The sequence below is a fragment of the Mobula birostris genome, unplaced genomic scaffold (genome assembly GCF_030028105.1).
Source record: "Mobula birostris isolate sMobBir1 unplaced genomic scaffold, sMobBir1.hap1 scaffold_608, whole genome shotgun sequence".
Taxonomy (NCBI): domain Eukaryota; kingdom Metazoa; phylum Chordata; class Chondrichthyes; order Myliobatiformes; family Myliobatidae; genus Mobula; species Mobula birostris.
The window spans coordinates 57,370-201,118 of record NW_027278329.1 but is presented as its reverse complement, the minus strand read 5'-3'; the positions used below and the strand labels follow the sequence as shown (position 1 = coordinate 201,118).

The 143,749-nt window shown below is 46.8% G+C and overlaps 1 protein-coding gene across 1 annotated transcript; it reads right to left on the bottom strand.

Annotated features, from left to right (window-relative positions):
• Positions 1-74,386: 74,386 nt before the first annotated feature.
• Positions 74,387-132,528, bottom strand: LOC140193394 (glycophorin-C-like). Its single transcript, XM_072250742.1, has 3 exons — positions 132,461-132,528; positions 76,730-76,801; positions 74,387-74,935 (listed from the first exon to the last, which is right to left on the bottom strand). Exons 1-3 carry the CDS (start codon positions 132,474-132,476, stop codon positions 74,739-74,741), a joined length of 285 nt encoding a protein of 94 aa, XP_072106843.1. The 5' UTR covers positions 132,477-132,528; the 3' UTR covers positions 74,387-74,738.
• Between the last annotated feature and the right edge of the window lie 11,221 nt (positions 132,529-143,749).

Sequence of the window (143,749 nt, the reverse complement as noted above, 5' to 3'; positions counted from 1 at the left end):
GTGTGTGATGGCAGTGTGCGGTGTAACAGAGGAGTCAGTGTGTGACAGCAGTGTGCGGTGTAACAGAGGAGTCAGTGTGCGGTGTAACAGAGGAGTCAGTGTGTGACAGCGGAGTGCGGCGTAACAGAGGGGTCAGTGTGTGACGGCAGTACACGGTGTAACAGAGGAGTCAGTGCGCGGTGTAACAGAGGAGTCAGTGTGTGACGGCAGTGCGCGGTGTAACAGAGGAGTCAGTGTGTGACAGCTGTGTGCGGCGTAACAGAGGAGTCAGTGTGTGACGGCAGTGCGCGGTGTAACAGAGGAGTCAGTGTGTGACAGCAGTGTGCGGCGTAACAGAGGAGTCAGTGTGCGGCGTAACAGAGGAGTCAGTGTGTGACAGCGGAGTGCGGCGTAACAGAGGAGTCAGTGTGTGACGGCAGTGTGCGGTGTTACAGAGGAGTCAGAGTGTGACGGCAGTGTGCGGTGTAACAGAGGAGTCAGTGCGCGGTGTAACAGAGGAGTCAGTGTGTGACGGCAGTGTGCGGTGTAACAGAGGAGTCAGTGTGTGACAGCAGTGTGCGGTGTAACAGAGGAGTCAGTGTGTGACAGCAGTGTGCGGTGTAACAGAGGAGTCAGTGTGCGGTGTAACAGAGGAGTCAGTGTGTGAAGGCGGTGTGCGGTGTAACAGAGGATTCAGTGTGTGACAGCGGAGTGTGGTGTAACAGAGGAGTCAGTGTGCGGTGTAACAGAGGAGTCAGTGTATGACGGCGGTGTGCGGTGTAACAGAGGAGTCAGTGTATGACGGCGGTGTGCGGTGTAACAGAGGAGTCAGTGTGCGGTGTAACAGGGGAGTCAGTGTGTGACGGCGGTGTGCGGTGTAACAGAGGAGTCAGTGTGTGATGGCGGTGTGCAGTGTAACAGAGGAGTCAGTGTGTGACAGCAGTGTGCGGTGTAACAGAGGATTTAGTGTGTGACAGCAGTTTGCGGTGTAACAGAGCAGTCAGTGTTCAGTGTAACAGAGGAGTCAGTGTGTGCCGGCAGTGTGCGGTGTAACAGAGGAGTCAGTGTTTGACGGCGGTGTACAGTGTAACAGAGGAGTCAGAGTGTGAAGGCAGTGCGCGGTGTAACAGAGGAGTGAGTGTGCAGTGTAACAGAGGAGTCAGTGTGTGACGGCAGTGCGCGGCGTAACAGAGGAGTCAGTGTGTGACGGCAGTGTGCGGTGTAACAGAGGAGTGAGTGTGCAGTGTAACAGAGGAGTCAGTGTGTGACGGCAGTGTGCGGTGTAACAGAAGAGTCAGTGTGCGGTGTAACAGAGGAGTCAGTGTGTGATGGCAGTGTGCGGTGTTTCAGAGGAGTCAGTGTGTGACAGCAGTGTGCGGTGTAACAGAGGGGTCAGTGTGTGACAGCGGAGTGCGGTGTAACAGAGGAGTCAGTGTGTGACGGCAGTGTGCGGTGTAACAGAGGAGTCAGTGTGTGACGGCAGTGCGCGGCGTAACAGAGGAGTCAGTGTGCGGTGTAACAGAGGAGTCAGTGCGCGGTGTAACAGAGGAGTCAGTGTGTGACAGCAGTGTGCGGTGTAACAGAGGAGTCAGTGTGTGACAGCAGTGTGCGGTGTAACAGAGGAGTTAGTGCGTGGTGTAACAGAGGAGTCAGTGTGTGACGGCAGTGTGCGGTGTAACAGAGGAGTCAGTGTGCGGTGTAACAGAGGAGTCAGTGTGTGACGGCAGTGCGCGGTGTAACAGAGGAGTCAGTGTGTGACGGCACTGTGCGGTGTAACAGAGGAGTCAGTGTGTGACAGCGGAGTGCGGCGTAACAGAGGGGTCAGTGTGTGACGGCAGTGCACGGTGTAACAGAGGAGTCAGTGTGCGGTGTAACAGAGGAGTCAGTGTGTGACGGCAGTGCACGGTGTAACAGAGGAGTCAGTGTGCGGTGTAACAGAGGAGTCAGAGTGTGACGGCAGTGTGCGGTGTAACAGAGGAGTCAGTGTGTGACAGCGGAGTGCAGCGTAACAGAGGAGTCAGTGTGTGATGGCAGTGTGCGGTGTAACAGAGGAGTCAGTGTGTGACAGCAGTGTGCGGTGTAACAGAGGAGTCAGTGTGCGGTGTAACAGAGGAGTCAGTGTGTGACAGCGGAGTGCGGCGTAACAGAGGGGTCAGTGTGTGACGGCAGTACACGGTGTAACAGAGGAGTCAGTGCGCGGTGTAACAGAGGAGTCAGTGTGTGAAGGCGGTGTGCGGTGTAACAGAGGATTCAGTGTGTGACAGCGGAGTGCGGTGTAACAGAGGAGTCAGTGTGCGGTGTAACAGAGGAGTCAGTGTATGACGGCGGTGTGCGGTGTAACAGAGGAGTCAGTGTATGACGGCGGTGTGCGGTGTAACAGAGGAGTCAGTGTGCGGTGTAACAGGGGAGTCAGTGTGTGACGGCGGTGTGCGGTGTAACAGAGGAGTCAGTGTGTGATGGCGGTGTGCAGTGTAACAGAGGAGTCAGTGTGTGACAGCAGTGTGCGGTGTAACAGAGGATTTAGTGTGTGACAGCAGTTTGCGGTGTAACAGAGCAGTCAGTGTTCAGTGTAACAGAGGAGTCAGTGTGTGCCGGCAGTGTGCGGTGTAACAGAGGAGTCAGTGTTTGACGGCGGTGTACAGTGTAACAGAGGAGTCAGAGTGTGAAGGCAGTGCGCGGTGTAACAGAGGAGTGAGTGTGCAGTGTAACAGAGGAGTCAGTGTGTGACGGCAGTGCGCGGCGTAACAGAGGAGTCAGTGTGTGACGGCAGTGTGCGGTGTAACAGAGGAGTGAGTGTGCGGTGTAACAGAGGAGTCAGTGTGCGGCGTAACAGAGGAGTCAGTGTGTGACGGCAGTGTGCGGTGTAACAGAGGAGTCAGTGTGTGACGGCAGTGTGCGGTGTAACAGAAGAGTCAGTGTGCGGTGTAACAGAGGAGTCAGTGTGTGATGGCAGTGTGCGGTGTAACAGAGGAGTCAGTGTGTGACAGCAGTGTGCGGTGTAACAGAGGGGTCAGTGTGTGACAGCGGAGTGCGGCGTAACAGAGGGGTCAGTGTGTGACGGCTGTGCACGGTGTAACAGAGGAGTCAGTGTGTGACAGCGGAGTGCGGTGTAACAGAGGAGTCAGTGTGTGATAGCAGTGTGCGGCGTAACAGAGGAGTGAGTGTGTGACGGCAGTGCGCGGTGTAACAGAGGAGTCAGTGTGTGAAGGCAGTGTGCGGTGTAACAGAGGAGTCAGTGCGCGGTGTAACAGAGGTGTCAGTGTATGACGGCAGTGTGCGGTGTAACAGAGGAGTCAGTGTGTGACGGCGGTGTGCGGTGTAACAGAGGAGTCAGTGTGTGACGGCAGTGCGCGGTGTAACAGAGGAGTCAGTGTGTGACGGCGGTGTGCGGTGTAACAGAGGAGTCAGTGTGTGACAGCAGTGTGCGGTGTAACAGAGGAGTCAGTGTTTGACGGCGGTGTACAGTGTAACAGAGGAGTGAGTGTGCGGTGTAACAGAGGAGTCAGTGTGTGACTGCAGTGTGCGGTGTAACAGACGAGTCAGTGTGTGACGGCAGTGTGCGGCGTAACAGAGGAGTCAGTGTGCGGTTGAACAGAGGAGTCAGTGCGCGGTGTAACAGAGGAGTCAGTGTGTGACGGCGGTGTGCGGTGTAACAGAGGAGTCAGTGTGTGACGGCACTGTGCAGTGTAACAGAGGAGTCAGTGTGTGACAGCAGTGTGCGGTGTAACAGAGGAGTGAGTGTGCGGTGTAACAGAGGAGTCAGTGTGTGACGGCAGTGTGCGGTGTAACAGAGGAGTCAGTGTGCGGTGTAACAGAGGAGTCAGTGTGTGACGGCAGTGCGCGGTGTAACAGAGGAGTCAGTGTGTGACGGCAGTGTGCGGTGTAACAGAGGAGTCAGTGTGCGGTGTAACAGAGGAGTCAGTGTGTGACAGCGGAGTGCGGCGTAACAGAGGGGTCAGTGTGTGACGGCAGTGCACGGTGTAACAGAGGAGTCAGTGTGCGGTGTAACAGAGGAGTCAGTGTGTGACGGCAGTGTGCGGTGTAACAGAGGAGTCAGTGTGTGACGGCAGTGTGCGGTGTAACAGAGGAGTCAGTGTGCGGTGTAACAGAGGAGTCAGAGTGTGACGGCAGTGTGCGGTGTAACAGAGGAGTGAGTGTGCGGAGTAACAGAGGAGTCAGTGTGTGACAGCGGAGTGCAGCGTAACAGAGGAGTCAGTGTGTGATGGCAGTGTGCGGTGTAACAGAGGAGTCAGTGTGTGACAGCAGTGTGCGGTGTAACAGAGGAGTCAGTGTGCGGTATAACAGAGGAGTCAGTGTGTGACGGCGGTGTGCGGTGTAAAAGAGGAGTCAGTGTGTGACGGCAGTGTGCAGTGTAACAGAGGAGTCAGTGTGTGACAGCAGTGTGCGGCGTAACAGAGGAGTCAGTGTATGACGGCGGTGTGCGGTGTAACAGAGGAGTCAGTGTGTGACGGCAGTGTGCGGTGTAACAGAGGAGTCAGTGTGCGGTGTAACAGAGGAGTCAGTGTGTGACGGCAGTGCGCGGTGTAACAGAGGAGTCAGTGTGTGACGGCACTGTGCGGTGTAACAGAGGAGTCAGTGTGCGGTGTAACAGAGGAGTCAGTGTGTGACAGCGGAGTGCGGCGTAACAGAGGGGTCAGTGTGTGACGGCAGTGCACGGTGTAACAGAGGAGTCAGTGTGCGGTGTAACAGAGGAGTCAGTGTGTGACGGCAGTGCACGGTGTAACAGAGGAGTCAGTGTGCGGTGTAACAGAGGAGTCAGAGTGTGACGGCAGTGTGCGGTGTAACAGAGGAGTCAGTGTGTGACAGCGGAGTGCAGCGTAACAGAGGAGTCAGTGTGTGATGGCAGTGTGCGGTGTAACAGAGGAGTCAGTGTGTGACAGCAGTGTGCGGTGTAACAGAGGAGTCAGTGTGCGGTGTAACAGAGGAGTCAGTGTGTGACAGCGGAGTGCGGCGTAACAGAGGGGTCAGTGTGTGACGGCAGTACACGGTGTAACAGAGGAGTCAGTGCGCGGTGTAACAGAGGAGTCAGTGTGTGACGGCAGTGCGCGGTGTAACAGAGGAGTCAGTGTGTGACAGCTGTGTGCGGCGTAACAGAGGAGTCAGTGTGTGACGGCAGTGCGCGGTGTAACAGAGGAGTCAGTGTGTGACAGCAGTGTGCGGCGTAACAGAGGAGTCAGTGTGCGGCGTAACAGAGGAGTCAGTGTGTGACAGCGGAGTGCGGCGTAACAGAGGAGTCAGTGTGTGACGGCAGTGTGCGGTGTTACAGAGGAGTCAGAGTGTGACGGCAGTGTGCGGTGTAACAGAGGAGTCAGTGCGCGGTGTAACAGAGGAGTCAGTGTGTGACGGCAGTGTGCGGTGTAACAGAGGAGTCAGTGTGTGACAGCAGTGTGCGGTGTAACAGAGGAGTCAGTGTGTGACAGCAGTGTGCGGTGTAACAGAGGAGTCAGTGTGCGGTGTAACAGAGGAGTCAGTGTGTGAAGGCGGTGTGCGGTGTAACAGAGGATTCAGTGTGTGACAGCGGAGTGTGGTGTAACAGAGGAGTCAGTGTGCGGTGTAACAGAGGAGTCAGTGTATGACGGCGGTGTGCGGTGTAACAGAGGAGTCAGTGTATGACGGCGGTGTGCGGTGTAACAGAGGAGTCAGTGTGCGGTGTAACAGGGGAGTCAGTGTGTGACGGCGGTGTGCGGTGTAACAGAGGAGTCAGTGTGTGATGGCGGTGTGCAGTGTAACAGAGGAGTCAGTGTGTGACAGCAGTGTGCGGTGTAACAGAGGATTTAGTGTGTGACAGCAGTTTGCGGTGTAACAGAGCAGTCAGTGTTCAGTGTAACAGAGGAGTCAGTGTGTGCCGGCAGTGTGCGGTGTAACAGAGGAGTCAGTGTTTGACGGCGGTGTACAGTGTAACAGAGGAGTCAGAGTGTGAAGGCAGTGCGCGGTGTAACAGAGGAGTGAGTGTGCAGTGTAACAGAGGAGTCAGTGTGTGACGGCAGTGCGCGGCGTAACAGAGGAGTCAGTGTGTGACGGCAGTGTGCGGTGTAACAGAGGAGTGAGTGTGCAGTGTAACAGAGGAGTCAGTGTGTGACGGCAGTGTGCGGTGTAACAGAAGAGTCAGTGTGCGGTGTAACAGAGGAGTCAGTGTGTGATGGCAGTGTGCGGTGTTTCAGAGGAGTCAGTGTGTGACAGCAGTGTGCGGTGTAACAGAGGGGTCAGTGTGTGACAGCGGAGTGCGGTGTAACAGAGGAGTCAGTGTGTGACGGCAGTGTGCGGTGTAACAGAGGAGTCAGTGTGTGACGGCAGTGCGCGGCGTAACAGAGGAGTCAGTGTGCGGTGTAACAGAGGAGTCAGTGCGCGGTGTAACAGAGGAGTCAGTGTGTGACAGCAGTGTGCGGTGTAACAGAGGAGTCAGTGTGTGACAGCAGTGTGCGGTGTAACAGAGGAGTCAGTGCGTGGTGTAACAGAGGAGTCAGTGTGTGACGGCAGTGTGCGGTGTAACAGAGGAGTCAGTGTGCGGTGTAACAGAGGAGTCAGTGTGTGACGGCAGTGCGCGGTGTAACAGAGGAGTCAGTGTGTGACGGCACTGTGCGGTGTAACAGAGGAGTCAGTGTGTGACAGCGGAGTGCGGCGTAACAGAGGGGTCAGTGTGTGACGGCAGTGCACGGTGTAACAGAGGAGTCAGTGTGCGGTGTAACAGAGGAGTCAGTGTGTGACGGCAGTGCACGGTGTAACAGAGGAGTCAGTGTGCGGTGTAACAGAGGAGTCAGAGTGTGACGGCAGTGTGCGGTGTAACAGAGGAGTCAGTGTGTGACAGCGGAGTGCAGCGTAACAGAGGAGTCAGTGTGTGATGGCAGTGTGCGGTGTAACAGAGGAGTCAGTGTGTGACAGCAGTGTGCGGTGTAACAGAGGAGTCAGTGTGCGGTGTAACAGAGGAGTCAGTGTGTGACAGCGGAGTGCGGCGTAACAGAGGGGTCAGTGTGTGACGGCAGTACACGGTGTAACAGAGGAGTCAGTGCGCGGTGTAACAGAGGAGTCAGTGTGTGACGGCAGTGCGCGGTGTAACAGAGGAGTCAGTGTGTGACAGCTGTGTGCGGCGTAACAGAGGAGTCAGTGTGTGACGGCAGTGCGCGGTGTAACAGAGGAGTCAGTGTGTGACAGCAGTGTGCGGCGTAACAGAGGAGTCAGTGTGCGGCGTAACAGAGGAGTCAGTGTGTGACAGCGGAGTGCGGCGTAACAGAGGAGTCAGTGTGTGACGGCAGTGTGCGGTGTTACAGAGGAGTCAGAGTGTGACGGCAGTGTGCGGTGTAACAGAGGAGTCAGTGCGCGGTGTAACAGAGGAGTCAGTGTGTGACGGCAGTGTGCGGTGTAACAGAGGAGTCAGTGTGTGACAGCAGTGTGCGGTGTAACAGAGGAGTCAGTGTGTGACAGCAGTGTGCGGTGTAACAGAGGAGTCAGTGTGCGGTGTAACAGAGGAGTCAGTGTGTGAAGGCGGTGTGCGGTGTAACAGAGGATTCAGTGTGTGACAGCGGAGTGCGGTGTAACAGAGGAGTCAGTGTGCGGTGTAACAGAGGAGTCAGTGTATGACGGCGGTGTGCGGTGTAACAGAGGAGTCAGTGTATGACGGCGGTGTGCGGTGTAACAGAGGAGTCAGTGTGCGGTGTAACAGGGGAGTCAGTGTGTGACGGCGGTGTGCGGTGTAACAGAGGAGTCAGTGTGTGATGGCGGTGTGCAGTGTAACAGAGGAGTCAGTGTGTGACAGCAGTGTGCGGTGTAACAGAGGATTTAGTGTGTGACAGCAGTTTGCGGTGTAACAGAGCAGTCAGTGTTCAGTGTAACAGAGGAGTCAGTGTGTGCCGGCAGTGTGCGGTGTAACAGAGGAGTCAGTGTTTGACGGCGGTGTACAGTGTAACAGAGGAGTCAGAGTGTGAAGGCAGTGCGCGGTGTAACAGAGGAGTGAGTGTGCAGTGTAACAGAGGAGTCAGTGTGTGACGGCAGTGCGCGGCGTAACAGAGGAGTCAGTGTGTGACGGCAGTGTGCGGTGTAACAGAGGAGTGAGTGTGCAGTGTAACAGAGGAGTCAGTGTGTGACGGCAGTGTGCGGTGTAACAGAAGAGTCAGTGTGCGGTGTAACAGAGGAGTCAGTGTGTGATGGCAGTGTGCGGTGTTTCAGAGGAGTCAGTGTGTGACAGCAGTGTGCGGTGTAACAGAGGGGTCAGTGTGTGACAGCGGAGTGCGGTGTAACAGAGGAGTCAGTGTGTGACGGCAGTGTGCGGTGTAACAGAGGAGTCAGTGTGTGACGGCAGTGCGCGGCGTAACAGAGGAGTCAGTGTGCGGTGTAACAGAGGAGTCAGTGCGCGGTGTAACAGAGGAGTCAGTGTGTGACAGCAGTGTGCGGTGTAACAGAGGAGTCAGTGTGTGACAGCAGTGTGCGGTGTAACAGAGGAGTCAGTGCGTGGTGTAACAGAGGAGTCAGTGTGTGACTGCAGTGCGCGGTGTAACAGAGGAGTCAGTGTGTGACGGCAGTGTGCAGTGTAACAGAGGAGTCAGTGTGTGACGGCGGTGTGCGGTGTAACAGAGGAGTCACTGTGTGACGGCAGTGTGCGGTGTAACAGAGGAGTCAGTGTGTGACGGCAGTGCGCGGTGTAACAGAGGAGTCAGTGTGCGGTGTAACAGAGCGGTCAGTGTGTGACGGCAGTGTGCGGTGTAACAGAGGAGTCAGTGTGCGGTGTAACAGAGGAGTCAGTGTGTGAAGGCAGTGTGCGGTGTAACAGAGGAGTCAGAGTGTGACAGCGGAGTGCGGCGTAACAGAGGAGTCAGTGTATGACGGCGGTGTGCGGTGTAACAGAGGAGTCAGTGGTTGGCGGAGGTGTGCGGTGTAACAGAGGAGTCAGTGTGCGGTGTAACAGAGGAGTCAGTGTGTGACGGCAGTGCGCGGTGTAACAGAGGAGTCAGTGTGTGACGGCAGTGTGCGGTGTAACAGAGGAGTCAGTGTGCGGTGTAACAGAGGAGTCAGTGTGTGACAACGGAGTGCGGCGTAACAGAGGGGTCAGTGTGTGACGGCAGTGCACGGTGTAACAGAGGAGTCAGTGTGCGGTGTAACAGAGGAGTCAGTGTGTGACGGCAGTGCACGGTGTAACAGAGGAGTCAGTGTGCGGTGTAACAGAGGAGTCAGAGTGTGACGGCAGTGCGCGGTGTAACAGAGGAGTGAGTGTGCGGTGTAACAGAGGAGTCAGTGTGTGACAGCGGAGTGCAACGTAACAGAGGAGTCAGTGTGTGATGGCAGTGTGCGGTGTAACAGAGGAGTCAGTGTGCGGTGTAACAGAGGAGTCAGTGTGTGACAGCGGAGTGCGGCGTAACAGAGGGGTCAGTGTGTGATGGCAGTGCACGGTGTAACAGAGGAGTCAGTGCGCGGTGTAACAGAGGAGTCAGTGTGTGACGGCAGTGCGCGGTGTAACAGAGGAGTCAGTGTGTGACAGCAGTGTGCGGCGTAACAGAGGAGTCAGTGTGTGACGGCAGTGTGCGGCGTAACAGAGGAGTCAGTGTGTGACGGCAGTGCACGGTGTAACAGAGGAGTCAGTGTGCAGCGTAACAGAGGAGTCAGTGTGTGACAGCGGAGTGCGGCGTAACAGAGGAGTCAGTGTGTGACGGCAGTGTGCGGTGTAACAGAGGAGTCAGAGTGTGACGGCAGTGCACGGTGTAACAGAGGAGTCAGTGTGCAGCGTAACAGAGGAGTCAGTGTGTGACAGCGGAGTGCGGCGTAACAGAGGAGTCAGTGTGTGACGGCAGTGTGCGGTGTAACAGAGGAGTCAGAGTGTGACGGCAGTGTGCGGTGTAACAGAGGAGTCAGTGCGCGGTGTAACAGAGGAGTCAGTGTGTGACGGCAGTGTGCCGTGTAACAGAGGAGTCAGTGCGCGGTGTAACAGAGGAGTCAGAGTGTGACGGCAGTGTGCGGTGTAACAGAGGAGTCAGTGTGTGACAGCAGTGTGCGGTGTAACAGAGGAGTCAGTGTGCGGTGTAACAGAGGAGTCAGTGTGTGAAGGCGGTGTGCGGTGTAACAGAGGATTCAGTGTGTGACAGCGGAGTGCGGTGTAACAGAGGAGTCAGTGTGCGGTGTAACAGAGGAGTCAGTGTATGACGGCGGTGTGCGGTGTAACAGAGGAGTCAGTGTATGACGGCGGTGTGCGGTGTAACAGAGGAGTCAGTGTGCGGTGTAACAGGGGAGTCAGTGTGTGACGGCGGTGTGCGGTGTAACAGAGGAGTCAGTGTGTGATGGCGGTGTGCAGTGTAACAGAGGAGTCAGTGTGTGACAGCAGTGTGCGGTGTAACAGAGGATTTAGTGTGTGACAGCAGTTTGCGGTGTAACAGAGCAGTCAGTGTTCAGTGTAACAGAGGAGTCAGTGTGTGCCGGCAGTGTGCGGTGTAACAGAGGAGTCAGTGTTTGACGGCGGTGTACAGTGTAACAGAGGAGTCAGAGTGTGAAGGCAGTGCGCGGTGTAACAGAGGAGTGAGTGTGCAGTGTAACAGAGGAGTCAGTGTGTGACGGCAGTGCGCGGCGTAACAGAGGAGTCAGTGTGTGACGGCAGTGTGCGGTGTAACAGAGGAGTGAGTGTGCGGTGTAACAGAGGAGTCAGTGTGCGGCGTAACAGAGGAGTCAGTGTGTGACGGCAGTGTGCGGTGTAACAGAGGAGTCAGTGTGTGACGGCAGTGTGCGGTGTAACAGAAGAGTCAGTGTGCGGTGTAACAGAGGAGTCAGTGTGTGATGGCAGTGTGCGGTGTAACAGAGGAGTCAGTGTGTGACAGCAGTGTGCGGTGTAACAGAGGGGTCAGTGTGTGACAGCGGAGTGCGGCGTAACAGAGGGGTCAGTGTGTGACGGCTGTGCACGGTGTAACAGAGGAGTCAGTGTGTGACAGCGGAGTGCGGTGTAACAGAGGAGTCAGTGTGTGACAGCAGTGTGCGGCGTAACAGAGGAGTGAGTGTGTGACGGCAGTGCGCGGTGTAACAGAGGAGTCAGTGTGTGAAGGCAGTGTGCGGTGTAACAGAGGAGTCAGAGTGTGACGGCGGTGTGCGGCGTAACAGAGGAGTCAGAGTGTGACGGCGGTGTGCGGTGTAACAGAGGAGTCAGTGTGTGACGGCGGTGTGCGGCGTAACACAGGAGGCAGTGTGTGACGGCAGTGTGCGGTGTAACAGAGGAGTCAGTGCGCGGTGTAACAGAGGAGTCAGTGTGTGACGGCAGTGCACGGTGTAACAGAGGAGTCAGTGTGCGGTGTAACAGAGGTGTCAGTGTATGACGGCAGTGCACGGTGTAACAGAGGAGTCAGTGTGTGACAGCAGTGTGCGGTGTAACAGAGGAGTCAGTGTGTGACAGCGGAGTGCGGTATAACAGAGGAGTCAGTGCGCGGTGTAACAGAGGAGTCAGTGTGTGACGGCAGTGCACGGTGTAACAGAGGAGTCAGTGTGTGACGGCAGTGTGCGGTGTAACAGAGGAGTCAGTGTGCGGTGTAATAGAGGAGTCAGTGTGTGACGGCAGTGTGCAGTGTAACAGAGGAGTGAGTGTGCGGCGTAACAGAGGATTCAGTGTGTGACGGCAGTGCGCGGCGTAACAGAGGAGTCAGTGTGCGGTGTAACAGAGGAGTCAGTGTGTGACAGCGGAGTGCGGTGTAACAGAGGAGTCAGTGTGCGGTGTAACAGAGGGGTCAGTGTGTGACGGCAGTGCGCGGCGTAACAGAGGAGTCAGTGTGTGACGGCAGTGCACGGTGTAACAGAGGAGTGAGTGTGCGGTGTAACAGAGGAGTCAGTGTGTGACAGCAGTGTGCGGTGTAACAGAGGAGCCAGTGCGCGGTGTAACAGAGGAGTCAGTGTGTGACGGCAGTGTGCGGTGTAACAGAGGAGTCAGTGTGTGACAGCGGAGTGCGGTGTAACAGAGGAGTCAGTGTGCGGTGTAACAGAGGAGTCAGTGTGTGACGGCGGTGTGCGGCGTAACAGAGGAGTCAGTGTGTGACGGCGGTGTGCGGCGTAACAGAGGAGTCAGTGTGTGACGGCGGTGTGCGGCGTAACAGAGGAGTCAGTGTGTGACGGCGGTGTGCGGTGTAACAGAGGAGTCAGTGTGTGACGGCAGTGCACGGTGTAACAGAGGAGTCAGTGTGCGGTGTAACAGAGGAGTCAGTGTGTGACGGCAGTGTGCGGTGTAACAGAGGAGTCAGTGTGTGACGGCGGTGTGCGGCGTAACAGAGGAGTCAGTGTGTGACGGCGGTGTGCGGTGTAACAGAGGAGTCAGTGGTTGACGGCAGTGTGCGGTGTAACAGAGGAGTCAGTGTGTGACAGCAGAGTGCGGTGTAACAGAGGAGTCAGTGTGTGACGGCGGTGTGCGGTGTAACAGAGGAGTCAGTGTGCGGTGTAACAGAGGAGTCAGTGTGTGCCAGCAGTGTGTGGTGTAACAGAGGATTTAGTGTGTGACAGCAGTTTGCGGTGTAACAGAGCAGTCAGTGTTCAGTGTAACAGAGGAGTCAGTGTGTGCCGGCAGTGTGCGGTGTAACAGAGGAGTCAGTGTTTGACGGCGGTGTACAGTGTAACAGAGGAGTCAGAGTGTGAAGGCAGTGTGCGGTGTAACAGAGGAGTGAGTGTGCAGTGTAACAGAGGAGTCAGTGTGTGACGGCACTGTGCGGCGTAACAGAGGAGTCAGTGTGTGACGGCGGTGTGCGGCGTAACAGAGGAGTCAGTGTGTGACGGCGGTGTGCGGTGTAACAGAGGGGTCAGTGTGTGACTGCAGTGCGCGGCGTAACAGAGGAGTCAGTGTGCAGCGTAACAGAGGAGTCAGTGTGTGACAGCGGAGTGCGGCGTAACAGAGGAGTCAGTGTGTGACGGCAGTGTGCGGTGTAACAGAGGAGTCAGAGTGTGACGGCAGTGCACGGTGTAACAGAGGAGTCAGTGTGCAGCGTAACAGAGGAGTCAGTGTGTGACAGCGGAGTGCGGCGTAACAGAGGAGTCAGTGTGTGACGGCAGTGTGCGGTGTAACAGAGGAGTCAGAGTGTGACGGCAGTGTGCGGTGTAACAGAGGAGTCAGTGCGCGGTGTAACAGAGGAGTCAGTGTGTGACGGCAGTGTGCGGTGTAACAGAGGAGTCAGTGCGCGGTGTAACAGAGGAGTCAGAGTGTGACGGCAGTGTGCGGTGTAACAGAGGAGTCAGTGTGTGACAGCAGTGTGCGGTGTAACAGAGGAGTCAGTGTGCGGTGTAACAGAGGAGTCAGTGTGTGAAGGCGGTGTGCGGTGTAACAGAGGATTCAGTGTGTGACAGCGGAGTGCGGTGTAACAGAGGAGTCAGTGTGCGGTGTAACAGAGGAGTCAGTGTATGACGGCGGTGTGCGGTGTAACAGAGGAGTCAGTGTATGACGGCGGTGTGCGGTGTAACAGAGGAGTCAGTGTGCGGTGTAACAGGGGAGTCAGTGTGTGACGGCGGTGTGCGGTGTAACAGAGGAGTCAGTGTGTGATGGCGGTGTGCAGTGTAACAGAGGAGTCAGTGTGTGACAGCAGTGTGCGGTGTAACAGAGGATTTAGTGTGTGACAGCAGTTTGCGGTGTAACAGAGCAGTCAGTGTTCAGTGTAACAGAGGAGTCAGTGTGTGCCGGCAGTGTGCGGTGTAACAGAGGAGTCAGTGTTTGACGGCGGTGTACAGTGTAACAGAGGAGTCAGAGTGTGAAGGCAGTGCGCGGTGTAACAGAGGAGTGAGTGTGCAGTGTAACAGAGGAGTCAGTGTGTGACGGCAGTGCGCGGCGTAACAGAGGAGTCAGTGTGTGACGGCAGTGTGCGGTGTAACAGAGGAGTGAGTGTGCGGTGTAACAGAGGAGTCATTGTGCGGCGTAACAGAGGAGTCAGTGTGTGACGGCAGTGTGCGGTGTAACAGAGGAGTCAGTGTGTGACGGCAGTGTGCGGTGTAACAGAAGAGTCAGTGTGCGGTGTAACAGAGGAGTCAGTGTGTGATGGCAGTGTGCGGTGTAACAGAGGAGTCAGTGTGTGACAGCAGTGTGCGGTGTAACAGAGGAGTCAGTGTGTGACAGCAGTGTGCGGCGTAACAGAGGAGTGAGTGTGTGACGGCAGTGTGCGGTGTAACAGAGGAGTCAGTGTGTGAAGGCAGTGTGCGGTGTAACAGAGGAGTCAGAGTGTGACGGCGGTGTGCGGCGTAACAGAGGAGTCAGAGTGTGACGGCGGTGTGCGGTGTAACAGAGGAGTCAGTGTGTGACGGCGGTGTGCGGCGTAACACAGGAGGCAGTGTGTGACGGCAGTGTGCGGTGTAACAGTGGAGTCAGTGCGCGGTGTAACAGAGGAGTCAGTGTGTGACGGCAGTGCACGGTGTAACAGAGGAGTCAGTGTGCGGTGTAACAGAGGTGTCAGTGTATGACGGCAGTGCACGGTGTAACAGAGGAGTCAGTGTGTGACAGCAGTGTGCGGTGTAACAGAGGAGTCAGTGTGTGACAGCGGAGTGCGGTGTAACAGAGGAGTCAGTGCGCGGTGTAACAGAGGAGTCAGTGTGTGACGGCAGTGCACGGTGTAACACAGGAGTCAGTGTGTGACGGCAGTGTGCGGTGTAACAGAGGAGTCAGTGTGCGGTGTAATAGAGGAGTCAGTGTGTGACGGCAGTGTGCAGTGTAACAGAGGAGTGAGTGTGCGGCGTAACAGAGGATTCAGTGTGTGACGGCAGTGCGCGGCGTAACAGAGGAGTCAGTGTGCGGTGTAACAGAGGAGTCAGTGTGTGACAGCGGAGTGCGGTGTAACAGAGGAGTCAGTGTGCGGTGTAACAGAGGGGTCAGTGTGTGACGGCAGTGCGCGGCGTAACAGAGGAGTCAGTGTGTGACGGCAGTGCACGGTGTAACAGAGGAGTGAGTGTGCGGTGTAACACAGGAGTCAGTGTGTGACAGCAGTGTGCGGTGTAACAGAGGAGCCAGTGCGCGGTGTAACAGAGGAGTCAGTGTGTGACGGCAGTGTGCGGTGTAACAGAGGAGTCAGTGTGTGACAGCGGAGTGCGGTGTAACAGAGGAGTCAGTGTGCGGTGTAACAGAGGAGTCAGTGTGTGACGGCAGTGTGCGGTGTAACAGAGGAGTCAGTGCGCGGTGTAACAGAGGAGTCAGTGTGTGACGGAAGTGTGCGGATTAACAGAGGAGTCAGTGTGTGACAGTGGAGTGAGGTGTAACAGAGGAGTCAGTGTCTGACGGCAGTGTGCGGTGTAACAGAGGGGTCAGTGTGTGACGGCAGTGCGCGGCGTAACAGAGGAGTCAGTGTGTGACGGCAGTGCACGGTGTAACAGAGGAGTCAGTGTACAGTGTAACAGAGGAGTCAGTGTGTGACAGCGGAGTGCGGTGTAACAGAGGAGTCAGTGCGCGGTGTAACAGAGGGGTGAGTGTGTGACGGCAGTGCACGGTGTAACAGAGGAGTCAGTGTGTGACAGCAGTGTGCGGTGTAACAGAGGAGTCAGTGTGTGACGGCAGTGTGCGGTGTAACAGAGGAGTCAGAGCGCGGTGTAACAGAGGAGTCAGTGTGTGACGGCAGTGCGCGGTGTAACAGAGGAGTCAGTGTGTGACGGCAGTGCACGGTGTAACAGAGGAGTCAGTGTGCGGTGTAACAGAGGAGTCAGTGTGTGACAGCGGAGTGCGGTGTAACAGAGGAGTCAGTCTGCGGTGTAACAGAGGAGTCAGTGTATGACGGCGGTGTGCGGTGTAACAGAGGAGTCAGTGTATGACGGCGGTGTGCGGTGTAACAGAGGAGTCAGTGTGCGGTGTAACAGAGGAGTCAGTGTGTGCCGGCAGTGTGCGGTGTAACAGAGCAGTCAGTGTTTGACGGCGATGTACAGTGTAACAGAGGAGTCAGAGTGTGAAGGCAGTGTGCGGTGTAACAGAGGAGTCAGTGTGTGACGGCGGTGTGCGGCGTAACAGAGGAGTCAGTGTGTAACGGCAGTGTGCGGTGTAACAGAGGAGTCAGTGTGCGGCGTAACAGAGGAGTCAGTGTGTGACGGCAGTGCGCGGTGTAACAGAGGAGTCAGTGTGCGGCGTAACAGAGGAGTCAGTGTGTGACGGCGGTGTGCGGCGTAACAGAGGAGTCAGTGTGTGACGGCGGTGTGCGGCGTAACAGAGGAGTCAGTGTGTGACGGCGGTGTGCGGTGTAACAGAGGAGTCAGTGTGTGACGGCAGTGCACGGTGTAACAGAGGAGTCAGTGTGCGGTGTAACAGAGGAGTCAGTGTGTGACGGCAGTGTGCGGTGTAACAGAGGAGTCAGTGTGTGACGGCGGTGTGCGGCGTAACAGAGGAGTCAGTGTGTGACGGCGGTGTGCGGTGTAACAGAGGAGTCAGTGTGTGACGGCAGTGTGCGGTGTAACAGAGGAGTCAGTGCGCGGTGTAACAGAGGTGTCAGTGTATGACGGCAGTGTGCGGTGTAACAGAGGAGTCAGTGTGTGACGGCGGTGTGCGGTGTAACAGAGGAGTCAGTGTGTGACGGCAGTGCGCGGTGTAACAGAGGAGTCAGTGTGCGGTGTAACAGAGCGGTCAGTGTGTGACGGCAGTGTGCGGTGTAACAGAGGAGTCAGTGTGCGGTGTAACAGAGGAGTCAGTGTGTGAAGGCAGTGTGCGGCGTAACAGAGGAGTCAGTGTATGACGGCGGTGTGCGGTGTAACAGAGGAGTCAGTGGTTGACGGCAGTGTGCGGTGTAACAGAGGAGTCAGTGTGTGACAGCAGAGTGCGGTGTAACAGAGGAGTCAGTGTGTGACGGCGGTGTGCGGTGTAACAGAGGAGTCAGTGTGTGACAGCGGAGTGCGGTGTAACAGAGGAGTCAGTGCGCGGTGTAACAGAGGAGTCAGTGTGTGACGGCAGTGCACGGTGTAACACAGGAGTCAGTGTGTGACGGCAGTGTGCGGTGTAACAGAGGAGTCAGTGTGCGGTGTAATAGAGGAGTCAGTGTGTGACGGCAGTGTGCAGTGTAACAGAGGAGTGAGTGTGCGGCGTAACAGAGGATTCAGTGTGTGACGGCAGTGCGCGGCGTAACAGAGGAGTCAGTGTGCGGTGTAACAGAGGAGTCAGTGTGTGACAGCGGAGTGCGGTGTAACAGAGGAGTCACTGTGCGGTGTAACAGAGGGGTCAGTGTGTGACGGCAGTGCGCGGCGTAACAGAGGAGTCAGTGTGTGACGGCAGTGCACGGTGTAACAGAGGAGTGAGTGTGCGGTGTAACACAGGAGTCAGTGTGTGACAGCAGTGTGCGGTGTAACAGAGGAGCCAGTGCGCGGTGTAACAGAGGAGTCAGTGTGTGACGGCAGTGTGCGGTGTAACAGAGGAGTCAGTGTGTGACAGCGGAGTGCGGTGTAACAGAGGAGTCAGTGTGCGGTGTAACAGAGGAGTCAGTGTGTGACGGCAGTGTGCGGTGTAACAGAGGAGTCAGTGCGCGGTGTAACAGAGGAGTCAGTGTGTGACGGAAGTGTGCGGATTAACAGAGGAGTCAGTGTGTGACAGTGGAGTGAGGTGTAACAGAGGAGTCAGTGTCTGACGGCAGTGTGCGGTGTAACAGAGGGGTCAGTGTGTGACGGCAGTGCGCGGCGTAACAGAGGAGTCAGTGTGTGACGCAGTGCACGGTGTAACAGAGGAGTCAGTGTACAGTGTAACAGAGGAGTCAGTGTGTGACAGCGGAGTGCGGTGTAACAGAGGAGTCAGTGCGCGGTGTAACAGAGGGGTGAGTGTGTGACGGCAGTGCACGGTGTAACAGAGGAGTCAGTGTGTGACAGCAGTGTGCGGTGTAACAGAGGAGTCAGTGTGTGACGGCAGTGTGCGGTGTAACAGAGGAGTCAGAGCGCGGTGTAACAGAGGAGTCAGTGTGTGACGGCAGTGCGCGGTGTAACAGAGGAGTCAGTGTGTGACGGCAGTGCACGGTGTAACAGAGGAGTCAGTGTGCGGTGTAACAGAGGAGTCAGTGTGTGACAGCGGAGTGCGGTGTAACAGAGGAGTCAGTCTGCGGTGTAACAGAGGAGTCAGTGTATGACGGCGGTGTGCGGTGTGTAACAGAGGAGTCAGTGTATGACGGCGGTGTGCGGTGTAACAGAGGAGTCAGTGTGCGGTGTAACAGAGGAGTCAGTGTGTGCCGGCAGTGTGCGGTGTAACAGAGCAGTCAGTGTTTGACGGCGATGTACAGTGTAACAGAGGAGTCAGAGTGTGAAGGCAGTGTGCGGTGTAACAGAGGAGTCTAGTGTGTGACGGCGGTGTGCGGCGTAACAGAGGAGTCAGTGTGTGACGGCAGTGTGCGGTGTAACAGAGGAGTCAGTGTGCGGCGTAACAGAGGAGTCAGTGTGTGACGGCAGTGCGCGGTGTAACAGAGGAGTCACTGTGCGGCGTAACAGAGGAGTCAGTGTGTGACGGCGGTGTGCGGCGTAACAGAGGAGTCAGTGTGTGACGGCGGTGTGCGGCCGTAACAGAGGAGTCAGTGTGTGACGGCGGTGTGCGGTGTAACAGAGGAGTCAGTGTGTGACGGCAGTGCACGGTGTAACAGAGGAGTCAGTGTGCGGTGTAACAGAGGAGTCAGTGTGTGACGGCAGTGTGCGGTGTAACAGAGGAGTCAGTGTGTGACGGCGGTGTGCGGCGTAACAGAGGAGTCAGTGTGTGACGGCGGTGTGCGGTGTAACAGAGGAGTCAGTGGTGTGACGGCAGTGTGCGGTGTAACAGAGGAGTCAGTGCGCGGTGTAACAGAGGTGTCAGTGTATGACGGCAGTGTGCGGTGTAACAGAGGAGTCAGTGTGTGACGGCGGTGTGCGGTGTAACAGAGGAGTCAGTGTGTGACGGCAGTGCGCGTGTAACAGAGGAGTCAGTGTGCGGTGTAACAGAGCGGTCAGTGTGTGACGGCAGTGTGCGGTGTAACAGAGGAGTCAGTGTGCGGTGTAACAGAGGAGTCAGTGTGTGAAGGCAGTGTGCGGCGTAACAGAGGAGTCAGTGTATGACGGCGGTGTGCGGTGTAACAGAGGAGTCAGTGGTTGACGGCAGTGTGCGGTGTACAGAGGAGTCAGTGTGACAGCAGAGTGCGGTGTAACAGAGGAGTCAGTGTGTGACGGCGGTGTGCGGTGTAACAGAGGAGTCAGTGTGCGGTGTAACAGAGGAGTCAGTGTGTGCCAGCAGTGTGTGGTGTAACAGAGGATTTAGTGTGTGACAGCAGTTTGCGGTGTAACAGAGCAGTCAGTGTTCAGTGTAACAGAGGAGTCAGTGCGTGCCGGCAGTGTGCGGTGTAACAGAGGAGTCAGTGTGCGGTGTAACAGAGGAGTCAGTGTGTGACCGCAGTATGCGGTGTAACAGAGCAGTCAGTGTTCAGTGTAACAGAGGAGTCAGTGTGTGCCGGCAGTGTGCGGTGTAACAGAGGAGTCAGTGTTTGACGGCGGTGTACAGTGTAACAGAGGAGTCAGAGTGTGAAGGCAGTGTGCGGTGTAACAGAGGAGTGAGTGTGCAGTGTAACAGAGGAGTCAGTGTGTGACGGCACTGTGCGGCGTAACAGAGGAGTCAGTGTGTGACGGCGGTGTGCGGCGTAACAGAGGAGTCAGTGTGTGACGGCGGTGTGCGGTGTAACAGAGGGGTCAGTGTGTGACGGCAGTGCGCGGCGTAACAGAGGAGTCAGTGTGTGAAGGCAGTGTGCGGCGTAACAGAGGAGTCAGAGTGTGACGGCGGTGTGTGGCGTAACAGAGGAGTCAGTGTGTGATGGCGGTGTGCGGCGTAACAGAGGAGTCTGTGTGTGACGGCGTGTGCGGTGTAACAGAGGAGTCAGTGTGTGACGGCGGTGTGCGGTGTAACAGAGGAGTCAGTGTGTGACAGCAGTGTGCGGTGTAACAGAGGAGTCAGTGTTTGACGGCGGTGTACGGTGTAACAGAGGAGTGAGTGTGCGGTGTAACAGAGGAGTCAGTGTGTGACGGCAGTGTGCGGTGTAACAGACGAGTCAGTGTGTGACGGCAGTGTGCGGCGTAACAGAGGAGTCAGTGTGCGGTGTAACAGAGGAGTCAGTGCGCGGTGTAACAGAGGAGTCAGTGTGCGGCGTAACAGAGGAGTCAGTGTGTGACGGCAGTGTGCGGTGTAACAGAGGAGTCAGTGTGTGACGGCAGTGTCCGGTGTAACAGAAGAGTCAGTGTGCGGTGTAACAGAGGAGTCAGTGTGTGATGGCAGTGTGCGGTGTAACAGAGGAGTCAGTGTGTGACAGCAGTGTGCGGTGTAACAGAGGGGTCAGTGTGTGACAGCGGAGTGCGGCGTAACAGAGGGGTCAGTGTGTGACGGCTGTGCACGGTGTAACAGAGGAGTCAGTGTGTGACAGCGGAGTGCGGTGTAACAGAGGAGTCAGTGTGTGACAGCAGTGTGCGGCGTAACAGAGGAGTGAGTGTGTGACGGCAGTGCGCGGTGTAACAGAGGAGTCAGTGTGTGAAGGCAGTGTGCGGTGTAACAGAGGAGTCAGAGTGTGACGGCGGTGTGCGGCGTAACAGAGGAGTCAGAGTGTGACGGCGGTGTGCGGTGTAACAGAGGAGTCAGTGTGTGACGGCGGTGTGCGGCGTAACAGAGGAGTCAGTGTGTGACGGCAGTGTGCGGTGTAACAGAGGAGCCAGTGCGCGGTGTAACAGAGGAGTCAGTGTGTGACGGCAGTGTGCGGTGTAACAGAGGAGTCAGTGCGCGGTGTAACAGAGGAGTCAGTGTGTGACGGCAGTGTGCGGTGTAACAGAGGAGTCAGTGTGTGACAGCGGAGTGCGGTGTAACAGAGGAGTCAGTGTGTGACGACAGTGCGCGGCGTAACAGAGGAGTCAGTGTGTGACGGCAGTGCACGGTGTAACAGAGGAGTCAGTGTGCGGTGTAACAGAGGTGTCAGTGTATGACGGCAGTGCACGGTGTAACAGAGGAGTCAGTGTGTGACAGCAGTGTGCGGTGTAACAGAGGAGTCAGTGTGTGACAGCGGAGTGCGGTGTAACAGAGGAGTCAGTGCGCGGTGTAACAGAGGAGTCAGTGTGTGACGGCAGTGCACGGTGTAACAGAGGAGTCAGTGTGTGACGGCAGTGTGCGGTGTAACAGAGGAGTCAGTGTGCGGTGTAACAGAGGAGTCAGTGTGTGACGGCAGTGTGCAGTGTAACAGAGGAGTGAGTGTGCGGCGTAACAGAGGATTCAGTGTGTGACGGCAGTGCGCGGCGTAACAGAGGAGTCAGTGTGCGGTGTAACAGAGGAGTCAGTGTGTGACAGCGGAGTGCGGTGTAACAGAGGAGTCAGTGTGCGGTGTAACAGAGGGGTCAGTGTGGAACGGCAGTGCGCGGCGTAACAGAGGAGTCAGTGTGTGACGGCAGTGCACGGTGTAACAGAGGAGTGAGTGTGCGGTGTAACAGAGGAGTCAGTGTGTGACAGCAGTGTGCGGTGTAACAGAGGAGCCAGTGCGCGGTGTAACAGAGGAGTCAGTGTGTGACGGCAGTGTGCGGTGTAACAGAGGAGTCAGTGTGTGACAGCGGAGTGCGGTGTAACAGAGGAGTCAGTGTGCGGTGTAACAGAGGAGTCAGTGTGTGACGGCAGTGTGCGGTGTAACAGAGGAGTCAGTGCGCGGTGTAACAGAGGAGTCAGTGTGTGACGGCAGTGTGCGGTTTAACAGAGGAGTCAGTGTGTGACAGTGGAGTGCGGTGTAACAGAGGAGTCAGTGTCTGACGGCAGTGTGCGGTGTAACAGAGGGGTCAGTGTGTGACGGCAGTGCGCGGCGTAACAGAGGAGTCAGTGTGTGACGGCAGTGTGCGGTGTAACAGAGGAGTCAGTGTGTGACAGCGGAGTGCGGTGTAACAGAGGAGTCAGTGCGCGGTGTAACAGAGGAGTCAGTGTACAGTGTAACAGATGAGTCAGTGTGTGACGGCAGTGCACGGTGTAACAGAGGAGTCAGTGTACAGTGTAACAGAGGAGTCAGTGTGTGACAGCGGAGTGCGGTGTAACAGAGGAGTCAGTGCGCGGTGTAACAGAGGGGTGAGTGTGTGACGGCAGTGCACGGTGTAACAGAGGAGTCAGTGTGTGACAGCAGTGTGCGGTGTAACAGAGGAGTCAGTGTGTGACGGCAGTGTGCGGTGTAACAGAGGAGTCACTGCGCGGTGTAACAGAGGAGTCAGTGTGTGACGGCAGTGCGCGGTGTAACAGAGGAGTCAGTGTGTGACGGCAGTGCACGGTGTAACAGAGGAGTCAGTGTGCGTTGTAACAGAGGAGTCAGTGTGTGACAGCAGAGTGCGGTGTAACAGAGGAGTCAGTGTGCGGTGTAACAGAGGAGTCAGTGTATGACGGCGGTGTGCGGTGTAACAGAGGAGTCAGTGTATGACGGCGGTGTGCGGTGTAACAGAGGAGTCAGTGTGCGGTGTAACAGAGGAGTCAGTGTGTGACAGCAGTATGCGGTGTAACAGAGCAGTCAGTGTTCAGTGTAACAGAGGAGTCAGTGTGTGCCGGCAGTGTGCGGTGTAACAGAGGAGTCAGTGTTTGACGGCGGTGTACAGTGTAACAGAGGAGTCAGAGTGTGAAGGCAGTGTGCGGTGTAACAGAGGAGTCAGTGTGTGACGGCGGTGTGCGGCGTAACAGAGGAGTCAGTGTGTGACGGCAGTGTGCGGTGTAACAGAGGAGTCAGTGTGCGGCGTAACAGAGGAGTCAGTGTGTGACGGCAGTGCGCGGTGTAATAGAGGAGTCAGTGTGCGGCGTAACAGAGGAGTCAGTGTGTGACGGCGGTGTGCGGCGTAACAGAGGAGTCAGTGTGTGACGGCGGTGTGCGGCGTAACAGAGGAGTCAGTGTGTGACGGCGGTGTGCGGTGTAACAGAGGAGTAAGTGTGCGGTGTAACAGAGGAGTCAGTGTGTGACGGCAGTGTGCAGTGTAACAGAGGAGTCAGTGTGTGACGGCGGTGTGCGGCGTAACAGAGGAGTCAGTGTGTGACGGCGTTGTGCGGTGTAACAGAGGAGTCAGTGTGTGACGGCAGTGTGCGGTGTAACAGAGGAGTCAGTGCGCGGTGTAACAGAGGTGTCAGTGTATGACGGCAGTGTGCGGTGTAACAGAGGAGTCAGTGTGTGACGGCGGTGTGCGGTGTAACAGAGGAGTCAGTGTGTGACGGCAGTGCGCGGTGTAACAGAGGAGTCAGTGTGCGGTGTAACAGAGCGGTCAGTGTGTGACGGCAGTGTGCGGTGTAACAGAGGAGTCAGTGTGCGGTGTAACAGAGGAGTCAGTGTGTGAAGGCAGTGTGCGGTGTAACAGAGGAGTCAGTGTGTGACAGCGGAGTGCGGCGTAACAGAGGAGTCAGTGTATGACGGCGGTGTGCGGTGTAACAGAGGAGTCAGTGGTTGACGGCAGTGTGCGGTGTAACAGAGGAGTCAGTGTGTGACAGCAGAGTGCGGTGTAACAGAGGAGTCAGTGTGTGACGGCGGTGTGCGGTGTAACAGAGGAGTCAGTGTGCGGTGTAACAGAGGAGTCAGTGTGCGGTGTAACAGAGGAGTCAGTGTGTGACAGCAGTGTGTGGTGTAACAGAGGATTTAGTGTGTGACAGCAGTTTGCGGTGTAACAGAGCAGTCAGTGTTCAGTGTAACAGAGGAGTCAGTGTGTGCCGGCAGTGTGCGGTGTAACAGAGGAGTCAGTGTTTGACGGCGGTGTACAGTGTAACAGAGGAGTCAGAGTGTGAAGGCAGTGTGCGGTGTAACAGAGGAGTGAGTGTGCAGTGTAACAGAGGAGTCAGTGTGTGACGGCACTGTGCGGCGTAACAGAGGAGTCAGTGTGTGACGGCGGTGTGCGGCGTAACAGAGGAGTCAGTGTGCGGCGTAACAGAGGGGTCAGTGTGTGACGGCGGTGCGCGGCGTAACAGAGGAGTCAGTGTTTGACGGCGGTGTACAGTGTAACAGAGGAGTGAGTGTGCGGTGTAACAGAGGAGTCAGTGTGTGACGGCAGTGTGCGGTGTAACAGACGAGTCAGTGTGTGACGGCAGTGTGCGGCGTAACAGAGGAGTCAGTGTGCGGTGTAACAGAGGAGTCAGTGCGCGGTGTAACAGAGGAGTCAGTGTGTGACGGCGGTGTGCGGTGTAACAGAGGAGTCAGTGTGTGACGGCACTGTGCAGTGTAACAGAGGAGTCAGTGTGTGACAGCAGTGTGCGGTGTAACAGAGGAGTGAGTGTGCGGTGTAACAGAGGAGTCAGTGTGTGACGGCAGTGTGCGGTGTAACAGAGGAGTCAGTGTGCGGTGTAACAGAGGAGTCAGTGTGTGACGGCAGTGCGCGGTGTAACAGAGGAGTCAGTGTGTGACGGCAGTGTGTGGTCTAACAGAGGAGTCAGTGTGCGGTGTAACAGAGGAGTCAGTGTGTGACAGCGGAGTGCGGCGTAACAGAGGGGTCAGTGTGTGACGGCAGTGCACGGTGTAACAGAGGAGTCAGTGTGCGGTGTAACAGAGGAGTCAGTGTGTGACGGCAGTGTGCGGTGTAACAGAGGAGTCAGTGTGTGACGGCAGTCTGCGGTGTAACAGAGGAGTCAGTGTGCGGTGTAACAGAGGAGTCAGAGTGTGACGGCACTGTGCGGTGTAACAGAGGAGTGAGTGTGCGGAGTAACAGAGGAGTCAGTGTGTGACAGCGGAGTGCAGCGTAACAGAGGAGTCAGTGTGTGATGGCAGTGTGCGGTGTAACAGAGGAGTCAGTGTGTGACAGCAGTGTGCGGTGTAACAGAGGAGTCAGTGTGCGGTATAACAGAGGAGTCAGTGTGTGACGGCGGTGTGCGGTGTAACAGAGGAGTCAGTGTGTGACGGCAGTGTGCAGTGTAACAGAGGAGTCAGTGTGTGACAGCAGTGTGCGGTGTAACAGAGGAGTGAGTGTGCGGTGTAACAGAGGAGTCAGTGTGTGACGGCAGTGTGCGGTGTAACAGAGGAGTCAGTGTGCGGTGTAACAGAGGAGTCAGTGTGTGACGGCAGTGCGCGGTGTAACAGAGGAGTCAGTGTGTGACGGCAGTGTGCGGTGTAACAGAGGAGTCAGTGTGCGGTGTAACAGAGGAGTCAGTGTGTGACAGCGGAGTGCGGCGTAACAGAGGGGTCAGTGTGTGACGGCAGTGCACGGTGTAACAGAGGAGTCAGTGTGCGGTGTAACAGAGGAGTCAGTGTGTGACGGCAGTGCACGGTGTAACAGAGGAGTCAGTGTGCGGTGTAACAGAGGAGTCAGAGTGTGACGGCAGTGTGCGGTGTAACAGAGGAGTCAGTGTGTGACAGCGGAGTGCAGCGTAACAGAGGAGTCAGTGTGTGATGGCAGTGTGCGGTGTAACAGAGGAGTCAGTGTGTGACAGCAGTGTGCGGTGTAACAGAGGAGTCAGTGTGCGGTGTAACAGAGGAGTCAGTGTGTGACAGCGGAGTGCGGCGTAACAGAGGGGTCAGTGTGTGACGGCAGTACACGGTGTAACAGAGGAGTCAGTGCGCGGTGAAACAGAGGAGTCAGTGTGTGACGGCAGTGCGCGGTGTAACAGAGGAGTCAGTGTGTGACAGCAGTGTGCGGCGTAACAGAGGAGTCAGTGTGTGACGGCAGTGCGCGGTGTAACAGAGGAGTCAGTGTGTGACAGCAGTGTGCGGCGTAACAGAGGAGTCAGTGTGTGACGGCAGTGCACGGTGTAACAGAGGAGTCAGTGTGCGGCGTAACAGAGGAGTCAGTGTGTGACAGCGGAGTGCGGCGTAACAGAGGAGTCAGTGTGTGACGGCAGTGTGCGGTGTAACAGAGGAGTCAGAGTGTGACGGCAGTGTGCGGTGTAACAGAGGAGTCAGTGCGCGGTGTAACAGAGGAGTTAGTGTGTGACGGCAGTGTGCGGTGTAACAGAGGAGTCAGTGTGTGACAGCAGTGTGCGGTGTAACAGAGGAGTCAGTGTGTGACAGCAGTGTACGGTGTAACAGAGGAGTCAGTGTGCGGTGTAACAGAGGAGTCAGTGTGTGAAGGCGGTGTGCGGTGTAACAGAGGATTCAGTGTGTGACAGCGGAGTGCGGTGTAACAGAGGAGTCAGTGTGCGGTGTAACAGAGGAGTCAGTGTATGACGGCGGTGTGCGGTGTAACAGAGGAGTCAGTGTATGACGGCGGTTTGCGGTGTAACAGAGGAGTCAGTGTGTGACAGCACTGTGTGGTGTAACAGAGGATTTAGTGTGTGACAGCAGTTTGCGGTGTAACAGAGCAGTCAGTGTTCAGTGTAACAGAGGAGTCAGTGTGTGCCGGCAGTGTGCGGTGTAACAGAGGAGTCAGTGTTTGACGGCGGTGTACAGTGTAACAGAGGAGTCAGAGTGTGAAGGCAGTGTGCGGTGTAACAGAGGAGTGAGTGTGCAGTGTAACAGAGGAGTCAGTGTGTGACGGCACTGTGCGGCGTAACAGAGGAGTCAGTGTGTGACGGCGGTGTGCGACGTAACAGAGGAGTCAGTGTGCGGCGTAACAGAGGGGTCAGTGTGTGACGGCGGTGCGCGGCGTAACAGAGGAGTCAGTGTTTGACGGCGGTGTACAGTGTAACAGAGGAGTGAGTGTGCGGTGTAACAGAGGAGTCAGTGTGTGACGGCAGTGTGCGGTGTAACAGACGAGTCAGTGTGTGACGGCAGTGTGCGGCGTAACAGAGGAGTCAGTGTGCGGTGTAACAGAGGAGTCAGTGCGCGGTGTAACAGAGGAGTCAGTGTGTGACGGCGGTGTGCGGTGTAACAGAGGAGTCAGTGTGTGACGGCACTGTGCAGTGTAACAGAGGAGTCAGTGTGTGACAGCAGTGTGCGGTGTAACAGAGGAGTGAGTGTGCGGTGTAACAGAGGAGTCAGTGTGTGACGGCAGTGTGCGGTGTAACAGAGGAGTCAGTGTGCGGTGTAACAGAGGAGTCAGTGTGTGACGGCAGTGCGCGGTGTAACAGAGGAGTCAGTGTGTGACGGCAGTGTGCGGTCTAACAGAGGAGTCAGTGTGCGGTGTAACAGAGGAGTCAGTGTGTGACAGCGGAGTGCGGCGTAACAGAGGGGTCAGTGTGTGACGGCAGTGCACGGTGTAACAGAGGAGTCAGTGTGCGGTGTAACAGAGGAGTCAGTGTGTGACGGCAGTGTGCGGTGTAACAGAGGAGTCAGTGTGTGACGGCAGTGTGCGGTGTAACAGAGGAGTCAGTGTGCGGTGTAACAGAGGAGTCAGAGTGTGACGGCACTGTGCGGTGTAACAGAGGAGTGAGTGTGCGGAGTAACAGAGGAGTCAGTGTGTGACAGCGGAGTGCAGCGTAACAGAGGAGTCAGTGTGTGATGGCAGTGTGCGGTGTAACAGAGGAGTCAGTGTGTGACAGCAGTGTGCGGTGTAACAGAGGAGTCAGTGTGCGGTATAACAGAGGAGTCAGTGTGTGACGGCGGTGTGCGGTGTAACAGAGGAGTCAGTGTGTGACGGCAGTGTGCAGTGTAACAGAGGAGTCAGTGTGTGACAGCAGTGTGCGGTGTAACAGAGGAGTGAGTGTGCGGTGTAACAGAGGAGTCAGTGTGTGACGGCAGTGTGCGGTGTAACAGAGGAGTCAGTGTGCGGTGTAACAGAGGAGTCAGTGTGTGACGGCAGTGCGCGGTGTAACAGAGGAGTCAGTGTGTGACGGCAGTGTGCGGTGTAACAGAGGAGTCAGTGTGCGGTGTAACAGAGGAGTCAGTGTGTGACAGCGGAGTGCGGCGTAACAGAGGGGTCAGTGTGTGACGGCAGTGCACGGTGTAACAGAGGAGTCAGTGTGCAGTGTAACAGAGGAGTCAGTGTGTGACGGCAGTGCACGGTGTAACAGAGGAGTCAGTGTGCGGTGTAACAGAGGAGTCAGAGTGTGACGGCAGTGTGCGGTGTAACAGAGGAGTCAGTGTGTGACAGCGGAGTGCAGCGTAACAGAGGAGTCAGTGTGTGATGGCAGTGTGCGGTGTAACAGAGGAGTCAGTGTGTGACAGCAGTGTGCGGTGTAACAGAGGAGTCAGTGTGCGGTGTAACAGAGGAGTCAGTGTGTGACAGCGGAGTGCGGCGTAACAGAGGGGTCAGTGTGTGACGGCAGTACACGGTGTAACAGAGGAGTCAGTGCGCGGTGTAACAGAGGAGTCAGTGTGTGACGGCAGTGCGCGGTGTAACAGAGGAGTCAGTGTGTGACAGCGGAGTGCGGCGTAACAGAGGAGTCAGTGTATGACGGCGGTGTGCGGTGTAACAGAGGAGTCAGTGGTTGACGGCAGTGTGCGGTGTAACAGAGGAGTCAGTGTGTGACAGCAGAGTGCGGTGTAACAGAGGAGTCAGTGTGTGACGGCGGTGTGCGGTGTAACAGAGGAGTCAGTGTGCGGTGTAACAGAGGAGTCAGTGTGTGACAGCAGTGTGTGGTGTAACAGAGGATTTAGTGTGTGACAGCAGTTTGCGGTGTAACAGAGGAGTGAGTGTGCAGTGTAACAGAGGAGTCAGTGTGTGACGGCACTGTGCGGCGTAACAGAGGAGTCAGTGTGTGACGGCGGTGTGCGGCGTAACAGAGGAGTCAGTGTGTGACGGCGGTGTGCGGTGTAACAGAGGGGTCAGTGTGTGACGGCGGTGCGCGGCGTAACAGAGGAGTCAGTGTGTGAAGGCAGTGTGCGGCGTAACAGAGGAGTCAGAGTGTGACGGCGGTGTGTGGCGTAACAGAGGAGTCAGTGTGTGATGGCGGTGTGCGGCGTAACAGAGGAGTCAGTGTGTGACGGCGTGTGCGGTGTAACAGAGGAGTCAGTGTGTGACGGCGGTGTGCGGTGTAACAGAGGAGTCAGTGTGTGACAGCAGTGTGCGGTGTAACAGAGGAGTCAGTGTTTGACGGCGGTGTACAGTGTAACAGAGGAGTGAGTGTGCGGTGTAACAGAGGAGTCAGTGTGTGACGGCAGTGTGCGGTGTAACAGACGAGTCAGTGTGTGACGGCAGTGTACGGCGTAACAGAGGAGTCAGTGTGCGGTGTAACAGAGGAGTCAGTGCGCGGTGTAACAGAGGAGTCAGTGTGCGGCGTAACAGAGGAGTCAGTGTGTGACGGCAGTGTGCAGTGTAACAGAGGAGTCAGTGTGCGGTGTAACAGAGGAGTCAGTGTGTGACGGCAGTGTGCGGTGTAACAGAAGAGTCAGTGTGCGGTGTAACAGAGGAGTCAGTGTGTGATGGCAGTGTGCGGTGCAACAGAGGAGTCAGTGTGTGACAGCAGTGTGCGGTGTAACAGAGGGGTCAGTGTGTGACAGCGGAGTGCGGCGTAACAGAGGGGTCAGTGTGTGACGGCTGTGCACGGTGTAACAGAGGAGTCAGTGTGTGACAGCGGAGTGCGGTGTAACAGAGGAGTCAGTGTGTGCCGGCAGTGTGCGGTGTAACAGAGGAGTCAGTGTTTGACGGCGGTGTACTGTGTAACAGAGGAGTCAGAGTGTGAAGGCAGTGCGCGGTGTAACAGAGGAGTGAGTGTGCAGTGTAACAGAGGAGTCAGTGTGTGACGGCAGTGCGCGGCGTAACAGAGGAGTCAGTGTGTGACGGCAGTGTGCGGTGTAACAGAGGAGTGAGTGTGCAGTGTAACAGAGGAGTCAGTGTGTGACGGCAGTGTGCGGTGTAACAGAAGAGTCAGTGTGCGGTGTAACAGAGGAGTCAGTGTGTGATGGCAGTGTGCGGTGTTTCAGAGGAGTCAGTGTGTGACAGCAGTGTGCGGTGTAACAGAGGAGTCAGTGTGCGGTGTAACAGAGGGGTCAGTGTGTGACAGCGGAGTGCGGTGTAACAGAGGAGTCAGTGTGTGACGGCAGTGTGCGGTGTAACAGAGGAGTCAGTGTGTGACGGCAGTGCGCGGCGTAACAGAGGAGTCAGTGTGCGGTGTAACAGAGGAGTCAGTGCGCGGTGTAACAGAGGAGTCAGTGTGTGACAGCAGTGTGCGGTGTAACAGAGGAGTCAGTGTGTGACAGCAGTGTGCGGTGTAACAGAGGAGTCAGTGCGTGGTGTAACAGAGGAGTCAGTGTGTGACTGCAGTGCGCGGTGTAACAGAGGAGTCAGTGTGTGACGGCAGTGTGCAGTGTAACAGAGGAGTCAGTGTGTGACGGCGGTGTGCGGTGTAACAGAGGAGTCACTGTGTGACGGCAGTGTGCGGTGTAACAGAGGAGTCAGTGTGTGACGGCAGTGCGCGGTGTAACAGAGGAGTCAGTGTGCGGTGTAACAGAGCGGTCAGTGTGTGACGGCAGTGTGCGGTGTAACAGAGGAGTCAGTGTGCGGTGTAACAGAGGAGTCAGTGTGTGAAGGCAGTGTGCGGTGTAACAGAGGAGTCAGAGTGTGACAGCGGAGTGCGGCGTAACAGAGGAGTCAGTGTATGACGGCGGTGTGCGGTGTAACAGAGGAGTCAGTGGTTGACGGAGGTGTGCGGTGTAACAGAGGAGTCAGTGTGCGGTGTAACAGAGGAGTCAGTGTGTGACGGCAGTGCGCGGTGTAACAGAGGAGTCAGTGTGTGACGGCAGTGTGCGGTGTAACAGAGGAGTCAGTGTGCGGTGTAACAGAGGAGTCAGTGTGTGACAACGGAGTGCGGCGTAACAGAGGGGTCAGTGTGTGACGGCAGTGCACGGTGTAACAGAGGAGTCAGTGTGCGGTGTAACAGAGGAGTCAGTGTGTGACGGCAGTGCACGGTGTAACAGAGGAGTCAGTGTGCGGTGTAACAGAGGAGTCAGAGTGTGACGGCAGTGCGCGGTGTAACAGAGGAGTGAGTGTGCGGTGTAACAGAGGAGTCAGTGTGTGACAGCGGAGTGCAACGTAACAGAGGAGTCAGTGTGTGATGGCAGTGTGCGGTGTAACAGAGGAGTCAGTGTGCGGTGTAACAGAGGAGTCAGTGTGTGACAGCGGAGTGCGGCGTAACAGAGGGGTCAGTGTGTGATGGCAGTGCACGGTGTAACAGAGGAGTCAGTGCGCGGTGTAACAGAGGAGTCAGTGTGTGACGGCAGTGCACGGTGTAACAGAGGAGTCAGTGTGTGACAGCAGTGTGCGGCGTAACAGAGGAGTCAGTGTATGACGGCAGTGCGCGGTGTAACAGAGGAGTCAGTGTGTGACAGCAGTGTGCGGCGTAACAGAGGAGTCAGTGTGTGACGGCAGTGCTCGGTGTAACAGAGGAGTCAGTGTGCAGCGTAACAAAGGAGTCAGTGTGTGACAGCGGAGTGCGGCGTAACAGAGGACTCAGTGTGTGACGGCAGTGTGCAGTGTAACAGAGGAGTCAGAGTGTGACGGCAGTGCACGGTGTAACAGAGGAGTCAGTGTGCAGCGTAACAGAGGAGTCAGTGTGTGACAGCGGAGTGCGGCGTAACAGAGGAGTCAGTGTGTGACGGCAGTGTGCGGTGTAACAGAGGAGTCAGAGTGTGACGGCAGTGTGCGGTGTAACAGAGGAGTCAGTGCGCGGTGTAACAGAGGAGTCAGTGTGTGACGGCAGTGTGCGGTGTAACAGAGGAGTCAGTGCGCGGTGTAACAGAGGAGTCAGAGTGTGACGGCAGTGTGCGGTGTAACAGAGGAGTCAGTGTGTGACAGCAGTGTGCGGTGTAACAGAGGAGTCAGTGTGCGGTGTAACAGAGGAGTCAGTGTGTGAAGGCGGTGTGCGGTGTAACAGAGGATTCAGTGTGTGACAGCGGAGTGCGGTGTAACAGAGGAGTCAGTGTGCGGTGTAACAGAGGAGTCAGTGTATGACGGCGGTGTGCGGTGTAACAGAGGAGTCAGTGTATGACGGCGGTGTGCGGTGTAACAGAGGAGTCAGTGTGCGGTGTAACAGGGGAGTCAGTGTGTGACGGCGGTGTGCGGTGTAACAGAGGAGTCAGTGTGTGATGGCGGTGTGCAGTGTAACAGAGGAGTCAGTGTGTGACAGCAGTGTGCGGTGTAACAGAGGATTTAGTGTGTGACAGCAGTTTGCAGTGTAACAGAGCAGTCAGTGTTCAGTGTAACAGAGGAGTCAGTGTGTGCCGGCAGTGTGCGGTGTAACAGAGGAGTCAGTGTTTGACGGCGGTGTACAGTGTAACAGAGGAGTCAGAGTGTGAAGGCAGTGCGCGGTGTAACAGAGGAGTGAGTGTGCAGTGTAACAGAGGAGTCAGTGTGTGACGGCAGTGCGCGGCGTAACAGAGGAGTCAGTGTGTGACGGCAGTGTGCGGTGTAACAGAGGAGTGAGTGTGCGGTGTAACAGAGGAGTCAGTGTGCGGCGTAACAGAGGAGTCAGTGTGTGACGGCAGTGTGCGGTGTAACAGAGGAGTCAGTGTGTGACGGCAGTGTGCGGTGTAACAGAAGAGTCAGTGTGCGGTGTAACAGAGGAGTCAGTGTGTGATGGCAGTGTGCGGTGTAACAGAGGAGTCAGTGTGTGACAGCAGTGTGCGGTGTAACAGAGGGGTCAGTGTGTGACAGCGGAGTGCGGCGTAACAGAGGGGTCAGTGTGTGACGGCTGTGCACGGTGTAACAGAGGAGTCAGTGTGTGACAGCGGAGTGCGGTGTAACAGAGGAGTCAGTGTGTGACAGCAGTGTGCGGCGTAACAGAGGAGTGAGTGTGTGACGGCAGTGCGCGGTGTAACAGAGGAGTCAGTGTGTGAAGGCAGTGTGCGGTGTAACAGAGGAGTCAGAGTGTGACGGCGGTGTGCGGCGTAACAGAGGAGTCAGAGTGTGACGGCGGTGTGCGGTGTAACAGAGGAGTCAGTGTGTGACGGCGGTGTGCGGCGTAACACAGGAGGCAGTGTGTGACGGCAGTGTGCGGTGTAACAGAGGAGTCAGTGCGCGGTGTAACAGAGGAGTCAGTGTGTGACGGCAGTGCACGGTGTAACAGAGGAGTCAGTGTGCGGTGTAACAGAGGTGTCAGTGTATGACAGCAGTGCACGGTGTAACAGAGGAGTCAGTGTGTGACAGCAGTGTGCGGTGTAACAGAGGAGTCAGTGTGTGACAGCGGAGTGCGGTGTAACAGAGGAGTCAGTGCGCGGTGTAACAGAGGAGTCAGTGTGTGACGGCAGTGCACGGTGTAACAGAGGAGTCAGTGTGTGACGGCAGTGTGCGGTGTAACAGAGGAGTCAGTGTGCGGTGTAATAGAGGAGTCAGTGTGTGACGGCAGTGTGCAGTGTAACAGAGGAGTGAGTGTGCGGCGTAACAGAGGATTCAGTGTGTGACGGCAGTGCGCGGCGTAACAGAGGAGTCAGTGTGCGGTGTAACAGAGGAGTCAGTGTGTGACAGCGGAGTGCGGTGTAACAGAGGAGTCAGTGTGCGGTGTAACAGAGGGGTCAGTGTGTGACGGCAGTGCGCGGCGTAACAGAGGAGTCAGTGTGTGACGGCAGTGCACGGTGTAACAGAGGAGTGAGTGTGCGGTGTAACAGAGGAGTCAGTGTGTGACAGCAGTGTGCGGTGTAACAGAGGAGCCAGTGCGCGGTGTAACAGACGAGTCAGTGTGTGACGGCAGTGTGCGGTGTAACAGAGGAGTCAGTGTGTGACAGCGGAGTGCGGTGTAACAGAGGAGTCAGTGTGCGGTGTAACAGAGGAGTCAGTGTGTGACGGCAGTGTGCGGTTTAACAGAGGAGTCAGTGTGTGACAGTGGAGTGCGGTGTAACAGAGGAGTCAGTGTCTGACGGCAGTGTGCGGTGTAACAGAGGGGTCAGTGTGTGACGGCAGTGCGCGGCGTAACAGAGGAGTCAGTGTGTGACGGCAGTGTGCGGTGTAACAGAGGAGTCAGTGTGTGACAGCGGAGTGCGGTGTAACAGAGGAGTCAGTGCACGGTGTAACAGAGGAGTCAGTGTACAGTGTAACAGAGGAGTCAGTGTGTGACGGCAGTGCACGGTGTAACAGAGGAGTCAGTGTACAGTGTAACAGAGGAGTCAGTGTGTGACAGCGGAGTGCGGTGTAACAGAGGAGTCAGTGCGCGGTGTAACAGAGGGGTGAGTGTGTGACGGCAGTGCACGGTGTAACAGAGGAGTCAGTGTGTGACAGCAGTGTGCGGTGTAACAGAGGAGTCAGTGAGTGACGGCAGTGTGCGGTGTAACAGAGGATCAGTGCGCGGTGTAACAGAGGAGTCAGTGTGTGACGGCAGTGCGCGGTGTAACAGAGGAGTCAGTGTGCGGTGTAACAGAGGAGTCAGTGTGTGACAGCGGAGTGCGGTGTAACAGAGGAGTCAGTCTGCGGTGTAACAGAGGAGTCAGTGTATGACGGCGGTGTGCGGTGTAACAGAGGAGTCAGTGTATGACGGCGGTGTGCGGTGTAACAGAGGAGTCAGTGTGCGGTGTAACAGAGGAGTCAGTGTGTGACAGCAGTATGCGGTGTAACAGAGCAGTCAGTGTTCAGTGTAACAGAGGAGTCAGTGTGTGCCGGCAGTGTGCGGTGTAACAGAGGAGTCAGTGTTTGACGGCGGTGTACAGTGTAACAGAGGAGTCAGAGTGTGAAGGCAGTGTGCGGTGTAACAGAGGAGTCAGTGTGTGACGGCGGTGTGCGGCGTAACAGAGGAGTCAGTGTGTGACGGCAGTGTGCGGTGTAACAGAGGAGTCAGTGTGCGGCGTAACAGAGGAGTCAGTGTGTGACGGCAGTGCGCGGTGTAACAGAGGAGTCAGTGTGCGGCGTAACAGAGGAGTCAGTGTGTGACGGCGGTGTGCGGCGTAACAGAGGAGTCAGTGTGTGACGGCGGTGTGCGGCGTAACAGAGGAGTCAGTGTGTGACGGCGGTGTGCGGTGTAACAGAGGAGTCAGTGTGTGACGGCAGTGCGCGGTGTAACAGAGGAGTCAGTGTGCGGTGTAACAGAGGAGTCAGTGTGTGACGGCAGTGTGCGGTGTAACAGAGGAGTCAGTGTGTGACGGCGGTGTGCGGCGTAACAGAGGAGTCAGTGTGTGACGGCGGTGTGCGGTGTAACAGAGGAGTCAGTGTGTGACGGCAGTGTGCGGTGTAACAGAGGAGTCAGTGCGCGGTGTAACAGAGGTGTCAGTGTATGACGGCAGTGTGCGGTGTAACAGAGGAGTCAGTGTGTGACGGCGGTGTGCGGTGTAACAGAGGAGTCAGTGTGTGACGGCAGTGCGCGGTGTAACAGAGGAGTCAGTGTGCGGTGTAACAGAGCGGTCAGTGTGTGACGGCAGTGTGCGGTGTAACAGAGGAGTCAGTGTGCGGTGTAACAGAGGAGTCAGTGTGTGAAGGCTGTGTGCGGTGTAACAGAGGAGTCAGTGTGTGACAGCGGAGTGCGGCGTAACAGAGGAGTCAGTGTATGACGGCGGTGTGCGGTGTAACAGAGGAGTCAGTGGTTGACGGCAGTGTGCGGTGTAACAGAGGAGTCAGTGTGTGACAGCAGAGTGCGGTGTAACAGAGGAGTCAGTGTGTGACGGCGGTGTGCGGTGTAACAGAGGAGTCAGTGTGCGGTGTAACAGAGGAGTCAGTGTGTGCCAGCAGTGTGTGGTGTAACAGAGGATTTAGTGTGTGACAGCAGTTTGCGGTGTAACAGAGCAGTCAGTGTTCAGTGTAACAGAGGAGTCAGTGTGTGCCGGCAGTGTGCGGTGTAACAGAGGAGTCAGTGTTTGACGGCGGTGTACAGTGTAACAGAGGAGTCAGAGTGTGAAGGCAGTGTGCGGTGTAACAGAGGAGTGAGTGTGCAGTGTAACAGAGGAGTCAGTGTGTGACGGCACTGTGCGGCGTAACAGAGGAGTCAGTGTGTGACGGCGGTGTGCGGCGTAACAGAGGAGTCAGTGTGTGACGGCGGTGTGCGGTGTAACAGAGGGGTCAGTGTGTGACGGCAGTGCGCGGCGTAACAGAGGAGTCAGTGTGTGAAGGCAGTGTGCGGCGTAACAGAGGAGTCAGAGTGTGACGGCGGTGTGTGGCGTAACAGAGGAGTCAGTGTGTGATGGCGGTGTGCGGCGTAACAGAGGAGTCAGTGTGTGACGGCGTGTGCGGTGTAACAGAGGAGTCAGTGTGTGACGGCGGTGTGCGGTGTAACAGAGGAGTCAGTGTGTGACAGCAGTGTGCGGTGTAACAGAGGAGTCAGTGTTTGACGGCGGTGTACGGTGTAACAGAGGAGTGAGTGTGCGGTGTAACAGAGGAGTCAGTGTGTGACGGCAGTGTGCGGTGTAACAGACGAGTCAGTGTGTGACGGCAGTGTGCGGCGTAACAGAGGAGTCAGTGTGCGGTGTAACAGAGGAGTCAGTGCGCGGTGTAACAGAGGAGTCAGTGTGCGGCGTAACAGAGGAGTCAGTGTGTGACCGCAGTGTGCGGTGTAACAGAGGAGTCAGTGTGTGACGGCAGTGTCCGGTGTAACAGAAGAGTCAGTGTGCGGTGTAACAGAGGAGTCAGTGTGTGATGGCAGTGTGCGGTGTAACAGAGGAGTCAGTGTGTGACAGCAGTGTGCGGTGTAACAGAGGGGTCAGTGTGTGACAGCGGAGTGCGGCGTAACAGAGGGGTCAGTGTGTGACGGCTGTGCACGGTGTAACAGAGGAGTCAGTGTGTGACAGCGGAGTGCGGTGTAACAGAGGAGTCAGTGTGTGACAGCAGTGTGCGGCGTAACAGAGGAGTGAGTGTGTGACGGCAGTGCGCGGTGTAACAGAGGAGTCAGTGTGTGAAGGCAGTCTGCGGTGTAACAGAGGAGTCAGAGTGTGACGGCGGTGTGCGGCGTAACAGAGGAGTCAGAGTGTGACGGCGGTGTGCGGTGTAACAGAGCAGTCAGTGTGTGACGGCGGTGTGCGGCGTAACAGAGGAGTCAGTGTGTGACGGCAGTGTGCGGTGTAACAGAGGAGCCAGTGCGCGGTGTAACAGAGGAGTCAGTGTGTGACGGCAGTGTGCGGTGTAACAGAGGAGTCAGTGCGCGGTGTAACAGAGGAGTCAGTGTGTGACGGCAGTGTGCGGTGTAACAGAGGAGTCAGTGTGTGACAGCGGAGTGCGGTGTAACAGAGGAGTCAGTGTGTGACGACAGTGCGCGGCGTAACAGAGGAGTCAGTGTGTGACGGCAGTGCACGGTGTAACAGAGGAGTCAGTGTGCGGTGTAACAGAGGTGTCAGTGTATGACGGCAGTGCACGGTGTAACAGAGGAGTCAGTGTGTGACAGCAGTGTGCGGTGTAACAGAGGAGTCAGTGTGTGACAGCGGAGTGCGGTGTAACAGAGGAGTCAGTGCGCGGTGTAACAGAGGAGTCAGTGTGTGACGGCAGTGCACGGTGTAACAGAGGAGTCAGTGTGTGACGGCAGTGTGCGGTGTAACAGAGGAGTCAGTGTGCGGTGCAACAGAGGAGTCAGTGTGTGACGGCAGTGTGCAGTGTAACAGAGGAGTGAGTGTGCAGCGTAACAGAGGATTCAGTGTGTGACGGCAGTGCGCGGCGTAACAGAGGAGTCAGTGTGCGGTGTAACAGAGGAGTCAGTGTGTGACAGCGGAGTGCGGTGTAACAGAGGAGTCAGTGTGCGGTGTAACAGAGGGGTCAGTGTGTGACGGCAGTGCGCGGCGTAACAGAGGAGTCAGTGTGTGACGGCAGTGCACGGTGTAACAGAGGAGTGAGTGTGCGGTGTAACAGAGGAGTCAGTGTGTGACAGCAGTGTGCGGTGTAACAGAGGAGCCAGTGCGCGGTGTAACAGAGGAGTCAGTGTGTGACGGCAGTGTGCGGTGTAACAGAGGAGTCAGTGTGTGACAGCGGAGTGCGGTGTAACAGAGGAGTCAGTGTGCGGTGTAACAGAGGAGTCAGTGTGTGACGGCAGTGTGCGGTGTAACAGAGGAGTCAGTGCGCGGTGTAACAGAGGAGTCAGTGTGTGACGGCAGTGTGCGGTTTAACAGAGGAGTCAGTGTGTGACAGCGGAGTGCGGTGTAACAGAGGAGTCAGTGCGCGGTGTAACAGAGGAGTCAGTGTACAGTGTAACAGATGAGTCAGTGGGTGACGGCAGTGCACGGTGTAACAGAGGAGTCAGTGTACAGTGTAACAGAGGAGTCAGTGTGTGACAGCGGAGTGCGGTGTAACAGAGGAGTCAGTGCGCGGTGTAACAGAGGGGTGAGTGTGTGACGGCAGTGCACGGTGTAACAGAGGAGTCAGTGTGTGACAGCAGTGTGCGGTGTAACAGAGGAGTCAGTGTGTGACGGCAGTGTGCGGTGTAACAGAGGAGTCAGTGCGCGGTGTAACAGAGGAGTCAGTGTGTGACGGCAGTGCGCGGTGTAACAGAGGAGTCAGTGTGTGACGGCAGTGCACGGTGTAACAGAGGAGTCAGTGTGCGGTGTAACAGAGGTGTCAGTGTGTGACAGCGGAGTGCGGTGTAACAGAGGAGTCAGTGTGCGGTGTAACAGAGGAGTCAGTGTATGACGGCGGTGTGCGGTGTAACAGAGGAGTCAGTGTATGACGGCGGTGTGCGGTGTAACAGAGGAGTCAGTGTGCGGTGTAACAGAGGAGTCAGTGTGTGACAGCAGTATGCGGTGTAACAGAGCAGTCAGTGTTCAGTGTAACAGAGGAGTCAATGTGTGCCGGCATTGTGCGGTGTAACAGAGGAGTCAGTGTTTGACGGCGGTGTACAGTGTAACAGAGGAGTCAGAGTGTGAAGGCAGTGTGCGGTGTAACAGAGGAGTCAGTGTGTCACGGCGGTGTGCGGCGTAACAGAGGAGTCAGTGTGTGACGGCAGTGTGCGGTGTAACAGAGGAGTCAGTGTGCGGCGTAACAGAGGAGTCAGTGTGTGACGGCAGTGCGCGGTGTAATAGAGGAGTCAGTGTGCGGCGTAACAGAGGAGTCAGTGTGTGACGGCGGTGTGCGGCGTAACAGAGGAGTCAGTGTGTGACGGCGGTGTGCGGCGTAACAGAGGAGTCAGTGTGTGACGGCGGTGTGCGGTGTAACAGAGGAGTCAGTGTGTGACGGCAGTGCACGGTGTAACAGAGGAGTCAGTGTGCGGTGTAACAGAGGAGTCAGTGTGTGACGGCAGTGTGCAGTGTAACAGAGGAGTCAGTGTGTGACGGCGGTGTGCGGCGTAACAGAGGAGTCAGTGTGTGACGGCGGTGTGCGGTGTAACAGAGGAGTCAGTGTGTGACGGCAGTGTGCGGTGTAACAGAGGAGTCAGTGCGCGGTGTAACAGAGGTGTCAGTGTATGACGGCAGTGTGCGGTGTAACAGAGGAGTCAGTGTGTGACGGCGGTGTGCGGTGTAACAGAGGAGTCAGTGTGTGACGGCAGTGCGCGGTGTAACAGAGGAGTCAGTGTGCGGTGTAACAGAGCGGTCAGTGTGTGACGGCAGTGTGCGGTGTAACAGAGGAGTCAGTGTGCGGTGTAACAGAGGAGTCAGTGTGTGAAGGCAGTGTGCGGTGTAACAGAGGAGTCAGTGTGTGACAGCGGAGTGCGGCGTAACAGAGGAGTCAGTGTATGACGGCGGTGTGCGGTGTAACAGAGGAGTCAGTGGTTGACGGCAGTGTGCGGTGTAACAGAGGAGTCAGTGTGTGACAGCAGAGTGCGGTGTAACAGAGGAGTCAGTGTGTGACGGCGGTGTGCGGTGTAACAGAGGAGTCAGTGTGCGGTGTAACAGAGGAGTCAGTGTGCGGTGTAACAGAGGAGTCAGTGTGTGACAGCAGTGTGTGGTGTAACAGAGGATTTAGTGTGTGACAGCAGTTTGCGGTGTAACAGAGCAGTCAGTGTTCAGTGTAACAGAAGAGTCAGTGTGTGCCGGCAGTGTGCGGTGTAACAGAGGAGTCAGTGTGTGCCGGCAGTGTGCGGTGTAACAGAGGAGTCAGTGTTTGACGGCGGTGTACAGTGTAACAGAGGAGTCAGAGTGTGAAGGCAGTGTGCGGTGTAACAGAGGAGTGAGTGTGCAGTGTAACAGAGGAGTCAGTGTGTGACGGCACTGTGCGGCGTAACAGAGGAGTCAGTGTGTGACGGCGGTGTGCGGCGTAACAGAGGAGTCAATGTGTGACGGCGGTGTGCGGTGTAACAGAGGGGTCAGTGTGTGACGGCGGTGCGCGGCGTAACAGAGGAGTCAGTGTTTGACGGCGGTGTACAGTGTAACAGAGGAGTGAGTGTGCGGTGTAACAGAGGAGTCAGTGTGTGACGGCAGTGTGCGGTGTAACAGACGAGTCAGTGTGTGACGGCAGTGTGCGGCGTAACAGAGGAGTCAGTGTGCGGTGTAACAGAGGAGTCAGTGCGCGGTGTAACAGAGGAGTCAGTGTGTGACGGCGGTGTGCGGTGTAACAGAGGAGTCAGTGTGTGACGGCACTGTGCAGTGTAACAGAGGAGTCAGTGTGTGACAGCAGTGTGCGGTGTAACAGAGGAGTGAGTGTGCGGTGTAACAGAGGAGTCAGTGTGTGACGGCAGTGTGCGGTGTAACAGAGGAGTCAGTGTGCGGTGTAACAGAGGAGTCAGTGTGTGACGGCAGTGCGCGGTGTAACAGAGGAGTCAGTGTGTGACGGCAGTGTGCGGTCTAACAGAGGAGTCAGTGTGCGGTGTAACAGAGGAGTCAGTGTGTGACAGCGGAGTGCGGCGTAACAGAGGGGTCAGTGTGTGACGGCAGTGCACGGTGTAACAGAGGAGTCAGTGTGCGGTGTAACAGAGGAGTCAGTGTGTGACGGCAGTGTGCGGTGTAACAGAGGAGTCAGTGTGCGGTGTAACAGAGGAGTCAGTGTGTGACGGCAGTGTGCGGTGTAACAGAGGAGTCAGTGTGTGACGGCAGTGTGCGGTGTAACAGAGGAGTCAGTGTGCGGTGTAACAGAGGAGTCAGAGTGTGACGGCACTGTGCGGTGTAACAGAGGAGTGAGTGTGCGGAGTAACAGAGGAGTCAGTGTGTGACAGCGGAGTGCAGCGTAACAGAGGAGTCAGTGTGTGATGGCAGTGTGCGGTGTAACAGAGGAGTCAGTGTGTGACAGCAGTGTGCGGTGTAACAGAGGAGTCAGTGTGCGGTACAACAGAGGAGTCAGTGTGTGACGGCGGTGTGCGGTGTAACAGAGGAGTCAGTGTGTGACGGCAGTGTGCAGTGTAACAGAGGAGTCAGTGTGTGACAGCAGTGTGCGGTGTAACAGAGGAGTGAGTGTGCGGTGTAACAGAGGAGTCAGTGTGTGACGGCAGTGTGCGGTGTAACAGAGGAGTCAGTGTGCGGTGTAACAGAGGAGTCAGTGTGTGACGGCAGTGCGCGGTGTAACAGAGGAGTCAGTGTGTGACGGCAGTGTGCGGTGTAACAGAGGAGTCAGTGTGCGGTGTAACAGAGGAGTCAGTGTGTGACAGCGGAGTGCGGCGTAACAGAGGGGTCAGTGTGTGACGGCAGTGCACGGTGTAACAGAGGAGTCAGTGTGCGGTGTAACAGAGGAGTCAGTGTGTGACGGCAGTGCACGGTGTAACAGAGGAGTCAGTGTGCGGTGTAACAGAGGAGTCAGAGTGTGACGGCAGTGTGCGGTGTAACAGAGGAGTCAGTGTGTGACAGCGGAGTGCAGCGTAACAGAGGAGTCAGTGTGTGATGGCAGTGTGCGGTGTAACAGAGGAGTCAGTGTGTGACAGCAGTGTGCGGTGTAACAGAGGAGTCAGTGTGTGACAGCGGAGTGCGGCGTAACAGAGGGGTCAGTGTGTGACGGCAGTACACGGTGTAACAGAGGAGTCAGTGCGCGGTGTAACAGAGGAGTCAGTGTGTGACGGCAGTGCGCGGTGTAACAGAGGAGTCAGTGTGTCACAGCAGTGTGCGGCGTAACAGAGGAGTCAGTGTGTGACGGCAGTGCGCGGTGTAACAGAGGAGTCAGTGTGTGACAGCAGTGTGCGGCGTAATAGAGGAGTCAGTGTGTGACGGCAGTGCACGGTGTAACAGAGGAGTCAGTGTGCGGCGTAACAGAGGAGTCAGTGTGTGACAGCGGAGTGCGGCGTAACAGAGGAGTCAGTGTGTGACGGCAGTGTGCGGTGTAACAGAGGAGTCAGAGTGTGACGGCAGTGTGCGGTGTAACAGAGGAGTCAGTGCGCGGTGTAACAGAGGAGTCAGAGTGTGACGGCAGTGTGCGGTGTAACAGAGGAGTCAGTGCGCGGTGTAACAGAGGAGTCAGTGTGTGACAGCAGTGTGCGGTGTAACAGAGGAGTCAGTGTGTGACAGCAGTGTGCGGTGTAACAGAGGAGTCAGTGTGCGGTGTAACAGAGGAGTCAGTGTGTGAAGGCGGTGTGCGGTGTAACAGAGGATTCAGTGTGTGACAGCGGAGTGCGGTGTAACAGAGGAGTCAGTGTGCGGTGTAACAGAGGAGTCAGTGTATGACGGCGGTGTGCGGTGTAACAGAGGAGTCAGTGTATGACGGCGGTTTGCGGTGTAACAGAGGAGTCAGTGTGTGACAGCAGTGTGCGGTGTAACAGAGGAGTCAGTGTGTGACGGCAGTGTGCGGTGTAACAGAGGAGTCAGTGCGCGGTGTAACAGAGGAGTCAGTGTGTGACGGCAGTGCGCGGTGTAACAGAGGAGTCAGTGTGTGACGGCAGTGCACGGTGTAACAGAGGAGTCAGTGTGCGGTGTAACAGAGGAGTCAGTGTGTGACAGCGGAGTGCGGTGTAACAGAGGAGTCAGTGTGCGGTGTAACAGAGGAGTCAGTGTATGACGGCGGTGTGCGGTGTAACAGAGGAGTCAGTGTATGACGGCGGTGTGCGGTGTAACAGAGGAGTCAGTGTATGACGGCGGTGTGCGGTGTAACAGAGGAGTCAGTGTGCGGTGTAACAGAGGAGTCAGTGTGTGACAGCAGTGTGCGGTGTAACAGAGCAGTCAGTGTGTGACGGCGGTGTGCGGCGTAACAGAGGAGTCAGTGTGTGACGGCAGTGTGCGGTGTAACAGAGGAGTCAGTGTGCGGCGTAACAGAGGAGTCAGTGTGTGACGGCAGTGCGCGGTGTAACAGAGGAGTCAGTGTGCGGCGTAACAGAGGAGTCAGTGTGTGACGGCGGTGTGCGGCGTAACAGAGGAGTCAGTGTGTGACGGCGGTGTGCGGCGTAACAGAGGAGTCAGTGTGTGACGGCGGTGTGCGGTGTAACAGAGGAGTCAGTGTGTGACGGCAGTGCACGGTGTAACAGAGGAGTCAGTGTGCGGTGTAACAGAGGAGTCAGTGTGTGACGGCAGTGTGCGGTGTAACAGAGGAGTCAGTGTGTGACGGCGGTGTGCGGCATAACAGAGGAGTCAGTGTGTGACGGCGGTGTGCGGTGTAACAGAGGAGTCAGTGTGTGACGGCAGTGTGCGGTGTAACAGAGGAGTCAGTGCGCGGTGTAACAGAGGTGTCAGTGTATGACAGCAGTGTGCGTTGTAACAGAGGAGTCAGTGTGTGACGGCGGTGTGCGGTGTAACAGAGGAGTCAGTGTGTGACGGCAGTGCGCGGTGTAACAGAGGAGTCAGTGTGCGGTGTAACAGAGCGGTCAGTGTGTGACGGCAGTGTGCGGTGTAACAGAGGAGTCAGTGTGCGGTGTAACAGAGGAGTCAGTGTGTGAAGGCAGTGTGCGGTGTAACAGAGGAGTCAGTGTGTGACAGCGGAGTGCGGCGTAACAGAGGAGTCAGTGTATGACGGCGGTGTGCGGTGTAACAGAGGAGTCAGTGGTTGACGGCAGTGTGCGGTGTAACAGAGGAGTCAGTGTGTGACAGCAGAGTGCGGTGTAACAGAGGAGTCAGTGTGTGACGGCGGTGTGCGGTGTAACAGAGGAGTCAGTGTGCGGTGTAACAGAGGAGTCAGTGTGTGACAGCAGTGTGTGGTGTAACAGAGGATTTAGTGTGTGACAGCAGTTTGCGGTGTAACAGAGCAGTCAGTGTTCAGTGTAACAGAGGAGTCAGTGTGTGCCGGCAGTGTGCGGTGTAACAGAGGAGTCAGTGTTTGACGGCGGTGTACAGTGTAACAGAGGAGTCAGAGTGTGAAGGCAGTGTGCGGTGTAACAGAGGAGTGAGTGTGCAGTGTAACAGAGGAGTCAGTGTGTGACGGCACTGTGCGGCGTAACAGAGGAGTCAGTGTGTGACGGCGGTGTGCGGCGTAACAGAGGAGTCAGTGTGTGACGGCGGTGTGCGGTGTAACAGAGGGGTCAGTGTGTGACGGCGGTGCGCGGCGTAACAGAGGAGTCAGTGTGTGAAGGCAGTGTGCGGCGTAACAGAGGAGTCAGAGTGTGACGGCGGTGTGTGGCGTAACAGAGGAGTCAGTGTGTGATGGCGGTGTGCGGCGTAACAGAGGAGTCAGTGTGTGACGGCGTGTGCGGTGTAACAGAGGAGTCAGTGTGTGACGGCGGTGTGCGGTGTAACAGAGGAGTCAGTGTGTGACAGCAGTGTGCGGTGTAACAGAGGAGTCAGTGTTTGACGGCGGTGTACAGTGTAACAGAGGAGTGAGTGTGCGGTGTAACAGAGGAGTCAGTGTGTGACGGCAGTGTGCGGTGTAACAGACGAGTCAGTGTGTGACGGCAGTGCACGGTGTAACAGAGGAGTCAGTGTGCGGTGTAACAGAGGAGTCAGACTGTGAAGGCAGTGCGCGGTGTAACAGACGAGTCAGTGTGTGACGGCAGTGTGCGGCGTAACAGAGGAGTCAGTGTGCGGTGTAACAGAGGAGTCAGTGCGCGGTGTAACAGAGGAGTCAGTGTGCGGTGTAACAGAGGAGTCAGTGTGTGACGGCAGTGTGCGGTGTAACAGAAGAGTAAGTGTGCGGTGTAACAGAGGAGTCAGTGTGTGATGGCAGTGTGCGGTGCAACAGAGGAGTCAGTGTGTGACAGCAGTGTGCGGTGTAACAGAGGGGTCAGTGTGTGACAGCGGAGTGCGGCGTAACAGAGGGGTCAGTGTGTGACGGCTGTGCACGGTGTAACAGAGGAGTCAGTGTGTGACAGCGGAGTGCGGTGTAACAGAGGAGTCAGTGTGTGACAGCAGTGTGCGGCGTAACAGAGGAGTGAGTGTGTGACGGCAGTGCGCGGTGTAACAGAGGAGTCAGTGTGTGAAGGCAGTCTGTGGTGTAACAGAGGAGTCAGAGTGTGACGGCGGTGTGCGGCGTAACAGAGGAGTCAGAGTGTGACGGCGGTGTGCGGCGTAACAGAGGAGTCAGTGTGTGACGGCAGTCTGCGGTGTAACAGAGGAGCCAGTGCGCAGTGTAACAGAGGAGTCAGTGTGTGACGGCAGTGTGCGGTGTAACAGAGGAGTCAGTGCGCGGTGTAACAGAGGAGTCAGTGTGTGACGGCAGTGTGCGGTGTAACAGAGGAGTCAGTGTGTGACAGCGGAGTGCGGTGTAACAGAGGAGTCAGTGTGTGACGACAGTGCGCGGCGTAACAGAGGAGTCAGTGTGTGACGGCAGTGCACGGTGTAACAGAGGAGTCAGTGTGCGGTGTAACAGAGGTGTCAGTGTATGACGGCAGTGCACGGTGTAACAGAGGAGTCAGTGTGTGACAGCAGTGTGCGGTGTAACAGAGGAGTCAGTGTGTGACAGCGGAGTGCGGTGTAACAGAGGAGTCAGTGCGCGGTGTAACAGAGGAGTCAGTGTGTGACGGCAGTGCACGGTGTAACAGAGGAGTCAGTGTGTGACGGCAGTGTGCGGTGTAACAGAGGAGTCAGTGTGCGGTGTAACAGAGGAGTCAGTGTGTGACGGCAGTGTGCAGTGTAACAGAGGAGTGAGTGTGCGGCGTAACAGAGGATTCAGTGTGTGACGGCAGTGCGCGGCGTAACAGAGGAGTCAGTGTGCGGTGTAACAGAGGAGTCAGTGTGTGACAGCGGAGTGCGGTGTAACAGAGGAGTCAGTGTGCGGTGTAACAGAGGGGTCAGTGTGTGACGGCAGTGCGCGGCGTAACAGAGGAGTCAGTGTGTGACGGCAGTGCACGGTGTAACAGAGGAGTGAGTGTGCGGTGTAACAGAGGAGTCAGTGTGTGACAGCAGTGTGCGGTGTAACAGAGGAGCCAGTGCGCGGTGTAACAGAGGAGTCAGTGTGTGACGGCAGTGTGCGGTGTAACAGAGGAGTCAGTGTGTGACAGCGGAGTGCGGTGTAACAGAGGAGTCAGTGTGCGGTGTAACAGAGGAGTCAGTGTGTGACGGCAGTGTGCGGTGTAACAGAGGAGTCAGTGCGCGGTGTAACAGAGGAGTCAGTGTGTGACGGCAGTGTGCGGTTTAACAGAGGAGTCAGTGTGTGACAGTGGAGTGCGGTGTAACAGAGGAGTCAGTGTCTGACGGCAGTGTGCGGTGTAACAGAGGGGTCAGTGTGTGACGGCAGTGCGCGGCGTAACAGAGGAGTCAGTGTGTGACGGCAGTGTGCGGTGTAACAGAGGAGTCAGTGTGTGACAGCGGAGTGCGGTGTAACAGAGGAGTCAGTGCGCGGTGTAACAGAGGAGTCAGTGTACAGTGTAACAGATGAGTCAGTGTGTGATGGCAGTGCACGGTGTAACAGAGGAGTCAGTGTACAGTGTAACAGAGGAGTCAGTGTGTGACAGCGGAGTGCGGTGTAACAGAGGAGTCAGTGCGCGGTGTAACAGAGGGGTGAGTGTGTGACGGCAGTGCACGGTGTAACAGAGGAGTCAGTGTGTGACAGCAGTGTGCGGTGTAACAGAGGAGTCAGTGTGTGACGGCAGTGTGCGGTGTAACAGAGGAGTCAGTGCGCGGTGTAACAGAGGAGTCAGTGTGTGACGGCAGTGCGCGGTGTAACAGAGGAGTCAGTGTGTGACGGCAGTGCACGGTGTAACAGAGGAGTCAGTGTGCGGTGTAACAGAGGAGTCAGTGTGTGACAGCGGTGTGCGGTTTAACAGAGGAGTCAGTGTATGACGGCGGTGTGCGGTGTAACAGAGGAGTCAGTGTATGACGGCGGTGTGCGGTGTAACAGAGGAGTCAGTGTATGACGGCGGTGTGCGGTGTAACAGAGGAGTCAGTGTGCGGTGTAACAGAGGAGTCAGTGTGTGACAGCAGTATGCGGTGTAACAGAGCAGTCAGTGTTCAGTTTAACAGAGGAGTCAGTGTGTGCCGGCAGTGTGCGGTGTAACAGAGGAGTCAGTGTTTGACGGCGGTGTACAGTGTAACAGAGGAGTCAGAGTGTGAAGGCAGTGTGCGGTGTAACAGAGGAGTCAGTGTGTGACGGCGGTGTGCGGCGTAACAGAGGAGTCAGTGTGTGACGGCAGTGTGCGGTGTAACAGAGGAGTCAGTGTGCGGCGTAACAGAGGAGTCAGTGTGTGACGGCGGTGTGCGGCGTAACAGAGGAGTCAGTGTGTGACGGCGGTGTGCGGTGTAACAGAGGAGTCAGTGTGTGACGGCAGTGCACGGTGTAACAGAGGAGTCAGTGTGCGGTGTAACAGAGGAGTCAGTGTGTGACGGCAGTGTGCGGTGTAACAGAGGAGTCAGTGTGTGACGGCGGTGTGCGGCGTAACAGAGGAGTCAGTGTGTGACGGCGGTGTGCGGCGTAACAGAGGAGTCAGTGTGTGACGGCGGTGTGCGGTGTAACAGAGGAGTCAGTGTGTGACGGCAGTGTGCGGTGTAACAGAGGAGTCAGTGCGCGGTGTAACAGAGGTGTCAGTGTATGACGGCAGTGTGCGGTGTAACAGAGGAGTCAGTGTGTGACGGCGGTGTGCGGTGTAACAGAGGAGTCAGTGTGTGACGGCAGTGCGCGGTGTAACAGAGGAGTCAGTGTGCGGTGTAACAGAGCGGTCAGTGTGTGACGGCAGTGTGCGGTGTAACAGAGGAGTCAGTGTGCGGTGTAACAGAGGAGTCAGTGTGTGAAGGCAGTGTGCGGTGTAACAGAGGAGTCAGTGTGTGACAGCGGAGTGCGGCGTAACAGAGGAGTCAGTGTATGACGGCGGTGTGCGGTGTAACAGAGGAGTCAGTGGTTGACGGCAGTGTGCGGTGTAACAGAGGAGTCAATGTGTGACAGCAGAGTGCGGTGTAACAGAGGTGTCAGTGTGTGACGGCGGTGTGCGGTGTAACAGAGGAGTCAGTGTGCGCTGTAACAGAGGAGTCAGTGTGCGGTGTAACAGAGGAGTCAGTGTGTGACAGCAGTGCGCGGCGTAACAGAGGAGTCAGTGTGTGACGGCAGTGTGCGGTGTAACAGAGGAGTCAGTGTGTGACAGCGGAGTGCGGTGTAACAGAGGAGTCAGTGCGCGGTGTAACAGAGGAGTCAGTGTACAGTGTAACAGATGAGTCAGTGTGTGATGGCAGTGCACGGTGTAACAGAGGAGTCAGTGTACAGTGTAACAGAGGAGTCAGTGTGTGACAGCGGAGTGCGGTGTAACAGAGGAGTCAGTGCGCGGTGTAACAGAGGGGTGAGTGTGTGACGGCAGTGCACGGTGTAACAGAGGAGTCAGTGTGTGACAGCAGTGTGCGGTGTAACAGAGGAGTCAGTGTGTGACGGCAGTGTGCGGTGTAACAGAGGAGTCAGTGCGCGGTGTAACAGAGGAGTCAGTGTGTGACGGCAGTGCGCGGTGTAACAGAGGAGTCAGTGTGTGACGGCAGTGCACGGTGTAACAGAGGAGTCAGTGTGCGGTGTAACAGAGGAGTCAGTGTGTGACAGCGGTGTGCGGTTTAACAGAGGAGTCAGTGTATGACGGCGGTGTGCGGTGTAACAGAGGAGTCAGTGTATGACGGCGGTGTGCGGTGTAACAGAGGAGTCAGTGTATGACGGCGGTGTGCGGTGTAACAGAGGAGTCAGTGTGCGGTGTAACAGAGGAGTCAGTGTGTGACAGCAGTATGCGGTGTAACAGAGCAGTCAGTGTTCAGTTTAACAGAGGAGTCAGTGTGTGCCGGCAGTGTGCGGTGTAACAGAGGAGTCAGTGTTTGACGGCGGTGTACAGTGTAACAGAGGAGTCAGAGTGTGAAGGCAGTGTGCGGTGTAACAGAGGAGTCAGTGTGTGACGGCGGTGTGCGGCGTAACAGAGGAGTCAGTGTGTGACGGCAGTGTGCGGTGTAACAGAGGAGTCAGTGTGCGGCGTAACAGAGGAGTCAGTGTGTGACGGCGGTGTGCGGCGTAACAGAGGAGTCAGTGTGTGACGGCGGTGTGCGGTGTAACAGAGGAGTCAGTGTGTGACGGCAGTGCACGGTGTAACAGAGGAGTCAGTGTGCGGTGTAACAGAGGAGTCAGTGTGTGACGGCAGTGTGCGGTGTAACAGAGGAGTCAGTGTGTGACGGCGGTGTGCGGCGTAACAGAGGAGTCAGTGTGTGACGGCGGTGTGCGGCGTAACAGAGGAGTCAGTGTGTGACGGCGGTGTGCGGTGTAACAGAGGAGTCAGTGTGTGACGGCAGTGTGCGGTGTAACAGAGGAGTCAGTGCGCGGTGTAACAGAGGTGTCAGTGTATGACGGCAGTGTGCGGTGTAACAGAGGAGTCAGTGTGTGACGGCGGTGTGCGGTGTAACAGAGGAGTCAGTGTGTGACGGCAGTGCGCGGTGTAACAGAGGAGTCAGTGTGCGGTGTAACAGAGCGGTCAGTGTGTGACGGCAGTGTGCGGTGTAACAGAGGAGTCAGTGTGCGGTGTAACAGAGGAGTCAGTGTGTGAAGGCAGTGTGCGGTGTAACAGAGGAGTCAGTGTGTGACAGCGGAGTGCGGCGTAACAGAGGAGTCAGTGTATGACGGCGGTGTGCGGTGTAACAGAGGAGTCAGTGGTTGACGGCAGTGTGCGGTGTAACAGAGGAGTCAATGTGTGACAGCAGAGTGCGGTGTAACAGAGGTGTCAGTGTGTGACGGCGGTGTGCGGTGTAACAGAGGAGTCAGTGTGCGCTGTAACAGAGGAGTCAGTGTGCGGTGTAACAGAGGAGTCAGTGTGTGCCGGCAGTGTGCGGTGTAACAGAGGAGTCAGTGTTTGACGGCGGTGTACAGTGTAACAGAGGAGTCAGAGTGTGAAGGCAGTGTGCGGTGTAACAGAGGAGTGAGTGTGCAGTGTAACAGAGGAGTCAGTGTGTGACGGCACTGTGCGGCGTAACAGAGGAGTAAGTGTGTGACGGCGGTGTGCGGCGTAACAGAGGAGTCAATGTGTGACGGCGGTGTGCGGTGTAACAGAGGGGTCAGTGTGTGACGGCGGTGCGCGGCGTAACAGAGGAGTCAGTGTGTGAAGGCAGTGTGCGGCGTAACAGAGGAGTCAGAGTGTGACGGCGGTGTGTGGCGTAACAGAGGAGTCAGTGTGTGATGGCGGTGTGCGGCGTAACAGAGGAGTCAGTGTGTGACGGCGTGTGTGGTGTAACAGAGGAGTCAGTGTGTGACGGCGGTGTGCGGTGTAACAGAGGAGTCAGTGTGTGACAGCAGTGTGCGGTGTAACAGAGGAGTCAGTGTTTGACGGCGGTGTACAGTGTAACAGAGGAGTGAGTGTGCGGTGTAACAGAGGAGTCAGTGTGTGACGGCAGTGTGCGGTGTAACAGACGAGTCAGTGTGTGACGGCAGTGTGCGGCGTAACAGAGGAGTCAGTGTGCGGTGTAACAGAGGAGTCAGTGCGCGGTGTAACAGAGGAGTCAGTGTGTGACGGCGGTGTGCGGTGTAACAGAGGAGTCAGTGTGTGACGGCACTGTGCAGTGTAACAGAGGAGTCAGTGTGTGACAGCAGTGTGCGGTGTAACAGAGGAGTGAGTGTGCGGTGTAACAGAGGAGTCAGTGTGTGACGGCAGTGTGCGGTGTAACAGAGGAGTCAGTGTTCAGTGTAACAGAGGAGTCAGTGTGTGCCGGCAGTGTGCGGTGTAACAGAGGAGTCAGTGTTTGACGGCGGTGTACAGTGTAACAGAGGAGTCAGAGTGTGAAGGCAGTGCGCGGTGTAACAGAGGAGTGAGTGTGCAGTGTAACAGAGGAGTCAGTGTGTGACGGCAGTGCGCGGCGTAACAGAGGAGTCAGTGTGTGACGGCAGTGTGCGGTGTAACAGAGGAGTGAGTGTGCGGTGTAACAGAGGAGTGAGTGTGCGGTGTAACAGAGGAGTCAGTGTGCGGCGTAACAGAGGAGTCAGTGTGTGACGGCAGTGTGCGGTGTAACAGAGGAGTCAGTGTGTGATGGCAGTGTGCGGTGTAACAGAAGAGTCAGTGTGCGGTGTAACAGAGGAGTCAGTGTGTGATGGCAGTGTGCGGTGTAACAGAGGAGTCAGTGTGTGACAGCAGTGTGCGGTGTAACAGAGGGGTCAGTGTGTGACAGCGGAGTGCGGCGTAACAGAGGGGTCAGTGTGTGACGGCTGTGCACGGTGTAACAGAGGAGTCAGTGTGTGACAGCGGAGTGCGGTGTAACAGAGGAGTCAGTGTGTGACAGCAGTGTGCGGCGTAACAGAGGAGTGAGTGTGCGGTGTAACAGAGGAGTCAGTGTGTGACGGCAGTGCGCGGTGTAACAGAGGAGTCAGTGTGTGACGGCAGTGCACGGTGTAACAGAGGAGTCAGTGTACAGTGTAACAGAGGGGTCAGTGTGTGACGGCAGTGCACGGTGTAACAGAGGAGTCAGTGTGTGACAGCAGTGTGCGGTGTAACAGAGGAGTCAGTGTGTGACAGCGGAGTGCGGCGTAACAGAGGGGTCAGTGTGTGACGGCAGTGCACGGTGTAACAGAGGAGTCAGTGTGCGGTGTAACAGAGGAGTCAGTGTGTGCCGGCAGTGTGTGGTGTAACAGAGGAGTCAGTGTGTGAAGGCAGTGTGTGGTGTAACAGAGGAGTCAGTGTGTGACAGCGGAGTGCGGCGTAACAGAGGAGTCAGTGTATGACGGCAGTGCGCGGTGTAACAGAGGAGTCAGTGCGCGGTGTAACAGAGGAGTCAGTGTGCGGTGTAACAGAGGAGTCAGTGTGTGACGGCAGTGTGCGGTGTAACAGAGGAGTCAGTGCGCGGTGTAACAGAGGAGTCAGTGTATGACGGCGGTGTGCGGTGTAACAGAGGAGTCAGTGTGTGACGGCAGTGTGCGGTGTAACAGAGGAGTCAGTGTGCGGCGTAACAGAGGAGTCAATGTGTGACGGCACTGTGCGGCGTAACAGAGGAGTCAGTGTGTGACGGCAGTGCACGGTGTAACAGAGGAGTCAGTGTGTGACGGCAGTGAACGGTGTAACAGAGGAGTCAGTGTGCGGTGTAACAGAGGAGTCAGTGTGTGACAGCAGTGTGCGGTGTAACAGAGGAGTCAGTGTGTGACAGCGGAGTGCGGTGTAACAGAGGAGTCAGAGTGTGACAGCAGTGTGCGGCGTAACAGAGTAGTGAGTGTGCGGTGTAACAGAGGAGTCAGTGTGTGACAGCGGAGTGCGGTGTAACAGAGGAGTCAGTGTGTGACAGCAGTGCGCGGTGTAACAGAGGAGTCAGTGTGTGCCGGCAGTGTGCGGCGTAACAGAGGGGTCAGTGTGTGACGGCAGTGCACGGTGTAACAGAGGAGTCAGTGTACAGTGTAACAGAGGAGTCAGTGTGTGACGGCAGTGCACGGTGTAACAGAGGAGTCAGTGTGCAGTGTAACAGAGGAGTCAGTGTGTGACAGCAGTGTGCGGTGTAACAGAGGAGTCAGTGTGTGACAGCGGAGTGCGGCGTAACAGAGGGGTCAGTGTGTGACGGCAGTGCACGGTGTAACAGAGGAGTCAGTGTGTGCCGGCAGTGTGCGGTGTAACAGAGGAGTCAGTGTGTGAAGGCAGTGTGCGGTGTAACAGAGGAGTCAGTGTGTGACGGCAGTGTGCGGCGTAACAGAGGGGTCAGTGTGTGACGGCAGTGCACGGTGTAACAGAGGAGTCAGTGCGCGGTGTAACAGAGGAGTCAGTGTGCGGTGTAACAGAGGAGTCAATGTATGACGGCAGTGTGCGACGTAACAGAGGAGTCAGTGTGTGACGGCAGTGTGCGGTGTAACAGAGGAGTCAGTGCGCGGTGTAACAGAGGAGTCAGTGTGTGACGGCAGTGTGCGGTGTAACAGAGGAGTCAGTGTGCGGCGTAACAGAGGAGTCAGTGTGTGACGGCAGTGCGCGGTGTAACAGAGGAGTCAGTGTGTGACGGCAGTGCACGGTGTAACAGAGGAGTCAGTGTGTGACAGCAGAGTGCGGTGTAACAGAGGAGTCAGTGTGTGACGGCAGTGCACGGTGTAACAGAGGAGTCAGTGTGTGACAGCAGAGTGCGGTGTAACAGAGGAGTCAGTGTGTGACGGCAGTGTGCGGTGTAACAGAGGAGTCAGTGCGCGGTGTAACAGAGGAGTCAGTGTGTGACGGCAGTGTGCGGTGTAACAGAGGAGTCAGTGTGTGACGGCAGTGTGCGGTGTAACAGAGGAGTCAGTGTGCGGTGTAACAGAGGAGTCAGTGTGTGACGGCAGTGTGCGGTGTAACAGAGGAGTCAGTGCGCGGTGTAACAGAGGAGTCAGTGTGTGACGGCAGTGTGCGGTGTAACAGAGGAGTCAGTGTGTGACAGCGGTGTGCGACGTAACAGAGGAGTCAGTCTGTGACGGTAGTGTGCGGTGTAACAGAGGAGTCAGTGTGCGGTGTAACAGAGGAGTCAGTGTGTGGTGTAACAGAGGAGTCAGTGTGTGACAGCGGAGTGCGGCGTAACAGAGGGGTCAGTGTGTGACGGCAGTGCACGGTGTAACAGAGGAGTCAGTGCGCGGTGTAACAGAGGAGTCAGTGTGTGACGGCAGTGTGCGGTGTAACAGAGGAGTCAGTGTGCGGCGTAACAGAGGAGTCAGTGTGTGACGGCACTGTGCGGTGTAACAGAGGAGTCAGTGTGTGATGGCAGTGCGCGGTGTAACAGAGGAGTCAGTGGTTGACGGCAGTGTGCGGTGTAACAGAGGAGTCAGTGTTTGATGGCGGTGTGCGGTGTAACAGAGGAGTCAGTGTTTGATGGCGGTGTGCAGTGTAACTGAGGAGTCAGTGTGTTGCACGGTGTGCAGTGTAACAGAGGAGTCAGTGTGTGACGGCAGTGTGCGGTGTAACAGAGGAGTCAGAGTGCGGTGTAACAGAGGAGTCAGTGTGTGAAGGCAGTGGGCGGTGTAACAGAGGAGTCTGTGTGTGAAGGCAGTGTGCAGTGTAACAGGCAGTTACACCGCCTTAGTCACATTTATTTTGATTGCAAGAACCTGTTGGACATTGGGAGTATGGAATTCTGCAAGTCTGGTTCACTGGTTTATTTACGGGTGGCAGGGGAGCTGAGTAGCCTTGGTCATGGTGTGGATTGGGCCTCGGGTGGTGGTTGGCTGTTGCCTGTGTGAGGACAGCTGGGCAACGACTTTGGAGTCAGTGTCATGCGGCATCCATGTATGATTGAATGATAATTAAACTCGAACTCCTTGACACCATGAGAAATTCTGTCAACAACAGTTGTGTCATCAGTAAATTTATAGATAGTGTTTGAGCTGTGACACACAGTCATGGGTATAGAGTTGAGGACTGGGCTAAGCATGCATCTTTGAGGTGCACCAGTGTTGATTGTCAGTGAGGAGATGTTATTACTGATCCACGCAGTCTGCACTCTCCCGGTGAGGAAGTCAAGAATCCAGTTGCAGAGGGAGGTGTGGAGGACCAGATTTTGAAGCTTGTTGATTAATACAGAGGGTAAGATGGTGTTGAAGGCTGAGCTGTAATCAATAAACAGCAGCTTGATGTAAGTGTTACTACCGCCAGGTGATCCAATGCTGCGTGGAGAGCCAGTGAGATTGCCTCCACTGTGGACCTTTTGTAGCGATAGTCAAGTTGCAGCCGGTCTAGGTCCTTGCTTAAGCAAGAGTGAATTGAAGCAGTGACCAACCTCTCAATGCACTTCATCACAGTAAAAGTGAGTGCAAGACGATAGTCCTTGAGGTAGCTACCCTGCTTTTCATAGGCACTGGTATGACTGTTGCCGTTTGAAGCAGGTGCGAATCTCCAACTGCAGCAGTGAGAGGTTTAAAATGTCCTTGAACACTCCCACAAGTTGGTTGGCGCGGGTTTATAGAGCCCTACCAGGTACGCCATCAGAGTCTGCCACCTTATGAGGTTTCATCCTCTTGAAAGATGTTCTGACATCATCCTGAGACAGAGATCACAGGGTCACTGGATGCTGCAGGGATTTGCGTTGATGCAGTTTTATTCTTCCTTTCAAAGCGTGCATAAAAGAGATTGAGCTCATCTGGGAGTGAAGCATTATAGCCATTCATGATGTTAGGTTTCGTGTTGTATGAAGTAATGGCCTGCAAACCCTGCCATAGCTGACGTGCATCCGATTCCATCTCTAATCTCAATCAGGGTTGTTTTTGCACCCTTAGAGTAGCCTTCCTTAGGTTGTACCAGGACCTCTTGCATAGTTCTGGATCACCAGTCTTGAAATCCACAGGTCTAGCTCCAAGTAGACAATGAATCTCCTGGTTCATCCACTGCTTTTGGTTTGGGTGTGTTCGATATCTTTTTGAAGGCACACACTCATCCACACAGATTTTCATTTAGTCAATGACAACTGTGGTGTATTCATTCAAACTTGAGGACGAATCCCTGAATATTGTCCAGTCCACTGATTCAAAGAAGTCCTACAGCTCATCTGGAAGAAGGAAAACTCTGATCTCAAACTTTTCTTGCCTTGCAGCTGTATCCACTTATGGGAAAGCTTTTGGGAGAAAAAACCCAGGGAAAAACCTGGTGCTGGACTACCTAAGGCAGTCCTTTGCTGAGTTTAATGCTGACTGGAAACTCTTGCTGGTGCCAAACTGTATTGGTCTCTGCTGTTCTTTTGGATTCATCTGCTGCGCGGAGAGGGGCAGCCTGATGCATGGCAAACAGCTTGCTCTTCATATTGCACTGCCCTGGCTTGTGTATCAACTTAAACGAAGGTAGCTAGGATGAAACATCCACGGGCAGCCTGCACCAATGGAGGGCTATTAAAATATTCTGTGATGTTTGATAGAAGAAAGATGATCTTATTTTCATCTGCAAGTTTGGATAGTTTTTGTAGGTCCTCCTTATCTAAACCATTGATGTAGACTTTAAATACATTGACTTCCAAGCTCTTATCTGTGCAACACACAGCTAATTATAGCCAATCCAAAAATGGCCCTTTATTTTCAACTGTTTTCCATCTGTTAAACAGTCCTGAATTCATTCCAACTTTATTACTCCAGTCCCTTGAGTTCTAATTCTTTTCTTGTGTGGTATCATATCAAATGTGTTTCCTATGTCTAACAATGGTAATTCTCCCATTCTAATTGAATTCTAAAACACTTTGAGTTCCATGGTTATGACAAGCAAAAATCTAAAGTTTTATTGAAGGACAAAAATTATTTAATCACAAACCTAGATTTACGATTACCAGAGATGGTTAATAATACTTATAGAGCACTTTTCATATTTTGTTGTAGCTCAAAGTGCTTGAAAATGAGAGAACTGCAAACATGAAAATAAAAGACAAAATGGTATCAATTAAAAGAGAAGTTAAATAAATAAGCTTTGAGTTTGCATTTCATAATGTCAACTGAGTCTGCATCCCTTATAGTTTTAGATATTGAGTTCCACAGTTTAGGAACATAGTTCAAAACAACTGACCTGCCAATTATCTTATGAGGGAGTTTGTTTAAATTTAAGAGGCTGATGAAAGAACAACTGAGGGATTAGGCAGGATTACAAAATGAAAGCGATTCTGTGATATAGATCAGTCTCAGACATTTCAGACCTTTAAAATTATGTAAAATAATTTTAAAATCAATTGTAAAGGATACAGGAAGCCATTACAGAGTAGTTAGGACAGGAGTGACATGTTCCTGGTTTTATTTAAAAATCTAGCAGTGGCGTTCTGAATGAGTTGAGGTTTGTCAATGGATTGCTTTGGAAGGCTGGTTAAAAAGTACTTTGCAATGATCTACTCTATTAGAAAAAAAGGCGTGAATGAGCTTCATTACATGACAGAAATGGATGACCCTTTGCAATATTTCTTAAATGTAGAAATGCTTCTCTTGTCACTTTCTTTATGTAGGATTTAAAATTCAAATCTGAATCAAGGATAGCAGCCATCCTGGTTACTTATGCTTTTACAAGGGGAGTCAACCAAAACTCCTTAGGTTTTGATAACAACTAAAAGTATTCTGGTTTTATCTTCATTTAGTTGTGGAAAACTATTGCTCATCTGTTTGTTTATTGTAGCCATTCCAGACATTAGAGAAGTTAGGGCGCTATCATCAGGCTCAGCTGAGATATACAATTGTGTATCACCTACATAACTGGGGAAATCAAGTTCATACTCTGTAATCATAACAGCGAAGGGGAAGCTGTATAAGGAGAAGAGTAGGTGACCAAGACACCAAAAGGTACATCTTTTTAGAAAAATTGTCTACAAGAAAGACACAAAAATATTTCTAAGATATACAGTGTGAGCAAAACCAATTAAAGGCACTACCAGAGAGGCCAACCCAGTTTTCAAGGTGATCTAGGAAAATGTTGTGGCAAATTGTGTCAAAGGTAGCACTAAGAATTAGAATTCCTATTAGAAGTTTATTAGAACTGAGGCTCTGTTGGCATCAGTGCTGAGCCTAAGGTCGCTGACAATTTTGGTAACAGCCTTCTCCGTGCTGTGCTTTACTCTAAAACCTGACTGAAACTTTTCTAGAATATTGTTTTCATTCAGAAAGTTATTGAGTTGGTTAAAAATGATTTTCTCAAGAATCTTGCCCAGAAAGGGAGGATTTGATATAGGTCTGTAGTTAGTTAGTACCTCACTATCAAAGTTTGGCATTTTATGTCAGGGTGAGTCAGCCATACTTTTGAAGCCATCTGGAAACACTCATGTTCTAAGAGATGTGTTAATAATTATTCTGACAGAATTAAAAACACTATTAAACGAGGCCTCAAAATGTGTGGTAGGGACAGGGTCAAGAAAGCAAGTAGATAGTTTACACTTTGTTTCAATCTTATAGAGTTCTGCCTCAGAAATACTTGTGAATTTTAGCATGGTTGCCATCTCTTTATGAGTTTGGCTGTCGAGGTAACCAGTATCTGCAGCTATACTCTCCCGAATGGAAATTGTTAAAAATGAGTGGCAGATGCTGACTAAGGACATTATAATTTGTGGCAGGGTTCACCAATTGGAGAGAGGGGAGATAATACAGTTGTGAGATCATATAAAAGATGAGGGCAAAGGGGCAGTCAGCTTATATATGGTGACCTGTGAAAGCAAACAATATTACAGATAGTGTTTGGAAAATGTAACAAGGGAATATTGGGTATATTTAAAAAGTGGAAGTTAAAGGTTCTTGAGTAGTAAGGGTGTCAAAGGTTACAGGCGGAAAGCAGCAGGAGAATGGAGTTGAAAGGGATAATATATCAGTCATGATGGAATGGTAGAGCTGACTCGATGGGCTGAATAGCCTAATTCTGCTCCTATGTCCTATGGTCTTATGGAACAGAGGAGTAGCTGTACTGAATGAGTGACAGAGATATGCCCAAAACATTGTTTTGAGTTGAAGGCAGAAAATGCTAACAAGTGAATCAGGAAAAAAATTCCAAAAAAATTGATTTTTATTAAATACATCTATTTCAGTACCAATAATCACCAGTTCTCAGAAACATAGAAAAGAAATTACTAATAATACTGCATTTCATCTTTTTATGTACTTTTTTTACTTGCACAAGACTGTATAATAACAGGGGAAAAGAGGGAAAAAAAGTCACTTTATTCTTTGATTAGTGTCAACCAAGGTTGTTCAAACATTGTAGAAAAAAATGTACAATAGCAAAATACCAAGTAACAATATTACTGCTACATCACACTCTTACCAATTTTCTACCCCTTTTGTAACTTTCTAGAACAGCATGGAGTCTGTACGGACAGAATGAGATATATGACTGGTGAAAACAAAAACAGTCACGGAGTTTGGATCTTTATCACATTATTCTCCTATTTCTTATTCAACAAAATAGTTAAAATATGCCATTTTTATCATTAACCACTGCTTTATTTACTTGTATACTCACCAAAGACCATTGAAACCGTAATCTTGCCTTGAATCCAATTGAGCCAATGTTTGCATTTACAACTCTCTATTCTTTCATTCCGTTACCTTTCTTAAATATATCCTCAACCACTGAATGAAGCTATAGAGAGCTAAGAGCCTCTGGAACCAGATTGTTGGTTCAATCTCATTAATCTGCTACTGGAAGAAGAGTTTATACTTCCTCTATCAATGATACGCAGTCTAGCTTCAGTCTACTTTGGACCACAGAATAAGCTCAAGTTCAAGTTTATAGTTACCAAGAAATTCAATAGCATGTTGCAAATGTACACATCACTAAAAGCATGGTTCCCTTTTTAACTATTTTTTGCTAACATCTGAATTAATTTTCAGTGTCTCCTCTACTAGGTTAGACATGATACCACTGGATTTAAGCCTGAAAAAGTACAGTATATGGATCATATAGGAAAATATTCTTGAGATGGGTGATTATCCCAAACTTACTGAAGACTCATGGGGTTGAATAACCTACTTTTGTTATTATTGGTATCACCTTAAAGAGTAAAATTTTCCTTCTTTGAATTCCTTTACTCTAAAAATAATTTGTTTCTTCAACATCATTATCTAACTGAAACACTGATGTAAACTCTCTGTGGTCACCACATTTACAGCTTTACCTACTCAGCTAGTATAGGATAGCTATGGACCTTTCTATGTCATTATGTAAGAAATTAGATTAATATTATTTTTACAATTGTTTCTGCTTTGTGCCTTCTGAGGTTTCTGCCACTAAAGCTGAAATGTCAGATATTTCCATTTGGTAGTAAAACTGCAGGCTGAAGCTGACAAATAATTTTATTTTTATTTTATACAGCATGGAATAGGCCCTTCCAGCCCACGAGCCTATTTACAATGACCAATTCACCTTTCCGGTACATCCTTGGACTGAGAGGAAGCTGGAGCATCTGGAGGAATCATAGGGGGGACGTACAGAGGATGCCGGGATTGAAATCTAAACTCCAATGCTTCAAGCTGTAATAGTATCTCGCTAACCGCTACATTAGGTGGCACCCAGTACCAAAATGCAAGAGAAAACAGGCCAAATAAAGTCAAGAATAAGAAAACGGAGTGTGGAGTAAATCCAGCAGAATAGATACGAGTGAACCAGTTGACATACACTGTATTTAGATTTTCTGAAGGCGTTCAGTGAGGTACTATAAAATGAAATATTGAACAGAATTAGTGTTAGGGATGACAGACAGACATGGATTACTGATTGGTTAATAAGGAACGCAAATAAGCTGGCGCTCCTTGGATTGTTGCACAGCTGTGACTGATGCTGATGGCGTGTCAGAGACTGTGACCGAGGCTCCAGCTTCTCATAATCTATATCAATCATTTGAATGAGGGTATCAAGTATAACCTATTCATGATACTAAGCTAGTCAGCAGCTCGGGGATGTGAGGAAGGTGCAGTGAAGGCTTTGGGAGTACTTAGAAAGCAAGGATGTGGCAGATAGAATTTTATGTGCAAGAATGTGAAATCAACCACATTTTTTAGAAAGGATAAAATGGTAAAATATTTTTAAATGGTCAGAGAGATTGACAGGTGCTAGTTTATTTAGTTAGTGATAACAGCATGAAATAGGCCCTTCCAGCCTAATGAGTCACGCAACCAGCAAACTACCTAATCACAGAACAATTTACAATAATTAACTAGCCTGCTGGTGTTGAAAAGTATCTAGGAGTCTTTGAACATTGATATGTAGCTATGGCAAGCAAATCAGAATGAGAATGACACTTCCCTCCCCCTTCTAGATCTTTCTGTCTGTCTCTGTCTCTGGAGACAGCTTATCCACTGATGTCTACTATAAGCCCCCACTTTTCCTTCGCTACATCGACGACTGCATTGGCGCTGCTTCCTGCACGCATGCAGAATTCGTTGACTTTATTAACTTTGCCTCCAACTTTCACCCTGCCCTCAAGTTTACCTGGTCCATTTCTGACACTTCCTTCCCCTTTCTAGATCTTTCTGTCTCTGTCTCTGGAGACAGCTTATCCACTGATGTCTATTATAAGCCTGCTGACTTGTTCACCAGCAACTTTGATGTGTGTTGCTTGAATTTCCAGCATCTGCAGAATTCCTGTTGTTTATGAGAATGATATGTTCACTTTTATTGGAAGTGGATTGAATTCAAAATTAGACACACAACTTGCTTCAACTAAGTAGACTCCTGCTGAGGCCATATGTTGAATATTGTGGACAGTTTTAGTTTCCTTGTTATTGGAGGATAGATATGATATAGGAGTGTTGGCAGATTCACCAGATTGACTTCTGGGATGGAACAGTGGGGGTCAGACCGACGGCAAGGCAATGGGAAAAGTAGAGTCACACAGGAAGAGTTGTATTTATTTACTGAGTTACAGCACAACATAGGCCCTTCTGTCCCTTTGCCCTTCAAGCCACACTGCCTAGCACTCTCCTTATGTTCTCAAGTTCATATGAGTGACTTCAATTGCTACTGAAGTTGGACAGCCCATTATTGAAGGAATATGGAATTACTGTATAAGGATTCTCATGTAACCAAAGAAAGATTTAAATTTTTAAGACAATGTCCTTAGAAGTTAGCAACACTTATCAAATTGCTTTCCCTCAAACTGGAATACGATAACAAAGTGATTCCTCCACAAAATGGCTTTAACAGTATTGATATAATGGTGAAAAGTAGTTATTACCAGCAATAGTTAGCTGTTTATATCATATTATTACTATAAAAAAAATTATCATTGAATTCTTGAATATGTATATGGTTACATTGCTTATACTGTATGTAGTTAACACTTAGTTATGGTTATCATTGGTTATCCTCAAAAGGATAAGTAGTAAAGTAAGATCTTAGGAAGAACAGGAGCACGATCAACATGATCTTTACAGCTTGGCAGCTTCAGGAAAAGTGCCGGGAGCAACATCAGGACCTGTTTGTGGCCTTTGTCGGCCTCTCCAAAGCATTTGACACTATGCAAAGAGAGCTCTTATGGGATGTTCTCCTTAGGTTTGGCTGTCCCAATAAATTTGTTAACATCCTCCACCAGTTCAACGATGGGATGACTGCTCGGGTGACCATAGGAGGACAAGAGTCCGAGCCCTTCCTTGTGCGCACAGGAGTGTGTGCTAGCACCAGTGCTCTTTAACATCTTCCCCTTGTGTGTTACCAAGCTTCTCCACAACGAGATTGAAGACAGCAGCAGTGTGGCAGTGGACATCAGATTAGATGGCAACCTCTTTGACATCAGGAGGCTCTGCGCAACCACCAAACTCCATAGAGAGCGGGTCCTGGAGCTGCAGTATGCAGACGACTGTGCTCTTGTGGCCCATACTCCGGAGGATCTTCAGACTGTCCTTGCTGTGGCGGTGAGAGCGTACAGCAGGATGGGCCTGACTGTCAATACCACCAAGACAGAAGTGGTTTGCCAATGGAGTACCAGTGTCCCACCCACTCTGCCTGCCTTCACTGTTGGTGATGAAAAGCGGTCAGTAGTGCCATCTTTCAAATATCTGGGGAGCATTCTCTCTGAGGATAGCGGCATTGACGACGACATCCAGAGCCGCATTAAACAAGCATCAGTGCCTTTGGGAGACTTCGGCGTAGAGTCTTTCAGAACAGGAGCCTTCCTCCCTCCACAAAGGTCACCGTATACCAAGTAGTCTGCGTCACCACCCTCCTTTATAGCTGTGAAGTTTGGGTAACCTACAGCCATCACATCAAGTCCTTGGAGCGCTTCCACATAAGCTGCCTCCAGCGCATCCTGGGAATTACCTGGCGTGAGCGGGTGCCTCACACTGAAATACTTGTAAAGACCAACTGCAGGAGTATTGAGGCCATGATCACCCAGCGTCAGCTGCAGAGGCTGGGGCATGTGGTAAGGATGCCCCCATGTCAGCTACCCTGCTGAGTGTTGTACAGCCAGCTACATCATGGTCGATACTCAGCTGGAAGGCCGAAGAAGCACTATAAGGATCAGATGAAGAATGCTTTAAGAAAGTGCAAGATCAGACCCGAGGACCTGGAGGATGTTGCTGCTGATCGTACCATGTGGCGACAGCTGTGTAAGGACGAGGTTCATATTCTGGAGATGGAAAGAACAACCAGAAGACAGCAGAAGAGAGCCAGGAGAAATGCAGCCATGGTTGCCACCACTATCACATATACATGTCCTATCTGCAATAGAGCTTGTGGGTCCAGGACAGGACTGTATAGTCATTAAAGTTCTCACTGTTAAAGGAGTGGACGTCGTCATCAGATTTCCATGGACAACCGAAGAAGACTGTATGTAGTTAACACTTAGTTATGGTTATCATTGGTTATCCTCAAAAGGACATTAGATAAATAGTAAAGTAAAATCCTTCACAGTTATTGATAATTGGAAAGGAATGGAACTAATTGGAGAACCATTTCAAAGACCTGGTATGCCTACAGTTAGCCTAATGACATCTTTCTCTACTAGATCTTTCTACATGAGATCACTGATATGAATAAACCCTGTATGCATTACCTATGAAAACCAAGAAATGGACTGAATCCAATTACTTCAGAAACTTACATGTAAATAAGAATATGCTTAACTAACAAATATTTCAAGTTAGTCGTGGAATTTCTTGTTCCTTTCAAAGACATGATTTTGAACCATTTCATTCCTGCACATATTCTGTGAGTCTCAATCGTACTAGAAACACAAAGGAGTCTTAAATATCTATTTACAGCCTACCTTGCACGACAAGAATGTTACAGTCTCCAGCACTCTTTAGGATGTGCAGGAGTTTCCACTCAATTGATTGAAACATTAGTTATGCTGTTAACTGGGATTTACATATAAATAGGAACCACAGGTTTATTGCTAGTTAAACAAATAATCAAAGAGAAATATTTGTAATTGATTTTGCATCTACAAATCAATGAATGCAGTGGTCAAAATATCAAAATAATTCTTGTCTATGTTGTCAGATTTTTACATCATTCTGCTTCAAGGTGGAAGCACAGAATTGTGAAATCACTCTGAGGTTGGTGAACTAGAGGAATTCATTGCCACAGACAGTTGTGGAGGCCAGGTCATTCAGTATATTTAAAGTGGAGGTTGATAAGTTCTTGATTAGAAAGGGCATCAAATATTATGGGGAAAAGACGGTAGAATGAAATTGAGAGGGATCAGCCATGATGGAATGGCAGCACAGACTCGATGGGCCAAATGGCCTAATTCTGCTCCCATGTCTTAACGTTTTATGATATAAATTTGCCATGGAAGTTACGTAATGTGACAGACCCGAACGACTTACATGAGACTTTAGTTTAACTGTCAAATATTGAGTGGCATGGGTAATTGGCAGACATTCCAGTGTTAAGATTAATAATATTACCTCAAACAAAGGTCCAGCTCATATCAGGGGCCTCTGGAGTTAAAACATTTTCAGATGGCTCCATTATTGCGGAAATCTAATATAAAACTCATCCCTATCTTCCTGAGCCACATATCACTTGATTTCTCTAAAATCTAAAAATCTCTCGGTCTTAGATCACGAAACCCTGTAACTTTTAACATCCTTACTAATCTAGAAGCTTTAAATATATTCAGTGACTTGGCCCCCACAGCCATCTGTGGCAAGGAATTCCACAGATTAATCCCCTCTAGCTAAAGAAATTCCTCCTCATCTCTGTTCTAAAGGAACATGTTTCTATTCTGAGGTTGTGCCCTCTGGTCCTAGATTCCCCCACTATAGGAAACATCCTCCCCACATCCACTCTATCTATGTCTTTCAATATTCAGTAGCTTTCACGAGATTCTCCCATCATTCTAAACTCCAATTAGTACAGGCCCAGAGCCATCAAATGCTCCTCATATGTTAACCCAAAATCTTGGTCTTGAAAAAATGGAGTATCCCTTTGGAGTTGAGAATTCTGAAGACTCAGAATCTGAGCGAGGGCTCTTTTAGATGCGTATAAAATTATGGAAGGGATAGAGACAGGAATGTTGTTTCCTCTGGTAGGTGAAACTAGAACTAAAGAGCATAGCCTGAAGATTAGGGAAATAGATTTAGGATGGTCAGGATGCATCGGTGGAGTTCTCCTACCCAGGCCAGCAATAGAGACTACCTCATTAAGTATACTTAAGACACAATTAGGTAGAGCTGAGTCCACAGCCAGATCAGCTACGATCTTATGAAATGATGGAGCAGGCTCAACGGGCCAGATGTCCTACTCGTGCTCCTAGTTCTTATGCTCTTATCTGCTGAGTTCTGGCATCACTACCTTAAAATTCCATTCTTTATTCTCAGTCCCTGACTACATTTCTCCAAGGCAGAGGAAATCTCAGGCCAGCATGTATTCTGTCAATAATTTGAAGATTTGTCAAGGATTTAATAGGATCAAGATACATTTTACTGAACTCTGGGCCTAGTCTTCTCAATCTCTCCCCACTGGACAACCTTCTCATGCTTAGAGATAGCTGGTGAGCCTTCTGTGCAATATTTTAAAGGGGATTGAATGTTAACATAGATACTGAAGCCAAACCAGTATAAAGAGAAATTACTGAACTCTCTTTGGGTAATGGTGATTTAAAAATATCAGAAGAACCTCTAAGGAGAAAGGAGATGGAGATTTGTTTGTTACTGATTGTCTCACAACGTAAGAGAAATTTTTGAAGAGCAGGCCAAGGAGATTGCAATGGCTTACAAAAGAACAATCGATAAAGAATCCTGCAAGACTGGAGTTATAATTCAGCATATGTTTGTTGTACTCTCGAGAGCCCATTGTATCCTCAGAACGTATTTCTGTAACCTAATGACCTTTCTATATTCCAGTGTCTTAGATTGTATGTTTGTTATGTGTATTGCAAAATTAGACATGTCATCTTCTATTTTACTTGATATAAATTCTTTTGCATGAAGTTAGGCTTAGATAAAGAATTTATGTATTCTATCATGGAATTCAGGCATTGCTGGCAACACAACGACTAACGCAATAGAAAGGAAGGACATAAGCCGGGAAGATGTGGAATCGATATGGGTAGAGCTGCGTAACACTAAGGGGCAGAAGACGCCGGTGGGAGTTGGTGTACAGGCCACCTAACAGTAGTAGTGAGGTCGGAGATGGTATTAAACAGGAAATTAGAAATGTGTGCAATAAAGGAACAGCAGTTATAATGGGTGACTTCAATCTACATGTAGATTGGGTGAACCAAATTGGTAAAGGTGCTGAGGAAGAGGATTTCTTGGAATGTATGCGGGATGGTTTTTTGAACCAACATGTCGAGGAACCAACTAGAGAGCAGGCTATTCTGGACTGGGTTTTGAGCAATGAGGAAGGGTTAATTAGCAATCTTGTCGTGAGAGGCCCCTTGGGTAAGAGTGACCATAATATGGTGGAATTCTTCATTAAGATGGAGAGTGACATAGTTAATTCAGAAACAAAGGTTCTGAACTTAAAGAGGGGTAACTTTGAAGGTATGAGACGTGAATTAGCTAAGATAGACTGGCAAATGACACTTAAAGGATTGACGGTGGATATGCAATGGCAAGCATTTAAAGGTTGCATGGATGAACTACAACAATTGTTCATCCCAGTTTGGCAAAAGAATAAATCAAGGAAGGTAGTGCACCCGTGGCTGACAAGAGAAATTAGGGATAGTATCAATTCCAAAGAAGCAGCATACAAATTAGCCAGAGAAAGTGGCTCACCTGAGGACTGGGAGAAATTCAGAGTTCAGCAGAGGAGGACAAAGGGCTTAATTAGGAAGGGGAAAAAAGATTATGAGAGAAAACTGGCAGGGAACATAAAAACTGACTGTAAAAGCTTTTATAGATATGTAAAAAGGAAAAGACTGGTAAAGACAAATGTAGGTCCCCTACAGACAGAAACAGGTGAATTGATTATGGGGAGCAAGGACATGGCAGACTAATTGAATAATTACTTTGGTTCTGTCTTCACTAAGGAGGACATAAATAATCTTCCAGAAATAGTAGGGGACAGAGGGTCCAGTGAGATGGAGGAACTGAGCGAAATACTTAGTAGGGAAGTGGTGTTAGGTAAATTGAAGGGATTGAAGGCAGATAAATCCCCAGGGCCAGATGGTCTGCATCCTAGAGTGCTTAAGGAAGTAGCCCAAGAAATAGTGGATGCATTAGTGATAATTTTTCAAAACTCGTTAGATTCTGGACTAGTTCCTGAGGATTGGAGGGTGGTTAATGTAACCCCACCTTTTAAAAAAGGAGGGAGAGAGAAACCGGGGAATTATAGACCGGTTAGCCTAACGTCGGTGGTGGGGAAACTGCTGGAGTCAGTTATCAAAGATGTGATAACAGCACATTTGGAAAGCGATGAAATCATCGGACAACGTCAACATGGATTTGCGAAGGGAAAATCATGTCTGACGAATCTCATAGAATTTTTTGAGGATGTAACTAGTAGAGTGGATAGGGGAGAACCAGTGGATGTGGTATATTTGGATTTTCAGAAGGCTTTTGACAAGGTCCCACACAGGAGATTAGTGTGCAGATTTAAAGCACATGGTATTGGGGGTAAGGTATTTATGTGGATGGAGAATTGGTTAGCAGACAGGAAGCAAAGAGTGGGAATAAACGGGACCTTTTCAGAATGGCAGGCGGTGACTAGTGGGGTACCGCAAGGCTCAGTGCTGGGACCCCAGTTGTTTACAATATATATTAAAGACTTGGATGAGGGAATTAAATGCAGCATCTCCAAGTTTGCGGATGACACGAAGCTGGGTGGCAGTGTTAGCTGTGAGGAGGAGGCTAAGAGGATGCAGAGTGACTTGGATAGGTTGGGTGAGTGGGCAAATTCATGGCAGATGCAATTTAATGTGGATAAATGTGAAGTTATCCACTTTGGTGGCAAAAATAGGAAAGCAGATTATTATCTGAATGGTGGCCGATTAGGAAAAGGGGAGGTGCAACGAGACCTGGGTGTCATTATACACCAGTCATTGAAAGTGGGCATACAGATACAGCAGGCGGTGAAAAAGGCGAATGGTATGCTGGCATTTATAGCGAGAGAATTTGAGTACAGGAGCAGGGAGGTACTACTGCAGTTGTACAAGGCCTTGGTGAGATCACACCTGGAGTATTGTGTGCAGTTTTGGTCCCCTAATCTGAGGAAAGACATCCTTGCCATAGAGGGAGTACAAAGAAGGTTCACCAGATTGATTCCTGGGATGGCAGGACTTTCATATGAAGAAAGGCTGGATGAACTGGGCTTGTACTCGTTGGAATTTAGAAGATTGAGGGGGGATCTGATTGAAACGTATAAAATCCTAAAGGGATTGGACAGGCTAGATGCAGGAAGATTGTTCCCGATGTTGGGGAAGTCCAGAACAAGGGGTCACAGTTTGAGGATAAAGGGGAAGCCTTGTAGGACCATGATTAGGAAAAACTTCTTCACTCAGAGAGTGGTGAATCTGTGGAATTCTCTGCCACAGGAAGCAGTTGAGGCCAGTACATTGGCTATATTTAAGAGGGAGTTAGATATGGCCCTTGTGGCTACGGGGATCAGGGGGTATGGAGGGAAGGCTGGGGCGGGGTTCTGAGTTGGATGATCAGCCATGATCATAATAAATGGCGGTGCAGGCTCGAAGGGCCGAATGGCCTACTTCTGCACCTATTTTCTATGTTTCTATGTATCAGCGTTTATTGGCCATCATGAATTGTTGTTTTGATATGTGAGTGACCTTATACTCCATTTATGAGGGCACTTAAGAGTCAGCCACTTCGCAATGGGACTGTATTCACATACGGGCCTGATGTTAGCATGGCAAATTTCCTTCGCTAAGGAACAGTAGTAAGCCAGATCAATTGTAACAATAATTTTTGGGGTTTTCTACAGTTACTGGTGCAGTGGTATAATCTTAACTTTATTGTTCATGGTAAATGCTTAAAAAAGTAGTCATAAGACCTTAAGACTCAGGAGTAGAATCAGGTCACTCAGACTTACAATTAGACTCATCAAGAACTTACCAATTTCTGCTTTAAATGTGCTCAATGACTTGGTCTCCACAGCCATCCGTGGCAATGAAATCCACAAATTCACCATCTTCTGACTAAAGAAATTCCTCCTCATCTCTGCTGTAAAGGGATGTTTTCTATGCCGAGGCTGTGCCCTCAGTCACACATTTCCCCCACTATAGGCAATATCCTCTTCACATCCACACTATCCAGGTGTCCTGATATTTGATAGGTTTCAATGAGATCCCCCTCGTTCTTCTAAACTCCAGTGAGTATTGGCCCAGAGCCACCAAACAGTCCAGATGTTAATCCTCTTATTCCCTGAAACATTCATGTGAACCTCCATTTATTAAAATTCTTGTTAAAAATCTACCCCTCTGATTATCTCCACTCTAACAAAGATGACACACGGCTTCTGCTGTGCTCACCACTTAAAAGAGGCCTTCCAAACTGAAGACTGAACCACTTTGTAGTATAGAACTGGAACAGATGGTGTTAATTTGTGAGGGCTCACTCTACAGCACTTGCAGGTCATAGTGAGCAGCATGTCGATATTCTTGGGGAGTACTGACAATCAGAGGTGGTCATGTTGCATTCGTACAGAATTTTGGTTAGGCCACACTTCAAGTACTAAATATAGCTCTGGTCACTCCATTACAGGAAGGACGTGGAGGCTTTGGCGAGGGCTCTGAAGAAGTTTACTGGAATATTATCTGGATTAGAGGGCACGTGCTATAAGGAGACATTGGATAACCTTTGGTTGTTTTCTCTGGAGTGTAAGAAGTTGACGGGAGATAGAAGTTCGTAAAATTATCAGTAGCCTATGTAAGATAAACAACTAGAATCTTCCCCACCCCCCAACGTTAGAAATATTAAATACTATAGGGCATAGATTTAAGTTGTGAAGAAGGGCACTTTAAAGATGTGAGGGGCATGTTTTCCTATACAGAGGGTGATATGTGCACAAAACATGCTGACAAGGTGCTGGTGGAAGCAGACATGATAGTGGCATTCAGGAGGGTTTTAGATAGACACATGAATATACAGGGGATGGAAACAAACAAATTGTGTGGAGGCAGAATGGATTAGTTTAATTGCACATGATGCTTGGCACAGGCATCATGGGCCAAAGGATCTGTTCCTGTGCTGTGTTCTATGTCATTGGGTGCATAACAGATAGGAATGTGTTAATGTTGGCCAGACCTTAACGTGTAGTGCACCAATACTTGCAAGGGTTCTGTGCTAATGTCAATATTTGATTGGGTTCCTCACAGTGTGTAAATATGAGGGGTGATTAATAAGTTCGAGGCCTAAGGTAGAAGGAGTCAATTTTAGAAAACCTAGCACATTTATTTTTCAACATAGTCCCCTCCTACATTTACACACTTAGTCCAGAGGTCGTGGAGCATACGGATCCCTTCATAGAAGTGTTCCACAGCAGGTGTAATTCATAAGTTTGTGGCCTAAGGTAGAAGGAGATGAGTTATACAGCTCTCGTCATATGCACGTGTAGGCCAACTCATTGAGTGAAAATGCAGAAAGTTTGAAGTTAATAACTCATCTCCTTCTACCGTAGGCCACAAACTTATCAATCACCCCTGCTGTGGACCACTTCTGGAGGTCTAAGACGCCAACTTCTACAAAGAAGGGATTCGTATGCTCCATGACCGCCAGACTAAGTGTGTAAGTGTAGGAAAAATAAATGTGCTAGGTTTTCTAAAATTAACTCCTTTTACCTTAGGCCACGAACTTATCAATCACCCCTCGTATAAACTCTGTCTTAATTTTTTCCTGATTGGAATTTGTTAAATTCTGGTATGTGCCAGAATGTTCAGGGATTTACTAGAAGTTGCCAGAATGCTCTCAGCACAGTGCCCACAAGCAGAAACCATTCAATAATAGTGAATCTTCCATCTACAGTGTTGAATTAACCCCAATGGTCCCGTGTAAACAAAATGGTCTTCAGTTGGATATTATCTAAACCACCATATTCTCCCAGATTCTCAATTGCTTTATATCAAGCATTTGATTTCAAAGTGTTTTTGTTTACACATTTAATGGATTGTAGTGCATTGTGACGGGACTTTCAGAAAGACTCACACTCCTTTATAAAGCGTATCTGGCTTCAAGGAATCATCTTATAAAAATGATGGTTTCTGAGGTCAAGCAACAAGCTAGAAGTAATTACCTCATAAGGACTATTATCCACATATTGTGACTTTTCAAAATTGTTACTGAAGTAATGCTGAAAGAATTTTTATGCTGCAGCTAAAAGGAGTAATTTCACACAATATATTTAGTAAAATTGAAGTAGGCTTCTGATGGATAATCAGAAATATTCAAAAAATGCATATTGCAAAACGTTTGCAGATCTCTGTTTTTTGTGCCTCTGGAAAGAGATGGGAGGAGACATTTGTGAGGGAGATTTCTAATTTATTCATTCAGAGGATGTGAACACCACTGGCTGTGGCAGTTGTGAATGGTCATAAAATGAATGATTTGTTTGCCTTCCAGTGGACTGTCAACCACAGAGAGTCTGGGGTTCCATGTAGGCTAGTCAGATAGACAGGGTGGAGTTCCCTCCCTTCAGGACATAAATGGCTTTTCAGTGTCACAATGTAATTTTACTAAATTACTTATCATTGAATCACAACGGTACCTTATGGATATTCAGACTCAGTTATAGAATAACAGAATCATTGAGCAGTACGGTATGGACACAGGCCCTGTGGCCCATCCAAACACAGCAAACTCCAAGTTCCTGTATTTGGCCCATTCCACTCTAAGTCCCATCGCTACGTGCGCCTATCTAAGTGCTTTGTAAATGATACTATTGTATCTGCCTGGCAGCTTGTTCCATTACCTACAGCACTCTATGTGAAATTGTTGCCCACCCCCACCCCCGGTCCTTTTATAAATCTTGCTCCTCTCACCCTAAGATCTAGGCCCACTAGTTTTAGTCTCCCCTACCCTGTGGAATAGACTGATACTGTCCACTTTATCTATGCTTCTCATAATATGAAACATCTCTACAAGGCCATCCCCTTCTCCCATTCTCCAAGGTCTCAAGGAATAATGACCTAGCCTGGCAGATCTCTCTTTGTAATTCAGGCCCTCTACTCTTGGCAACAGTCTCACAAATATTTTTTGTTTTGGATTCGTAATCGAGATCTTTTAATACTAATCCAATACTGTAATTTAACCACTTTGCTTCCAAATCCCAGGAAGGACAATGGTAGCTGCCAGGACAAGATTCATCAGCTGTCATGGTCTGGAATGATTCACTTAACCATTGGATATTTAATGATCACAGATAAGGATCAATTTATTTGCCATATACAGTTACATGTACTAGGAATTTAGAAATGTGGTGTGCTGGTTAGGGTACACCATGTTTCTATTCCAATGTGGTTTTAGAAATGTTTCAGAAACATCTTGGGTCTCCATCTCTTCTCCCTTGGATGCAAGGGTCTGACTTGATAACCCTGAAATGATTTTGTGCTTGGAGAATTCTGCTCTATATCACAAAATAATTTACAAAGCACTTTTTGAATATATATATATGTATATCATATATATAATACACACACATTCTATATGTTGAATAATGGATGTAGCTCCTTCTGGCACCACAATAATTCAGTGTTATTAGTTTGCAAGATAGTAAGTTGTTTCCTATTACAGATCAAAAGAAATGTTTATTATGTCAGGGAAATGCTGTTAAGGTCAGGTCACAGGATTAGAACTCAAGGTTTCATAAAATGAAATTAAATAAAAGCAGTGAACAACTACCACTATGCAGGAAATGTTGAGTGTACGCACCCAAACTGTCTTGCTACCCCAGTACTGTATCTGGGATATTGATGTAATGTTTTCCCAAACCTAAACTATAGTGTCTGTACATTACCGATAACACTATCTCCCAACATGGTATTAGTACTAACTTTCCTTGATAACCGTAGTCTGGATTTAATAACTGTGTACCTTCCTTGGCATATCAAACACAACGCATGCCTCCAACATGTATTCTGTGAAACATGAGTGGTTTGAATATTGGCATACTCCAAGAGAGTTACTTTCGGCTGGGCGATAATAAGGGCACTTAAACATCACTTTAGCAACCTTTTCTGGGTGATTATTGAAGGGTGTCCGTAACATTACCAAGTATGTGCACGTGCAGATCTGAGCATGTCTGAGAACATGAATGCACATATACAGTATATTTCCTCTGTGTATGATAGTGTCTATCCCTGTGCATGACTCTGTGGAAAAAATGAGTACTTGTGTGAGTGTGCTCATATCTATGTGTCTGTGTGTTTGGGTGCAAGTGTGCATGTGGGTGTGTGTTTGCTTGAGTTTGTGTATGTGTGTGCATGCATGCATATGTTCACAAAACCACATTTGTAAGAGTCATTTTTGGAGTTGATTGTAAGATCTCCCACATTTACATAGTGTACAATAACCTCTCAAACATATTCCCATACTTATTGAGATCATAGCTTCTCCATATCTTAATGCTTTCTATCCATAAAACTTAATATCCTTACTGGACAAAAATCTATCAATTCTCCCTTTGAAACAAATCAATTGATCTTCAGCCAAAACAATGTTATGAAGCAGAATACTTACAGAGATACTTCAAACGCTCTTCCACATCCTACAACTTCTTGATAGCTCACCTTCACAATAGCGTGGTAATTAGAAGACCACGTCCACCAGAAATAAGGTCCACCTTACTGGATTTACTAAAATTTTAAATGCATTCATCAGATCAAAATGTAATCTTCTATCCTCATAAGAACTCAAACCTACGCTCCTCTCCATAACTCAGTTCTTTATTTCCTTCAAGATTTGGCCACAAATCAGCATCATAGTGGAGAACAATACTGCTTTTTAATAAATGGATCTATGCACAGTGGCCACTGTATTAGGTATCTTCTGTACCTAATAAAGAGGCCACTGAGAGTATGTTCATGATCTTCTGCTGCTGTGGCCCATCCACTTCAATGTTCGATACGTTCTGCTTTCAGAGAAGCTCTTCTATACACCATTGTTGTGTCCTGTGACTATTTGAGTTACTGTCGCTTTCCTGTCAGCTTAAGTCAGTCTGGCCACTCTCCTCTGACCTTTCTCATTAACAAGGTATTTTCAGCTACAGAATTGCCGCTCACTGTATTTTTTTTTGTGTTTTGCATCATTCTCTGTAAATGCTAGAGACTGTGTGTGTGTGTGTGTGTGTGTGTGTGTGTGTGAGAGAGAGAGAAAATCCCAGTTTCTGGGATACAGTACTCAAACTACCATGTCTGGCACCAATGATCATTCCACAGCCAAGGTTACTTAACTCCCATATCATCCCAATTCTGATGTTTGGTCTGATCAACAACTGAACCTTTGGACCGAATCTGCATGTTTTTATACATTGAATTGCTGTACATGATTGGCTGATTAGAAATTTGTATTAATGAGCAGGTTTCCAGGTGTACCTACTAATGTGGCCACTGAGTGTATTTTCAAATGCTCTTATGACTGTTACCTTCTCCAGCCCTGTAAAGCTTTAAAATCTCTGTGCTCTTCCAATTCTGCCCTCCTGCACATCTGATATTATTGTCTCTTTGGAGAAGACCTTAAAATCGCCTCATTTCTCTTGATAAGTGGCAGGGTATCAACTCCTGTTTGATAACACTCCTGTGAAGGGCTTTAATTTTCCATATCTAAAGTGCTATGTTATTATATGTTAGTGTGACATCGGGGCAGAAATGTTTCAGGGAATATTACCTCAGGTGGAGATGAACGTGATCAATGTTTTGGGAAAAAAATCACTGAGAGGGAAACAAAAAAAAGGTACAAAATGGAAAAAGGCAATCATTAGTTGCTTAGTTTTCATGCAGTGTGCTAGTATAATGGTAATTATTTTTTCTCTGCTGCTCTCATAAAGACATAGTATATCTCTTTCTTTTACTCCCTGGAGGTGACCTGAAGATAGCAGAAAATAATAGGATAGACCCCTGTCCGGTCAAGGTGAACAAAAGTGTAAACCGTTTGTCATGTCCTGCATAATCTGACTGTAGTGTTTGGCCATTTAGTTCACAGAGTTTGGAGCTAACTGATAGCACAGACAGCATATCCCGGCTGTTATAAATCTGCTGTTATAATGAGGAGGGCATGTGCCATCGTCAGATGAAATACTCTTTCTTGTCTTCACTTAGAGAATCCTGGTAATTGGGATGGTTCTTCAGTGTGGCATCTGTAGGCTCAGCATATTCTGCCCTTTTAGTTTCATTAGTATGGTACGTGCCTTTGTGCTTGTACAACAAACGCCCCATGACAGCCATGATGCAGAGGATGACAAAGATCACCACCGCTATCACACCTGTGAATTTTGCAGAGGGAAAAATCATTAGTAAAGATATACACAATAGAGTAAACTACTAGAGCATTTTTAGAGCAACAATACTGAGAATTTATGCTTTTCTCAGTCCTGGAATTCCCCACCTAACTGCACTGTGGGAGTATGATCACCATAGAATAGCAATGGTACAAAAAGATAATCGGGGGTCTATTCAGGACTTAGAACTTTATTCAGGACTGTATTGCAAAGAGCATAAGAGAATGAGGAGAGATTTGATTGAGGCATATAAATAGATGAGTGGTATAGATAGGGTAAATGCAAGCAGTCTTTTTCCATGGAGGTTGGATGAGGCTAGAACTAGAGGTCATGGGTTAAGACTGAAAGGTGAAAGTTCAGAATCAGCTTTATTATCACCAGCATGTGACGTGAAATTTGTTGGAACTTCTTCACTCAGAGGGTAGTGAGAGTGTAGAATGAGCTGCCAGTGGCAGTGGTGGATGCAGGTTTGATTTCAACAGTGGTTTGAATAAGCACCTGGAAGGGAAGGGTTTGGAGGATTGCAGGTTAATGGGACTAGGTAGAACAAAAGTATGGCATAGAATAGATGGGTTGAAAGGCTTATTTCTGTGCTGTAATGTTCTATGGCTCTAAATAGATATGGTGGATCTGTCATCACGTAGGATCTCAACCCAAAACATCAATCATTCCTATGCCTCCACAAATGCTCAACATTCAAAGTTCAAAGTAAATTTATTATCAAAGTACATATATGTCACCATATGCAAGCCCGAGATTCATTTTCTTGCAGGCATTCACAGAAGAATAAAGAAACACAATCGAATCAATGATAAACTACACAAAAGCAAAGACTGACAAATTTTACAAATACAAAAAGAAAAACAAAATAAATACATAAATATTAAATAATATGGAGAAAATGAGTTATAGTTTCCTTGAAGTTGAATCCATTGCGTGTGGAATCAGTTCAGTGTTGAGGTGAGTAAATTTATCTTGACTGGTTTAGGAGCCTGACGGTTGAAGAGTAATAACTGTTTCTGAACTTTGTAGTGTGGGACCTAAGGCTCCTGTACCTCTTTCCTGATGGCTGCAGTCAGACAAAATCATGGCCTGCATGAACTGGGCCGTATCCACCACTTTTTGTAGTGCTGCTCAACTCACTGAGTTCTCAGCAGTTCTGCAGCATCTGCAATCTCTTGTGTGCCTCTTCAAAATGGGTACTTTGCACTTAGTAAAAATCTGCAAGTATGCTGGACTGTGTAAAGATATCAGATTTTCTTTTCAAAGCCATTAATACCTACGCTGGTTTAAGTCCCAGAATTTAATTGATTCCTGAATTTTAAAGTCTCAGATTGTGTGGCTTGATGATTGCTGTGAATCATCAAGACAGGTCAATGAATTTCCGGATCAATAATGTATACGTTATAGCCAGAAAGGCAAGATGCCAATTTTCAAAGTCAATGCAGTCAGTGGCTAGCATAATGCTTTACTGTGTTATTGACTGGGGTTCAATTCCCACTGCTGTCTAGATGGAGTTTGTATGTTCTCCCCGTGACCATGTGCGTTTCCTCTGGGTGCTCGTTTTCTTCCGCATACCAAAGCTGTGTGGGCTGGGTTTAGAAAGTTGTGTGCCTGTTTTGTTTATGCCAGAAGCTGGACAGCACTTGCGAGTTTCCTCCAACACAATCCTCAGACTATTGGTCATTGACGTAGAGGTCACACTTCACTGTTTATTTTGATGTTTTGAAACACATGAGGTAAATACAGCAAATCTTGACAAGTCATACTTTGCCTTACCTCCAATGACTGCAGAGTCGCTCCTGAATGCATTGGTTAGCAGCTTGCCCTCCTCAATTGTCCCAGCGTGCTCTGCAAAAGAAAGGCCACATAATAGCTAAGAGCAGAGGTAGACCCATTCTGCCGACCAGTTAGCTGATCCAGTGCCTCACCCAAATTTCCATCCAGTTTCCGTATTTCATCGTATCCAAGAAGCAATCAAACTCAGCCTTGAATCTGCTTCACAGTGAAGAACTGTGTGTCCAACATTTTGTGGCAAGAATTAGAATATTCTATCTGATGGGGTGGTGAAAGCAGATATTATCACAACACGTGAAAGGCATTTAGATGAGCTACTGAAAAACCATGACACAAAGGCTAAGAGTGTGTGGTTGAAAATGAATTTAGTATACACTCTGTGACCATTTTAATAGGTACACATGTACCAACATGCCAAGACCATAAGACATAGGAGTAGAATAAGGCCATTTGGCTTATCGAGTTTGCTCCACCATTTAATCATGGCTGATTCATTTTTCCCCTCCTCAGCCCCACTCCCCGGCGTTCTCCCTGTACCCTTTGATGCCATGTCAAATCAAGATCCTATCACGCTCGGCCTTAAATACACTAAAACACCTGGCCTCCACAAATTCACCACCCTTTGGTTAAAGAAATTTTTTCGCATCTCTGTTTTAAATGGACACCCCTCTATCCTGAGGCTGTGCTCTCTTGTCCCGGACTCCCACACCATGGGAAACATCCTTTCCACATTTACTCTGTATAGGCCTTCCAACATTTGAAAGGTTTCAATGAGATCCCACCTCATCGTTCTAAATTCCAGAGCTATCGAACGTTCCTAGTATGATTACCCTTTAATTTCCAGAATCATCCTTGTGAACCTCCTCTGAACCCTCTCCAATGCCAGCACAGGTTTTCTCAGATCAGGAGCCCAAAACTGTTCACAATACTCAAGGTGAGGCCTCACTAGTGCCTTATAAAGCCTCAACATCACATCCCTGATCTTCTATTCTGGACCTCTTGAAACGAATGCTAACATTGCATTTACCTTCCTCACCACTGATTCTACCTGCAAATTAACCTTTTGGGTGTTCTGCACAAAGGACTCCCAAGTAGCTTTGCATCTCAGGTTTTAGGATTTTCTCCCCATTTAGCAAATAGTCTGCACATTTATTTCTACTACCAAGTGCATGACCGTGCATTTTCCACCATTGCATTTCATTTGCCAATTTGTTGCCCATTCTCCTTATCTGTCTAAGTCCTTCTGCATCCTATCTGTTTCCTCAACACTATATGCCCCTCCACCAATCTTCATATCATCTGCAAACTTGGCAACAAAGCCATCTATTCCATCATCTAAATCATTTATATACAGCATTAAAAGAAGCAGTCCCAACACTGACCCCTGTGGAACACCACCAGCCACATGCAGCCAACTAGAAAAGGATCCTTTTATTCCCACTTACTGCCTCCTACCAATCAGCCAATGCTCTAACCATGCCAGTAACTTTCCTGTAATACCATGGGCTCTTAACTTGGTAAGCAGCCTCATGTGTGGCACCTTATCAAAGGCCTTCTGGAAGTCCAAATATACAACCTCCACTACACCCCCTTTATCCATCCTACTTGTTCTCTCCTCAAAGAATTCCGACAGGTTTGTCAGGCAAGGTTTTCCTTTAATGAGACCATGCAGACTTTGTCCTATCTTGTCCTGTGACACCAAGTACTCCATAACCTCATCCTTAACAATTGACTCCAACATCTTCTGAACCACTGAGGTCAGGCTAATTGGTTTATAAATTCCTTTCAGCTGCCTTCCTCCTTTCTTAAAGAGTGGAGTAACATTTGCAAATTTCCAGTCTTCTGGCATCATGCCAGAGTCCAATGATTTTTGAAAGATCATTACTAATGCCTCCACAATCTCTAACACTACCCCTTTCAAAAGCCTAGGGTGCAATTCATCTGGTCCGGGTGTATCCTTGGGTCTTTCAGCTTTTTGAGTACCTTCTCCCTTGTAATAGTAATTGCACTCACTTCTCTTCCCTCACAGCCTTCAACATCTGGCACACCATTAGCGCCTTCCACAGTGAAGGCTGATGCAAAATACTTACTTAGTTCATTTCCACCTCCTTGTCCCCCGTTATTATTTCTCTGGCCTCATTTTCTAGTGATCCTATATCCACTCTCATCTCTGTTTTATTTTTTACGTACTTGAAAATGCTTTTACTATCCACGTTGATATTGTTTGTTAGCTTGCTTTCACATTTCACTTTCCCCTCCTACTGCTTATTTTAATTGCTCTTTGTAAGTTTTTAAAAGCTTCTCAATCATCTATATTACCACTAATTAATGCAAATATCTAATCAGCAAATCAGTGCATAAAAGCATGCAGACATGGTTAAGAGGTTCAGTTGTTCAGATAAACATCAAAATAGAGAAGAAATGTGAACTAATTAACTGACTGTGGAATGATTTTTGGTGCAAAATGGGATGGTTCGAGTATCTCAGAAACTGCTGAATCCTGGGATTCTCACACATACAGTCTCTAGCATTTACAGAGATTGGTGCAAAAAAAAACAAAAACAAAATTCCAGCGAGCAGCAGTTCTGTGGGTGAAAATATCTTGTTAATGAGATATGTCAAAGGAGAATTCAAGCTTTCAGTAAGATGACAGTAACTCAAATAATCACACAGCACATCCATGGTTTGTATTTCTTAATGTCCTCCTATAGACTGCATGGGTTTTCCCTGGGTGCTCTGATTTCCCCCCAAAGTCCAAAGACATGCCAGGTAGCTTAATTAGTCAGTATAAATTGTCCAGTAATTATGTACAGGGTGCACCTCATAAAGCAGCCACTGAGTGTAGATGTACTGGAATCTGTGCACTACACTTGGTAGATTAAATCCCAATGTGAGTGGTTGTCCTTTGAAGAGAAATTGACTATGTATGTGTACTCCTCTCTCTATCCCTCTCTCTCAATCTCTCTGTCCCCTCTCATCCTTGCTTACTCTTTTTATCCCCCTCTGTCTCTACCCCTCCTTTCCCTCTCTTCTACTTAGATGACTGATCGATCTACTCTCATACTAAATCCTAGTTCTAGGTTCTCAAGATAGAGGATGAGACACCAACCTTGTTGTCCTATCTTGGTAAATTTCTGTACATCAAAACTGAACAATATTTAGACATGCAGCGTAGAACTTCGAGCCTCACCACCTAACAACCCCCAGTTTTAACCCTACCGTAATCTCAGGACATTTTACACTACCCATTTAACCAACTAACTTATCCATTTTTTGGACTGTTAGAGGAAACCAGAGTACCTGGAGAAAACGCACACCTTCCATGGGAATGTGAGAATGTACAGACATCTTACTGATGATGTTGGAACTGAACAATGAACTCCTACTCCACGAGTTGTAACAGCATTGCACAAACTGCTACATTACCAGTTAGGGACCAATTAGAAAATATTCTAAATGATCTCCCACAGGACTTGAGGTCAGAAATTCTTTGAGTCATCCAGCATGGGACAGCCTGTTTGGCCCACCTGTCCATGCTGGGCATCAAGATGTCATGTCTACTAAACCCAGTTTCAAGCACTCACTCCTTAGCTGTCTGTGCTATAGGTTTTGTGAGAATATCTGCTTTCACCACTCTCTCAGATATGTTATTTCAAATATCATCCTCCCCAGATAAAAAATATTCTTCCTCAAACACCCACTAACTCACCCATTCCTTACCTTAAACCTAACTTTAAACTCGTAAGCTAAACAGAAAGGTTTCTCACTACTTGCCCATTGTAAGCCCATCTGCTACAAGAAAAACAGTAACAGTTTATACAGTCTCTTCTCATAGCTAAGATATTCAGTCCAAAGCAACATCCTAGTCAATCTCCCAGTGGAATGATAACCATTGTAGCAATAGCACTCAAAGTCCTTTGCTATGTAGCTATAGGAGAGGGATTCGAAATCTGTTTGCAAGGTGCCATAACAAGAACCTCACACTCAACATCCCCAAAACTAAAGAGTTTATTAATGACTGCAGGAAGAAGAAGACAGAGGTCCATGAGCCAGTCCTCATTCGGGGATCAGAAGTGGAGAAAGTCGGGGCACGACTGTGCAAGCACGTGGACTTCAGCCAGTGAGAACAGCGAGAAGAGTTTAAAAGGAGACCATTATTTCTTCAGCCGTTTGATCGTTTCAGCCGGAAGAGAGAAGTGGGGGGGGGGGGGTGACGATGAGCAAGGAAAGGATGCTTGAAGTACAGGAGACCCTGGGGATGTGCCTCTCGTTTACAGGTTCACCCTCTTGGAAGCTGTCGGGACAGAAGGTGATGCCGCCCTGAGAGGTGATCAGGTCTGCGAGTCAACAATTGGCGCTGAAGCAAAGCCGAGGAGACAGAGGTCAGGCAGAGCTGTGGTAATAGGGGACTCCATAGTGAGAGGTACAGAAAGGGGTTTCTGTGGCAACTGGTGAAATTTAAGGATGGTGTGTTGTCTCCCTGGTGCCGGGATCCAGGATGTCACGGACCGGTTGCAGGGAATCCTCAAGAGTGAAGGTGAACATCCGGAAGTGGTGGTACATTTCGGCACAAGTGACGTGGGAAAGAAGAGGAAAGACATTCTACAGCGTGACTTCAGAGAACTTTGAAGAAGGCTGAAAAGCAGGACTTCCAGGGTGGTTGTCTCTGGTTTGCTTCCAGTTCCCCGTGCTGGAGTGGGCAAGAACAGGGAGATAATGGATCTGAATGTGTGGCGAGGAACTGGTGCAGGAAGCAAGGATTTACATTCTTGGACCACTGGGGTATGTCTCGGGGTAAGGATGAATTGTACAAAAGGGACGGGTTGCACCTTAATAAGCAGGGCACCAGCATTCTGGCAGGCAGGTTTGCCTCTGCAACACGGGTGTGTTTAAACGAAGTAGTGGGGGGGTGAGAGGGGATGAACTGGAAATATAAGGATGGAGATAAAGGGAAAGTGAGAATAAGAAAAGTTAAGAAAGACAGCAGAATCAACAGAGCAGAAAGCTCAAGAAGGGATCGTACAGTATGGCCAAGTGAAATAGAAATTGATATGGGAGGTGAGGGGAGTAATGAATTAAAATTATTATATACGAATGCACGGAGTATAAGAAATGAAGTGGATGAGCTTGAGGCACAGCTAGAAATTGGTAAGTATGATGTTGTGGGAATAACAGAGACATGGCTTCAAGCGGACAAGGCCTGGGGAATGAATATTCAAGGGTGTACGTCCTATCGAAAGGACAGACTGATGGGCAGAGGGGGTGGGGTGGCTCTGTTGGTGAGGAATGATATTCAGTCCCTTGCGAGGGGGGGCATAGAATCCGGAGACGTAGAGTCAGTATGAATAGAACTGAGAAATTCTAAGGGTAGAAAGACCCTAATGGGAGTTATCTACAGACCCCCAAACAGTAGTCTGGATGTAGGGTGTAAGTTGAATCAAGAGTTAAAATTGGCATGTTGCAAAGGTAATGCTACAGTTGTTATGGGGGACTTCAACATGCAGGTAGACCGGAGGAATCAGGTTGGTACTGGACCCCAAGAAAGGGAGTTTGTGGAGTCCCTCCGAGATGGATTCTTAGAGCAGCTTGGACTGGAGCCTACCAGAGAGAACGCAATTCTAGATTTAGTGTTGTGCAATGAACAGGATTAGATCAGGGATCTTAAGGTAAAGGAGCCATTAGGAGATAGTGACCATAATATGGTAAGTTTTAATCTACAATTTGAGAGGGAGAAGGGAAACTCGGAAGTATCAGTATTACAGTTGGACAAAGGGAACTATGGTGCTATGAGGGAGGAGCTGGCCAAAGTTCGATGGAACGATACCCTAGCAGGGATGACAGTGGAACAGCAATGGCAAGTGTTTCTGGGAATAATGCGGAAGGTGCAGTATCAGTTCATTCCAAAGAGGAAGAAAGATCCTAAGGGAGTAAAGGGGGCCGTGGCTGACAAGGGAAGTAATGAACAGTATGAAAATGAAAGAGAAGAAGTATAACATAGCAAAGACGAGTGGGAAGCCGGAGGATTGGGAAACTTTTAAAGAGCAACAGAAGGTAACTAAAAAGGCAATACGTGGAGAAAAAATGAGGTACAAAGGTAAACTAGCCAAGAATATAAAGGAGGATAGTAAAAGCTTCTTTAGGTATGTGAAAAGGAAAAAAATAGTTAAGACCAAAGTTGGGCCCTTGAAGACAGAAACGGGTGAATTTATTATGGGGAACAAGGAAATGGCAGACGAGTTGAACAGGTACTTTGGATCTGTCTTCACTAGGGAAGACACAAACAATCTCCCAGATATAATAGTGGCCAAAGGACCTAGGGTAATGAATGAACTGAAGGAAATTTATATTAGGCAGGAAATGGTGTTGGATAGACTGTTGGGTCTGAAGGCTGATAAGTCCCCGGGACCTGATGGTCTGCATCCCAGGGTACTTAAGAAGGTGGCTTTAGAAATCGTGGACACATTATTGGTAATCATTTTCAAATGTTCTATAGATTGGAGGGTGCCTAATGTTGTCCCTCTCTTCAAGAAGGGAGGAAGAGAGAAAACAGGGAATTATGGACCGGTTAGCCTGATGTTAGTGGTGGGAAAGATGCTGGAGTCAATTACAAAAGAAGAAATTACGACACATCTGGATAGCAGTAACAGGACTGGTCCAAGTCAGCATGGGTTTACGAAGGGGAAATCGTGCTTGACTAATCTTCTGGAATTTTTTGAGGATGTAACTATGAAAATGCACAAGTGGATGGAGTGTACCTGGACTTTCAGAAAGCCTTTGATAAAGTCCCACATAGGAGATTACTGGGCAAAATTAGGGCACATGGAACTGGGGGCAGAGTACTGACGTGGATTGAAAATTGGCTGGCTGACAGAAAACAAAGAGTAGCGATTAACGGGTCCCCTTCGGAATGGCAGGCGGTGACCAGTGGGGTACCACAGGGTTCAGTGCTGGGACCGCAGCTGTTTACAATATATATTAATGATTTAGATGAGGGAATTAAAAGTAACATTAGCAAATTTGCCGGTGACACAAAGCTGGGTGGCAGTGTGAAATGTGAGGAGGATGTTACGAGAATGCAGGGTGACTTGGACAGGCTGGGTGAGTGGGCAGATGCGTGGCAGATGCAGTTTAATGTGGATAACTGTGAGGTTATCCACTTTGGTGGTAAGAACAGGAAGGCAGATTATTATCTAAATGGAGTCAGGTTAGGAAAAGGGGAAGTACAACAAGATCTAGGTTTTCTTGTTCATCAGTCACTGAAAGCAAGCATGCAAGTACAGCAGGAAGTGAAGAAAGCTAATGGCATGCTGGCCTTCATTACAAGGGGAATTGAGTACAAGAGCAAAGAGGTCCTTCTGCAGCTGTACAGGTCCCTGGTGAGACCACACCTGGAGTACTGTGTGCAGTTTTGGTCTCCAAATTTGAGGAAGGACATTCTTGCTATTGAAGGAGTGCAGCGTAGGTTCACAAGGTTAATTCTCGGGATGGCGGGACTGTCATATGTCAAAAGATTGGAGCGACTGGGCTTGTATACGCTGCAATTTAGAAGGCTGAGAGGGGATCTTATTGAAACATATAAGATTATTAAGGGATTGGACATGCTGGAGGCAGGAAGCATGTTTCCGCTGATGGGTGAGTCCAGAACCAGAGGCCACAGTTTAAGAATAAGGGGTAGGCCATTTAGAACGGAGTTGAGGAAAAACTTTTTCACCCAGAGAGTGGTGGATATATGGAATGCTCTGACCCAGAAGGCTGGGGAGGCCAAGTCTCTGGATGCTTTCAAGAAAGAGATGGATAGAGCTCTTAAAGATAGCGGAATCAAAGGTTATGAGGATAAGGCAGGAACTGGATACTGATTGTGGATGATCAGCCATGATCACAGTGAATGGCGGTGCTGGCTTGAAGGGCCGAATGGCCTACTCCTGCACCTATTGTCTATTGTCTATTGATCAGGGCACGACCGCACAAGGACATGGATGTCAGCCAGTGAGAACAACGAGAAGAGTTTAAAAGTGAGAAGAGTTTACAGTTCTGGTCATCGAATTATAGGAAAGATGTCAACAAAATTGAGAGAGTACAGAGAAGATTTACTAGAATGTTACCTGGGTTTCATCTCCTAAGTTACAGAGAAAGGTTGAGCAAGTTGGATCTTTATTCTTTGGAGCATAGAAGGTTGAGGGGGGACTTAATAGAGGTATTTAAAATTATGAGGGGGATAGATACAGTTGACGTGGATAGGCTTTTTCCACTGAGAGTGGGGGAGATTCAAACAAGAGGACATGAGTTGAGAGTTAAAGGGCAAAAGTTTAGGGGTAACATGAGGGGGAACTTCTTTACTCAGAGAGTGGTAGCTGTGTGGAATGAGCTTCCAGCAGAAGTGGCAGGTTCGATGTTGTCATTTAAAGTTAAATTGGATAGCTATATGGACAGAAAAGGAATGGAGGGTTATGGGCTGAGTGCAGGTCGGTGGGACTAGGTGAGAGTAAGAGTTCGGCACAGACTAGAAGGGCTGAGATGGCCTGTTTCCACGCTGTAATTGTTATATGGTTAAAGGGAGACGGTTATTTCTTCAGCGGTTTGATCGGAGGACAACTGCACAAATACGTGGACGTCAGTCAGTTAGAACAGCGAGAAGAGTTTAGAAGAAGACAGCATTATAGAGCGGGCATCAGAGTACAGTGAGACAGAATAGGAAGATGTTGGCTCAACGGGGCTTCGGGAATAACAGGTTGAGGCGAGGTACATTACTTGTGTAGAATACAGAAAGGAAGTATGTGTGTGAGGCCCGTTTTCTGTGCTCGGTGTCAGATGTGGGAGGTCCTGGAGACTCCCAGCCTCCCGGACGGCCACATCTGTGCCAGGTGCACAAGCTTCAGCTCCTTAGGGACCGTGTTACGGAGCTGGAGATGCAGCTCGATGAACTTCATTTGGTCAGGGAGAGTGAGCAGGTGATAGAGAGGAGCTATATGCATGTAGTCACTCCAGGCCCTCATGAGACAGATAAATGGGTAACAGTCAGAAGAGGGAAGGACAAGAGGCAGATGCTAAGGAGTATCCCAGTGGCTGTTCTCCTTATCAATAAGTACTCCCGTGTGAATACTGTTGGGGGAGACAATCTACCTGGGGGAAACAACCATGGTCGTGCCTCTGGCACAGAGTCTGGCCCTGTGGCTCAGAAAGGTAGGGAAAGGAAGAGGATGGCCACAGTGATAGGGGACCCTATAGTTAGGGGGTCAGACAGGCGATTCTGTGGATGCAGGAAAGAAACGCAGATGGTAGTTTGCCAACCGGGTGCCAGGGTCCGGGATGTTTCTGATCGTGTCCACAATATCCTGAAGTGGGAAGGAAAACAGCCAGAGGTCGTGGTGCATATTGGTACCAATGACATAGATAGGAAGAGTGAGGAGGTCCTGAAAACAGACTACAGGGAATTAGGAAGGAAGTTGAGAAGCAGGACCTCAAAGGTAATAATCTTGGGATTACTACCTGTGCCACGTGACAGTGAATATAGGAATAGAATGAGATGAAGGATAAATGCGTGGCTGAAGGATTGGAGCAGGGGGCAGGGATTCAGATCATTGGGACCTCTTTTGGGGCAGGTGTGACCTGTACAAAAAGGAAGGGTTGCACTTGAATCCCGGGGGACCAATATCCTGGCGGGGAGGTTTGCAAAGGCTACTGGGGAGAGTTTAAACGAGAATTGCTGGGGGTTGGGAACGGAACTGATGTGATGGAGGAAGGGGCTGTTTGCTCACAAATAGAGAAAGCTTGGAGACAGTGCGAGAGGGAGGATAGGCAGGTGATAGAGAAGGGACGCACTCAAACCGATGGTTTGAGATGCGTCTATTTTAATGCAAGGAATATTATGAACAAAGCTGATGAGCTTAGAGCGTGGATCAGCACTTGGAGCTATAATGTTGAGGCCATTACAGAGACTTGGATAGTGCAGGGGCAGGAATGGTTACTTCAAGTGCCAGGTTTTAGATGTCTCAGAAAAGACAGGAGGGAGGGAAAAGAGGTGGGGGCGTGGCACTGTTGATCAGCGATAGAGTCATGGCCGCAGAAGAGGAGGAAGTCATGGAGGGATTGTCTATGGAGTCTCTGTGGGTGGAGGTTAGGAACAGGGAGGGGTCAAAAACTCTACTGGGTGTTTTTTTATAGACCACCCAATAGTAACAGGGACACCAAGGAGCAGATAGGGAGACAGATTCTGGAAAGGCGTAATAATAGCAGGGTTGTTGTGGCAGGAGATTTTAATTTCCCAAATATTGATTGGTATCTCCCTAGAGTGAGGGGTTTAGATGGGGTGGCGTTTATTAGGTGTGTCCAGGAAGGTTTTTTGACACAATATGTAGATAAGCCTACAAGAGGAAAGGCTGTACTTGATCTGCTATTGAGAAATGAACCTGGTCAGGTGTCAGATCTCTCAGTGGGAGAGCATTCTGGAGATAATGATCACAATTCTATCTCCTTTACCATAGCGTTGGAGAGGGATAGGAACGGACAAGTTAGGGAAACGTTTAATTGGAGTAAGGGGAAATATGAGGCTATCAGGCAGGAACTTGGAAGCATAAATTGGAAACAAATATTCTCAAGGAAACATACAGAAGAAATGTGGCAAATGTTCAGAGGATATTTGAGTAGGGCTCTGCATAGGTACGTTGCAATGAGACAGGGAAAGGATGGTAGGGTACAGGAACCATGGTGTGCAAAGGCTGTTGTAAATCTAGTCAAGAAGAAAAGAGCTTACACGAGGTTCAAAAAACTAGTTAATGATAGAGATCCAGAAGATTATAGGGCTAGCAGGAAGGAACTTAAGGAAGAAATTAGGAGAGCCAGAAAGGGCCATGAGAAGGCCTTGGTGGACAGGATTAAGGAAAACCCCAAGGCATTCTACAAGTATGTGAAGAACATGAGGATAAGACGTGAGAGAATACGACCAATCAAGTGTGACAGTGGAAAAGTGTGTATGGAACCAGAGGAGATAGCAGAGGTACTTAATGAATACTTTGCTCACTACGGAAAAGGATCTTGGCGATTGTAGGGATGACTTGCAGCGGACTGAAAAACTTGAGTGTGTAGATATTAAGGATTTATGAACATTTGGAGAGGCATAATATGATTAAGAATAGTCAGCATGGCTTTGTCAAAGGCAGACCTTGCTTTACGAGCCTGACTGAATTTTTTGAGGATGTGACTAAACACATTGATGAAGGTAACACACATCAAAGTTGCTGGTGAATGCAGCAGATCAAGCAGCATCTCTAGGAAGAGGTACAGTCGACGTTTCAGGCCGAGAAGGGTCTCGGCCTGAAACGTCGACTGTACCTCTTCCTAGAGATGCCGCCTGACCTGCTGCGTTCACCAGCAACTTTGATGTGAGTTGCTTGAATTTCCAGCATCTGCAGAATTCCTGTTGTTTACATTGATGAAGGTAGAGCCTTAGATGTAGTGTATTAGGACTTCAGCAAGGCATTTGATAAGGTACCCCATGCAAGGCATATTGAGAAAGTAAGGAGGCATGGGATCCAAGGGGACATTGCTTTGTGGATCCAGAACTAGCATGCCCACAGAAAGCAAAGAATGGTTGTAGATGGGTCATATTCTGCATGGAGGTCGGTCACCAGTGGTGTTCTCAGGGATCTGTTCTGGGACCCCGTACTCTTCGTGGTTTTTATAAATGACCTGGATGAGGAAGTTCAGGGATGGGTTAGTAAATTTGCTGATGATACAAAAGTTGGGGGTGTTGTGGATAGTGTGAAGGGCTGTCAGAGGTTACAGCGGGACATTGATAGGATGCAAGACAGGGCTGAGAGGTGGCAGATGGAGTTCAACCCAGATACGTGTGAGGTGGTTCATTTTGGTAGGTCAAATATGATGGCAGAATATAGCATTAATGGTAAGACTCTTGGCAGTGTGGAGGATCAGAGGGATCTTGGGGTCCGAGTCCATAGGACACTCAAAGCTGCTGTGCAGGTTGACTCTGTGGTTAAGAAGGTATATGGTGCATTGGCCTTTATCTATCGTGGGATTGATTTTAAGAGCCGAAAGGTAATGTTGCAGCTATATATAGGCATCCATTAGTCTCATGAGACCACGGATTTGTGCCTTGGAGGGTTTCCAGGGTGCAAGCCTGGGCAAAGTTGTATGGAAGACCGGCAGTTACCCATGCTGCAAGTCTCCCTTCTCCACGCCACCAATGTTGTCCAAGGGAAGGGCTCTAGGGCCGATACAGCTTGGCACTGGTGTCGTCGCAGAGCAATGTGTGGTTAAGTGCCTTGCTCAAGGACAGAACACACTGCCTCAGCTGAGGCTCAAACTAGCGACCTTCAGATCACTAGACCGACGCCTTAATCACTTGGCCATGTGCCAGCTATGCAGCTATATAGGACCCTAGTCAGACCCCACTTGGAGTACTGTGCTTAATTCTGGTCGCCTTACTACAGGAAGGATGTGGAAACCATAGAAAGGATGTTGCCTGGATTGGGGAGCATGCCTTATGAGAATAGGTTGAGTGAACTCAGCCTTTTCTCCTTAGAGTGACGGAGGATGAGAGGTGACCTGATAGATATATACAAGATGATGAGAGGCATTGATCATGTGGATAGTCAGAGGCTTTTTCCCAGGGCTGAAATGGCTAGCACAAGAGTGCATAGTTTTAAGGTGCTTGGAAGTAGGTACAGAGGAGGTGTCAGGGGTAAGTTTTTTACGCAGAGAGTGATGAGTGTGTGGAATGGGCTGCCGGCAGCAGTGGTGGAGGCGGAAACAATAGGGTCTTTTAAGAGACTCCTGGATAGGTACATGGATCTTAGAAAAATAGAGGACTATGGGTAAGACTAGGTAATTTCTAAGGTAAGGACATGTTTGGCACAGCTTTGTGGGCCGAAAGGCCTGTATTGTGCTGTAGGTTTTCTATGTTTCCATGTTTCTTTATTTCTAACTTTAATTTCTTTGGTGCTATCATATCAGAGATTTGACCTGGCACTGGAACGTAAGCGCCATCAGAAAGAAGGTACAAAAGCACCTCTATTTTCTTAAAAACTTATGGCTCCAAAAATTTTGACAAACTGCTATAGATGCAGAGTGGAGAGCAGCCTGACTAGTTGCATCATTGACTGGTAAGGACCAGTGCCAGGAATGAAAAAGTCTGTAGAAAGTGATGTAAACAACCCAGTTCAAGCGCAACCCTCCCACCTTTGTGCATACTTACATGGGGCGTTGCCACAAGAAAGCAATATCATCACCAGGGATGCCCACCGTTCAGGCACAGAAGCCTTATGTCCCACACCACCAGGTTCAGGAACAGTTATTACCTTATGACCATCGGGCTCCTGAACCAGTGTGGATAACTTCACTCAACTCAACACTGAACTGATTCCACAACCTAGAGACTCACTTACAAGGCTTTATAATTCAAGTCTCAGTATATTTTGTTTTTGAACATTGGTTGTTTGTCAGTATTTAATTATGTATATTCTTTCATAAATTCTTCTGTATTTCTTTATCTTTCTGTAAATGTCAAGGTTATATATGATAGCATATATGTAATTTGATAATACATTTAACTTTGACTTTGACCTTTCTGTTGCCTCTTTACCTGCATATTTTCCTTTTATGTCCTGGAAATCTGCCCACTCATATTCTTACCTAAATTGTTTAAGATTACTCTGTCTTTCTTTGCTTCATACAATATGCATGGCACATTTTTCCTGCATTGTCCTGCATAGGTAATCTTATTACTTATATTCTTTATCTTCCTCACAATTCCCCTTCAAAACTTTATCATCAGAAAACCTGAATCTAGAATGATAAAAATTTTAAAGTTCGAAGTAAGTTTATCAAAGAGAATCACTTTCTTGTGAACATTTACAGTAAATACAAGAAACACTAGAATAATTGTAATGTACTAGGTTAAAGCACCAAACTATGGTAAGCAACTTGGATTAAGACCATAAGACCATAAAACAAAGGAGCAGAAGTCGGCCATTCGACTCATCGAGTCTGCTCCACCATTTTATCATGAGCTGATCCATTCTCCCATTTAGTCCCACTCCCCCGCCTTCTCACCATAACCTTTGAAGCCCTGGCTACTCAGATACCTATCAATCTCTGCCTTAAATACACACAATGACTTGGCCTCCACTGCCGCCCGTGGCAACAAATTCCATATATTCACCACCCTCTGGCTAAAAAAATTTCTTTGCTTTTCTGTTCTGAATGGGCGCCCTTCAATCCTTAAGTCATGCCCTCTCGTACCAGACTCCCTCATCATGAGAAACAACTTTGCCACGTCCACTCTGTCCATGCCTTTCAACATTCGAAATGTTTCTATGAGGTCTCCCCTCATTCTTCTAAACTCCAAGGAATACAGTCCAAGGGCGGACAAACGTTCCTCATATGTTAACCCTCTCATTCCCGGAATCATTCTAGTGAATCTTCTCTGTAGCCTCCCCAACTTCAGCACACCCTTTCTTAAATAAGGAGGCCAAAACTACCCAAGTGAGGTCTCACTAGCGCCTTATAGAGCCTCAACATCACATCCCTGCTCCAATACTCTATTCCTCTAGAAATGAATGCCAACATTGCATTCGCCTTCTTCACTACTGACTCAACCTGGAGGTTAACCTTAAGGGTATCCTGTATGAGGACTCCCAAGTCCCATTGCATCTCAGAACTTTGAATTCTCTCCCCATTTAAATAATAGTCTGTCCATTTATTTCTTCTGCCAAAGTGTATAATCATACACTTTCCAACATTGTATTTCATTTGCCACTTCTTTGTCCATTCTTCCAATCTATCCAAGTCTCTCTGCAGACTCTCTGTTTTCTCAGCAATACCGGCCCCTCCACCCATCTTTGTATTGTCAGCAAACTTAGCCACAAATCCATCTATTCCATAATCCAAATCGTTGATGTACAATGTAAAAAGAAGTAGCCCCAACACCGACCCCTGTGGAACACCACTGGTAACCGGCAGCCAACCAGAAAAGGATCCCTTTTTTCCCCACTCTCTGTTTCCTGCCAATCAGCCAATGCTCTATCCAAATATGTAACTTCCCTGTAATTCCATGGGCTCTTATCTTGCTAATTAGCCTCATATGTGGCACCTTGTCAAAGGCCTTCTGAAAATCCAAATATACAACATCCACTGCATCTCCCTTGTCTAGCCTACTTGTAATTTCTTCAAAAAATTGTAATAGGTTTGTCAGGCAGGATTTTCCTTTAAGGAATCCATGCTGAGTTCTGCCTATCTTGTCATATGCCTCCAGGTACTCTGTAACCTCATCCTTGACAATCGACTCTAACAACTTCCCAACCACCGATGTCAAGCTAACAGGTCTATAATTTCCTTTTTGCTTCCTTGCCCCTTCTTAAATAGCGGAATGACATTTGCAAACTTCCAGTCCTCCGGAACCATGCCAGAATCTATCGACTTTTGAAAGATCATTGCTAATGCCTCCGCAATCTCCACAGCTACTTCCTTCAGAACACGAGGGTGCATTCCATCTGATCTGGGAGGTTTATCTACCTTTAGACTATTCAGCTTCCTGAGTACTTTCTCTGTCATAATTGTGACTGCGCACACTTCCCTTCCCTGCCACCGTTGAGTGTCCAGTATACTGCTGACGTCTTCCTCAGTGAAGATTGATGCAAAATACGCGTTCAGTTCCTCCTCCTTCTCCTTATCTCCCATTACAATTTCTCCAGCATCATTTTCTATCCGTCCTATTTCTACTCTCACCTGGCTTTTACTCTTTATATACTTGAAAAAGGTTTCAGTATCCTCTTTGACATTATTTGCTAGCTTCCTTTCATAGTCAATCTTTTTCCTCTTAATGACCTTCTTAGTTTCCTTTCGTAAGCTTTTAAAAGCTTCCCAATTCTCTGTCTTCCCACTAATTTTTGCTTCCTTGTATGCCCTCTCCTTTGCTTTAACTTTGGCTTTGACTTCTCTTGTCAGCCACAGTTGCATCCTTTTTCCATTCGAAAATTTCTTCTTTTTTAGAATATACCTGTCTTGCACCTTCCTCACTTCTCGCATAAACTCCAGCCACTGCTGCTCTGCTGTCCTTCCTGCCAGTGTCCCTTTCCAGTCAACTTTGGCCAGTTCCTCTCTCATGCCACTATAATTTCCTTTACTCCACTGAAATACCGACATATCAGATTTCGGCTTCTCTTTTTTAAATTTCACAGTGAACTCAATCATGTTATGATCACTGCCTCCTAAGGGTTCCTTCACCTCAATCTCTCTAATCACCTCCGGTTCATTACACAATACCCAATCCAGTACAGCTGATCCCCTAGTGGGCTCAACAACATGCTGTTCTAAAATGCCATCTCGCAGACATTCTACAAGTTCTCTCTCTTGAGATCCAGTGCCGACCTCATTTTCCCAATCCACTCGCATGTTAAAATCCCCCACAATTATCATAACACTGCCCTTCTGACAAGCCTTTTCTATTTCCTGTTGTAATTTGTAGTCCACATCACTGCAGCTGTTTGGAGGCCTATAAATAACTGCCATCGGGTCCTTTTACCTCTGCGATTTCTTAGCTCAACCCATAAAGATTCTGCACCTTCTGATCCTATATCATCTCTTTCTAATGATTTAATATCATTTCTTACTAATAAAGCCACGCCTCCCCCTCTATCTACCTTCCTATCCTTCCGATACACCGTGTATCCTTGGACGTTCAGCTCCCAGAGACATGCATCCTTTAGCCACATCTCAGTGATGGCCACAATATCATACCTGCCAATCTGTAGCTGTATGACAAGATCATCCACCTTATTCCTTATGCTGCGTGCATTTAAGTATAACACCTTAAGACCAGTATTTGGTACTTTTCACTTTGATTTCACTGAAACTTTATTGCACTGCAATTCATCTCAATGGCTACAAATTTGCTCCATCACCTGCCTGTCCTCCCTGACATCTTTACTGCTCACTATCTTAGATTTATTTCTGTTTTCCCCTTCCTCCGCTCTATCATTCCGGTTCCTGTCCCCCTGCCAAATTAGTTTAAACCCTCCCTAACAGCTCTATTAAACCTTCCCGCCAGGATATTGGTCCCCTTCGGGATCAGATGTAAGCTGTCCATTTTGAACAGGTCATACTTCCCCCAGAAGAGATCCCAATGATCCAAGAATCTGAAGCCCTGACCCCTGCACCAGTCTCTCAGCCACGCATTCATCTGCCTGATCCTACTATACTTGCCCTCACTAGCACATGGCACCAGTAGCAATCCTGAGATTAAAGGCATGTCAATGGTTATGAAGATTAGATCAATAAGCTGAAGATGCTGAACAGCCCATGTGGCCAATTCACCTTAGTGAAACATTAAAATAAATAGAAAAGAAGATCTCTATCCATAATCAAATCCACCTGAAATACAAACTTGATGGAACAAGTGCCTCATCAAAAATGCTTAAGAATGCTAATTAACTCATTGAATAAATAATTAAAGTATACTGTATTGTATTGATTCATAGTTAACTGCAATTGTAAAGCAATTGTAACAAACATTGAACATTTTAAAAAATCATATCACTTACACAAAGAAACTATTGATTTATAATCCTTGTTAATACAAAATCCAAATTCTGCTGTATTCCATGGAATTTTGACTGTTAGTCGAATTTGTATAGTTCCTTTCACGCTCTTAGGAAGGCCCAAGGTGAATTAAAACCAATTAATTGTATTTTTTCAAACTACAGCAAAGCAGCCACTTAACTTCAAAAGAATATAATTGGCTAGAAAGCACTTTGGCTCCTATTAAAATTACTACATGGATGAAAACCTTTTCTTTCCTTTACTGTTCCAGTTCAAAGTTATTGTCATTCAACCATATACATGTATACAGCTAAGTGAAAGTGTTCCTCTGGATACAAGGTGCAAAACGCAGTCCATATAGTCATACGCAGCACACGTACAATAGTTACAATACGCCACGTGAGGCCTCTATTAGTCGGGGTCGACCATGGACGTTGTGTCCCAGCTACTTATGTAGTCGATATGCAAGCCAGGGCAGTACAATATGGAGAGCTAGCCTAATCACGAGACAATTTACAATGTTCAATTAACCCACTAACCGGTACGTCTTTGGACCGTGAGAGGAAAGTAGAGCACCCGTAACAAACCCATGCGCACATGGGAAGGAATGTAAAAACCTGCTTACAGAGAACACCAGAAGAACTATGAAATCCAACACCTGAGCTGTAATAGCATCGCACTGACTATTATGCTTCTGTAGTGCCCCAAAATGCCAGGCATGTTTTGTATTTAAATCGCTTGAAGTCTTCAAGATGATATTACTTACATTTATTTTAATTGTTCAGCTTGATATAGTGATGCAGGGAATATATTACAGAGACTGGACCAATGATTCAGAGACATGAATCTGAATCCCATTATGTCAGCTGGAGAAATCAAATTGAAAATAAAATTCCATAAAATCTAGCTGTAATAAACATGAAGCTAGAGACTGCCTGCTTGGAATGGAAAGTATACTGAGGCAGACAAGGCTCTACAATGGCATCAGGAAGACTACATAATCTAGTTTGGCACCAGCAACATTGCAGGAGTTGCCAGTCAGTGTTGAACTCGATGTGAGACTGCCTTAGGGACTCCAGCTGCTGATTTTTCCTCGTGGTTTACTCCTAATGTCTTCCCCATGACTGGGTGTAGCCACAAGGCAGCGAAGGTTTGAGAAAAGTCTTCCTTCTCCTAGATGAGCTGCCAACCATGGCTGACAAGCTCCAACTGCCTGATGTGACTGGTTTTAATGTGCCAGTAACCCACCTTTGCCCCTCTCCTGTCAGTAGCAATGGTTCCATCTGGCTTAGTATCTAAGCCATATGTGAAGGTCAGGAAATGGACTTGTTTTTTAGAGGCTATTTGAGACACACAGCATGTAGATATATTTCATAACTATTACTTAATTCTCCTTACACTGTGCAGAGGAAAAGATATTAAACAATCTTGCATCTTGAATCATAATCTTATTTAATCCCCTCTTGTTCTTCACGAAAAGAACCCTTACCTTTATAACTAAAGAGGGTAATAATTGATGAACAATATACAGCCACATCCCATGAACAGATTTGAAAAGAGGAATTAATTGCTTGGTTTCAACCTAACTCCTGTACTTAATAAAGTAGCCAGTGTGCGTATGTTTGTGGTCTTCTGCTGCTGTAGCCCATGCAGGTCAAGGTTCAATGTGCTGTGCATTCAGAGATGCTCTTCTGCACACCACTGTAGTAAAGCGTGGTTATTTGAGTTATCGCTGCCTTCCTGCCAGCTTGAACCAATCTGGCCATACTCTTCTGACCTCTCTCATTAACAAGTTGTTTTCACCCACAGAACTGTTGCTCACTGGATTTTTTTTGTAATTTATTTTTTTATTGAATTTCATCATCAAACAAACATTTCCATAAGATGTATTTCAGATACTGTACATTTATATCATATAATCATATTTGTCACAAATCTCCACATAATATTTATCTGAGGTATACACTTATAGAAAGGAGAGGAAAGAAAGAACAATCGAAAGAAGAAAACTATGTCCAGAGTAGGGAATGATCTTTTTCTTCACAGCATATTCATTGACTTGTGAGAATAAAATCAGGCCTATGAGATGTTATGTAGTTAAACCATTTTTCCCAGTATAAATAAAATTGTTCCTGGGGGACTTCCGGGTCATCAAGGGAATGGCGGTGTAAGGAAAAGGTCTCTCGACAAAAAAGAAGGTAAACTGCCCCATAATCGAATTTAGACAAATACTTAATATTGCATAACTATATTAATAAAAGGGGCAAGGATGATGTCTAAGAACAAGATTAAAAAGTCCGCTCCGAAGGCTGATAAACATAAAGAGACGCAGCAAGGCGACGGGCCTAGCTCCCCCACAGCAAGCCAGGACGGAGATAATGAGGGGGAATCGGTGACTCTGTCCTTGATTCTCGGAGAGATTCGCGAGTTCCGACAAGATAACAGCAAACAGCTGGAAGATATTAAAGGAGAAATAGTAAAAACTAACTCGCGGATAGATGAAGCCGAAGCGAGGATTGTTGGAATTGAAGAGAAGCTACAAAACGCAGAGGAGGTGATAGCAGAAATGCTGAAGCTGCAAGACCAGCTCCAGTGGAAACTAATAGATCAAGAAGGCCACTCGAGAAGGGAAAATGTGAGGATTTACAGAGTTCCCGAAGGAACTGAAGGTAAACCCAGATTGATGATTCCCTTTGTGGAGAAGCTACTTAGAGAGAACCTTGATATACCGGCGGCAAAAGACCTACAGATAGAAAGAGCTCACTGCGCGTTGGCACCACAGCCTCCAGCAGGCGCCCAGCCCAGATCGATTCTGGTCAGATTTCTCAGTTACAGAACGAAGGAAGAGGTGCTTAAGAGGGCATGGCAAAAGAAAGGTTTTATGTGGAACAACTGTAAAATCAGTTTAGACCACGACTATGCACCGGGGATTCTTGCCAGACGGAAGGAATATACGGAAACACGGAGAGTCCTGAAGGAAAACAACATCAGATTCTAGACCCTGTATCCAGCTCGGATGAGAGTCTTTTACGACGAAGGGACAAACATTGGACCTGGCGGACCGGGGACTACCTATTAAAGTTATCACCCAACCGGAGTCGCTACTGGAGAGGATTCGGCAGAAGTCGTGGCAGTTAGTGGGGCGAGGATGCTCCACACGAACCAGAGTGTCAAACTACAAGGAAAAGCTGCAAATATTCAGACGCGAATGTACAGAGAACACAGATTAATTAAGAGAAATGACTGAAAAGAATAAATCGGACTTAAAGGTAAAATGAAAACTGGTAACTGAAAATAAACTAGACGGAATAACTTGAATGATAGCAACATGGTCAAGACATAAATAGGAGAAAATTCTCTATGATTATTCAAACTGCTGAGGGCCCTCTAACACAGGGTGAAGATAGAGGTTATCCCTCTGAACTGAGGCGGGTCGGTGCTCAGGCCTCACTGTGGGAAGTCGGGAAAAATTTTCAAATGTTGCACGTTCAAAAATGTCTAGGGTGTGGTTATATGTCTTGGTTTACTGTTGAGAAGGGATTGCTTACTGTTTGGTTAGAAAAGGAGAGTGTTTTTTTTCTACTAGAGAAAAATGCAAACTGAATTGGTAAAAATAATTTCCTATAATGTTAATGGGGTTTTGAATCCAATTAAAAGAAATAAGATTATGTCTAAATTGAAAAAAGAGAGGGCACAAATAGCTTTCCTCCAGGAAACACATATGAGCCAATTTGAACATGGAAAATTAAAAAGAATGGGCTTTAAGCATGTATTTTATTCATCATATAAATTGAGTCACAAAAGAGGGGTAGCTACTTTAATATCAAGTACTCTTAATTATGAACATATTTCAGAGACTAGAGACAAAGAAGGATGGTTCGTAAAAATTACAGGAAGAATAGAAGGTACAGAAATAACATCGCTAAATGTTTATGCTCCTCCAGGTTGTGAATGGTCATTTTATAGACACATTTTTGACCTAATGGTCAGTTCTCAAGGGGTAGTAATTTGTGGAGGGGATTTTAATATTAGATTAAATCCTATATTAGATTCTTCAAGAATAGTTACTCGGAATAAACCTCTGACTCGGAAAGTGAATTCATTGATGGAGGAGTTGGGAATTATAGATGTCTGGAGGGAATTACACCCTACTAGTAAAGATTATACATATTACTCTTTCCCTCATTCAGCCTATTCAAGGATAGACTATTTCTTTATCTTTAATACAGATAGACTCAGGATAAAAAACTGTAATATTGCAACAATTGATCTGTCGGATCATAGCCCAGTCTCTATGTCTCTAATCCTGGAAAGGAAAATGAGGAAAACACTATGGAGGCTAAACTCACATATACTCAATAACCCGAAAGTAATGGAGAGATTAAGGGGAGTATTCAAAGAATATCTAGACCGTAATGACACGGGAGAAACATCACCAGTGATCTTATGGGATACATTGAAAGCTGTACTGAGAGGGAAAATTATTTCCATTACCACTCACATGAAAAAAATCAATGCACAAAAATTAGCAGACCTTCAAGGAAAATTAAAACAACTTCAAGTTGTAGATAGCAACAAAAGTAATTCAAATCGAAAACAGGAAATTAGGAAATTGCAAAGTGAAATTGACGATATTTATACGTTGGAAACTCAAAGAAATTTTCTTTACCTGAGACAAAAGAATTATGAAGTAGGAGGTAAATCAGCTAGATTATTAGCATATAAATTACAAAAACAACAAGCAGACAATACAATTCATAAAATAAAGAATCCAAAGACAAAGCTTGTGGAGAGTACAATAGGGAAAATTCAAGAGAGTTTTGAAACATATTATCGAGAGCTGTACTCCCAACCCCGGGCCCCCAATGAGCCCTATATAGACAGTGTATTGAATTTTTTAGATCTACCTAAACTTACAGATTTACAAAATGGAAGTTTATTAGAACCAGTAACTGTCAAAGAACTGAACGTGGCCATCTCTAGGTTAAAGGCTGGAAAGTCCCCGGGTTCTGATGGGTTTACCTCAGAGTGGTATAAGTCCCTGAAGACACAGTTAGCCCCATTACTACTTAACACCTTTAATTGGATCTTGCAGAGAGGAGAAACTCCACCTTCCTGGAGAGAAGCGATTATTTCAGTTATTCCTAAAGAGGGTAAAGATAAACTAGAATGTGTCAATTATCGGCCAATTAGTGTTCTTAATTTAGATTACAAACTATTTACATCTATATTAGCGCGCAGATTGGATAAGTTTTTACCTGGCCTAATCCATTTAGACCAGACTGGATTTATTCAACAAAGACAAACACAGGACAACATAAGGAGAACTCTGCACATATTAGAACAGGTTAATAAGAACGAGACAGAGACAATGGTAGCAGGATTGGACGCTGAGAAAACTTTTGATTCGGTTAGTTGGGCATTCCTATACAGAGTGTTAGGAAGATTCGGCTTTCAAGAAAAGTTTATTAAAGTAATTCAGACTCTATATGACAGTCCTACAGCCCGAATTGAGATAAATGGGGACCTCTCTGACTCCTTCATCTTAGAGAGAGGCACTAGACAGGGATGCCCAATTTCTCCTCTCCTTTTTGCGCTATATATTGAGCCACTTGCCCAACTAATAAGACAGAGCGAAATCGTAAAAGGTATCAAGGTGGCAGGGATTGAACAGAAAGTGGCGTTATTCGCAGATGATGTTTTGGTCTATCTGAGTGAACCAGAAAAATCATTTATAGGATTGTTTACACTGTTGGATGACTTTGGGAAAATATCAGGTTATAAAATAAATGTAAAGAAAACGCAGGTTATGTCCCTAAATTATACACCATCCAAAAAATTGCAGGATACATATGATCTTAAGTGGGAAGCTAAATCATTAAAATATTTAGGAATAACCCTGCCGAAGGATCTTTCAACACTGTCACAGGTAAATTATGGGCCATTAATCTCAGAGATAAAAGCAGGTATGCATAGATGGAATCTTAGGATAAATACTATAAAAATGAATATTCTTCCTCGGTTATTGTATCTTTTCCGTACTTTACCGGTGGAGGTGGATGATAATCAATTCAGGGAATGGGACAAAGGATTTTCCGCTTCATTTGGCAAGGAAAGAAACCTAGAATTCGATATAACACCTTACAGTTAGGGAAGGAAGGAGGAGGTATGGTTCTTCCTTGCCTGAGAAATTATTTTTATGCCTCACAGATAACCCCTCTGTTATATTGGTGTAATAGGGAATATAAGGCTAGATGGAAGGAAATAGAATTTGGATTAGTTGACAGTTTTCCTCTTCAGGCCTCAATAGCTGACAAAGGATTGATGGCCCAGTTGGAAAAATTTAAAAACGCTTGGATAAATCTTACATTAAAAGTATGGCAGAAGGTGGTTAATTCATGTGGAATTAATAACATGTTAAAACTCTTTAGATGGTGTGCATATGATACCGAATTCCTTCCCAACACAGGAGATAAAAGATTTGAGCTATGGATAAAGAAAGGTCTTACAACCTACCTCTCATTTATAGATAAAAGAGTATTACAAAGTTTCCAAATCCTGCAGGACAAACATGGCCTAGAACATAATGACTTTTTTAGGTACCTTCAAGTACGAAACTATGTTAACCAGAGTTGTAGATATACAGACCTATCAACAGTAGAATTAGAATTTTTCAAGATTCTGAATTCGGCTTGCAGTTCAATACCTAGTAAATCAGTTTCTCGATTATATAATGCACTCTCCCATGCTAAAAATGTAAATACACTGTATATTAAAGAGAAGTGGGAGAAAGAAGCGGGGTTGGTACTTTCAGAGGAGGCTTGGGAGAAAATCTGCAGCTTTCAATGGTCCTCGACTAATTCTTTGACTTGGAGAGAACATTGTTGGAAAAACAGTATAAGATACTTCAAGACCCCATATCAGGAAAAATATAAAGATACAAATGTGATGTGTTGGAGAAGGTGCGGCTCCAAGGAGGCAAATCATTTTCATATTTTTTGGGATTGCCCTAAATTAAGTCTATTTTGGGAAGGTATTCATAGAACATTAGTTAAGGTACTTAGGTCCCAGATACCTCTGAACTTTGAGACGCTCTATTTGGGGCATGTATTGTTTCTTGAACAGAAGGAAGATATAAAGTTGCTGCAGGCCTTCTTAGCGGCAAGTAAGAAATCAATCACTAGAAAATGGCTAAATCCAATACCACCTACATTAGAAGATTGGTACGAAATTATCTTGGAAATATTTAAAATGGAAAAGTTGACTTACTCCCTGAGAACTCAAAAAGAAAAATTTTATCAAATCTGGAATAAATGGATTGAATATATAACCCCAATGCGAGCAGACTTTAGATGACTCTCCTAATGATTTATACTGCTCTTCTCATCAACACAGTAATATTGCTAACATAAGCACCCCTAGTCTAAATGTTTGTTTTTTTGTTTTCTTTTGGAAAATAGAGAATTAACACAAGTAAAGGGAAAGATTTGGGAAAGGGATAAAAAAATGAAAAAATTAAGTAAATAAGTACATAGGGATTGGATAATTATGTCTGCGAGCAGGAGCAAGCATGAACAAATTAGGATATAAACACCTACAATGGTTGATACATAGGCTTATATACAACATTTTGGACCAGTGGAAATGGTCCAGAAGGGTTATATGGAAACTATTATTACCATTTTTCTTAACAACTAATTCCATTACTTAGCCTAATAGGTTAGATTTACCACAGTACATAATTATCTATTTAAATGTTTATTTTCCTTTTATATCATCTCAATGTGTACTTAAGAATGTATAAGTAATTGTAGTTTTATACATATAAAAAAATGGAAAAGGTTATATGTGTGAAAAAAGTACATGATATTTGTGAATTCCTTATCCAAATAAAAATAAAATAATAAATAAATAAATAAATAAATAAATAATTGTTCCAACTTATGATGAACAGATGTTGTTATCTTCTCCATTTTGTAAATGTCCATTGTAATTTCCATCCATACATTTAAAATTGGGCTCTCCTGTGATAACCATTTCCTGGTAAGGGTCTTTTTATCAGCCACCAGCAGTACATTCATTAAATATTTACCTCTTTTCAACCATTCTTGAGGTATATACCCAAAATATATGGTCTTACTCTCTAAGGGTATTTCACATTTAAAGATGTCTTGTAGGGCATTATGTATCCCACTCCAATAGTCTTTGATTACGGGGCATTCCCAGAAAATATGATAATAGTTTGCATTTTGATTTCCGCAATTTCTCCAGCAAACAGGGAGGTTACTATCATAATGGGATTTCTGAGAGGGTGTAATAAAATATCTTATCAAGTTTTTCTACCCGAACTCCCTCCGTTTCTGTGAACTGGTACACTTCCATTGAAACCTCCATATTATTGTCCGGTCTTCCTCAGATATTATTATCCCTCCTTCCTTCTCCCATTTTGTTTTAATGTATGAAGTCGAATGTGTTTTAAGATTTGACAAACCTTTATACACGCTTGAAATGATTTTATTACCGTTGTCTGAATTATATGCTTTTCTAAATAGCTCTATCAGACATGTACTTGCCTTGGTTACATTTTTAACCGTCCTATTAACATACTGTCGCATCTGTAAATACTGTTAAAAGTCTTGTTTTTCTAATAGGTGTTTCTCTTTGAGCATTTCAAGACTGAACAGTGTTCCTTCTTTCATTATATTATAAATAGCTGTTATTCCTTTAGCTGTCCAGTCCTTAAATCTAGCATCCAGTTTATTCGGCGTAAAATCCGAGTCAGATGTACACCATTTAGGAATTGCAATGTCTCTCTCTAGTTTATATTCTTTTATAATATTTTTCCATATTTTAAGAGTCCACTTCACCCATGGGTTGCCAATATTATTTATATAACTCTGTAGGTTGTTATCAGCCAAAATTGCCTGTATGGGGATAGAAAGTATTCTCTCCTCAATGTTTTTCCATTGAGTGTCACATGATGGGTTGCACCAGCATATCACAGCTCTCAACTGCGCTGCAAAATAATAATCTCTCAGTAAAGGTAGGCCCATCCCTCCCTTTTCCTTGGCTAATTGCAAAGTTTTGAGATGAACCCTAGGCCTTTTACATTGCCATATATATCTTGATAGCATCTTGTTCCATTCATTGAATTGATTTTTGTTAATCTCTGTTGGTAGGGTCTGAAAGAGATATAGTAGTCTGGGTAGTATATTCATTTTAATAGATTCAATCCTTGAACTGAGACCAAGAAAAGGAATTAGGTTCCACCTTGTTATATCGTCCTTAATTTTTTTATATATAGGCTGATAATTGCGTTCTGATGATTTTGCCAAATCTTTTGGCATAATGATGCCCAAATATTTGACGGACTCTGTTTACTATGCCCAAGGATATCTACTTTCAATTTCTCTTGGTGGGCAGTAGTTATATGAAAGTAGTTGGGTTTTATCTATGTTGATCTTGTATCCTGATAATTGGTCATATTGTTCAAAGGATTGCATCAATTTAGGTAAAGAGTCTGTTGGTTGCCCTAGATCAAAATGTCATCTGCGTAACAGGCCGATTTATGCTCTGTCCCTTTAATAGTAATTCCCCTGATATCTTCATTTTTTCTGATGTATTGAGCTAATGGTTCCAGATATAATGCGAAGAGTAGCGGTGACCATGCACAACCCTGTCTCATGCCCCTTTCTAGGGTAAAACTATTAGATAAATATCCATTGATTTTAATCCTGGCAGTAGGATTGTCGTATAGTGCCTGTATAGTTTTAATAATTGTGTCATGTAGACCAAATATATGTAAAACTCTATAAAGAAAATTCCAATTAACCGAATCAAATGCCTTTTCAGCGTCCACACTTATCATTATTGCTTCAATTTCATTTTTTTATATTATCCATAATGTGAAGTGTCCTTCGTATATTGTCTTGTGTTTGGCATTGTTATATGAAACCTGTCTGATCATTATTTATCGGTGTGGGTAGAAACTCTTCAAATCATTTGGCCATGATGGAGGTAAATATTCTATAATCCACATTAAGAACAGATATTGTTCTAAATGACCCACATTCCATTTTATCCTTGCCTTCTTTTAGTATAACTGAGATTATCGCTTCCTTCCAGCTGGGTGTCATTTGTGCCTTTCTCAGGGCTCAGTTCAGTGTGGGGAGCGAAACAGGGATTAACTCACTTCTAAACTCTTTATACCACTCTGCCGTATATCCATCTGATCCTGGTGACTTGCTTAATTTAAGCCTACTAATTGTAGTTTTTAGTTCAGCTTCAGTTATGTCAGCAGTCATCTTTCTATTTTGTTCTTTGCTTAAAGTGAGTAACTCTAAAGAATACAGGAAGGTGTCAATTTGGGTTAAGTTTCCCCCTGGAACTTTGGAATATAGAGTTTTGTAAATCATTTCAAAAGCTTCATGAATTTCACTTTGCTTATTTTTTTATCACTTTTGTTCTTGGATCCCTAATTCTATGAATTGTATTTTCTGCTATTTTTTTTTCAGTTTCCACGCCAGTATTTTCATAGATTTATATCCACTTTCATAGTGTCTCTGTTTCAGAAACATTAATTTTTTTTAAATTTCTTGCATAGCCGAACTATTAATTTCATTCCTAATTTTTTTTAGTTTCCTCTAGTGTATCCTGTGCCAAACTCAATTTGTGTTTTTTTTCTAGTTCCTTCATCTTATTTTGTAATTCCTCTAATGTTTTATTCCTTATTTTTTTTTCTTATATGAAGCTATCGCTATAATTTTCCCTCTTAAGACAGCCTTCAGAGTATCCCATAGAATGGGAGGTGAAACCTCTCCATTATCAGTGAATTCTAAGTAAAGACCAATTTCTTTTTAAATTTGTTCCTTAAAATAGGGATCATTGAGTAGACTTGCATTTGGTTTCCAAATAGTATCCTTTGGTTGTAGGTCAAAATCAAAAGATAAATATATAGGTGCATGGTCACTTACATCTATTGTCCCAATTCCACAGGTGACTATTTTGTCTCTATCTTTTCCAAATGATATGAAATAGTCTATTCTTGTATATACAGAATGGGGGGCAGAATAATGAGTGTAATCCCTTCTGTCGGGGAAAAGGTCCCTCCATATATCAATTAGACCAACATCCTCAAAAAGAGTGTTAACTTTCTTATGTAAGGACTTTGTTTCATAAGTTTTTCTATTGGAAGAATCTAACTTTGGTTGTAATTGTAAATTTAACTCTCCCCCACATATCAAGAGACCTTCTGTTTCCATTACCATAATATTAGTAATTTTCTGGAAGAAACTAATATCACTTCCTGGGGGTGCATATATATTCAATAAAGTAACTGGATTTCCATCTATATTCCCCCTTACCAGAATATATCTGCCCTCCTTATCTCCTATTTCGAATACTTTTTCGAAATTTAGCTTGCTTGAGATGAGAATAGCAACTCCTCTTCTATGTCCTGATTTATATGAGGAGAAAAACAAATTAATGAAACCCATTCTCTTTAATTTTCCATGCTCATTATCACTTGTGAGTTTTCTGTAAAAATACTACATGGGCTTGTTCTTTTTTCATTTTTGATAGAATTTTACTGCGCTTGACTGGATTCAACAGCCCATTGACATTAAAAGAAATGAATTTTACTTTGTCCTTAGCCATGTGTATTTATCTGTTAGTATATCATTGAAATTTGCAGAATATAATTTAATTGATCTACTCCTTGAACAAATAAGAGCCAAGAAACGTGAATGATAAAGAAAAGGTAACAAAGGTGTGATTACAAGGCTGGGGTCTCTAGATAACCCTGGGTTGAGCTAGAAGAAACGTCTAGCCGTGGGGAATAGCCCCTCCTACCTGTGAGTTGAGGGCCCCCACTGCAGCACCTATAAAAGTAAGTAAAAAAATCTATGTCCATTACTCAGAAATGATTTCCCTGTGTATTCCTCCCATGGATATAGGTGTCCCCCGCTTCTCGAACGTTCGCTTTACGAAACCTTACTGTTACGAAAGACCTACATTAGTTCCCTGTTTTCGCCTTCAGAAGGTGTTTTCACTGTTACAAAAAAAAAGCAGCGCGTGATAAAAGGCAGCGCGCACCCCGAGCAGCTGCTCTCCCCCGGGTTCTGAACTGCAATATTGCCGGCATTGCTTAAACACATGTCTGTGAGCAGCTGTTAGCAAGATGAGTTCTAAGGTATAGGAAAAGCCTGAAAGAGCTCGTAAGGGTGTTACACTTAGTGTAAAACTAGACATAATTAAGCGTTTCGATCATGGTGAACGAAGCAAGGACGAAGTGAGATGGCTTGTGGAAGCTGACAAAGATGATGTCGAAGAAGTTTTGGCATCCCATGACCAAGAGCTGATGCAATTGGAAGAAGAAAGGATAACAATCGAAACCGAATGCAGTAGCGAACTGAACGTGAAGCAACTGTGTGAGATTTTCGCTGCAATGATAAAGTACGACTTTAATTTTGAAAGGGTACGTAGGTTTAGGGGATATTTGCAAGATGGTTTGAGTCCTTACAAAGAACTGTATGATAGAAAAATGCGCGAGGCTCAGCAGTCAAGCAAGCCTTCCACATCAGCCACAGCAGATGATGAACCTCGAGCTTCGACATCGAGGTGGGCGGTCATAGGAGAAGATGAGCTGCCTGCTCTAATGGAAATAGACCGAAATTGGTTCAGCGCCGAGCACACTAATGATGCTGTGTTAGACTGCCTGCTCTAATGGAGATGACACCCCAGTGACCCACCACCCCAACACCCAGGCTGCAGACAGATACCGATTTGCGGAGAATGCAGCAGTAGCCGGGAGACACCCAGCACATCTTTAAGAAAAAAGCCGAAATAAACATGCTAATTAATTAGGTGCCGCCCGACGCATAATTGTCGGCCCAGATCAGAGACGACACAATGGGAAATCGGCACTGATCTGGGCCGACAATTACGTGCCGGGTGGCACCTAATTAATTAGCATGCTTATTTTGGCTTTTTTCTTAAAGATGTGGTGTGTGCCTCCCGGCTACCGCTGCAACCCTGCATGCTTCGCGACAATATATTGGTCAGCGGCCTGGAGGGTGGGGGGCCACTGCACCACCCCAACCTGTGACGACTCAGTCTAACACACCATCATCAGTGTGCTCGGCGCTGAACCAATTCCGGTAGTGATACTACACTGTACATACATTATTTCTACTTTATATAGGCTGTGTATTTTTATGTGTTGTTTGGTATGATTTGGCAGCTTCATAGCTTAAAGGTTACTGGAGAGCGTGTTTTTGCCAGCAGCGCTTGTCTGAGATTTTCTGTCGACGGCGCTTGCGTGAGATTTTCACTACGGAGAACAGCGCAGTAATGATTGTGGGAAAGTATTTCTACTTTATGTAGGCTGTGTATTTATCATATCATTCCTGCTTTTACTACATGTTACTGTTATTTTAGGTTTTATGTGTTATTTGGCATGATTTGGTGGTTATTTTTGGGTCTGTGAATGCTCATAAAATTTTCCCATATAAATAAATGGTAATTGCTTCTTCGCTTTACGACATTTTGGCTTATGAACCGTTTCATAGGAATGCTCCACCATCGGATGGCGGGGGAAACCTGATATTCTCATTTAGGTGGGGAAAATGGAATGAATGAATGAATTTTTTAAAAATTGAGTAATACAAAATCCACATTATAATACGTATTTCTCGGTATAGGTATATCAAAGTCTTATTTTGCTTCCATTTAGTTTCTCAGCACTTTTAAAGTTAGCCAAACCTTATGGCTCTTCTGGAGGAGGTGAGGGCTGTCCTTGGAGAACTCACAGTCTCTTCCTAATATACTTCTCTTGTCCTGTTCCAGTCCCCTGCTTTCTCGGTTCTCTTACTCTTTCCCAAGCAGATTGGGATAACTGCTCAGCCAGACTTTCCCTTGGTTTGACCACGCTAATGGGCAGTCCTCTGTTCTTCATGCCGGTAGTTGCCTCTTCCACTGTCTGATATAGTCATATCCCTTCTCGGTAAAATAGCCTCAGTTTACCAGGGTACGGGGTTTGGAATTTTATCTTTTCTTGGTTTAATATTCGCTTTGTTTTGGAACATTCCTTCCGTTTCTGTAGGACCGCTGGGGGGTAATCATGATCGAAGTATATTAACTTCCCATTCCAAAACACCCTCTTCTTACCCCAGGCCCTTCGTAGAATCTCCGCCTTGCTCTTGAATTGAAGGAATTTAAGTACTATTGAGTGTGGTTTGGGAAGCCGTGGGACGAGCGCATGATGCACCCTCTCAATTTCAATCTCCATAGTCGGGGGAATCTCCAGTGCTTCCCGCAGCAGCCCGTCTACAAAGTCTATCATCGACAATCCCTCCGCCCTTTCGGGTACATTATAAATCCTGATATTTTTCCGTCGCGATCTTCCCTCCTGGTCAAGCAATTTACTTTCCTGTTGATTTAATATTTTTATTGTCTTACTTAGTATCTGTTCCACGTTTTGGACGTGATCTTCCACCTTCTCAATTCGAGTCTCTGCCACCGCTATTTTCTGATTGACGTTGGCGAGCTCTGACTTTATATCATTGAGTTGCTGCTTTATATCTTTTTGGATTTCCCTATTCTCTTCCAGAATCCTTATCATATTTGTCGCTTCGCCTGCACGAGGCCCAGTGTCAGTCTCGCCGCCATGCGCACGTGCAGGAGAGCCGCGCGTTGTACCTCTCTCTTCCATAGGCTCCGCAGTGGTGCTTTTTTATCTCCATTCTTTTTTCCCATTCTTGCCCCCCTTATCAATTCAGATGTTTTCGAAAGATCTTATATTTGATGGATTAACGGGGCAAAATATGTGTTTTTCCGGAGAAGCTGTTGATTTAAGCTGCCATTCTGGACGATGATGTCACCGGAACCCCGCTCCCTGGATTTTTAAATTTTCTTTGTACCAATCTCTGTACATTCAGGAGACTGTTGTGAAGGAAAGTCCCAGGAGATACTCAAACCACCCCATCTGGCACCAAATATCATTCCATGGTCAAAGCCACTTAGATCACATTTCTTCCCCATTCTGATGTTTGGTCTGAACACCAAATGAACATCTTGACCATGTCTGCATGTGTTTATACATTGAGTTGCTGCCACATTATTGGTTGATTAGATATTTGAATTAACAAGTAGCTGTGTAGGTATACTTAATAAAGTGGCCACTGAGTGCATGTCACACAGACTAAGAAGAAAGAAAAGACTGCAGATGCTGGAATCCAAAGCAACAAACAACGTACTGGAGGAGCCCAGTGGGTTGAGCTGCATCTGCGGAGGGAAAGCAGCTGTAGATGTTTCAGGTCGTAACCTGCCCTTGTGTAAGGATTTGACCCCAAACATTGACAATTCCTTTTCCCCAACAGATGCTGCTCAAATCAACTACAGCAGATTGTTATCTCACAGACTAATCTGTGGGAAAGCGTTTGTGAAAAAGGCATCAGGTAGTAATTTGCCTCCTGTTGTCAATGGTAAATATAAGGTGTCAAAATGAAGCCCCCTTCCAACTTTCATTCCATTGAGATCAGATCAATGGACATACATTATCATATACAATATATATATCACATATCAAACAACAGAATTCAAAATACCTCCACAAACTTTTTACTGAAGTGGAATGAGGATACAATGTCAGCACTGATGGTCTTCATCTTAAACCTGTGATAAATGCCAACTATATTTTCCATCATAATTTTCAAAGGCAGGCACCTCTGAGATTAATTACACAAATCAAATGGCCTCTTTTTCCTTGTCAAGATATGGCACATGGCTGAATAAAATGCTGTCGAGGTGTACAGCTGCCACTGCAGTTTGTGTCCCATTAGAGTTCTAATGGGGCAGATGAGGTGGTTTAGTACATTGCACAGAAAGAATGAAGAAGGAGAGCTCAAGTGTGTACTACCTCCGGCACCAACCACACTGTTTTGCTTTGTCCCAGAAACTCATTCTAACAAAGAAAATTAGAAGAATTCCTGGGACACTGGAGAGTAAAACATACTGTTGTTTGCACTGAGCAAACCAAATACTAATAGGTTTTCTGCTGCCTTCTGCCTCTGCAAGTCCAGGTTACAGCAAGTGGTCCACGCAGCAGAGAAGATCATTGGCTATCAATTACCCACTTTTCATTGCCAGTGTGAAGAAAGGAGCTAAAAAAATAACTTCGGACTCCACACATCCTACTAGTCACCTAATCATCAAATTGCCGCCGGGGAGATGCTAAAAGTGCATCAGCACCAGGACTACACGTCATCTCCAAAGGCTCTTTCCTGCAGTTATCCAGCTTCTCAACAAAACTCACTCAGGTGTAATACATTAACTGTCCCTGCACAGCACCTGTTATATGGTATTTCCTGCTCTCCTTGTTCTGTTGATAATTATTGAGTATGTTTGTAGGTTCACATTTATTTCAGTTTGATAACTGATGTTTGCATACGTGACGTTTCTGCTAACTGTTGATAGTTCATGGCTGTTTGCACCACTTCCCCATAAACTGGTGGTTGCTCTTGTGCTGTCTTTTATGGTATTGTTCTGTGTCTTATGCTTGGCACTGAACCACAATCAGTTCCGGTATGTTTCACATACTAGCAATAACATGATTCTATTTGTATATTTTTATTGTGTTTTTTATGGTTTTTGTGTTTCTTTTATGCGGCATTCACATCCAGAGAATGAAATAACAATTACTTCATTCTCCTTTACACTTGAGTACTGAGGAATGTAATAAACTATCTTGAATCTTGAATTTTGAATCTTAAATTACTTTGTTCACAATGAAGAATTTCTCCTGCTGTTCGAATCCCCTCAAAGCTTCTATCTTGCATATTTCGAATCATGGAGTTAAAGTGCACTACAGCATTGAAAAACACTCCTTGGTTTGTTTAGTCCGTGCCAGCCTGGGCTGCCTAGTCCCAGATATCTGAAGTTGGACCATAGCCCTCCAAGCCCCTATCATCCACGTACTTATCCAAACCTGTTTAAATTTACATTTTAATTTGCATCTACCACTTCCACTGACAGTTTGTTCCACACTTACACCACCCTCTGAGCAATGAAGCTTCCCCTCAGATTTCCCTTGAATATTTCACCTTTCACCCTGAACCTCTGATCTCTAGATCTAGTCCCACCCAACGTGAGTCTCGACTCTCTCAGCCTACAATCCTTCATACGTTATCTGGAAAATATTGCATTATACCTGTTCTCTTATTATGCTAAACATGCATTATTAATTCAAATTGTTATTCATGTGCAGAAAGCAAGTCATCAAACAAGTTGATCGAATGGGGAAAATGAGGCCTGAGAGGATCAAAATCAAAGTCAAAGTGAATTCATGTGTATGTTACCATATGCTACCCTGAGATTCATTTTCTTCTGGGTATTTGTGGGAAAATAAAGAAATTCAACTTAATTTATGAAAACTACATGAACAAAGACTGACAAACAATCAATGTACAAAATAAAAGACATTGTGCAAATAAAATTAAATAAATAACACACACACATAAGAGAAAATCTGCAGATGCTGGAAATCAAAGTAACACACACAAAATGCTGGAGGAACTCAACAGGCCAGGCAGCACCTACGGAAAAGAGTAAACAGTCAATGTTTTGGGCTGAAACCCTTCATCAGGACTGGAAAAAAAAAGATGAGAAGAAATAATACATGAGTTGTAGAGTCTTTGAAAGTGAGTCCATAGATTCAGTGTTGTGGTGAGTGAAGTTATCCACACTGGTCCAGGGGCCTGATGGTTAAAGGGTAACCTGGTGATGTGGGGCCTAAGGCTCCTACTCCGTCTCTCTGGCGGTAGTAGTGAGAAGAGAGCATGGTTTGAACAGTGGGGTTCCTTAATAACGAATGCTGCTCTCTTGTTCAAAAGTTCAAAGTTCAAAATAATTTTATTATCAAAGTATGTATATGTCACAATATACAACTTTGAGATTCATTTTCTCGCAGACCTCCCACAGTAGAACAGGAAGTACAATAGATTCCATGAAATACTACATGCAAAGACTGACAAGTAACCAATGTGCAAGAAATTAGGCAGCAATCCTTGTAAAGTGCTCAATGGTGGAAGGCTTTGCCTATGATAGGGTCCATTCTATCCACCATTTTTGTAGACTTTTCCAGGAGAAAATGTCAACGGCCTTCTGAGGGATGGGGCTGAATCAAACTACAAGGTCACAGGAACATTAATAAAAGGAGCATCAGGTTGTATCATTGGTACTGAGATGGAGATGGTCAAGAGCTTCAACTTGTTGGATGTATATTACACCATCAATTTGTCCTTGTCCATGGATGCTATGGCCAAGAAAACATACTAATGCCTCCACTTCCTAAGAAGGCTAAGGACATTCAACATATGCCTGATGACACCCACCAACGTTTGCAGATGCACACAGAAAAAGTCTGATCCAGATGCATCAAACTCGATATGACAACTGGTGTTGCTTGAGACTGCGAAAAACTAGAGTTGTGAATACAGCTTAGCAATTCAGTCTTAGAGCACTACAGCAAATATACAGGCTCTTCAGCCCATCTAATCAATTCTAACCTGTTTTCCTGTCTAACACCATCTACCTGCACCTGGACCATAGCTCTCCACACAACCTTCTCTCCAAGCTTCTCTTAGATGTTGCAGTGGAACATGCTTCCATCATCTCTGCTAGCAGCTCATTCCACATTTGCACCATTCTCTGAGTGAAGAAATTCCCCCTCAGGTTCTCCTTAAATATTTCACCTTTCATCCTAAACCTATGTCCTGCTAGTTCTAGTTTCACCCAACCTCAGGGGAAAAAGCCTGCATATATTCACAACTCATAATTTTGTATACCTATATATGATCTCCCATGATTCTCTGGGAATAAAGTTCAAGTCGATTCAACCTTTCCCTATACTCAGGTTATCCTTAAGTCCCAGCCAAACCCTTGTAAATATTTCTCTACATTCTTTCAAGCTATTGATATCTTTCCTATTGGTGAGTACACAGAACTGCATACTATACTCCAAATTTGGCCGCATCAATGTCTTATACAATTTCAGCGTAACATCCCATCTCCTGTACTAGATGCTTTGATTTATGAAGGCCAATATGCAAAAATGTTCTCTTTATGACCCTATTTACCTGTGACACATCCCAAAAATTATGGATCTATTGCCAGATACCTTTATTTTACTACACACCTCAGTATACTACCATTCACTGTGTAAGTCCTACCATGTTTGTCAAACCAAAGTGTGACACCTTACACTTGACTGCATTAAATTCCATCTGCCATTTTTCAGCTGGTCCAGATCATATTGTATGCTCTGATTGCCATCCTTGCTATCCACCACATTCCCAATCTTGGTGTCATCTGTAAATTTGCTGATCCAGTTTAATACATTATCATCCATACCATTAATATACGTACAGTAGATCATAAACTACGGTGAACCCATCAACAAACCATGCAACACATCACCAGTCACAGTCCATAATGCAAGCCAGACAACATTTTCATTGGCTCCATCTTCACTTCCCACTGCCTTGGGGAATCAGCAAACGTAGTTGTTGGTCAGAGTTAGACAGTCAAGTTCAGGGAATGCATAAGAAGAGCTAGCTTTCAATCCGTAAGACAATCGAGATTTTAAAGGCAGAGCTTCACGGCAGTTTCCCTAAGATGAGGTGCAACCAATCAGCGCAAGGCAGTGCTTAAAAAGAGCTTCCTGTCAGTCAGGTCTGCGCTTAACATTTAATAAGCAGAGCTTCAAAGTAGTTTTCTGAGTTGGCCAATCAATGAAGGGGAATGAATAAAGAGAGCGAGCTTTCAATCAAGAAAGCAATTGATATTTTAATGGCAGAGCTTTGCAACAGTATCTGTGAATTGAGGAACGTCCAGTCAGCAGGAGGGATTTATTAGGAAGGGCTGATAAAAACAGCACAGGTGCAAGTGGACCGGCCCTTCTTTGAGTGGCCTTTCTTTTGAGTATGCAAATATTTAGAGTGGCTCTGGCTCATCAGGCTTGGGTGACCTCTAGTATTTGGTAAGTTTCTCTCTTCCTGTTCTTATTTGTTCATTCCTCACCTGTTAGGGCACAGTAGTTTAATGAGAATGGCTCTGGAGCAATGTTTTGTACTGTATGTGGGATGTGGGAAGTCTAGGAGATCTCCAGTCTCCTGGATAAACACACCTGCACTGGGTTCACCAAGACGCAGCTCCTGAGACAATGTATTAAGGAACTGGAACTGCAGCTCAATGACCTTCAACTCATACAGAAGAATGAGGAGTGATTGTCAGGAACTACATGTAGCTAGTCACTCCTGAACCGCAGAGGCAGGTGACTGGGTGACTATCAGGAGAAGGAGGGAAATGCACAGTCAGTGCAGAGTCCACCTGTGACCATTCCCCTCAATAATAAGTATACAACCTAAGATACTTTTGAGGGGGACAAGCTACCAGTGGGGAGTCACAGTGACCGGATCTCTGGCGCCGAATCTGGTGCTGTAGCAGAGAAATGAAGAGGACTACAGTGCTGATAGGGGATTCGCTAATCAGAGAACAGAGATGAGATTCTGTGGGCACGATCGCGACACCAAGACAGTATGTTGCCTTCCTGGTGCCATGAGCAGGGGCATCTTGGGTCGGGTCCATGGGATTCTCAAAGGTGAGTGTGGCAGCAATGACACTGGTAGACAAGGTGAGGAGATCCTGAAGAGAGATTTTAGGTAGCTAGGTAGAAAGCTGAGAAGCAGGACCACCAGGGTAGTAATCTCTGAATGCTGCCTGTGCCACATGCCTGTGACGGTAGGAATAGTTTGATTTGGCATTTGAATACATGGCTGAACAACTGGTTCAGGGAGCAGGGGTTCAGATTTATGGATCATTGGGATTTCTTCTGGGGAAGGTATGATCCGTACAAAAGGGATGGGTTACACCTGAACCAGACGGGGTCCAATATCCTTGCGGGCAGGTTGGCTAAAGTTGTTTGGGAGGGTTTAAACTAATTTGGCAGGGTGATTGGAACTGGAGTGATAGTGCTGAAGATGCCATAGCTGGTTTACAAACGGACAATATGCAGTGAGGAGAGGTTGTTGGTGGGGCAAAATTGCAATCAACAGGAGGAGTTGCAACGTAAAAGGTGGACAGAATTGAAAAGGGTGAATACAGAACTGAAGGTGTTATATTTGAATACACACAGTACACGGAATAAGGTAGATGAACTTGCAGCACAGTTGTAGATTGGCAGGTATAATGTTGCAGGCATCACTCAATCATGGCTGAAAGATAGTTACAGCAGGGAGCGTAATGTTGAAAGATACATATTGTATTGGAAGGACAGGCAGGAAGACAGAAGAGGTGATGTTGCTCTGCTGGTAAAGAATTAAATTAAATATTAGAAAGCGGTGATATTGGGTTAGAAGGTGTTCATTAATTGTGGATAGAGCTAAAGAACTACAAGTGTAAAAAGACCCTGACTGTAGCTGTATACAGACCCCCAAACAGTAGTAAGGATATGTTCTACAAATTACAATGAGAGATAGAAAATGCATGCTACAAAGGCAATGTCATGGGGGATTTTACTATGCCGGAAGATTGAGAAAATCAGCTTGGTGCAGGATTCCAAGAGGGGGCAATTTCGAGAATGCCTAGGAGATGGCTTTTTAGAGCAGTTTGTGGTTGAGCCTACTAGGGGATCAGCTATTCTGCATTGCATTGGGTGTTGTGCAATGAACCGGAATTGATTAGAGCGCTTAAGATAAAAGAACCCTTAGGGGCAGTGATCATAATATGATTGAATGCAACCTGAAATGTGAAAAAAAGCTAAAGTCAGAAGTACCAGTATTACAGTGGAGTAAAGGAAATTGCAGAGACATGAGAGGAGTTGACCAGAATTGACTGGAAAAGAGCACCGGCAGGGATGACAACAGAGCAGCAATGGCTGGTATTTCTGGAAGCATTTCGGAATGCACAGGATATATACATCCCAAAGAGGAAGAAGTATTCCAAAGATGACACAACCGTGACTAACAAGAGAAGCCAAAGCTAACATAAAAGACAAAGAGGGGATATATAATAGAGGAAAAAATAATGAGATGTTAGAGGATTAGGAAGCTTTTAAAACCAACAGAAGGCAAATAAAAATACTATTAAGAAGGTAAAGATGGAATACAAAAGTAACCTAGCCAATAATGTTATAGCGAATACCAAAAATTTCTTCAGATACTTAAAGTGTAAAAGAGAGGTGAGAGTGGATATCATACCACTAGAAAAAGATGCTGGAGAGGTAGTAATGGGGGACAAGGAAATGGTGGATGAACTGAATAAGTATTTTGTATCAGTCTTCACTGTGGAAGACACTAGCAGCTTGGTAGAAGTTTCAGGTGTCAGGGGTCATGATGTGTGTGAAGTTACCATTACTAGAGAGAAGGTTCTTAGGAAACTGAAAGGTCTGAAGGTAGATAAGTCACCTGGACCAGATGGTGTACACACCAGGCTTCTGAAAGAGATGGCTGAAGAGATTGTGGAGGCATTTGTAGTAATCTTTCAAGAATCACTAGATTCTGGAATGTTTCTGGAAGACTGGAAAATTGCAAATATCACTCCACTCTTCAAGAAGGGAGAGAGGCAGAAGAAAGGAAACTATGCGCCAGTTAGTCTGACATCAGTGATGGGGAAGATGTTGGAGTTGATGATTAAGTATGAGGTTTCTGGGTACTTGGAGATACATGATAAAATAGGCTGTAGTCAGCATGGTTTCTTCAAGGGAAAATCTTGCCTGACAAATATGTCAGAGTTATTTGAAGAAATAAAAAGCAGGATAGACGAAGGAGAATTGGTTGATGTTGTGTATTTGAATTTTCAGAAGGCCTTTGAGAAGCTGCCACACATGAGGCTGCTTAACAAGCTAAGAGCCTATGGATTCACAGGAAAAATTCTAGCATGGTTAGAGCAGTGGCTGTTTGGCAGGAGGCAAAGATAGGGATTAATGCATTCTGTGCCCACTTTGAATGTGAAGATCCCTGTTGCACCTATACCCATGACTGTGTGGTTACGTATAGATCAAATACCATCTATAAATTTGCTAAAGATACAACCATTGTTGGTAGAATCTCAGATGGAGACGAGAGGGCGTACAGGAGTGAGATATGCCAACTAATTGAGTGGTGTCACAGCAACAACCTTGCATTCAACGTCAGTAAGACGAAAGAGCTGATTGTGGACTTCAGGAAGGGTAAGACAAGGGAACACAAACCAATCCTCACAGAGGGATCAGAAGAGGAGAGTGATCAATTTCAAGTTTCTTGGTCTCAAGATCTCTGAGGATCTAACCTGGTCCCAACATATTGATGCAGCTATAAGGAAGATAAGACAGCGACTTAACTTTATTAGGAGTTTGAACAGGTTTGGTTTGTCAACTAAGACACTCGGAAACTTCTATAGATGTACTGTGGAGTGCATTTTGACAGGCTGTATCACTGTCTGGTGGTGGTGGGCCTACTGCACAGGATCAAAAGCTAAAAAAAGTCACAAAATTAGTCAGTTTTATCTTGCATTCTAGCCTCCATAGTACTCAAAACACCTTCAAGGAGCAGTGCCTCAGAAAGGTGATGTCCATTATTAAGGACCCCACCACCAGGACGTGCCCTCTTTTGATTGTCACCATCAGCTAGGAGGTACAGAAGCCTGAAGGCACACACTCAGCGATTCAGGAATATCTTCTTCCCCTCTGCCGTCCGATTCCAAAATGGACATTGAACCCATGAACACTACCTTACTTTTTTAAAATGTATATTATTTCTGTTTTTTGCACTATTTCAAATCTATTCAATATATATACATACACTTTCTCTAATTGACTTATTTATATATATATATATATTGCATTGAACTGCTGCTGCTAAGTTAACAAATTTCATGACACATGCTGGTGATAATAAACCTGCTTCTGATTAATGGCTTTGTTGAAAAGTTTGCAGATGATACAAAGATAGGTGGAGGAACAGGTAGTTTTGAGGAAGTAGAGAGGCTACAGAAGGACTAGGGTAGTTTAGGAGAATAGGCAAAGAAATGGCGGATGACATAGTGGCAGGAAGTGTCTGGTTATACACTTCGGTAGAAGAAATGAAATTGTTGACTATTTTCTAAATTGAGAGAAAGTACAAAAACTGAGGCACAAAGGGACTTGAGAGACCTTAAGCAGGATTCCCTAAAGGTTAATGTGCAGGTTGAGTCTGTGGTGAGGAAAGCAAATGCAATGTTGGCATGCATTTCAAGAGGACTAGAAGATCAAAGCAATGATGTAATGATGAGACTTTATAAAACACTGATAAGGCCTCACTTGGAGTATTGTGAGCATGTTTGGGTCCCTTATCTTAGAAAGTATGTGCTGACACTGAAGCCGGTTCAAAGGAGGTTCACGAAAATGATTCCAGGATTGAATGGCTTGTCATATGAAGAGCGTCTGATGGCTCTGGGTTTGTCTTCATTGGAATTCAGAAGAATGAGGGACGACCTAATTGAAATCTATCAAATGGTAAAAGTCCTTCAGAGAATGGATGTGGAGAGGATGTTTCTTGTGAAGGGAGAGTCCAAGATCAGAGGACGCAGCCTCAGAATAGAGATGTCCTTTTTGAATAGAGATGAGAAGTAATTTCTTGAGTTAGAGAGTGGTGAATCTGTGGAATTCTTTGCTACAGGCAGCTGTGGAGGCTGAATCTATATATATATTTAAGGCAGAAGTTAATAGATTCTTGATTGGTCAGGGCATGAAGGGATATGGGGAGAAGGCAGGAGATTGAAGCTGAGAGGGAAATGGATCAGCCATGATGAAATGGCGAAGCAGACTTGATCGGCCAAATGGTCTAATTCAGCGTCTATATCTTATGGTCTTATAATGTAGAGCCCCTCCCAATCTGTCATTATTTCATCTGCCACCCTCCTATCAAGCAGAGAATACAAAGATTGGCAGTATATAACACCAGACTCAAAAAACTGCTATCATCCTACTGTTGTGAGTCCTTTGAACAGATCTCTCATGCGCTAAAAGATGAACTCCTGATATACCTCACTATGGCACTTGCACTTCATTTCTCCACCTGCACTACATTTGCTCTGTAACTAATATCATATTTGGTTTTGCTTTTTACTACCTAGATGTGCTTTTGAATGATATAATCTTTTTGCAGGGCACAAAAATCGTAACCATATTATGGTGTCTCAGTACATGTGACAATAATAAATGAATATCAAAATAAAGATCCTTTGCACCATCTCATTAAACACTCACAAGTGCTTAATCAGAAGTTGCAAAGGTACAGCAAGACTTAGAAAGAGTTAACCTGGGGAAATTTAACACAAACACAGAATGCATGATATGAAAAGTGTCTCATTCCTCAGTAAGTCCATCACTCTGATTGTCAAATGAAAATCAAATTTATCTTTTCTGTACCAGGTTCTGACAGTGGTGTCTGACACTGGTTTAAAAAAAAGCTATTTCTTCAGCACACATTATTCAATTTTTTTCAGGGTAGTTGAGAACACAACATTGCATAAAAACCTTAGCTCAGCACCCTTCAACTCCAATAGTTGTTATAAGTGTGAGATAGTGATACAGCAGTAGAAGTCGTAAGACATACACATAACACATAGAAAGTAGAACACTATACCACAGTGCAGGCCCAGTGTTGTGTCTATCATTTAACCTACTTTAAAATCAATCTAACCCTTCCCAACAGAAAAACCCTGCATTTTTCTATTATCCATGTGTCTATCCAGGAGTTTCTTAAATGCCCGTAATGTACCTGCTTCTATCACCAGCCCTGGCAGAGCATTTCATACCCACCGCTTTCTGTGTAAAAAAACCTACCTCAGACACCCCTCCCTATATTTTCACCCAATTACCTTAAAATGGTGCCCCCTTGAATTAGCCACTTCCACACTTCCACACTAGCTATCCATTCAATCTATGCTTTTTATCATGTATGCTTCTATTAAGTTGCCTCTCGTCTGCCTCATGCCAAAGAGAAAAGCCCTAGCTTGCTCAACCTCTCTCTAATCTAAGCAGCATCCTGGTGAATCTCCTCTGCACTCTCTCTTAAGCTTCCACAACCTCCCTATAACGAAGCAACCAGATCTGAAGACAATACTGTAAGCGTCATCTAACCAGGGTTTATCGAGCTACAATGGACAGGTATCTCCTCAATGAATTAAGCAATCAGAAAATACATATTATACAAACGGATATGGAGACATAACTAAAATGTAAGAATTCAATATCAGAATAAAGAATTAAAGAGAGTGAAAGCAAGATTGGATTATGAGAAAAAGAACAAGGAAAATAAAACAAATACAAGAAGTAGCCATTAAAAGCTCCTTAAACAAGTTGTAGTTTCAAGGAATGGAAGTTCATATGTTACAGTTAATTTTCAATAGCAGAGGTAAATATTAAAAGAGTACTTAGTGATGTAAATCCTGATTTTAATTATACTTATTGGCCATTTTATTAGGCACTAATTATCAAAACACAAATATAACAAACACCACAACAAATAGCATAAATGAATAAAGAGGGCTTTGAAGGCCGTGGAATCACAGAGTGATATAGCACAGAAATTGTTCATTTGGTCAATTGTGCATTCAACAACTTTTTGAAAGTGTCTTCAAGTCAATTCCACATAGTTTCACTGTGCCTGAAAATATTTACCTACTTCTGCTTTTGCCTAATTCCCTTTTTAGAGCTATTATTGCATTTGTCATTTCTTGTTAGTGTAATTGTGTCAGGAAATGTAGAGGAGGCTTGACCCAAATGCAGAGTAGTGGAGATGATTAAGCAGTGATCGATAACCTTAATAATAAACTGCAAAACAACAAGCCACGAGGGGCAACAAAATAAGGGAGAACAGATACTTAACACGACAAGACAACAAGGTAGCTGAAGGCTAGGAGCAGCTGGTTCATATGAGCGAACAACAAATGTGGATGAGAGCTGGGTTTAGATAGGCTGCAGGTGAAGAGTTGGAAATGAGTGGCAGGTGATTCTTGTTAGCTGGTTGGGGACTGGGAGGTGCCTGCCAGTTAGTTCATTGCTTTGTAGTGCCAGCCATCACCGACCGGGGTTTAATTCCCCCCACAGCCTGTATGGAGTTTGTTCCTCTGGATGCTCTGGTTTCCCCTCACATTCCGTAGGCGCACAATCAGTGAGTTGCGGGCATGTTATACTAGCACTAGAAGCGTAGCAACAATTATGGGCTACCTAGCACAGTCCTCAATGGTTTAATTTGATGTAAAAAACACATTTCACTGTATGTTTCGATGTTTCAATTTACAAGTGACAAATAAAGCTAACCTCTATTCAGCGTACATTTCTTGTACAAAGGCAAGATAAAGCAGAGCTGAAGAATGCCTATTTGAAAAGGTCCATCTTTCCTCCAGCTTAGCTCAAAAACAAAAGCCATAGAGGTTATTTGCGGTGGAATCTCTGCTGAATATTATAATAACACAATTTGAAAAGTGTAATTAACAGAGTATTCTGTAGTATGACATCTGACATAGATCAATGTTGCTGATGGCATCACAGTGCTCATTTGTTAAACTGTGTGATGATCATTAACCTTGAACCGGTTTTAATGTTTACCTCATTGAGGCTGGTGAAGCATTAATTAAATTTGCTTTGTAGAAGAAAAAAAATCTGCTTCATTAAAGCATCAGTGCAAACACATCCCTTGGGTTTATAAATCTGGCTTCCAAGTATCTGTTTTAATTTGTGAAAATTTCCGCAGCACTTTTGACATTTATTATGATACCAAAATTTGACATTTCAAAAGTGGTTTATAATTGAGTGGAGTCAATCTAACATTAGCATTATCTTTCCTACATCAATCACACCCAAAGCAGAATATTAATTTAGTTAAAGTATTGTTCTCTGTTTTTTTCCTATTTTCTGCCCCTTGCCTTCATGTTTGATGGTTTGATATGGCTGTTAGTTTCTCCCCCACCTCTGCAAGGTTGGACATTTCACCTCAAACAGGGTGAGGATCTTCTCAGCACACACTAGTTCCCACACTGGTCTCTTTAGCCACCTCTGGTAGGATCCTTAACAGTGTGAAAGACAGAGGGAATTTGAGGACCAAGTCCACTGATCCTTCAAAATTGCACAAGTTGATAGGGTGATTAAGAATGCATATGATGGTCCTGATGAAGGGTCTTGGCCCAAAATGTCTACTGTTTATTCGCATTCGTAGATGATGCCTGACTTGCTGAAATCCTCCAGCACAATGTGCATTGTGCTTCAAATGGTGTGTTGGCCTTCATTAGTCAAGATGGACTGTGTTCAAGAGCTGTGTGATAATATTGCGGTTCCATAAAAGTTTTATAGAACTGCAATGTTATCACACAGCTCTTTTAGGCTACACTTGGAGTACTGTGTTCATTTCTGGTTGCTTCATTATGGGAAGGGTGTGGAAGCTTTAGAGAGGGAGCAGAGGAGATTTACCAGGATGCTGCTTCTATTAGGGAACTTGTCTTAGGAGGAAAGGTTGAACAAGCTAGGACTTTCCTCTTTGGAGCGACTAAGGTTGAGAGGTGACTTGACGGAGATGTACAGTATAAGAATATGAGAGGCATAGGTAGAGTGGATAGCCAGTGCCTTTTTCCCTGGGTGGCAATGACAATGGGCATCCTTTTATGCTGAAAGGAGAAAAGTTAGAGGTATTTTTCTTCACACAGAAAGTATGAAATACATCCAACCAGCTACCAGGGGATGGTGGTAGAAGCACAATGGAGATTCAGGAAACTCCTGGATAGGCACATGGATGAAATAAAAATAGGTTACGGACTATGTTGGAGTGAAGGGTTAGATTGACTTTGGAGTAGGTTAAACAGTTGGCACTACATCGTGGGCAAAAGGGCTCATACTGTTCAGTGCAGGGTTGCTGTAGCAACACCAGTCAAACACTCCTGTAGACCTCCTCGTCTCCATCTGAGATTGTACAAGCAACAGTGGTGTCATTGGAGAATTGCTTGATGACATTTGAGCTGTATTGAGCCACACAGACATAAGTGTAGAGAGGATAGAGCAGAAGGATAAGCATGCTTCCTTGAGATGCACCAGTGTTGATCGTCAGAGAGGAGATTTCATTTCCAATCTGCACTGACTGTGGTCCCACAATAACAAAGTCAAGGTTCCAGTTCCGGAGGGAGGTATTAAGGCCCAGGTTTTGAATCTTAGTTATCAGTACTGAGGGGATCATTGTGCTGAACATTTTTAAATTGAATGTCCTTTAATTGTATTATTGCACCTGGCTCAGCTACTTTCTTTGAGAGCTGTCTTTATAACTCCACCTCTGTGTGAAGAAATTGCTTCTTTTAAAACTTTACACTCTCATAGTAAACCAATGCATTCAAGTATTTAGTTCCAGGTCCTTGGGGAGTATTCACCCTGTCTATGCCCCACATGATTTTATATATTTCTTTAAGGTCAGCTGTGTCTCCTGCACTCCAAAAAATAAAGTCCCAGCCTGCCCCACCTCTCTGTGTAACTCAGGTGCTCAAGTCCTGACAAGCTTCTTTGCACTCTTTCCATCTTAGGGACATCCAGTCATAGAAAACTACAGCACAGAAACAGGGCTTCGGCCTACCTAGTCCATGTTGAACCATTTAAACTGCCTAGTCCCAACAATCTGCCCCTGGACCACAGTCCTCCATACCCTTCCAGTTGTATCCAAACTTAATCACTAAAATCAAAATTGCACCCACCATTTGTGCTGGCAGCTCCTTCCACACTCTCAACACCCTCTGTGTGAAGTAGTTTCCCTTCATGTTCCTCTTAAACATTGTACCTTTCACCCTTAACCCATGACCTCTAATTCCAGTCTCAATGTTATCTTTCCTAAAACAGAAAGACAAAAAACTATGGATGGTTCTGCAAGTGCTGCCTTACCGACCTCTTGTACAAAGTTACTGTCCTTGGATAAAGGCAAATAATAAACTTGGTAACAGAGATAGGGTGAAAGGAGAAAGAGGGATACACAGAGGTTTAGGGAGGGAATTATAGGGTTTAGGGATTAGACTGTTGAAGGGATACAATCATCAGTGGTGGAGGGAAGGAAATAAATAACAATAGGCCATCTTATTTTACATTGCAAATCTAAATGATAATTCATCTATATGTGTCAACAACCTAACTTTAGTATCTCATCCAGGGCACAGAATGCCAAATAATGAAAGCCAATGTATTTTTTCATAAGCTATTCAATAACACATATTAGATGAGAGATCTTTTATAAATATATATATCTCAGATGGGGGTGGTGACATAGAATTGCTTGTGATAGATTATAAGACACAAAAACAATTTGAAAAGCAAAGTAAGTTGCTGTTAATTTAATCTTACTGTCCAGTAACAGTCATTGGAAATAATTTGAAAGCATTAAATCGACTTCTTATGTCAGTTCACAAAGGCTGAATGCAAAAGTCATATTAATTTGTTTGGGATATTCTTTTCCAGGGTGCTTCATGTGCAATCTGTAGAGCAATCTGTTTACTATCTACAAAGTAGACTACAAACACAAATCCAGGATACTCCAACAGCACTGCTCAAGCATCTCAACCTCCATCATCATGAAGGGCAAAGGCACCGGCTATCATGTTAATGTGACTTTGTAGGGGAAAGAATAGCGAAGGGTAATATCTAATCAATAGTGACATGGATTGTGCTAATGTGGTAACAGGGAAGCATACACGAAGGTAGCGATATGGAGTGCAGCAGCAACGCCATCCAAATTTCAGAAACTTCACTAATTATGTTATGTGCACCCATTGCTGCAATAGGAAATTGAATTTGCTGCTAGATCTGTGGCTAATCATTTGGTTCTATAATTAGGACTTAGTCTATTACTTAATTAATTCTTTCTGTAGCCACTACTTTGTTATAAAAGTGCAGTTTACTGATAACTGAGAAAGTAAAAGCTGTACCAAATTCATGCTCAGGTAGATCAGCTTTAACTGGTTCTCCTGGTGTTTACCAGTTTTTAATAAATCATACATTATTAAAACTAAGCTTCATTGTAAATAATTAATACAATAATTCATGACTTCAATAACTTTCTCATCTCTCTTCTTATTTGGAGATGTAGTCATAAAGTGTTGAGAGACTCCTTTCAGACCATCAGGCGCACAGTGAAGCAATCCAATTAAAACCACTCCCCCTTCTACCTCACAGCCAATCAACTATGTCCTTTTGGAAGTTACCACTGAATTTGCATCAATCACTCAAGATCACAGCAATACCTTACATGTGCATATCCCACAACATATAAAAGACAACAGCAAACTGTTCAGCAGTAAAGGGCATGGGCTGTGGTCTAACATCACCGAAAGATATGTGTGTGTGACCAAGACAAAGAAGCAGACAGGAAAAATAATTGCAGACACTACCTACTCTATAAACTGTCTTTTTCAAAAAACACCCTCTGGAAAGTGCTATAGGGCTATTAAAACAAAAGCTTCATACCATCTTAAAAATTTCTTCCCGTTAGTTAATCTGATCAAGCATTCTTCCATATCTATCCTTTAACGTCTGACTTTATTAGCTTTCTTTATTTATATATAATTCTTCATGCCTCGTAATTGTTAAATTCTGTTTTATGGTGCATGTCTAGCCCTGACCAACACAGCACAGCAAATTCTGACTGCATGTAAATGTATATGGGGAATAAAATTGATCCTTGATCCTTGATGAAATCCAAGGGAGTGGTACGGTACCATTGCTGTTAGCTCAAAGCTTTACAGTGCCAGTGATCAGTGAGTGGTGTTCAATCCACACCACTGTCTATAAGGAGTTTGTGTGTTCACCTGCGACCCACGTGGATATTCTCCAGGTGCCCTGGTTTCCTTCCACATTCCAAAGATCTATAGGTTAGGGTTAATAAGTTGTGGGCATGCTGTGCTGGCATTGGAATTGTGGCGAAACTTGTAGACTGCCGCAGCACACTTTCAGATTGTGTTGGTCACTGACAGAAAAACAATGGATTTCACAGTATGTTTTGATGTATATGTGACAAATCTTATCCTCTTATCTCATCTCCAGTAATTCCAATCCACTTCATCACCTCCCTTGGCCTCTTATGCTCCCTTGATCAATTCATCATGAATTACCGCTGTAACTTTGACAGTCTTGATTTATCTGCTACCCTCTCCTGCCTGTTCATGAATGTCCAATATCATTCACTGAAAAGGGTAGAAGGAAGATTGAGGGAGGACATCAATGCACTGAAGTTTCCACAGTGTTGCACCCTCGCTGTGAGTCTCCTGCCTGACAGCGTTCATATACTGGCTGCAGGCAAATGTATTTAGAATCATTAAAATTAACTTGCAATTTTATACTTGAGCCAAAAGCACTAATCTACTAACAAAATCAGACATCAGTGTCCCTAAAGCAATGGTTTGCTGGAATTGCCTTGCTCAGCTGTCCTGCCTGCCTGATTTAGATGTGCTGATGGTGTTAGGTTATCGCACACTGCCATCTGCCAGCAGAATGAATACAGCAAGCACGTACTTCAGTGCTGGCAAAGCCCAGAGCTAATCATTCAGCTTATGTATCGGGAACGAGTGATTATTAAGGCAAGTGATTTGCCAAGGGAGTAATACAAAACATGCCGGGCTATTACCAGGGGAAATCAGGAAATTGCAAGTCTGACAGTTCACCTGCACAACACAAACCGCACTGTAGGTGAGAGGAATGGAAAAGGGAGGTGCTTTAACTTCACTGGCTGGACTTCAACTTGAAGGTTCTGAACTTTGGGGCATAAACTTAGTGAATGCATTATTAGATACACCTGCTCGTTAATGCAAATATCTAATCAATCATTGGTAGCAACTCATTGCGTAAAAGGATGCTGACATGGTTAAGAAGTTCAGTTGTTGTTCAGTCAAAACATCAGAATGGGGAAGGAATTTGATTGAAGTGACTTTGTTGGTGCTCGAGTGGTTTGAGTATCTCAGAAACTGCTGATCTACTGGGATTTTCATGCAAACAGTTTCTAGAGTTTACAGAGAATGGTGTGAAAAGCAAAGAAAAACATCCAGTGAGCTGTAGTTCTGTGGGTGAAAAAGCCTTGTTAATGAGAGAAGTCAGAGGAGAATGGCCAGACTAGTTCAAACTGACAGGAAGGTGACAGTAACTCAAATAACCATGTTACCGCAGTGGTATACAGAACAGCATCTCTGATCATGTTGAACCTTGAAGTGGGTGGGCCACAGAAGCACATGACCATGGACATACTCTCAATGGCCACTTTATTAGATACAGAAGCTTCTTAATTAAGTGGCCACTGAGTGTATATATATCGAGTAACAAGGGGCAGAAACAGACCCTTCAGCCCAACTTCTCCATACTGACCAAGATGTCTGAGTCGGCAAGTCCCACTTGCCAGAACTTGGCCCTTATCCTTCAAAGGTTGATTGGATACCCAGAGGTCAAAGCCTAAGGGCTGGAGACTGGAGGACTGCCTTGAAGTTCAATGACTGCACGTGTGTGCGTGTGGGTGGGTGGGTGGGTGGGTGGGCGGGAGGGAAGAAAACAGCTTGTTTTAATGTTATTGGTCTGTTGCTCATGCCCTGTGTTGTTCTGCTGAGCATCGTGGAACGTGTGGTGACACTTGTAGGTTGTCCCAGCTCATCCTTGGGGATGTTGGTTACTGATGCAAATGTTGCCTTTCACTGTATGTTTCCGTTCACAGGTGGCAGCAACCATATCTGTGTCCAAGAGAGCAGAATGAGCCGCCTCAATGACAGTCACACATATCTAATGTAATGAACTGTTTCCAGAGACTGGTTAAGGATAGAATTAACACCTGCCTGAGCTGAGCAAAGACCTTGTCCCACTGCAAATCGCCCGGTGTCATAGCAGTTCTACAGTGGATGTAGTCTCTCTTGTTTTCCATTTTGATTTGGAGTATCTAGACAGGCTGTTGTATATTGATTACAGTTCAATGTTCAATGGCATCATCCTGTCAGAAATAATCAGCAGGCTAATGAATTGGGAGATAACAGTCAGTACGGATCTTGAATATCATCGGCTCCTTGCTGCTCATCAACATAGCTGCTCCTCAAGGATGCTTAGACCACTACTTTACCCTCACTGTACTTACCTATCACTGAGAGCTTTGAAATATGGACCTACACCACCAGGTTCAGGAACAGTTATTACCCCTCAACCATCAGGCTCTTGAACCAGCGGGGATAACTTCACTCACAATATCACTGAACTGTTCCCATAACCAATGGACTCACTTTCAAGCACTCTTCATCTTATATATTATCAATATTAACTTATTTATTTATTTATTTATTTTTCTGTATTTGCATAATTTGTTGTCTTTTTTTCTTTGTCCATCTGGTTGTGTGTGGTTTTTCATTGATTCTATTGTTTTTTTTTGTATTTATTGTCAATGCCCACAAGAAAATAAATTGCAGGTTTGTACAGTATATGGTGACATATAGATACTTGAGTTCCTAAGGTTGTCAACCCGAGGAGTGGTAGTGGGTACAAGCTCCCACTACCTAAAAGTGCTCCTCATGGCATGCGCCTCAAATAGCCTCTGACAACCAAGTCCAACTCCTGGCCTTCTCGTGTGGTTTAGCCTCTAAGCCCGGCGGAACTGTTTCTACTGACAGGAGAAGGGGTGAAGTCGGGTCCTGGTGCCTTAAAACCAGTCCTTTGGGTAGATGGAGCTTGTCAGCCTGGGAAGGCAGTCCATCTAAGAGAGGAAACTCTGATTTCAAACCTCCGCTGCCTTGCGGCCATACCCACTCATGGGAAAGGCTTCGGGAGTAAACCCTGAGGACAAGTCCGGAGCTGGAGTCCCGAAGGCAGTCCGACGTTGCCTTCAACCTCGTTCTGGCAACTCCCCTGCGACGTCACTGGTGCCAAGCTGTATCGGCCCTTGCCCTTCCCTTGGACAACATCAGTGTCGTGGAGAGGGGAGACTTGCTGCATGGGCAGCTGCTGAACTTCCAAACAACCTTGCCCAGGCTTGCGCCCTGGAGAGTGAAGACTTTCCAAGCGCAGATCTATGGTCTCGTGAGACTAACAGATGCCACTAATAGATACTTGATAATAAATTTACTTTGAACTTCTGAACGTTGAGCATTTAGTTGACTGAAATAACTATTCTCTCACCATATCTGCTGCCTAACCAGATACTGCTGCTGAGCTCAGTACCTCAGGCATTTATGGAGGGAAATAAATAGTCGACATTTTGGGCTGAGATTCTTTATCAGAACTGGAAAGGAAGGGGACAGAAGCCAGATTAAGAAGGTGAGACAAGGGGGAGAAGTAGAAGGATAATAACAAGCATGACACACTAGCAGGGATAAGACCATAAGGCCATAAGACATAGGAACAGAATTAGGCCATCTGGCCCATCAAGTCTGCTCAGCAATTCAATCATGGCTGATCCTTTTTTCCTCTCCTCCTCAACCCCAATTTCCGGCCTTCTCCCCGTAACCATTGATGTTATCAATCTCTGCCTTAAATACACCCAATAACCTGGCCTCCACAGCTGCATGTGACAACAAATTCACCACCCTTTGGCTAAAGAAATTGCTCTGCATCTCTGTTTTAAATGGACACCCCTCTTTCCTGAGGCTGTGCCCTCTTGTCCTACGCTCTCCCACCATGGGAAACATCCTTTCCACATCTTCTCTGTCTAGGCCTTTCAACAATCAAAAGGTTTCAATGAGATCCCCCTCATCCCTCTAAACTGCAGCGAGTACAGATTCAGAGCCATCAAATATTCCTCATATGATATCCCTTTCACTCCTGAAATCATCCTTGTGAACCTCTCCTGGACCCTCTCCAATGCCAGCACATCTCTTCGAAGATGAGGAGCCCACAACTGTTGACAATACTCAAGGTGAGACCTCACCAGTGCCTTATAAAGCCTCAGCATCACATCCCTGCTCTTGTATTCTCGACCTCTTGAAATAACTGCTAACATGGCATTTGCCTTCCTCACCACCGACTCAACCTCCAAGTTAACCTTTAGGGTTTTTCTGCACAAGGATTCCCAAGTCCTTTTGCATTTCAGATTTTTGGATTTTCTCCCCACTTAGAAAACAGTCCACACATTTATTTCTATTACCAAAGTGCATGACCATGCATTTTCCAACATTGTATTTCATATTCTACTTTCTTACCCATTCTCCTGATCTGTCTAAGTCCTTCTGCATCCTACCTGTTTCCTCAACACTACTTGCCCCTCCACCAATCTTTGTATCATCTGCAAACTTAGCAACAAAGCCATCTACTCCATCATCTAAATCATTTTTATACAGCATTACAAGAGGCAGTCCCAACACTGACCCCTGCGGAACACCACTAGTCACTGGCAGCCAACCAGAAAAGGATCCTTTTATTCCCACTCACTGCCTCCTACCAATCAGACAATGCTCTAACTATGTCAGTAACTTTCCTGTGATACCATGGGCTCTTAACTTGGTTAGCAGCCTCATGTGTGGCACCTTGATAAGTGCCAGAAGGGAAATCAGCAGAAGGAATGGAAAAAGAAAGAATGAGGGAGAAGGAGAAATCAGAGGAAGTTAGAGAAATTAATCTTCGTGCCATCAGATTAGAGGCTACCCAGATGGAATATGAGGTGTTCCTCCTCTAGCCTGATTTTGGCCTCATCATGGCAGTAGAGGAAGCTATAGACAGACATGTCAGAATGGGAATGGGAAGTCTCATTGAATTGAGTAGTTACTGGTAGTTCCATAAAAACAGAAAATGCTGGAGATACAATCGATTCTGAAGATGCTGTAAAACTTAAGTAACACGCACATAAAGCTGGTGGAAATACCAAAGCACTAAAGAAGATCAAAATCTAAAAGGAGGGGACAATGGACCAATGAATACAAGGAAGGAGGCGAAGAGAGGATCCGGAAGGAAAATGGGGAAATGGGATCTTTGGGATCCGACACAGATCTGGTGGGCCAAATGGCCTCCGGTGTTTAAGTGGCCAGTCACAGTCCTAATACTTTTGAGATCTGAGTTACTCAAGACAGACATCATCTCCCTCTGGTTCCCCACTTCCTTCCTTCCTTTTCTTCCCTGGTCCACCATCCTCTTAGGTTTCTTCTTCCCTCCCCCTCAACCACCTGACTTCCCCCTCATCTGGCCTCACAAATCATCTGCCAGCTTGTACTCCTTCCCCTCCTCCCTCCACCTTGTTATCCTGGCTCCTGCCCCCTTCCATTGAAAACGCTGACTATTTATTCCCCTCCTGATTTGCTGAGTTTCTGAGTATTCTGAGTGTTACTCAAAAGTTTCAGCATCTGTAAAATCTCTTGTTATCTGATTCTTCTTATTCAGCCCTTTACCTCTTCCACCTATCACCTCCCTGCTTCTAACTTCATTCCCCATCTTCCCCACACACCTACATACCTTACCCAGTTGGTTCCATCTATCACCTGCCAGCTTGTACTCCTTCCCCACCCCGCACCTTTTTATTCTGACTTCTTTACCCCTTCCTTTCTGCCCTGTTGAAGGATTTTGGCCCAAAACATCGACTGTTAATTCCCCTCTGCAGTTGCTGCCTGACTTGTTGAGTTCCTCCAGTAGAAACATCTGCAGAATCTCTTGTGTCTAATATTTCAAGATAATCTGTCTCCAAGGATACAAATCAAGTTTGGATTCCTGTGTTGAGTCTGTTAATCAGTAAACATTTCAGAAGTTAGGTTTTAGCTAGAGGTTGGTGAAGTGGTTGGATAATTCACACCAACGCTAAAATAATCTCCACTGAAGAGGTTAAGGGAATGAACACGGCAATAAATATAGTGACACACACACAAAATACTGGAGGAACTTGGTAGATCCTCAAGTCATGGCAACATCTTTGTAAATTTTCTCTGTGCTCTTTCAATTTTATTGATATATTTCCTGCAGGTAGGTGACCAGAACTGCATGTAATACTCCAAATTTGGTCTCACCAATGTCTTATACCACTTCAACATAACTCAATACTTTGACTTCTGTTACATGCACAAGCTGGTAAAACTGGAATTATTAAACAGTCTTTTGTCGTACTCATTATTGCCATGTGTTCTGTTTACCCTGTGAACTCCATTGCACCTTAATGCATGTGACAACAAACTAATCTGAATCCAAAGTACCTGTCAGTGGGTGCATTGTCGTGACTGTCCTCGAACCAGTCGATCCGGAAATACCGCACCGTGACTTGGACAGATGCCCTTTGACCTCCACGGGATCTGAACTGCGTAGCCGCAGGGCTGCCTTCAGTGGAGCCATCCCGTTAAACTGCACGGTAGAAAGGCAGCCAATAAATCCCCACATGTTGGCCTTCCGTAGTTCCTTGTCCATCCCGTTACCACCTGCAGTTCAAACAGAACAGCACAGGAATTAATTTCAGACCAGCCTATCCGCAGTAAACAGAATTACCCATAACAATCTTTGGAAGAGTAGCATTGTCCACAGTAATTAATTTTACGAATTGTCCACTTACATTATAAAACTGTAATTTATTTAGTGTTGAATAATCAATGATAATAAAATAACTAAACTAACTGGGCCCAGTGTACACGCATTCTTACGACTCAAACATACTTTATTTTCCTTGTGCACAAGGAGAACAACATGAGCACTGTCACCACACTGTTCTGAAGAGAAAACTGCTATTTTTATACAGAATTAGCTTATGAGCTATGGATATTGACCACTTGCTAAATTGTATATATTTGAACTCAGGGTCAATCACCATTCACAATAGAGGCATTAAAAGTCATTCACAACTTCATGTTGACAACCAATGATATTTTGAAGTTAGTAAAACAGTTGTTCCTTAGTTGTTGGGTGTACTTCACATCCTTCCATTATTCCTATCTTGTCTTTCTCCTACACCCATACTGTGTAATAGGAAGCTATGTTCTTCTAGGTTGATTACGCACTGCCATGGTCATTCTCACCTATCTGTCTGCAATGGGCAAGTTTGGGTTCCGCAGTCTCACTTCAAAGGTCTCCCTTGTTGAGGTTTGACTACACACTGCTGCAGTCATTCTTGCCTGATGTTCTCTTTAACCTTTGCCTTACTACAGCTTCCACAGTTGCATCATCCACAGCTTACAATTGCCATGTTGCTGTGTCTTTATAAGGCATTGGTCAGGCCTCACTTAGAGAATTGTGAGCAATTTTTGGCCCCCTATCTAAGAAAGGTTGTGCTTGCATTGGTGAGGGTCCAGAAAAGTTTCACTAGGATGGTCCCAGAAATTAAAGGGTTAACATGGTGTATTTGATGACTCTGGGCCTTGGAATCGCTGGAGTTTCGAATTATGAGGGGGATCGCATTGAAACCGACTGAATTTTGAAAGGCCTGGATAGAGTGGAGTCTAGGACCAAAGGATACAGCCTCTGATTATAAAGACGTTTCTTTAGAGCAGGAGGAACTTATTTAGCCAGAGGGTAGTGAATCTGTGGAATTCATTGCCACAAATGGCAGTGGAGCCAAGCATTGGGTATACTTAAAGTGAAGGTTGATAGGTTAATGATTAGTAAGGGAGCCAAAGGTTACGGGGGAGGGGTGGAGGCAGGAGAACGAAGTTGAAAGGAATAATAAATCAAGCATGATTGATGAGCAGAGTAGACTTGACGGGCCAATTGGCCTAATTCTGTTCCTATGTTTTATCATCTTACATTGCACATCCTGAACAAGGTTTTAAAGATTTGCTGATGTATTTTCAGCTCATATTTATATTATGTTCGGTTTTCTGAGGCAATGATTGAGAAGCAGGATGAGGAACCATTAAAGAGAATTTACTGACTAATGCTGCACAGGTAAGAAACCAATGAGGTATGTTACTCACTTAGTTAACCAGTTGATTAAGAATGGAATGGTTACAGAGGCACAGAGTAATACAGTACAGAAACAGAGTATTCGTGCCAATCCGTTCACGTTGACAAAGATGCCCATCTAATTTAGTTCCATTTACTCATCTTGTGACAAAATCTCTCTAAACCTTTCCTATTCATGTATCTGTCTACCTGTCTTTTAAGTGTTGCTGTTGTACTTGCCTCAACTACTTCCTCTGATAGCGTGTTCCATATGTACACACCACAAAAAGCAGCACCTTGGATTTCTTTTAAATCTTTTCTCTCTCTCTCCTTAATCAAAGTTCTTAATTGGTAAGTGAGTTCATGATTAATTGGAGAAGGTAGATGAATGGATTGAATAAAGTCAGCCATGAATGAATAGCAGAGCAAACTCTAAGGACAGAATAGCCTAATTCTGTTCCTAGGTCTTATGGTCTAAACCTGTGCCTTCTAGTTTGTGATTTCCCATCTCTGGGAGAAAGATTGTATGTTCACCCTATCTATGCCCCTCGTGATGTTATACACATCTATAAGCTTACTCATCAGTCTACCTGCTCAAAGGAATAAAATCCTAACCTGCTCACCCCATTCCTAGAACTCAAGGCCTATGATTTCCATTAACATTCTCACAACTCTTCAATAACCATACCAAAGATTATAGCAGACCAACAAAAAATGAACTGTTATACTAAAACCAAACAGGGTAATGGTATCCTGAGAAGGATGTTCTGTCAAGAGAGAGACTGTGAGTAATAGCGCCATAGACTACAACAGCACATAAACAGGCTGTTTGGCCCATCTGATCTATTCTAATCTGATCAGCCTAGTACCATCTACCTGCACCAGGTGCATTTAGCTCCACACCCTTCCCATCCGCATATTGTACCTATCCAAACTTCTCTTAGAAGTTACAATTGAACCAGCATCTACCACTTCCACTGGCAGCTGGTTCCACACTTGAGCACCCCGAGTGAATAAGCTCTCTCACCTTTCACCTGAAGCCTATGACCTCTGGTTCTAGTCTCACTCAGGCTGATGGGAAATTGCCTGTATGTATTCAGCCTATCTATACTCCACACAATTTTGTACACCTCCATAAGATCTCCACTCATTCCCCTGCATGCCAGGGCGTGAAATCTTAATCTATTTAACCTTTCTATGTCTCAGAGGAGGGCCGATAACATCATGAAGAATTCCACCCACCCTGCTCATGGACCGATTGCCCCAGTCCGATCAGGAAGGAGGTTTTGTGGCATCCACACCAGGACCACCAGACTCAAAAACAGTTACTATCCCCAGCAGTAAGACTGATCAACACTTCCACCCACTACCTCCCCCACTACTTTATTATTTCCCATTGGCTTAGCATAAGCCTTATACAGACTCAAGCATCATTTTCACAAACAGTAAATTTGCATGCATGTCCATTAGTGTTCATACAGGTAATAGTCTTATTTTCCATTAGAAGAAACATTCAAACCTTTATGTTTTTTGTGTTTACCTGAATCATATGCATCTATCCTAGACCCATTTATTTAATGGTAATGGCCTTTTTGTCATTATTCCCATGCATTGTAGAGTTATGTTGCTGTTAGTTTGTATTCCTAGTAATAGCTAACTCATTACGAGCCTATGGTTTGCTGTTGTGTGCTGGGGCAGCAGGCTGAGGGTAGCAGACACCAACAGAATCAACAAACTCATTCGTAAGGCCAGTGATGTTGTGGGGATGGGACTGGACTCTCTCTGACGGTGGTGTCTGAAAAGAGGATGCTGTCCAAGTTGCACCCCATCTTGGACAATGTCTCCCATCCACTACATAATGTACTGGTTGGGCACAGGAGTACATTCAGCCAGAGACTCATTCCACCAAGATGCAACACAGAGTGTTATAGGAAGTCATTCCTGCCTGTGGCCATCAAACTTTACAACTCCTCCCTTGGAGGGTCAGACACTCTGAGCCAATAGGCTGGTCCTGGACTTATTTCCTGGCATAATTTACATATTACTATTTAACTATTTAAGGTTTTATTATTTATGGTGCAACTGTAACAAAAAACAATTTCCCCCCGGATCGATAAAGTATGACTACTATGACTATGACTATTGAATCTTTCCAGATAACTTATTTTATAGAGCTTTACAGAATTATTGACAACCATTTTGAAAGTTATAGGATCTTATGAGGTCATCACAGGGTAAAAGCTGAGATGACTCCACCAGTGGAGAGTCTCGAACAAGAGGACATAGGTACAAAACTTTTCACATTGGGTAATGAATCACTGGAATTCTTCAGACTAGAAGGTTGTGGTGACTGGATTGTTAGAAATATTGTAGGTGAGGTTGGGTTTTGAAATATTGCAGAATCGAGGGCTACAGGGAACTGGTACAGAAGAAGCAAAGTGATCAGCATAGATCAGCTGTGTGAATATTGAATCATGAGACAGGCCTGAGGAGCCAAATGGTCTACCCCTGCTCCTACTTCCTGTTTGATCTGGAGATCATGTTCTTCAGAAGTCAAGAATGAGGTGCAAATTTTGTGCCATTTTATTGGTGTTCATCATTACTAGAGGTTGAACAGGTTCAGTCTGCTCCAGAAGTAGAGAAGTAACAAATGAACTGTAATTACAACAAACTGTAGCAAACTGTAAATGTAATTGGCTGTAACAGGCTTTAACTAATTGGCTGTAACTACTGTAACTAACTGGCTATAACAAAGAAAGATGGGCACGTGTTTCCTTTTATCCTGCAAGCCTGTTTGGTCTGGTTTAGATAAGAAACCTCTTTAGCAAATACTGACTGAACCACACTTTAACTCTGCAGACAACAACACTACAGAAATATAAAACCAAGTATACTAACGTTACTAAATTTTATAGGTAGATATATGGGCTTACAACCATAGGCGGTTATTGGGGCGCCACAGTAGCGTACAGCACAGGGCGTCGGAGTATGGGGTTCAATACCAGCATACTCTGTAAGGAGTTTGTATGTCCTCCCCGTGGAATGCGTGTGTTTCCTCTGGGGGCTTCAGCTTCTTCGCACAGTCTAAAGATGTACCAGTCAGTAGGTTAATTGGTCATAAATTGGGAGCTGTTGGTGGCGCAGCTCAAAGGGCCAGAAGGGCCCATTTCTCGCAGTATCTCTGAATAAAAATAAATATAAGCAAGAACACAATAAGAACACCAATCTGGGCCCTAATCCAAAATTCCTATAATGTAAAATACTCTTATAGTCTTGGCAGGGTAGATGCAGGGATAATATTTCCCTGTACAGAACCGAAGGCCACAATCGTAAAACATAGTATGTAACTAATGTGAGGATAGTGAATTTTAGAACAATGTATTTGCCCAGATTTAGAGAGGACTTTATTGAAACACACAAGAATCTGAGGGGACACTGCAAATGCTGAAATATGGAGCAACAAACAATTTCCAGGATCTTCCATGGGAACCTGCTGAGTTTCTCCAGAAGACCCTGAGGGATCTTGACAATTTGCATGTGGAGATGGCATTTGTTTATTCCTTTCCAAAGATACTGCTTGATCTGCTGAGTTCTTCTAGCATTTTGTGTCTTATTTTGAATTTTTACAGCATCTGCAAAATCCCTCATGTTTGTAACTATATTCTGCATTCTATTGTTCTTTTTACTACTTCAATGTCACAATGTCATAAGTCATACAGAAGGGGCACAGGCTCTTTAACCCAGCTATGTAGCATATGTCTCCGGATATCTCAGTAGCACACAAACTGTCATCCCTCAGAGGCTGGTGGATAGACCGTCCTCGCTGGGGCACGCCAGCCCTCTTTGTAACTGGATCTTGGACTTCTTGATGGAAAGACCCCAGTCAGTCCAAGTTGGCAGCAACATCACAAGCTCCATCATGCTGAGCACTGGTACCCTCCCGCCCCCACTGCTGACTCACGACCGCACTGCCAGATTCAGCTCAAACCGCGTCATTAAGTTCACTGATTTTACAACAGTGGTTTGCCTCATCAGCAACAATGCTGAGATGGCATACTGAAAGGAGATAGAGAGACTTGTCAAATGGTGTAAGAGCAACAACCTCAGTTTCAACATGGACAATACAAAAGACATGATTGTGGACTTCAAGAAGGTGGATGTCAACCACTCTCAATTGCACAACAGTGGCTCTGCTGTGGAGAGAATGAGGAGCACAGAATTCTGTTGTGACAATCTAACCAGGACATACAACACATCCATATTAATTAAGAAGACATAACAGCACCTACACTTTCTTGAGGAGATCCAGCCATGCAAGTTTCCCACTCCTTTTCTAACAACTTTCTACAGGAGCACCATTGAGTGTCCTGTCTGGCTGCATCATTGTGTGGTACAGAAGCTGTAAGGCATCTGGCCGCAAGACGCTACAGAGGAGAGTAAAATCTGCTGAGAAGATCAGCGGGGTCTCCCTCACCCTATTGCTGACATTGAATGGAGCGTTGCAGACAATGGGCCTGAAGCATTGAGGATCCCTACCACCCATCCCACAATTCATTTCTCCTACTACCATCAGGGAGGAAGTACAGGAGCATCAGGATTTAGGACTGCCAGACTGGGTAACAGCTTCTTCCCTCAGGTTGTCAGACCCTACCACCACTGAGAACAGCGAACTTTTTATAATTTACTGTACTGTTTACTGTTTACTATTTTATTTTATGGTAATATTTTGGTGTGTGTGCTGTGAGTCATATATGCTTTGTGGGTGCACTGTGGTCTGGAGAAGCACTGTTTCACTTGGTTGTCAGATTATAATAAACTTAAACCTAAACTTAATAACAAGTGAAGCAAAAGCTTTTCACTGTATCTCAATACATGTGACAATATTAAGCAATCTAAATCAATAAAACATCTGGAAAACCACCTGGTTTACATACAATCATTTAAGGAATATTCAGCAATTCACAATAAACATTCATTTTGTAACATCAGCATACATCAAGCGAAAAAAAACTTCATTGGTCAATTTACCTCTTAAATTTGTTTGGAAATGCAGAACAATGCAAAGATTAAAAAAAAATAAACTCAGTGGTCACTTTGTTAGGTACACCTACTCATTAAATCATATTTCTAATTAGCCAATCATGTGGCAGCAACCCAATGCATAAAAGCATGCAGACATCATCAAGAAGTCCAGTTGGTTTTCAGACCAAATATCAGAATGGGGAGAAAATGTGATCTAACTGAATTTGACTGAAATGATTGTTGGTGCCAGATGGGGTGGTTTGAGTATTTCAGAAACTGCTGATCTCCTGGGATTTTCATGCACAACAGACTTTAGAGGTTATAGAGAATAGTGTGAAAAACAAATAAAACACCCAGTGTGTGGCAGTCCTGTGGGTGAATATGCCTTGTTAATGAGAGAGGTAAGAGAAGAATGGCCGGGCTGGTTCAAGCTGACAGGAGGGCAATATTAAATCAAATATCCACACCTTACAACAGTGGTGTGCAGAAGAGCACCTCTACCACAAACCATACACTCAGTGGACACTTTATTAGGGACAAGAGTTACCTAATAAAATGGCTACTGAAAGTAGGTCAAGAGATAAACATTACAACCTGGCTTCTATTAATGGTATTTCAAAACATTCTGCTAATTGCGCAACTTATGTATCATAATGCATTGATACACTTCTTGTGAATATAATATTATTCTTCAATAATACTTTCCCAATTGCTTTGTTAATAGCAATAACACTGTTTTGTAAAAGTTGCTTCTCTAACCTACCACCAGCCGTGCGGAGTTTGAATAATGGTTAATGATGTAGGGTTTGTCACTGTCCTTATTCCTCAGCACTGAACACTGCATCAGTGGCTGGTAATTCATTTCCAAGTGCACCGATGATAGTCATCAATTATTCATGGATTGTAACCACTTAATTGTATATTCATCAAAGTGTTCATTAGCATTTAGCTGCAGAGCGTTCCCACTTTGTCAATAATACCTAAAGATAGCTAGCAGATAATAAATGGTTCTTACTCTATATTTAACATATCACTCTAATCTCTCACATTCTGGAATGCAAAAATACTGGAAGCATTGCATTCCTCCTCGTTATCTGAGAAAAGATGTGCTGGCAATGGAAAAGCTTCAGGGGAGGCTCACGAGATTGATCCTGGGAATGAAAAGGTTAACAAACTGTATGAAGTGCATTGATTTCTCTGGGCCGGCACTTGCTGGAGTTTAGAAGAATGAGAGGGGATCTCATTGAAACCTACCCAATACTGAAAAGCCTACTGTAGATAGTGTGGATGTGGAGAGGATGTTTCCTGTAGTGGGAAGACTAGGACCAGAGGACACAGCCTTAGAATGCAAGGATGGCTCTGTAGAGTAGAGATAAGCAGGAATTTCTTTAGCCAGAGGGTGGTGAATTTGTGGAGTTTATTGATACATATGGCTAAGGAGGCCAAGTCATTGGGTGTATTTAAAGCAGAGGTTGGTAGTTTCTTGACTAGTCAGTGCATCAAAGATTATGGGGAGAAAGCAGGAAATGGATTTGAGAGGGATAATAAATCAGCCATGATGGAATGGCAGAGCAAATTCGATGGGCCGATTCGCCTATTTCTGCTCCTATGTCTTAGGGTCTTATTATCTATTTTGTATGTACTGTATATGATTTGTCCAGACAATAGATAGTTCTGCTTTACACTTAAAGTGTTGGTTGACTATTTTGAATCAATGTTTGGCATTTAGTTTCTTAGGTAGGATTTAGTTACATTAATTTAATAAAACATTAAATCAAAACTTAAGCTAATGGACAGGCCGAGCTATTATTGCATGCCTTTGGTGTATTTAGGGGAGTAACATGCATAACTGACTATTGTGTAGCATTTGCTGGGAATTTCACTCTTTGTTAACTATTGTGCCATTGCCTGGCATCCAAGTTATTATGTTAATGAAGGTTGAGACTGAGATCTTCAAGTTTCTAATCTAAGTATCACTAACAATTTGTCCTGGTCCAACTACATATATGTTACTGCCAAAAAACCCCTAAGACCTGGTCCTCCAAAACTAATCAGTAATCTCCAAGTCCTGGGCCTCAATGCCCCTGTGTGCAATTGGATCCTGGATTTCCTCACTTGTAGACCCCAGTCAGTTTGGATTGGCAAAAACATTTCCTCCATAGTCTCCCTCAGCACAAGAGCACCATAAGGATGTGTACTTCACCCCCTGCTCTACTCGCTTTATATTTATGTCTGTGTGGCTAAGTACAGCTCCAACACCACTGTTGTGGACTGTATCAAAGGAGGTGATGAATCAGCATACAGGAGGAAGATTGAAACTTGGCTGAGTGCTGTAATAACAACAACCTCTCTCTCAATGCCAATAAGGCATGAAAGTAGACTTCAGGTGAGAGAAACTAGAGGTCAATAAGCCGGTGATCATTGAAGGATCAGAGGTGGACAGGGTCAGTAACTTTAAACTCCTGTGTGTCACTATCTCAGAGGACCTGTCGTTTGCCCATCATATAAATATAATTGCCAAGGATGCACAACAGTGCTTCTACTTCCTCAGGAGTCTGCAGAGATCTGGCAGGTCATCACAAAACTTGGCAAACTTCTATAGATGTGTAGTGAAAAGTGTGCTGACTGGCTGCATTATGGCCCGGTATGGGAACACCAATGCCTTTGAGTGAAAAATTCTAAAGTAGGTAGTGGATTCACCCAGTACATCATGGGTAAAACCCTCCCAAATGATGAGTATATCTACATGAAACATTGCCATAGAAAAGCAGCATCCATCATCAGAGATCCTCACCACCCAGGTCATTCACTTTTCTCACTGCTGCCATCAGGTAGAAGGTACAACAGCCTCAGGACTCACACCACCAGGTTCAACCATCAAGCTCTCTTGAACAAAAGGGGATAACTACACTCATTTAAGGACACTTTTATCTGGTTATTTCTTGCCTATTATTTATTGCTATTTATTTATTATCTGCATTTATAGTTTGTTTACAGTTTATAGTTCCTGACGTTTACAGTTTACAGATTCTGTTCACAATTACTGTTCTGCAGATTTGCTAAGTACACACACAGAAAAAAGAATCTCAGGGTTTTTGTAGTGACATGTATATACTCCGATAATACATTTTACTTTGAACTTTGAAAAAAACACACTTCCTCAGAAGGGTAGGGAAATTCAACGTGTCCCCGACAAGGCTCATCATTCTTTATAGATACCAGAGAAACCATTCTATCTGGATGCATCTGGGTGATAACACAACAACAGTACACAATAAATCCAGCTGCATCGCTATCGAGCAATTTGTTGATGGGATAGTCATGCAGTAATTGATGTTTTAGGTGTGCAGAAGTGACTTTCAGTCACAAAGGAGATGTACAGGATGAACAAATACACCTTTGATTTGACCCAGAGTAGCTGCTACATCTGAGAGCACCACCATCTTACTGGTAGTAGCTGTGCAAGTGCAAAACTATACTCTGCAGTCCGCTTTTCCTTGTTTACTACCTCAATGTATCTTCATTGGCTTCATCTATCTGGATGGCATGCAAAACAAAGATTTTCACTGTATCTTGGTATGTGGAATAGAGATGAGGAGAAACTGCTTTTACCAAAGAGTGGTTAATCTGTGGAATACTCTGCCCAGGGAAGCAGTAGAGGCCACATCACTAAATATACTTTAAGCACAGTTCGATTAGTTTTTGCGTAGCAGTGGAATTAAGAGTTATCGGGAAATGCCATGAAGGTGGAGCTGAGCTATTTCAGCCATTGAAAGGCAGAACAGACTCAATGGGTTGGATGGTCTACTCCTGCTCCTATTTCTTATGTTCTTATGTGACAATAATAAGCAAATCCATTCCAAACATCCTCATCTACTTTACTATCTTGGGTACAGTATCATTATTCACTCAATAATCTATCTGATTCTCTGACTTTGAAGGGAGTTGTTTTAAACTCCTCAGAATGTACTTAAAAGAACAGAGGAACATGAATGATAAAACCAGGAGCTGTTTGTGTAGACTTCATGCCTGCTGGCACATTTGAGAAGATCATAGATGACCTTGACCTTCTATCTCATCCTTAGTTTTTGGTATCATGATATAAACAATCTATCAATTTCTAGCCTGAATATACAGTGGATTCTGTTAATTGGGACACATCAAAACTAATATATTTTGGTTCAATTAAATGGCTGCCCTATTTAGGCAAAGTTTCATGGAAATAGTTTTAAAAAGTATAAAAAAGACAAGCTAAGTAACAAATTGTGTATTTAAATGAAACACAGAATTGGAACCCTACCAATAGTTCCACAGTATCATAAAATTGTGCATTAGTTCCTAATAGTTATTGATGAAGGAATTAATCCGTGTGTGTTCTCTGGACTGTAAGTGAATAAAATCAGTGCAGACACCTCGTGCAGATAATGGACTGCCTTCATATAAGGCTGTCGATGATTGTATCCTCCAAATCTTAATTTTCTCTGTAACATTTCTTCATAGTTTCTAACATGTTGAAGCTGTGAAATCGTTTTGCTTTTACTCTCAGCTGTTTCTGGTAACTCGAAGCTTGAATGCTTGAAATCACAGTGAACAAA

Coding starts and splice junctions, on each gene's coding strand:
- LOC140193394 (XM_072250742.1), bottom strand. Junction 74,936..76,729: donor CGACTCTGCAGTCATTGGAG/GTAAGGCAAAGT, acceptor CAAAATTCACAG/GTGTGATAGCGGTGGTGATC.